The sequence below is a fragment of the Pituophis catenifer genome, unplaced genomic scaffold, assembly GCF_029215685.1.
Source record: "Pituophis catenifer annectens isolate HBS135680 unplaced genomic scaffold, rPitCat1.0.hap2 SCAF_1, whole genome shotgun sequence".
NCBI lineage: Eukaryota > Metazoa > Chordata > Lepidosauria > Squamata > Colubridae > Pituophis > Pituophis catenifer.
Genome location: NW_027256881.1, coordinates 129354051 through 129498229, shown reverse-complemented (window position 1 = coordinate 129498229; position 144179 = coordinate 129354051). Strand labels below are relative to the sequence as shown.

The 144179-nt window shown below is 38.5% G+C and overlaps 3 protein-coding genes across 5 annotated transcripts; 2 read left to right on the top strand and 1 right to left on the bottom strand.

Annotated features, from left to right (window-relative positions):
* The first annotated feature begins 47870 nt into the window (after positions 1-47870).
* On the top strand, positions 47871-60474 carry ALKAL2 (ALK and LTK ligand 2). Of its 2 annotated transcripts, XM_070955013.1 has the most exons (6): positions 47871-48165; positions 49871-50189; positions 56468-56521; positions 56617-56697; positions 58902-58967; positions 59924-60474. In XM_070955013.1, exons 2-5 carry the CDS (start codon positions 49922-49924, stop codon positions 58964-58966), a joined length of 468 nt encoding a protein of 155 aa, XP_070811114.1. In that variant the 5' UTR covers positions 47871-48165; positions 49871-49921; the 3' UTR covers position 58967; positions 59924-60474. The 2 variants fall into 2 exon arrangements, with proteins under 2 accessions (XP_070811114.1, XP_070811122.1); XM_070955021.1 differs by lacking the exon at positions 56617-56697.
* A 4632-nt stretch (positions 60475-65106) lies between these two features.
* Positions 65107-74139, bottom strand: ACP1 (acid phosphatase 1). 2 transcript variants are annotated; one of them, XM_070932968.1, is made up of 6 exons: positions 74011-74139; positions 69459-69532; positions 69265-69378; positions 67570-67631; positions 65572-65677; positions 65107-65464 (listed from the first exon to the last, which is right to left on the bottom strand). In XM_070932968.1, the coding sequence occupies exons 1-6, from the start codon at positions 74051-74053 to the stop codon at positions 65387-65389; spliced, it is 477 nt and encodes a 158-aa protein (XP_070789069.1). In that variant the 5' UTR covers positions 74054-74139; the 3' UTR covers positions 65107-65386. The 2 variants fall into 2 exon arrangements, with proteins under 2 accessions (XP_070789069.1, XP_070789070.1); XM_070932969.1 differs by lacking the exon at positions 69265-69378 and adding an exon at positions 69094-69207.
* A 135-nt stretch (positions 74140-74274) lies between these two features.
* SH3YL1 (SH3 and SYLF domain containing 1) lies at positions 74275-107398 on the top strand. Its single transcript, XM_070932967.1, has 10 exons — positions 74275-74538; positions 84343-84453; positions 86318-86431; positions 88360-88424; positions 90936-91048; positions 93334-93462; positions 94249-94414; positions 96011-96062; positions 98746-98802; positions 106467-107398. Coding segments are annotated over exons 1-10 (1002 nt in total). The 5' UTR covers positions 74275-74537; the 3' UTR covers positions 106661-107398.
* Positions 107399-144179: the final 36781 nt, after the last annotated feature.

Genomic DNA, 144179 nt, shown 5'->3' with positions numbered 1-144179 from the left:
CGTTGCGAACCGATACTAAAGGTAGGTAGAACCCACCCCTGAATTAAATCAGTATCCAGTGTCCATAAAATCACTCAGCCATGATGTTAGCACGAGTCAGGGACTCTAGGCAAGATGTCCTCTGGTTTCCATCTCTTTGGATGCCACTGGAATTAAGCAACAGGTTAAACAATACTGCCTATTTGCTAAGGCAGTCATATCCCTAGATTATTTACTTATGATCTTCTCTGCTCTACTACTTCCCAGGCAGTGGTGGGTTTCAAAATTTTTTACTACCGGTTCTGTGGGTGTGGCTTGGTGGGCATGGCATGGCTTGGTGGGCGTGGCTTGGTGGGCATGGCAGGGGAAGGATACTGCAAAATCCCCATTTCTTCCCAATCAGCTGGGACTTGGGAGGCAGAGAATAGATGGGGGTGGGGCCAGTCAAAATTTCCGCTACCGGTTCTCCAGAACTGGTCAGAACCTGCTGAAACCCACCTCTGCTCCCAGGGGTATTCTATCTCTTCTTTTCCTCTCTCTTAAATTATCTTGCTTGGTTTCAATTGATTGACTTTCTCAAACTATAGCATCTTTCCAGGTGCACAGAATGAAGCTCCAGCCACTCCTGGATGAATGTGTGAATTTCCCTCTCAAAACCATTCGGACTCATATGTTTAAATCAAGTTTTTTATTTTTGTATAGTTTCTACATATCATTATGTGAATGGTGTGGTATCTGAGTATCATATAATTCAATACAAATATACATATTCATAATTATTATATTCCATTTTCCTTATTCCATATTATTAATACATTGCTTTACCACCCTTCCATTCTAAACTTTCTTTAACATTCCCCCCTTGACATTATTATATTCAAAGACATGATAATCTGTTTTATTATTCATATCCCCATTATTTAACTCTTCTTCTCTATATATATTAAAGTTCCTTTCTTTCTTTCTTCCATTATTTAATATTTCAATAGTGACTTCTAATATAAATCACAATCATTTAAAGCATTCAACATATTCCTATTCTGTCTTTTTTTCTAATTTTCTCATTCAAACTCTAGTTTTCTTGTTCCATATAATTCTACTATTATTACACATAGCTATATCTACTTATCACATTACCTACACAATAGTCATATTTTACACACTTTTGATTATATCATCATTCAACCTCTCATTTCCAATTAATAGTAAATTCTCATTTATAATTTTTCCATAGTTACATATCCATTTATAGTAAAATGTTTGTCCTAATATTTATTATATTACATACCAACTCATTATTCACTCTTTTAAATTCTCTTGGTTTCAATTGATTCACTTTCATTCACTTTCTCAAACTATAGCATCTTTCCAGGTGCAAAGAGTGAAGCTCCAGTCACTCCTGGATGAATGTGTGAATTTCCCTCTCAAAACCATTTGGACTCTTATGGAGGACCAGGGATCTCCAAAATTGACAAACTTTAAGACTCGTGGACTTCAACTCCCAGAACTGGCTAGGGAATTCTGGAAGTTGAAATCCACAAGTCTTAAAGTTGACAGATTTAGAGACCCCTATGATAGATGATGCCAACATGAAAATAAACCATCCCTTGAGCTGACATTAACTCCTGGTGAAACCCCTTCCATAGAAGCTTCTGGTATGTTTTTGGCAACAATAGGGTAATGGTTTGCACTGCTTTCATCTGGGCTTTTTTCTAGCTTCTTATATTCTTTTTTTAAAAAAACTTTTTATTTCATAGTAAACAAAAAATTAATCATATATATATATATATATATATATATATATATATATATATATATATATATATATATATATATATATATATATATATATATATCCCCCCTCCCCGGACTTCCCAGAACAAATGCAGGGTAAAAACATTTAACAAACCTTAATAAAAAACCCCACAAACTAGCTATCTATAGATTTAACTATCACTTGTACTTTAACTCTCCTTGTTCAAAACAAAATATAACTTTTCTTGCTTAAAGGTAGTTAATCCCAGTTAATTCAACAATAAACAAACAATGTAAAGCCCTTGAAAATATATTGAGAGATCTATAACCTTAAATTTAACATCCAAAAGAAAGTTTCTCTTTTAATCCGTTAAAGTAATTTTTAGATATAATCCTCCAATCATAACCATATATCCTTAATCACGTTTATATAACAGTTGAAACATCCAGTCATAAATAAAAAAAATTTCAAAACCAAACAAATCATATCCTTAATAAAAATTAATCATGTCTTGAATACCAATACAATCACCTCCACAGAATAACATTAATGCATATAACCTTAAATTTCCAAAAAAATATTTCTTTTTTAACCTAAGATCAACTTTAAATCATAAAAATCCGTTTTTATAATCCATCTAATCATAGGTAAAAATTCACATTTATATAACAGTTGAAACATCCAGTCATAAGTAAGAAAAAAAAATTAAAATCTTGAATACCAATACAATCATTCACCATGTTATCCTGCCTAACAAAGAGAAATAAAGTTCTTCCACTTCCATTTCCCCCTGGTTTTTTTCCGAGCCTTCTTCTTCCACTTTATTCCACCATCTTTTATTTTTACAAGCTTTTGTGTATTCAACTGTAATTTTATCTTCCAATCCTGTGCAGCTTGCAAAGTAGTTCCTTTTAAGAAACACACCTCTTTAATTAGGATTAAAAGTCCATTTTTATAAAGAAATTGTAATGTTCCATTTTTAATCCTTCTTGATATCTTGAAAATCCAAGCTTCTCCCAGCACTTTTCCTCTCATCTGCATCAAGACCTCTGGATAGATCTCTCTCCATATCTCCGGATTAACCTCCTTCAAGCTCATCAGTTTATTCATAGTTTGGAAAACATCCTTTCCATGTTCCTCAGGCGTTTTTACTTGAATTACTTGTTCTTCCTCCTCTTTCAGCATTACATCTTTGTTATCAATTAGAGTAATAAACTTCTCAAAGATCTCATCCAGTCTTTCCATAAATGATTTTTGCCATGCTTCCAAAAAATCCACTGTCAGTATTTGTACACTTGCTGAATTATGTGCTGAAAAACCTCCATTCTCTTCAAAAATCTTTGCCTCTGCCATCTTTTCTTATGCTGCAAACTTCATTCAGCAAAGCTTCAAAGTACTGACAGCTAAAATGACCTTCTGTTCTCTATCAGCGCCATTTTGGATCTCTTTAAAACTTTCATTTGAATATGAAAGGACTCATTATTCATCAGAGTTAAAGGAAAGAAAAATACTTGCGAGAAGCTCTCCTGTTTTGTTCTGCCTGCATAAAGATCGATCCTTGAAATCACTTGTTTCGCAGGGATGGTCGCGGGCGCCTTGATCCGTCAGAGACGGAATCCTGAGTCTGGAGCTGCTTTCCAGGCGTTTGGGGAGCCCTCACCCTCTGCACCTCCAGGATTAATCCTGGAGGTTTTGGGGGGCTCTACCCTATTCACCTGAGCACTCACCTCCCCCTCTTTGCCCGAGGGGGAAGTTCCAGCCGCCAAAACAGCTGATTTATGCTGTTTTGGCGGTTTTACAGATCCCGGGAGTAAGAGCTCACAAAGGAGCTGCAGCTTCTTATATTCTTGTTATTTCCTAATGATCTTTTATTATCCATGCAATAAACCTCTTGATTCTTGCTTACTTTTTTTTTTTTTAATTTTAGATCAGCCAAGATTGGCTGCCCCTTGAGTGAAGCAACACATGGTAAATCAGGGTTCAATCCATTAGATAAAATAAGTAGATGCTATTGTAGCTATACTCAGAGTTTCAGAGTTTATGTATTTATTTATTTAGCATCATGAAAATGTACCAGGCTTTACAAAGTTTACAAACTTACAAACTTCCATCCCAAAGGGTTCCCATTATGTATTGTATATAGTATATAGTTGTCAGTTGAAGTTCTCATTCTGGTCCTGTGTTGGAGCAGGAAAATACTCTCTCCTAATTGGTTGTTTGGCTGATCAGTTACATATAAAAGGAGCTGTGTCATCCAGGGAGACAGTTTGCCTCACAGGCGATATTGAATAAAGAACTGTTAGAAATCACTCCGGCCTCGCCTCCATTCTTTGCCCAGAACTTAACAGTTCCCATCTTAAAATAAGATAACCCTAAAAGCGATATAGAGGACTAAAACAGAATGAGGTGAAAAGTTATACTGCGTGATCCCTTCTGCTCTGAAAGCAGTGATTTTTCAGAAATGCCTTCCACAGCCATTTTCTGGGGGCAATTATACATTCTCTTATGTATGTTGTTTGTGGCTCCCATAGGGATTTTTTAATTTTTATTTTCAATGGAAGAGAATATTTGAAGCTCAAGGTTGAACTGTGGGGTCCTTAGTGCTCTCTTTATCTCAAGAAAACTACCAAGCTCAGAGAGCACCAAGGACCCTGAAATTATTTCATTTTGACACTCTGGGAGTATGGGAACCAGCATAAATAGGCAGAGTAGGGTTAAATCTTCTCCCCTCTCCAGCTTCAAAACTAATAACTGCAAAGTTTAAAGAGTGGAAATGGAGGAGCGGGAATTTTCATGGAAGGGATGAATTCCCAACCTGAGGTGAGTGGTTAGAGATGAAGGTTTTAACTGTACAATGTACAAATCTTTGACTGATCTTGATTAGATCTGTTGGATCAGGCGCAGGAACAGAAGACGTGACCAGCTCGATACATTTAATAACTTTATTAGTTACAAAGTAACAAGACAAGACTGCTGGTGCGCTGCCGGAGCTCTCCTTATATTCGCTCCCGGCAGACGCACCGCCCCTTGACAGGGATTCAAATCTCCCGCCCGATTGCTAGCAGCCAATCAGGGCGGATGTCCTTATAAGGACATAACACTCCTCCCCCCTTAGTCCGAACTGTCAAATCTCGTCCACGAAAGTCACGTAATCGCGCAGGTACGTAGGACGCCTCGGCACCCTAGCTGACCTGCGCAGTCTCACTCCTTCTCCGTCTCCGGCCTGGATGGACGGGGCTCCGTCGTCTCCTGGTTCCCTCTCCGGAACCGGGCTCGGTTCGGCTGTCGAGTGAGCGGGGTCACCCCCAGCGCCTCCGGCCGGACCGCAAACCTTGGATGGCTGGTTCTGGTGGTCTTCCTCCTGGCCTGTGGATCTATCGCCTCGTCTCGGTTGCTCGGTTCCGACCCGGGAAGAGCGTCTGAGTCTCGGTAAGTCTGTCGCTCGCTCCTCCCTGGTCTCCCGGGCGCTGCGGTTCGGTTGCGGTCCGGCCTGCTGCCGGTTGGGTGGTGGTTCCGCTTGGTGCCCTCGGGACCGGTCCGCCGGCTGCGGGTGGTGCTGGCTTGCATTGTGCTGTCCGACCTCGCAGGGGTGGCGTTGGTCCCCTCGGTTGGGCTGGCGTTGGTCTACTCCGTCTGGTTGGTGGTGGTCGACCTGGTCGGGGTGTTGTTGCGGGACTACCTCTGCGGGGTGGCGGAGGTCTCCCCTGCCGGGGTGGTGTGGGCCTCCCTGGCCGGGTTGTTGTCGGCTTTCCCTTCCCCCTAGTCCCTGGTCTACTGTTGGGTGGTGCCTGGGGTCATCCGGGTCGGGTCGTTGTTCCCTGGCTGTCTTCTGCGATGGGCGGGGGTCCCTCTCGCCGGGGAGACGTGTGCCACCCTCGCCCATGGGTGGTGGGTGTCCCTTCTTGGCTGGGTCCCGGTCTACTCGCCTGGAACTGCGGTCTCCCTGGCGGGGCTGTCGTAGGCTGCCGTCACTGGTGGGGTGCGCTGCTCCTCCTCTGGGCAGGTACCGGTCTACTTGCGGGCTGGGTTGGTGGTCCCTGGCCCTGTTGTGCCTGGTGCCCACCTGGCTGGGTTGGTGTTGCCATCCTCCGTGCGGTTGGCCCCGGTCTACCTCGCTGGACTGCCGACGTGACAGTACCTTGTAGTGTGCTGGGCCGACCTCGTCGGGATGGCGTTGCTCTGCCTCGCAGGGGTGTGGTAGGCCTACCTCGTCGGGGTGTCGTAGGCCTACCTCGCCGGGGTGTTGTAGGCCTACTTCGTCTGGGTGTGGTAGGTCGACCTCGTCTGGGTGTGGTAGGTCTACCTCGCCGGGGTGTTGGAGGCCTACCTCGTCTGGGTGTTGTAGGCCTCCCTCGTCAGGCTGGTTTTCGTGTGCTCCCCCCCACCTTTTCCGGAGTTGGTCGATGTGACGTCTACAGACCTGTCCATCTTCCAACTCGATGGTGTAGGATTTGGGGCCGGTTGTGCTGGCAATCTTCCCCTTCAGCCACTTAGGAGAGCCGTTGAAATTCAGCGCAAAAACTGAATCTCCCTTGCTGAAGGTGCGAAGCGGGCGGCTGGCGGTTGCGGTCACTTCCGGGCTGTATTGGGGGTGCAGCCGGTCCAAGGGTGACCTCAACCTTCTGCCCATCAGCAGTTCGGCCGGGCTCTTGTGGGTGGTGGCATGTGGCGTGATGTGCTGGGTGAGGAGGAAGTTATCAATGCGTTCTTGCCAGTCTCCCGGGCCCATCTTGGTGAGGGCTTCTTTGGTCAGTCTGACCATGCGTTCCGCTTGTCCGTTTCCGGCCGGCCTGTAGGGGGTGGATAGGGCGTGGCGGATGCCCAGTCCTGCCAGGAAGGATTCCATGGCCAGGGATGTGAGCTGGGGGCCGTTGTCCGAGACTAGCACGTCCGGTAGTCCATGTGTGGCGAACAGATGGCGCAGGGCTCGGATCGTCGCTTCTGTTGTGGTAGATGCCATGGGTACCACCTCTAGCCACTTGGAGAAGGCATCTACCATGATGAGGAGGTGTCGCCCTTGCATCGGACCCGCAAAGTCGATGTGTATCCTCGACCAAGGGTTGCTGGGGGTCTCCCACTTCGCGACTTCGGATTGCGGCGGCGCTGGGCGAACTTCTTGGCACGGGTCACATCTGGAGACCCATTGTTCAATGTCTCTGTCCATGGAGGGCCACCAGACGTAACTCCGTGCCAGGGCCTTCATGCGGACGATGCCCGGATGCCCTTTGTGCAAGGTCTCTAACGTCCGCTGTTGCAGAGTGCTTGGAATCAGCACCCTGTCTCCCCATAGCAGACAGCCCTTTATGGTGGACAGCTCCTTCTGCTTCCTGGCGAACGGGCTGAACCTCTCCTCCGTCTTCTCCGATGGCCACCCTCTGAGGATCCAGGACTTCACTTGGCGGAGCGTGGGGTCCTTTTGGGTGTGTACGGCCACATCTGCGGATGAGACTGGACAGCTGGCGTCATCATCAATGTGGAATAGGTGGAGCGTGGGGGCTGGGTCTTCAACTGGATTCTTCGATGGGCATCTGCTGAGCGCGTCGGCATTCCCTATGGCTGTGCCTGGCTGGTGCACGAGCCTATAGGAGTAGCCGGCTAGGAAGATGGCTCATCTCGTCATCCGTGGGGACATGAAGGTCGGGGTGGGTTGGTCGCCTGCGAGGAGTCCCAGGAGTGGCTTGTGATCGGTGATTATGGTGAAGCGTCTTCCGTAGAGGTATTCATGGAAGCGCTTCACTCCTGCCACGATGGCCAGGGCTTCTTTGTCCAGCTGACTGTAGTTCCGTTCTGCGCCGGACATGGTCTTCGAGAAGTAGGCGATTGGGGCTTCCGTGCCGTTGGGCAGTTCGTGGCTGAGGACTGCCCCCACCCCGTATGGTGACGCATCACAGGTCAGCTTGATGGGAAGCGTCTCGCTGTATTGGATGAGGACGCTTTTGGACGTCAATAGTCCTTTGATGGCCCGGAATGCTGCTTCCTCTTCCTGGCCCCACTTCCAGGAAGCCGATTTCCCCAGCAGGCGGTGGAGTGGCTCAGCAACTGTGGCTTTCTGTTTTAAGAAAATGGCGTAGAAGTTGAGCAACCCAAGGAAAGCCTGAAGCTCCGTTTTGTTTTTGGGGCTTGGAGCTTCATGGATTGCTTCCACTTTTGATTTGGTGGGGTGGATGCCAGTGCTATCAATGAGATAGCCCAGGAACTCGACTTCCTGTACTCCTATGATGCACTTGTCCCGCCTGACTCTTAAGCCCTTGGCCTTGAATCGCTGCAGGACAAGCCTGAGCCTTTCAAGGAGTTGAGCTCTTGAGACACCAGAGATGAGCACATCGTCGAAGTAAGGCACCACCCCTGGAACGCCTTGGAGGAGGTGTTCCATCATAGATTGGAAAATGCCGGGGGCAGCGCTGACTCCAAATTGGAGGCGGTTACATTTGAATGCCCCCCTGTGCGTAACAATTGTTTGTGCCTCCGCCATTTTTTCATCCACTGGCAGTTGCTGGTAAGCCTGGGCCAGGTCCAGTTTCGCGAAAATTGAGCCAGATCCCAGGGAATGCAGCAGGTGTTGCACTACTGGGACTGGATATGCGCTCTGTGCCAACGCCTTGTTGATGGTGCAACGGTAGTCGGCCCAGATGCGCACAGACCCATCATGCTTCAGTGGGGTCACAATGGGGGTCTCCCATGAGGCATGATCGATCGGTTCCAGGACGCCCTGGGCGATCAGCTTATCTAGCTGCTCGTCTACTTTGGGCCGCAGGGCAAACGGAACCCGGCGGGGCTTGAGCCTAATTGGGGTGATTCCCTTGTCCAGATTGAAGGAAATTGGCCTCCCCACAAATTTCCCCAGCTTACCATCGAAGACTTCCTTGAACTCTTCGATGATGGTGTCGAGTTCATCCCTGTGGATTTCGTGGATGCCCTCGATGGAAAGCCCCAGCGGCTTAAACCACTCCACACCCAACAGGTTCGGTCGGCTGTGCTCCACGATGGTGATGGGCAGCTCTCCGTTGAAGTTGTTGTACTTTACGTGGATGGTGGCTCTGCCCAGGATTCCAATGGGGTTTCCGTTGAAGTCCACAAGCCTCGACTTCGGGGTTTTCAGCTGGGCCTTTTTGTAGGATGGGTTCAGCTGCTGTAGGTGCTGCCAGTCCATGATGGAGTAGGCGGATCCGGAGTCTACCTCCATCTTGCACGGTGACCCCTCTGCCAGCAGCGTCACGTGGAACTTGGTGGTCCCCTCGTCGCTTGTGTGAGCGATGGTGGTCTGGTGCACCGTTCTGTTGCGGGGATATTCCTCCTCCCCGCGCCGGGACTGGTTCGAGGACCGTTTGGATGTCCTCTGATTGTCTTTGCGATTCTCCCGGAATCGTGGTCTGGGCGGTTCCGGGGCTGGATCTGTGGCTCTGCAGGCCTCTGCGATGTGCCCTCTCTTCAGGCATCGGCGGCAGGTCACGTCCCTCCATCTGCAGGTTGCCCTGGGGTGGTCGCCTCTGCAGCTGCCGCATCGTTCTCCCCGGTCGCCATGCTGTGGGTTTTCCCGCCTGGGGGGGCGGGAAACCTTGTGGACGGCCATTTCCTCATCAGACTCGGATTGCGTGGTTGCCTCGTCTGATGAGGTCAGGCCCAACTTGTGGATCTTGTGGATCCCTCTGGCTTTCACCATTGCGGCGGCTGCCTTCTCGGATGTTTCAGCCGCTGTTGCTTCGTCGAGGACGTCTTTGAGTGGGATCCTCTTCCGGCTGAGGAACTTCTTCTGCAGCCCCACATCTCGCATTCCAAAAACAACGCGGTCTCGGATGGCATTGTCCACGTTGTCGAATTCGCAGTTGGCAGCGATTTGGTGAAGCGCTGCCACAAATTCCTTGATGGATTCACCTTCCCGCTGGTTTCTTTGCTGGAAGGTGAATCTGTTTGCGATGGGGGTGCCTGTAGGTGCGTAGTGCTCCTGTAGGACTTCCTGCAGGTCGTTCCAGGACATCTCCTCAATGTCCCTGGGTGCCACGAGGTCAATCGCCATCTCCAGGACGTCCGATCCGCAATGAGCCAGGAAGAGGGCTCTTTTCCGCTCATCGTCGAGGTTCTGGTAGCCATTACCTCGCAGGAACTGTCGGAATCGGACCATGTACGACCTCCACTTCTCCCGGGATGGGTCGAATGGGTTCAGCGCGGTCATCGGGGCTTGCGGGGTAGCCATTCTGGAAGTCGCTGTGGTGTAGTGACTTCAGCTCGGTGGGCGATCGTGCCGTGAGTCTTTCTCAGGTTCTCTTCTCTAGTCCTTCGTCGCCAGTGTTGGATCAGGCGCAGGAACAGAAGACGTGACCAGCTCGATACATTTAATAACTTTATTAGTTACAAAGTAACAAGACAAGACTGCTGGTGCGCTGCCGGAGCTCTCCTTATATTCGCTCCCGGCAGACGCACCGCCCCTTGACAGGGATTCAAATCTCCCGCCCGATTGCTAGCAGCCAATCAGGGCGGATGTCCTTATAAGGACATAACAAGATCTGTATGTTTCTGAAAAAGCAAAGAAAACTAGGAAAAGTTGGGCCTCTTTCTCTTCCCCCTCCCTCCCTTTCTTTCTCCCCCTCCTTCTCTCTCTCTCTCTCTTTCTCTCTCTCTCTCTCTCTCTCTCTCTCTCTCTCTCTCTCTCTCTCTCACACACACACACACAAGGTTTGAGATTCTTTAAACTACCCCTCCCTCCCAATTTTTTTAAATTATTTTTTATTTTTTTAAAAAAACAAAAATATAAAACATTCCATCTTTCCTTATGCAGTGTGTCATCTGGGTACATACATCTCTGTGCTACATCGTTCATCATTTATCACATTTTTCACGTTCACATTAATTTTAACATTAATTTTATAATATGTTAAGTACTTTACACATTTAAATATTGTAAAATTCCCCATTTTCTTCTTAGCATCTTTCAATAATAATACCCTATTGACATCAAATATCATTATTCTCTTCATACATATACTAACAATTTTTATCTTATTTATATCCCAATTGTTTGCTTTTTCATCTTCTGTTCTGTCCCTCCTCTTTCTTTGAGTGCTGGGTATTTTACTCTGTGTAAACCTGTGAGTACAGCATACCCCTTGGAAAAGAAACAGATAAAAATTGAATTATTAAATAAATGCAGACCCTTAGCGCATAAAAAAGCCCACTGGTCTATTTGGATAAAGGAAGGATAATGCACTAGCAATTGCGAAACAGTTTACTTACAAACTGTAAAGTATGATTTTGCTGCAGGTTTGAAGGGATGGCCCCATCTCACTGTCAAGTGATTCTGGGCAGCTTACAACACCATAAAAGAACAATCTAAAACAACACTTTTGTTTTGAAAGCATTCAGAGTTGATCAGATGTCCATAGCAGGATGGGGAGAGGACTACTTTGAGCAAAGTCTTATCACCTGAGAACTGCCATTAAAATTTCCCATAAAGGATGAGACATAGAATAGGTCTGGTCCCATGTGGAACACTAAAATGGCTAGCTTGCGGATTCAAGCCTTTATCTCCCTCTTCATCCTCTTTTCTCAACACCCAAAGCCAGAGGCTGAATGAAGTTTTGGCCGTACTAAACTGGAAGCCCAGTTAGAGCAGAGTCCCTGCTGTGGGTCTTCTAAAGTGTCACCCTGGAAGGAACTGATTAAGAGGGAGGGTGAACTCAGAGGGCAACATGTGGTTATATCCCTGTCCTACTTTTAAGCCTCGGGGTGGATTCTGAAGTGCACACAGTGGTGATATGGAATCTCCATGGTCATGAATAATGCACCACTTGACATAGGTTGCAGGGGAGAAATAGTGGGGAAGACAGTTGCTTGGGTTGGAAAGTACAGTGGGCAATTTCCAGTTTAGTTTTCAACCAGCATTCTCTCAGTCAATCCCCAACTCCAGATCAGACCAAGGGTATACACACCACTCAATATAACTAGCATAAATAATACAATCTTGTGCTCATGTGTGAAACATCAACAAACATTTAAAAGAAAACTGGCAAAACCAGGCAAAAGGCAGAGAAAAGCAGGGTAAGAGAGAGAGAGAGAGAGAAATGAGCAGCAAGCAAGAAATTCTCTCTTTTTCTCTCTCAAACTTTCGGGAAACAGTATCATTGTAATTAACATGGCCAATACCCAAAACAGACGATTTTGGTTATTACAGCTTTAACCTTCACATGTACATGATGGCAGCAGAATAGAGATGGAAAATAGGACACGAGGTGATCTATCTTCTATTTTGCACCACGAATTAACCAGTTTGTTGGGTGGCAATAAGGTATTCAACAGCATGCAAAGTCCCCTGGGGAAAACATCCGGGCTCATAGTCATCTGAGGAAAAGAATGCCCAGACTACAGTAGGTCTCACCTAGCAGGACTGTTCTTTCATCCTTGTCTATCTACAGGACCATCTGCCTACAGTATCGAGTATCTATCTGGGAATCAAGACTATATGGATAACCTCTCTATAGACCCTCCCTTTTCAGAGGCCTCTTCAATAGCACATGTGAGAGGCTGCTCTCCAGTGTCAATCCCAGTCATGGTATGTTCTTCTTTAGTCCCTATTTTTTTCTGCCTTACTAAATGAATCAAGACTTTCCTCCTAACTCTACATTCAGTTGTAGTAATTAGGGATTTAGCAGCTGTTTTTAATGAAGTTTTAATGAAGTTCTGCCATTTGTTTTTGATTCTTTGCTACCTTGAATGACCGATCTATTAGTTCAAAAATAAAAGATAATGTATCAATAAATAAGATAATGTAGAGCTAAAAAGGCTTCAAGAGGGGAGATTCAAAGATTCTTTGAGAATCTCCCTAAAGTGTTTACATTTGGCAGGTGGAAGAAATACTTGACAGCCACTATATCACATTAGTGATGGCAGAAGTCTCTCTTGCACTGGGCAGAAGATGTGAAAACTTTGTCCAAATGTAAGAGACCCTGGATTTTTCATCCATTCGGAATGTTATTTTTTGCCTTATCTGCTTATTTATTTTTAAACATATGGTATACTCTCACAATCTCTCAAGAAAACATCTGGGCATTAATGAAATCTAAAAAGAATTACTGACAGCTTTTGGGATTTTTTCTCCTTTCTTAAATTTCTTTCTCTTTTAAAAGAAAATCAGTGATTGGGGCAATTTAGCCTTATTTATAAACTGAATGGTGGCAGGTTTTCATACAAAGAAATGTGTTCTGAAGTCATTAGTCAACCAACTTCACAACATTTTCTTTTCCTGTCTTCACTTTACTGGTGTTTTCTAAATGTCATTTGGATTGTTCCACTCTAATAGGAAATGGAGAAGGCAGAAAACAAAGCATCTCATTGTTCCCAGAAATGAAAAGAACACTACTGTACTACTTATGTTAACATTCCTATTATTATACCTTGAGAATTAGTCATATTAACCATATGAAATGTATTAGTTTAGGTATTAGGTTGGACAAAATACAAATTAAGCAAAAACTGGGACCAAAACAAAAGGCATGCTAAGGACACTACTTAGATGAGTAAATTATTTTTTTTAAAAAAAAATGACACCAGTTTTTTAGATGGAACTGCAGTCTTTGCAATGGCAAGCTTTCATTAGTACCACAATAAATATTGACAAAAGAATAATGCATTCATATCATGATTGTTCTCTTAGCTATAGAGGTAAAGCCATCCTAAATATTAAAGTAGCTGAGATTTCCTGTTTGCCAGCTGATTGCAACTTCCACAAGCTGCCCATATAACTGGTCAGTTTCAAAAGTAGGGTTAGATAACTTTCTTATGGAGGGAGGCATATTTGTTAAAATATTTTGTCTGGTAATAAAAGGTCATTCATTCTGATGAAGTGACATCAGCATTGAGCAGATGGTGGCAGAATTTGGGGCACATTTTTATTTAATAAAAAGGTTAAAATAAGTGCAGTGAACTTAACAGGGGTCTTAAACATCTAGTTTATCCCTTATTGTGCCCAAAATGTGGAAACTAATAGCTTTTTAAAAGCATGAGCTAGGACAATGTTTCTCAACTTCAGCTACCTTAAGAGGTGCAGACTTCAATTCACATAATTCCCCAGACTTAAGTTAGTTGGGACTTGAAGTCTACATGTCTTAAAGATGCCAAAATTGAGGAACATTGACCTGGGTGCTCTACGACTACGAAAATAAAAGTTAACAGGATCAAGAGCATCTGAATCTCTGAGGTGAGACTTCATGACGGATGTCTCCTGGTCTAGCAAAATAGAAAGGATCCAAAGTACGATCCTGTTGGATCTGGTAGTAAGAGCAAAACTCTAGGAGCAGACTCACAAGTATTTTGAGGGCCTACTTTCATGTACAAGGTTATATTTTCATATTTTCACTTTAAAGAAAAGGAAGTCATTAAGTGGGCAAAATGGATGCTTTGAGTAAGTTTAAAGCTACATAGGACTTACATATTATTAGATCCTATATATTTCTGTCAGTTTAGTCCTAGTGTATTCCAGTGTATTTCTGATTCTCACTTTACCTGAAAGACCTGGTAAACCCTCCTCCCCCTCCCCAAAGAAGCATGTCCTTAAAGATTGGGGATGCCCTGAGGCAGTTCAGGAGCTGTAGCAGGAATGAAAAAAGAAATGTTCATAACCATCATCACCCCACTTTCCCCAGGAGCATAAGCATCAAGAAGGCCATAGAGCTTCCCATACTTAGGCATTCTTCTATACATGGAAGGCTTCATCTGCAGCAGGCTGCTTCGCAATCATTTTCACAAGATTGCTAGACAAATGCTCATTCCACCAGAAATTGGCAATTCCCATGGTTGCCTCCAACAACCCCTCTGACTTGGGGAAGCATCTTTCTCTTAAACAAAAACATTCTGAATGAAAATAGAAACAAGTCTTGGTATTGTTATTAACATTATGAACCCTGAAAGGATTGCTTTGTCCCATGAAAGAACAATTCTTGAGAAAGTACAAAAATAAGCCAGAGGAGCCAACAATTCAAAAGGCTGGTTGATTGAGAAATTCAAGCCGTATTTGTTTGCTTATGCTTAAAACTATAATTGGGTTTGGAACTGCTATTTAAAGATCTGAAAAGTTAAACATCATTATGTTCAATAGTTGGGCTTCTAAGTATGTGTGGGAAATTTGAACTTTTCTGGAACACAGTAGAATCCCTGGACAAACTTCTAAAATGATAAATGGTACAAGTCTGCTAAATTCTGTGCTTTTAAAAGCTTTTTTAAAAAAAGTCTCAATCCCTGTTTGAAATTCAAGTTGCCTTCAAGCTTGCCCATTCTGCAGCAGTTACTTCTTACATTTTGCAAGCATGTCAAACCCTTGTGCAGGGCTATGTACAAATAATCGCAAGAAATGAAACATACATTGTCTTCCTCTCTTTTCCAGAAAACCAGGGCATGTGAGAAGAGTGACGAACTTCCACAGTTTTCTGTTAGCAATTATACTCCTCTGCAACTGGAAGGAAAGCCTCTCCAGCTGGTCCTGCTTCTCTTCCTGCAGAACATTGCTTCTTTTTCCCAAGATAGATGGTTTGTGCCTATAATTCAAATTCCAAACTCGATTGCAGAAAATAAGACTTCAGCAACAAAGTGGTCAACGCCTGGAATGCTCTATCTGACTCTGTTGTTACATCCTCAAATTCCCACAGCTTCAACCTTAAACTGTCTACTATTGATCTCACCCCATTCCCAAGAGGTCCATAAAGTGGACATGCATAAGCGCACCAGTGTGCCTACCGTCCCTGTCTTACTGTCCCCATTTATCTGTATTTACTTCCTTTTTTTATGCTTATGTTCATACTTATACCTGTTATCTTGTACACGTTTAACAAACTAAATAAATAAATTAAAAAAAATATGGGCTCAAAGAGGCATCTCCCTGTGAGAACTTAAGTCACAATGCAGTTCTAAAGTTGCAGAGCTTTGGATTAATGTCACTGTGAGCAGGGGAGGTGGAGAAGGTACCTGCCTTTTTTTTTTTTTTTTTTTTTTTTGCTGATTACACGGAATGCCTTCTGAGACATGTAAATTTCTAGGAGAACAGAATTTATTTTTTTATGTATTTATTTTAAAATTTTGTTTAGCCACCCATCTTAAAACACAAATCCAGGTGGTTCACAACAATAAAACCCAGATCTATAAATCATAATACAAAAACCATTAAAACAAATGGTTCCATCACACCCTTGGGATGCCACACAGATATCCTCATTCTATCCCAGTGCCTCAGTATTCTTCTAAAAGAGTGGGGGACTGCTGAATCATCTGGGAGGGGGGAGGAATTAGATAAAAGGCTAAATCCAGGAGGTCAGAATGCAGAATTGGTACTAAACACTGAGAATGATTTAAAGCACCTTTCCTTCATGCTCCGTAATAATAATAAATGCTGCCGTGTTCTTACTTTCCCTTAACCACTGCCCAATACACATTCTCTGTCCAACCTCTGCCATCCTAGCCCCATATCAAGGGGGTCCCTTCACAACTAAGCAGCTGACAGTCCAGGTTTCAAGGATGCTCTGCCTCACATTCAGCATTCCAAACTCAGGTCATCAGATATGATCTAACCATATCCATATTCACGTGACGACTTGATGTCGCGAGTTTGACACCGCTGCCCCATACCATCTCTATTTTTTAAAAAATCCTTCATAATCTACAAATCAACAAAATCTCTATAAACCAGTTACTGTATAACATACAGTACACCAGAAAACAACTGCCATGACCCATCCTCAGACATTCCACCAGTCTTAGAAATGTGACAAAAAATATTTTACAGTTTTCTTCTGGGCATAATAGTGCAAATTTATTCCAACTCTCAAAACACAAAAAATGACTTTGTCACAACATACCTTTATGAAGTACTGTCTAGCTTAAGGCAAGGTGTCCTTGGGTTCTGAAGGAGTCTTCAAGGCTATTCTCAGATGGAAACAGTATTTCTGTTTGGGATATGTAGGACAGAATAGATCATATGTTGAATGACAGCTCTTAGCATCTATCTCAATTATGCATGTTGACACAGGAATGGGAATTAAGCAATATCTGGAGGACCACAGGTATCTACCCTTAAAACTTAAATGGATTTAATTCTGACTGTATTGTGTTCATGATAACCGAAAGAAATGATTCAGCATTTTATACACAATTTTAGATATTACTGTGTGAGAAAAACAAATGGCTTCAGTCCAGATTACAATTCTACACTGGTTTCTTGTTGAAAATCATTCTTCTACCCAGTATTCGTCCACCAAAAAGATGTTTACACAAACCAGATCTAGAATGAAGTGGTGCACAGCTATTTTTTTTTTACTTCACAATTAAAAACAGCCAGTTTTGTTTTTAATGAATAATATGATTTAGTTGATCCTTAGACATTATTTCATTTATATGATGCAGAAAAAAATAGACATGATGGGATAGATTACAGTACAGTACAGTACAGTACAGTACAGTACAGTACAGTACAGTACAGTACAGATAGTCCTTGGCTTACAACAGTTCATTTAGTAACCATTCAAAGTTACAACGGTACTGAAAAAAGTGACTTATGACTGTTTTTCACGCTTATAACCATTGCAGCATCCCCACAGTCATGTGATCAAAATTCAGACACTTTGCAATTGAATCATATGATGGTTGCTGTGTTCCAGGGTCATGTGATCAGCTTTTGCAACCTTCTGATAAACAAAGTTAATGGGGAAGCCAGATTCACTTAACAACCGTGTTACTAACATAATAATTCACTCATTTAACAAATGTTTCAATTAACAAGATAAATTTTGGGCTCAGTTGTGGTTGTAAGTTGAGGACTACCTGTACCAATTCAACTTCGAATTGCAGACATGATTTTTGTCATGTCTTTGAAAACAATCAGTGAAAAAAAACTCCTTGCTAACAGAATCTTGGAAAGAAAAATTATAATAGAACTGTCTCCCAGAGACTTATTACAAGCAGGGAATGCTTCATACAGAGGTCCATTAAAAATATGATAACTGCAGTGTGAAATGATGCAACTCCAGTCTACCATCCCTGATTGTGGTCTTCTCCTAAATATGTCATGTGTGCAGAAAACAGATGCAGCACATGGTGTATTGTAGAATAAACTTTCAGGAAACCATTAATTAAATTATGTAAACATTGATTTAAGGAAAAGCCAGTTATCCAAAATAGGGCATATTTAGAGTAGGACAATTTTAAAAGAAAGGGAGCAACTAAGTCTTCCTTAGGTGGATAGCTATTTTGAAAAGAGCTAGCATATTAAATGGCTACAGTTCTCATAATAATCTTGTTTTAAGGGAGGTGTGCTGGAAGGGCATATTTTAGAGACTGCAACAGAAGGCTATTATATGCTGAAGAGTGGAACTAAAACTAATGCTGAAATGCTATCAAAGAAAAAAAGGATAAACAGAAAGTGATAAATGCTGCGAGAATGCTAATAAATATTGAAGCTGGTTGTGTGATTGGTATAACTGGAGAAATGTAAAATAATGGATGTGATCTGATTATGGGGTGGTGGTGCATCTTTCTTAGAATATGTATGAAAACTGAATTGTATCTGTTGATTGGAAGAATGATATCATATGCCCACACAAAGGGAAAGATAGTAAGAGTGACTGAAAAAAGGATGGACAATTCGTTTGTTAGGTGTGCTTAGAAATGAGACAGAGTTCTGATTGGGTACAAAACATGACAACAAGCAAACTTTGGAAAGTGGATTGAGACTTTAATCGGGCAGAAGGTAAGCAGACCAGGTTTTTGCTTTTCTATGGAGCAATCTATGGATAGGCAAAAGTTTATTGTATGTTGTTTGTTTAAAGAACATATAAATAAGGGATTTTTTCCCCTGTGAATATAAAATGAAAGGTTGGTTGCTGAATGTAATAAGAGTGATATGTGATGAAAATAGCATGTCTCACACTAAGTGGAAAGTTGTTAAAATTTTGCTGCCATTGATGATCATCCAAATTATTGATAGATAATCTAGATGATTATCTGCCAATAATCTAATAGCCCTACCACTACAACTCCTAAACTCCTAATTCCAGAATGATCCTGGAAGAACCATGTTGACAAGTACTCTACTATCCAAGTCTAAGTAGTTAGTAGCAGGAGTTGCTTTATTTATGTAAGCTCTGAGCCATAAGAAAAAGAGCCCAAGCCAACGAAAAGCAGAAAGGAAATATTTACTGGCATAACCATCTACTAAATGAGCTGCTAAAAACATTTGAACTATTTTACAATGCTGCCAAAGCTAAAGAAGCAGTGTTTTCAACACTTTAATGGTGTTTTGCTAAAAGAAGTTCAGATTTTCCCCTCAGGTTGTCTGAGTACTTAAACCGTGTATTCTTAGTTATACTGAAAACAAGACAATAAATTGAAGAGACAAATCCATCAATCTTTCACTAGATATGCAGTATTTTAAATGGCAGGGAATTCTTCTCTAATTGTTGTGCAGAAGTATAGAGAGCATCAAACAAAAATTATGAAATGTAAATCCTGATTTGAAATTATGAAATACCGGTAATTGTGAAATGGTTTTCATAACAATTAATTCATATGATCCACATCAGACGGTGGGGAGGGGTTCAAAAAAAAAACCAATTAATTCATATGATCATCATATAATAGGTAAAGAGGTAAAATTCAAGTTGGACATATCAATTTGACAGTTGTGCTAATGAGGACTCAGATTGTTGGGGGCAATATGCTGACATTGTAAACTAAGGTGACCAGACGTCCCGCTTTTGGCGGGACAGTCCCGCTTTTGAGCAATTTGTCCCGCGTCACGCGGCGTTTTAAAAAAGTCCCGATTTTTCATTCTGCCCCTGGTTCCTGGCTGCCTCCTGAATCCCCGCTGATGGCTAGAGGGAAAAAACCTGTTTAAACTCTTGCCGCGGGGCTTCAAAGGGCTGCCCTACGTTAATTAGCTCGGCTTCCCCCTCTCAGCTGATTTGCACAGGGCTCTGCTCTTGCTAAATTGCTCAGTTTTTTTTTCCTCTTTGTGCAAACCAAGCTCAAAACGAAACTGAAAGTAAAACAGGCTGTTGACTTTGCGGTTTGCTTGCAACGTTGGAAAATTAGGCAGCAGATTTATTTTCCTTTTCCTCACCAAAAAAGGTAAGTGCAAACAATGGAAAATTATTTAGGGCAAAAGAGGAGAGTTCAAGATTTTAAAACACAAGAAAAAAAAGCTCTTTTTAACTAGGGAATTGTAATAATTGAGATATTATTAATTGTATACTGTGTTGAAAGCAGAAATGGTTAAGTTGTGGTTTGGAGGAATATATGGGGGAAATTATTTGGTTTATTATTATTGGTAAGTATAATTAATTGATTTGTAAGAAATTGGATTGCATGGAAATAATTGGAATATTCATGTTCATATTGATTAATATACAAAAAAGATAGTTATATAACTAATTGATTTATATTAAAATGTTGAATTTGTATTAAACAACTGTATTACATAATTACATAATTAACCAATGTGAGGATGGATATAAAAATAGATGACAATGGAAAGGGGTATAAAATAGAATAGAAGGGAAAAATTGAATTTGATTAAGATTAGAGATGAGGATGAAGGGTAATATTGTTTTTTTTAAAAAATAGATGAGGAATAAATATGGCAAAAAGGAAATATAGAAATTGTAAATTTAATTGAAATGACTAAACACTGTTTAAATTTGTGAACCAGCCAAATATTCTGTTCAAAGAAAATACATTGTATGTATGTGTGTTTCTAATTATTGCTATTTATTCATATTTGTTCTCTTTTATTCTTTAAAGTTTAACAATTCATTCTTTATCTTAATATCTTTATATTTGTTTGGGGTTGGCTTTCTTCCCTTTCATCCTTTTTATTGTACAGCAATCTTTCTCCTCAAACCTACCACCTCTCTTTTCTTTCCTTCTTACTTTCTCTTCCCCCCACCCTCTTTTTCTCCTCCCTACTTCCTCTTCCTTTCTCCTTCTCCTCCTCTCTTCCTCCCTCTCTTAACTGTCACTCCTACTCTAATTTCCCTTCCCTTCCTTCATCCCTCTCAATTACTGTATCCTTTTATGCATATGGACTACTCAGAGGGCTGAAAAAGTTATTTTTGACTGGTCCTCGCACTTTTGACCAGTCCTCGAATTTACGACTGTCCTCACATTTTACATTTTTGCCCTATCTTGTCATCATGGTGAAGAGAAGCAGTTGTGAAATGAGTGACATGGTTGTTAAGAATGCTGCATGGGCATAAATATGAGGATGGTCATAAGTGTGAGGACCAGTCAAAAGTGCGAGGACCTGTCAGAAATGACTTTTTTCAGCCCTCTGGTTAGTCCTTTTGTGCATATGGACTACTCAGAGGGCTGAAAAAGTTATTTTTGACTGGTCCTCGCACTTTTGACCAGTCCTCGAACTTACGACTGTCCTCACATTTTACATTTTTGCCCTATCTTGTCATCATGGTGAAGAGAAGCAGTTGTGAAATGAGTGACATGGTTGTTAAGAATGCTGCATGGGCATAAATATGAGGATGGTCATAAGTGTGAGGACCAGTCAAAAGTGCGAGGACCTGTCAGAAATGACTTTTTTCAGCCCTCTGGTTAGTCCTTTTGTGCATATGGACTACTCAGAGGGCTGAAAAAGTTATTTTTGACTGGTCCTCGCATTTTTGACCAGTCCTCAAACTTACGACTGTCCTCACATTTTACGTTTTTGCCCTATCTTGTCACCATGGTGAAGAGAAGCAGTTGTGAAATGAGTGACATGGTTGTTAAGAATGCTGCACGGGCATAAATGTGAGGATGGTCATAAGTGTGAGGACCAGTCAAAAGTGTGAGGACCTGTCAGAAATGACTTTCCAGCCCTCTGAGTAGTCCCTATACACATAGCCATGGCCACCCGGTCACATGACCAGCTAGCCACGCCCACCCAGTCACATGGCCTCCAAGCCACGCCCACACAATAAGACACGCCCACAATGGTGTCCCTCTTACCAATGTTAAAATCTGTTCACCTTACCCTATACACATAGCCATGACCACCCGGTCACATGACCAGCTAGCCACGCCCACCCAGTCACATGACCAGCTAGCCACGCCCACAAAATAAGCCACGCCCACAATGTCCCTCTTTACCAATGTTAAAATCTGGTCACCTTATTGTAAACCCGTCCAGAAAGTGTTGTAAAACACTATGAAGCAATATATAAGTCTAAGTGCTATTGCTATTGCTATTGCTATTGCTATTGCTATTGCTATTGCTATGTGTCCCTAAACTATATATCAGAATGAATAGTCTGCCAAGTAAAACTGGAGCTGTTACTTTGGTTTAATATAAAAGAATATTTGGGATAGGTGGGTAGTGAAGAACATCATTTAACTAAAGAGCATAATTAAGCATATTTTAACTGATTAAGTTTTAATTAAGTGATAGGTCATATTATAATTTTTGCTTTTATAATTTCACATTTCTGTTTTGATTTTCTTAAAAAAGCAAATGAAAAAATTATTTTCATTATAACTTTGAAATACATAAAAATTGTCTGTCAACTGAAACTCGAATAATATTCAAACGAAACTCCACAACAAAATTATTTAGATCTTTACTTGTTTAATATTAATTTGATTCATTTCAAGAAAAGTGATCTGTTTTTTTTCCAGTCACTTAAACTGGAAAATCCATATATTTCCATTGAAGAAAATCTATTTTCTTCAATGGAACTATAGAGCATCAGTCTTCCATTTTACCCCCCAAACAACTCAGTGAATTATTCTTTTTGTTGATCATAAAATGCCAATGCCATAAAAGTGCTGATACTAATTGTAATATATTCTACTTAATGAAATAGTGTACCAAGTATGGTAAGAATAATTTTCTCTCCTTCTCCTGAGATCAGCTGTTAACAGCTTAGCTGGTGGAAAATGAAGGATATTTTGTCTTGGGTATAGATTACAAGGTGGAGAGATTCCTGTTTTTCTAGCCAAATGAATTATCCAGATCAGGGGTCAGCAACCTGTGGCTCTGGAGCCGCATATGGCTCTTTCACCCCTCTGCTGCAGCTCCCTGTCACTCAAAATATGCATCACAGCCACCAATGTGCAACACCTGTCGACACACTATTTATTGAGCTTTTCAACCCCCGGGAGCCCAACCATGGATAAATCCAAGAAAAGAAAAGTTTCAGAAGAAAACAGAACATTTAAATCAACTACATATGCTAGTTTTGTGGCCACTCAAGAAATAGTCAGGCACGGAAAGGGTTTTGTGGCTCCCGGTGTTTTCTTTTCTGTGGGAAACAGGTCCAAATGGCTCTTTGAGTGTTTAAAGTTGCAGACCCATGATCCAGATGGTCAACATGGGCTGAACTTTTTCAAAAATATCCTCGTGTTACTCGATTGTGATTTTCATTATTTATTGCCTATGCAGGTTGTTATTTCAAAGATATAAAACAAAGATAGCAAACCATAATCTTCTAGATGTTTGGCTCCAAGTTCTATAAACCAGAAGTGCAATCCTGGAAGATTCTTCCCTGTGAAGTCTTTGCTGCTCTCTGAGGTTTAAAAAAAATAGGCTTTTATTATTTTTAAAAATAACTCAAGCTGGTAGCCATACCTAATAGCTCTTCCTCCTTATATTTTCCCCACAACAACCCTGTGAAGTAGGTTGGGTCGAGAGAGAGTGACAGGCCCAAAGCCACCCAGTCGGCTTTCATACCTAAGGCGGGACTAGAACTCAGAATTCCTGGTTTGATTTGTTTCCTTCCAGATGTTTCATTACCCGAATAGGTAACATCATCAGTGGGTTTTTTTTAAAAAAAAATTATTCTATTTTATTGGAGCTTCTTCCAGATGATAATAAGTGTTCAGCATGACAAGAGAAGCTTATATCTTTACTCAAACTATAAAGTAACTTTTATAGACCCGTTTTGACTTCTATGAAGCAACAGGAGTAGTTGCTGAAAAACAAGGATAAATAATTATGATGCATAATGACATTTTCATTGCAAACCATTTGGATCCATCACCCAAATGGTGATTCAGGGCCCTTCTTCCCAACTTGCATTCCAGAGGGAGGGAAGAACACAGAGGGAGGAGGATTTGGGAGTGGGGGGATTTGGGAGATGTGGGTGGAAGATAGGTCTCAGGGAAATCCAGAATCTCTGATGACCTCCGTCTGTCCCACTGAGAGGTTTATGAATGTATATTTAGTGCCAGAGAAGGCAAAGATTGACAGCCTTATAAATACATCGACATATTTAGGGAAACTATTTACAACCCGTTATAAAATATTTAATAAAGAGTCATTTAATTCCTTCTTTAAAAGTTAACAGTGTGACTTACTGTTCCATATTTTCCCATGCTCTGTCTACAGCACTCACATTAGCTCAGTTATGCCTAAAACAATAGAGGAGAAAAATAAAGGAATGTCCAAATCAGGAAGATTTTGGTAGTAGCAGCAAACCTCATAACTCCTATAGGGTTATTCTTGGGTTAATGGGCCATGGTTTAAATCTGTAGAAATAGACTGATTTTTATGTTATTTTGCATCATGTTCACTAATTTTAAAACTTTTAGAGCTGAGACTAATGGATTTTATTGTGAACTCTGATAGTGCTACTGTACATGTCACAATAATATTTACTTTGTTGGATCACAATATTTCAAAATAAAATGTCCCTATATAACAATTTGATTCATCTGCCATGTTCCAGTTTCAATTTTCTATAAAACATTTTCACAAAGGGGTACTCAATAAAGGGTAAATAAATTAGTTAATAGGAGGAAAATGACTGTGACTCCTGTCTTAAACCTACCCCAACCGGTCCACAAAAACCCAGATGACACTAGATGGCATCAAAGTGATTTTTTTTTTTTTTTTGCTCATTAGATATTGCATGGTGCATTTTCCTATTTATTTGTTCCATTCTGAACAAATGGACACCTCTAAATACAGCTAGATATATTGGTGTAGGAATATACTGTGTTTCCCCGAAAATAAGACCATGTCTTATATTTTTTTGAACCCCAAAATAAGCGCTTGGCCTTATTTTTGGGAAGGTCTGATTATTTTGGGGCATGTGGAGCAAGACGGGGCTCCTCTTACCGTATTACTTGATTTCCACCTCTGCATTTAAATGTTTTTGGGGAGGGCTTATTTTCGGGGGGAGGCTTAATTTAGCATATGTGCTCAAAAGCCCAATTGGGCTTATTATCAGGGGATGTCTTATTTTCAGGGAAACAGGTAGTAAAAAGATCAGCTAGCCTGAGATAATTTTTCAGAAGCTTTTAAAAAGGCAGAACTATAAAGCACAAATAACTCAAAGGCATTGGTAAGAGTAGGTAGGAAAAAAAATTCTAAAGTATCAATCAATGCTAACAGAGGTTGGGTACAAGATAATATAATAATCATACTGGTTGATACTTTTGGGCCCCATTAATCATGTTAATTCACCATTACTCATGCTTAGCTTAATTTGCATGCTTAAATATGTCCTGCCTTCTTGTTATTTGTCTTAGGGAAGTTTATGCAAAGAACAAGAGAATGGCTGGCAAAATTCTATACAGATATCCTAACTTCCAGTAGGCTCCCTCCAGAATTTTAAAGAACCAAGGTAATCGGCATATTAAAACCCGGAAAAGAAAGCAATAAGCCAGAAAACTATTGCCCCATTGCTCTGTTAAGTGTTTGTTATAAACTACTTGAAAGATTGATACTTAACAGAATCGGACAGAAAATTAACGAACAAATACCGATTGAACAGGCTGGGTTTAGATCTTATCGGAGCTGTGTTGATCAGGTACTTAGTCTTACAAGCCATATTGAAAGCAGCTATCAGAATAAATTGAAAACATCTGTTGTATTTGTGGATCTCACAGCAGCATACAACACAGTATGGAGGGAGGGCCTATTAAAGAAATTCCTCCACGCTGTCCCCTGTAGGACTATGGGCCGCCTAATAAATAACATGCTTTCAGCAAGGACCTTTCAAGTCATCATGGGTGACAAAATCAGTAAACAAAGACACCTGAATAACGGACTCCCTCAGGGCTCCGTGCTGGCTCCATCTCTATTTAATCTATACATTTCTGATATACCACCCACGATATCAAAAAAGTTCTCTTATGCTGATGACCTGGCATTAGCATATAGCCACAAGGACATCGAAGCTACAGAAGGCGTACTTACAGCCGACCTTACAACTTTGAGCACATACTTCCACCAATGGAGGTTAATCCCAAGTGTAAGTAAAACAGTTACATCATGTTTTCACCTCAACAACAAATTGGCAAAAAGAGAACTCAATGTATACCTAAATAACAAACTGTTCCCATACGAGGCAACACCAAAATGCCTGGGGGTCACCTTAGACAGGACCCTGTCCTTTAAGAAACATATCCAGAATATGGCTGCCAAGGTTAACAGCAGAAATAACATCCTACAAAAACTATGCGGAACAACTTGGGGAGCCTCAGCCCCAACTCTCCGATGTGCAGCCCTTGGGCTTTGCTACTCTGCAGCGGAATACTGTGCACCTGTATGGATAAACAGCTCACATACAGGAATTATTGATGTTCAACTTAACTTAATACGATGAGGCTAATTACTGGGTGCATAAAATCTACACCTAGTTACTGGTTACCAGTTCTTAGTCACATACTCCCCCGCACTTACGATGACAAGAAGCTCTCATTCAGGAGTATAGTAAGATCCTGTTAAATTCCTCTCTACCCATACATGGATACATTACTGATCTCTTAAGATGACGATTAAAGTCAAGAAATCCACCAATCTTGACAGCGCGTAAGTTGATGGCCGATCATCAGAACACCACACAAAAGTGGATGGTGGCGTGGAATAGCTGTTCCCCCCAAGATGTCTCCGAGCATATCAGTCCTAGTAGTATACCTCCAGGATTTAGCCTACCCCGACACATATGGGTGACATATAATAGAATTAGAACAACTCATGGGGTGTGTGCTGACTCCCTGTATAAATGGGGAAAGACACCTTCAGCACAATGTGATTGTGGGGCCCCTCGACAGACTATCCAACATATAGTGAGGGAATGCCCTAACAGAAGGTATCCAGGAGATTCTAGGGACTTCCTCTGCATAACAACGGCAGCTACTGACTGGATCTCCAAACTCGACATTAAACTTTGAAATGTTATTTCTGTTTTCCTTTTAGGTTTTCTTACTGTTTTTTTATTGTTTTAATTGTTTTTAACCTGTAAAAATGAAGTGTTTTAATACTGTGTGTGACCAGCCATACGCTAAATAAATAAATAAATAAATATGCAAAAAACAAATCTTTAATGGAAGTCTATGTTTTAATTTGATAGTATCTAATATATTACAGTATGATAACACAGTGTACTGTCTTAGTTCATGGGGATACTTTACTTTACTTTTACTTTTATTTGATTTATATACCGCCCTACTCCCGAAGGACTCAGGGCGGTGAACAGCCGACAATAAAATACATACATACAAAATTTAAAAAGCAGAGATAAAATTGAATTAAATAGTTTGGCCCAGACAGATTTAAAACCCCAATCAATTTAAAACAAATTTAAACTTTGAATATTAAAAATACTAAAAAATTAAAAAATATTAAAAATGTTTAAAAAGATGGAGAAAGTTAGGCCAGGCCTGCCTGGTGAAATAAAAAGGTCTTTAGAGCGCGGCGGAAGGTGCGCAGATCCGGGATCCAAAGGTGAGAGCTCACTTTATCCCTTTAGACAACATATCTATCTTTCATGAGGAAAGCCAAGGCAAATCATATCTCATCCAGTGAACTGGGAAGGCCGATACTTTTTTTAAAAAATAGTCATAGTCACAAATTATATGAAAAATTACATAGAGATTCCAGGTGTCTTATCCAAATCAAGTTGAACTGATAAAAGAACATTCACTGCACATTCTGACTCATGTTAACCATACCTACATATGAAATAACAAGAAGCAAATTTTGACCAATTAAGAGTCGAGGACAATCCACGAATGTCTTATTGGTAGATCGGGCAGAAAGATTGACTTTAGCAGTTGGCGTGTTGAGTTGACTGTAGAAAGAGGAGACAAGAAATAAGAGAATCAAATTTTACTTCCATGATTAGACACTTGCTAGCAGGGATAGCAAGTTCTGATGAATAGTCTCCATTAATGTGTATTTATCATATTGTCCATCACATTTGTTTCTATATAACTTATTTCTTATGATCAAAATTAAAAAAGAAGCCCTAAATAGCAAGTCATATATAGTTTGCAGTGCTTTAATGATGTTTGCCTGATGCTGTTTAAAAGATGACTGACTTAAATTCATGAAGACAGGAATCTTTTGCAGTTGAACTTCTTACATTCCTGGGCTACAAATATCCTCTTTTATTGATTTATTATTTATTTGTTTATTTTACTCTTGCAAATATATTTGAAACTTTTTTCTTTCTTTCTTTCTTTTCGGAAAGGGTGGAATACTTCTTCACCGATGCCATAACATATGATAGAAATAAGAAGGTGCTGAATCTCATACATTCAAATCCCCCCCCTCACTGATCGGCTTCTCAAATGCTTTCGTTTGGCCTTTGCAATCAGCACAATATCAAAACGACATTGATGGAGAGGTTTCTACCTCATAAGGAAGAGGAATTTGATACCATTATTGAGGTCAAAGGAATCTTAATATCTGGTCTGGCTTATTGACAAAGTGTCTTCGAGAGTGTGAAGGGTTTATGTCTGTGAGCTTCAGTATTGTTACTTTGATGTTATATGTTCTAATTTGTATGCCCTCGATGTTAATACTTCATTAAAAGGTAAAGGAGTCCCTGATTTTACTCTAATAGTTGTTGCTGACTCTAGAGGGACAGTGCTCATCTCCATTTCAAGGCCACTGAACTAGTAGTGACCGAAGACATTTCTGTGCTCATGGGGCAGCAAGATGTTACAGAGTGTTGTTACCTTCCACTGAAGTGGTACCTATTTATCTACTCTTATTTGCATGCTTTTGAACTGCTAGGTTTCAGGAGCTGTGGTAAGGAATGCTTCATAGGAATAATTTAAATGTGAGTGTTAAGAAATATACCATTAATCAATTAATTCATCAATTTTTTAAAATTTCTCTATTCTGCTAGTACTTAGCACAGGAAAAGCACATATATGTTCAGTCTTTGAGCCATAACAAGGCTTTAATAATCCATTTCTCTCATCTCCACAGATTGGCACATTTCCTTCCCTTTTCAATATGCAATGAAAAGAAGAAACTTGGTAGCTTCCAAAAGAGGTAGAAAGGAAATTTCTGGTAAGGGAGCTGCCCCTTGTATGGTACTATTATTTCTTGCAGTCTATTGTTGTCTGTCATGGCAAGGAAATACTTTAGAATAACTCTATTTATAATGTCATTGTCCAGGCTTCTTTTATTATCATGATTATTAACATTAACATTATACCAGCAATACAATTGTATATATCTATATTTTTTTCTTCTGTTAATTAGCCTAACACTTTAAAAATATCCCGTGTATATTGTGAACTAATTAAGAATTTAAGGAATTTAAGGAAAGAGCTTCACTTCCTATGTTGCTTCAATCTGGATCCGTTCTAGCCGGGCTTCAGGCCCGGGTACAGCACGGAAATGGCATTGGTCACTTGGTAGATGATCTCTGGAGGGCTCGGGACAGGGGGTGCTCCTCTGTCCTGGTTCTGTTAGATCTCTCAGCGGCTTTTGATACCATTGACCATGGTATCATGCTGCACCGGTTGGAAGAGTTAGGGGTGGGAGGCACTGTGTTGCAGTGGTTCTCCTCCTTTCTCTCTGACCGGTCGCATTCTGTGTTGACAGGGGGGCAGAGGTTAACCCCGAGGCCCCTCATATGCGGGATGCCACAAGCGTCAGTCCTCTCACCCCTCCTGTTCAACATTTATGTGAAGCCGCTGGGCGAGATCATCCATGGTTTCGGGGTGAAGTACCACCAGTACGCTGACGACACCCAGCTGTACATCTCCACCCCAGACCACCCCAACGATGCTCTTGAACTGATGTCCCGGTGCCTGGAGGCCGTGCGAATCTGGATGGGGAGGAATAGGCTCAGGCTCAACCCATCCAAGACCGAGTGGCTGTGGTCTCCAACGTCCCGATATAGTCAGTTGCTGCCATCACTGACTATTGGGGGTGAATCATTGGCCCCCACGGAGAGGGCGCGCAACTTGGGCGTCCTCCTGGATTCACGGCTGTCTTTAGAAGAGCACTTGACAGCCATGACCAGGAGGATTTTTCATCAGGTTCGCCTGATCTGCCAGTTGCGTCCCTTTCTGGATCAGGACTCCTTACCCACGGTCACTCATGCCCTCGTCACCTCTCGCCTGGACTATTGTAATGCTCTCTACATGGGGCTCCCCTTGAGGAGCACCCGGAGGCTCCAACTGGTGCAGAGTGCGGCCACGCGGGTGGTAATGGGAGCGACATGGTGTTCCCATGTAACACCCCTCCTGCGCGAGCTGCACTGGCTCCCGGTGGTCTTCCGGGTGCGCTTCAAGGTTTTGGTTACCACCTTTAAAGGGCTCCATGGCTCAGGACCTGGGTACTTGTGGGACCGCCTACTACCACCAATAGCCTCCCACCGGCCGGTACGCTCCCATAGAGAGGGGCTCCTCTGGGTGCCGTCGGCCAAACAATGCCGACTGGCGACCCCCAGGGGGAGAGCCTTCTCTGTGGGGGCACCTACTATCTGGAACGAGCTCCCCCCGGAGATACGGAGGATCCCGGATCTGCGCACCTTCCGCTGCGCTCTAAAGACCTTTTTATTTCACCAGGCGGACCTGGCCTAATTTTCTCCCTCTTTTATAAAAGATTTTTAATTTTTAATATTTTTTAGTATTTTATATATTCAAATTTTAAAATTGGTTTTAAATTGATTGGGGTTTTAATTTGTCTGGGCCAAAACTATTTAATTTGATTTTAATTCCACTTTTTAAATTTTGTATGTATTTATTTTATTGTTTGGCTGTGCACCGCCCTGAGTCCTTCGGGAGTAGGGCGGTATAGAAATCAAATCAAATAAAAATAAATAAATAAAATCATAAATTAATTTAACAGTCTACCATGTGCGATCATTGTCATTCTCCAAACTAATTTGAAATCAACCTGCCAACTGTCTTTCCTTCAATTTGCTCAAAAAGCAAGGGAGCTACTGGTAGTCCTTGGCGTACAATAGTTCATTTAGTGACCATTTGAAGTTAAAACAGCATTGCAAAAAGGGACTGAAGACCGTTTTTCACACTTTTGACTGTTGCAACATCCCCATTGTCACGCAATTTACATTTGGACAACTGGTTCCTATTTATGACAGTTGCGGTATCCTGAGGTCATGTCAACCTTCTGACAAACGAATTCAATGGGGAAGCTAAACTCACTTAATAACCAAACTAATTTAACAACTGCAGTGATTCACAACAAATGTGGCAAGAAAAGTCGTAAAATGAGGCAAAACTCACTTAACAAATTTCTCATTTAGCAACATAAATTCTGGACTCAATTGTAGTCATAAGTGACATAAGGATTACCTGTAGTTTCCATCCAGCGAATGGATGCTGACTTATAAGTGCATGCAAAAAAACTAAAATTCAGCATTTTACCCATATTATCAGTTCTGAAATACAAAAAGTTCTCTGTACATGAAGAAACAGATCAAATAAACTGCTGATGCCCCCTTCCGCGTTTTTAATACATTTTGTATTTGTTTGTCCATTTGTTTGCAATAAAAAAAAAATCTGAGCATTTATGAGATGCTGCTGCTTGGCTGCCAAGCCATCTTTTTTTCTGCTTTTAGATTCCCATTGGGAGCTGGGAAGGTAGTTTAATGCCATGTCATCAATTCTGGGACTAGAAACTTTGCCCAATAGTTGCAACCATGATGGTAGGCAAAACTCTTAGCAGACTTGCTGTGAGAGTCACTTCTCACACTGTCAGAGAAGAACAAAATGATACCACTGTTGCCTAAACAAGGAACCAATGGAAACTAGGCCTTCCTGCCCTCCCTGCCCCAAAGATGGAGCCAAGCAATCCATTACAGAGGGCAGGCAAGGGAGAAAGTCACCAAGTCACAAAATATACTCTTTCTATACAAATAGGTTACTTTTGAAGTATTGGACTCTTTTCATTGAGGCCTTTAAACTTTTATTCAATAAAGACTACTTATCAGGAGTTCTTGTATCCCTATCCATTTCCAGCCCTGCCTTGTGGGTTAAAGTCAAATATTCACCTTTGCTAAATTAGTATTAACACCTGCATGTAAAATTTAGGAACTGAAAGGAGGGTCCTTGAGTTTGACACCCCTGTTTTAGAACATATTTGCAGAATGTACAGAGATGGAAAACTAAGATACAGAAGGGAAGGACCATTGCACAGGCCAAATCTATTGTATAATAATGGATAGGGTTAGGGTTAGGGTTATATAATGTTTACGAATCCATCCATGCATCCTCTAACTAACTTGATAAAGTAGTTGCTGTCACACTCTATGGTTTGAGATGCCATTACCAATTATTTATGTGAAATATTTGCACTGATCTAGAACTCTACATTGAGTCTATGTTCTCAATGCAACCTCACAGCTATTTCTTCCACATTCTTATCACCTTTGGAGTGATTTCTAAAAAGCTACTGCCAATTCAGCAAACAAATCATCAGCTCAGTCGTATGAATGGGCTCATATGCATACAATCAATTTTCTGGGTAGGAATTTGAATTGGATAGAGAGATGAAATCCCAGGAGAATCTCATTTAGCCTGTCAGCCTATATATTTAGCCTAAAGCATAAATCAAATAAATTCTCCATCAATCAGACCTGCTAAAAAAACTGAATTTTTAATATAAATATTCTCTGGAATCCATGTCCATACCCATGCCCTGCCTTATGGTCATATGTTACTTCCACTCTTCAGCAAATGAGGTGGGACCAATTTTTGTATTAACCATATGATTATAATGATGGGATTTTGTAAAACACGGGAAATCACTGTAGCCTGGCAATTTTCCCTGGGAACTGCGGGTACAGATAGGGAATTTATAGCCCCAGCAGGTGTTTATTTGGGGTTTTCCTGTTCAATTACAAAATGTTCTCTATTACTTACAGAATTCCTTAAGATGATATTGCAAGTCACAAAGATATGGCAATAACAAGCATCCTTTCCTTGTGTAATAGTAAGGAGTGTAACTTTCACCGTCTGGGCCTATAAAACAAGGGATCTTTGGACAATATTGAAGGCAAGGCTTCCCATAAATGTGGGGCAGCTATATTAACAGTTCTGCAGTTCCTTTCTTCATCTTTATTTCTCTAAACTAAACATTAGATGTAAAATGCCCAACATTAAGTATTGATTGGAAATAAAATTTGAAAATAAAGTTTCAGTTTGGAAATACAATGCAGGTAAAACAAGCAAGACTCTTCTGCATTGGCCCCAAATGGTAGCATCTCCCTATTTATATCCAATAGGGAACTTTCTGGTTTGTTTCTTTTTCAAGAATAGGTTCGTTTAAAGCTCTTCAGCTTGAGAAAAGCTAAATGAATGTGGGGATGGGAATGAATAAAATCAGGACTGGCCCAGGGAAAACAGATGGAAGTAAGTTTTCTCCCCCACTCAAAATGCTTGGACCTTGATGTGAAGCTGATTGACAGAAAACATGGGGAGGGGAGGAAAATTGTCTTTGTACAGAACACATGAAATCCATGATCACAAGACATGGTGATCAGCTTTGTCATGGAGTGTCCTTACATCAACAGCTATCAATGCTATTAATTAGGAAGACTCAGTGTAATCTACAAGTGGAGATGACCTGCCTCTATGGAACAGCTGCAGCAAATGATGATGTATTTCTATCTTTTGCTTGTGAGTGCTCCAGAGGCTGCCAACCCATGAGTAACAAAATTCTGAAATAAGATGGTCCAGCAGGATTAGCTGTTATTTACTGATTCCAACAACTTGTAGGGTGTTAGGTATTGTTTTGCTGTGGGTAAAACAGTCAAGATGACATTATACATGAAAAATAAAATAGGGCTAAAAATCTCCAGAATGACAGCATCTAAATCGTGATGGTAGAATAACAAACCCACAAAGACACGTGCAAATAGGGAATTAGAAACTTAACTCCAATTGTCATGGTATCACAATGAGTAATACAGAATTGATTTTGATACATTTCTCTCTCTCCCTGGAAGTTTATTACATTATATATATGGATGGATGGAGCAGTTTAAGAGATAATTATACAAGTATATTACCTGTTTTAAAGAAGGGGGGGAAAGAGTCTTCAAAATAGAACTTGTTCGAGGAGAAATATTTAATGAGCAAAGTGCTGAAAATTTATAAAATCATTACCTAGAATAAATGATTATAGATTGATAAACCTGTATAAAATCTTCTTTGCAGATAGCAAATATTAAAACGCTATCCATAAATCTGAGCTTCCATCACAGAAATAAATAGGAAAATGCAGACTATTTGATAGGTTTGATAGAATAATTCACTTTTTTGGCAAGAGGCAAAAATGTGCAAAGAGAAAAGTAAAACAGTAAATGTTCAGGAGAGTCTCTGATCCTTGAACTGATATATTGATTTGGGGAAAACTTACAATCTTTGTAAGTTTGAGGAAAACTGATTTACAATCATTTACTGAAATTCTATACTGACATGCAGTAATGATGCTTTGCAATGTATCAGCAGCATAAAGCAGAAGCAGCATAAAGAAATATTTGCAAAATCTGGACAGCTGGTCCTAGCAACATCTCTTGGGTTCATCACATTAATACTAGCATTAGAATATAATATTTATACGTAATGTTTAAGTTTTTTTAAATGAAGATAAAAATTGAAATAAAACTATTGTTACTCAAAATATTTTATTAATGTCCATACATTAAAGACCCTTTCCATTAACACATTAAATGGAGAAGAAATACTCCACAGAATGTAACATTTAACTTAACTTCTCCAATTACATTAAAAGTTGTTTGTAAATCTTAATTTCAAAAACTCTTGGCAGCTGGATAGAGAAGCTACATGTGCAGAAATGTACTAGGTTCACTATAACTTCTCCAATAACGTATCATGGAAAGCAGCATTCACTGTAATTTGATGGGTGTCGAGTGGCAACCACATGGTCTTGATTACACCTCCCAGAGATGACCTAAAGGTGGTTTAGCTGCTATTCCAGAAAATATCCCACTCAGAATCCAGTAGAAGGAGAAAGTGGTGATCCTCCCACATTGATTTAGGACTGTATAATATGCTAAACTGAACATCTGTTAACAATCCATGCACTTCTGAAATTAGATCTGTCGGAGCTACATAAAACTATTCTAATTCACTTAAGGATTATATAGTTTCACATTTTGATATTAAATATGACAAATGATAGCTACAAAAATGAGAGAAAGGGATCAACTATAAATGTATTTATAACTGTTGTTAAAAAGATTGGAAGCCATTTCTTTAGTAGTAGTTTTTTCTATTTTCTCTCCTTTTGCTTTATTTCTTTTTCACTTTCTTATTGTTTTCCTCTATTCTTTTTCTCTTGAATTCAAAATTGGTATTATTTTCATTGTATTTTTTAAAAAGTTATACTTTAAAAAATGAAAGAAAGGGGGAAATGGGAGGTGCTAAGGTCTTAATGTTTAGGCAGATTAGAAAAATTTGGAATAAATAAGTGCATATTTTTTACCAAAGTTTCCCAATTGATAGGCATTGAAAAAGGATGGAGAATGTTTGTTTGTAAAATCAACGGGATATTTCTTTTTATAGAAAATAATTCCATCATAATGCATACCACTGATGCATTTTCTGCAATGAAATATAGTATACTGGGTAATGACTTATTAACTAGAGAGTGAGTTTGGAATTGCAATGTATAACTTCCTATATATTAAGAAAGCTAGAAAACCCATTATTCTCTAAGCAGTTGAGTTTTTTATTGAAAGAATAATGTACTGAAATATAAAGAAAAGCAAGGAAAAGCTATATTGTATTTGTATCTGTATCTGTATTGTATTGTATTGTATTGTACTGCCATTGTGCTTTCTGACTGATAAATTTAGCAGTTATTTGTAAATTTCCTAGACTTTTTCCCCCATTATAATTTCTTAGCACTAATTGTCTTAGCTCTCTTTTTATTAATATCCCAAGGTAATTTAGAGGAAAGTTTAACCTATGATCCTGGAAACCCCTGTAGTTTACATTGTAATTTTGTTAATATTTATACATAGAAAAGATCTAACTTATTTTTAATGTACCATTAAGTCTGATACTTTATGAAACATGCATATTTTCAAGAACAGCTTTACTTGATTAGAAATGAAAATCAAAATGTTATCCATTGTTAATTTTATGTTCAAATGTCTTTCATTAAAGTTTTCTAGTCACTAATTGTTAATTGCCAAGATAGGTGAGAAAGAACATTCCTGTTTCCTATCATTTGCAAAACCATTTATGTTCAATAATTTTTGTGAACTTCTACAATACAGAGATGTTTTAAATTTGAAACACATTCCTCCTGAAGTGCCATAAGGATGTAATACCATTCCATCCAGTCAAAGGCTTTTTAAAATGTATCTAAAGAGGAGAAAAGTATGTGTTGCAATAATCACAAGCACATAGAATTATAGAGTTGGAAGGGACCATGGAAATCATCTGTTCTAACTCCCTGCTCAATAAAGGGTACACTGAAACATCTTTGATGCATGACTATCCAGCCTCTGTTTTCTTCCAGCAGAGAAAAAAACTGGCCTCTTCATGTGGTGGTCTGTTCCAATGGCTGACTGTTTACATAGTCAGGAAGTTCCTCCTGACCTTGAATCTATTGCCTTGTGGTTTCAACACATTGGTTCTGGTTGTGCCTTCTAGGGCAACACAAAATAGGATTACCCCCTGTTTTGTGATAGTTATTTGAAGATCATTACCAATATAAATTTTGTAGGCTAAACATGCCAGATCCTTTAAGCTTCCTTAAGGATCCTTTGCTTTCTAGACCCTTCACCATCTTGATAGCTAATTCCAATTTATCACCATGCATTTTGAACTGTGGTGCCCAGCACTGGACACAGTATTCCAAGTGGGATCTGAACCAGGGAAGTACAGAAGAACAATTGCTTCCTATGATTTTGATACTATGATCCAGTTAATGCAATTCAAGATAGCAGTTGTCATTTTGGCAGTTGCATCACACTCCTGGTTAATGTTCAACTTTTGGGTGACAAGGACACCTAGATCTCTGTCTCAGGTATTACAGTCAAGCCATGTTTCCTTCATTTGATACTTGTGCCTTACATTTTTGTTACCGAGTTGCTGAACTTTATTTTTCTTCCTGTTAAATTTCATCTTATTCTTTTTAGCCCACTGCTCAAACCTCTTTAGAGCATCTTGTATATTCTCTCTTTCTCTCCAACATATTGGCTACTCTCCCAACTTTGTGTTATCCGCTAATTTTATAATTCAATTCTCTCATCCAAGACAGTAATAAAAATATTGAACAGACAAAGCTTGGGACGGAGCCCTATGGCAGCCACTTGATATTTCTTTCCAAGATAAAATGGAACCATTGACAAACATTCTTCGGATGCAACCATTTTGCCAATTGTGAATTCATCTAACAATAGTATCTTCTAGCCCCTATTTTACTATTTCATAGTATTTCATTGTTGAATGCTTTGCTAAATTCTAGGATCTCTACAGCATTTTCCAAATCAACTAAACTAGTACTTCTAATGAAGAAGATAATATTAGTTTAACATGATTTGTTTGTGACAACTCCACATTGGCTCAAGTTAGTTGTAACATGCCTATTTTTGTGTTCATAATTTCATTCCAGGATCTTGTCTGTAGTTCCTGAGTTGTGCTTTTTCCCTTTTTTGAAAAATGGACATTACTTCTCCTCCAATCTTCCAGGTAATATTGAGCATTTCATCTGATTGAATCTACAATTTATCAGCTGAGCATGAAGTCTAACTGGTTAATTTTTATGTAATTACTGTAGTAAAGAAATAATTGAACCTTCTAAAAAATACCATATAAGTCTTCGGAGAGGGGCGGCATATAAATTGAATTAATTAAATTAAATAAGTCTAAGTTCTGACTGATGGTAAAAGCTATTAACTGGCAGCTAATTGATAAATGATGCAAGATGTATGAATCATATGATATCTGCATTGAAGATTTGCACTAGTTTCCAATTGCTCACTATGTATAATGTTGCTTTTTTAACTTTTAAAGCCTCAATAATTTAGATATTCACTGTCAAAGGGCCTTCATCTGAACATGGTTGGTGTTAAAATCTGCATGACAGCCCCTTTTGAAAATTCTATCATTGTGGTGGGAAAATAGATCATGATAACGTTGATAATAATGATGACATTTTTTTTAAAATGGTATATGCTGCCCTGAGTTCTGAATTCAGGAACATTTAAGTAATGTAAATACTGCTAATAAATATTGGAATAATATCTTTGCTAGTACTATCTATTAGTTTCTTTGAATACCTATTCTGCTTTTTCACTATCAACTCTATCAAGTGCTGAATTGCACTTGGAATCCAATAATATTCCACATTTCATTGATGAAAACACATTTCTCCTTGTGCAAGAGATGATTTCTTAAATTTTGTTTACTCATCATTATGTATCTTTTTTCTGGTGAGCATACATTTTTTTCATTTTCATTTTATTAGATTTCTATACCGCCCTACTCCCGAAGGACTCAGGGTGGTGCACAGCCAAACAATAAAAAGACATACAATACAAAATTTAAAAAATAGAATAAAATCAAATTAAATAATTTTGGCCCCGACAAATTTAAAACCTCAAACATGCAGGAATGCAGGAAATTTGCTTGTGCCTCATGTTTTGTAATCCAATATTTTAAAAAATACAAATGCAGCATTGATTTTTTTAAAAAATATGATAAGATCATAGAATGTTACTTTTGAAGATTTGGGTGTGTGTGTGTAATCTAGTTCAATGTCTTGTCAGTGCAATAATCCACCAGTGTAGTATCTCCAACAGGTAGCCATCCATCTTCTCATAAGACTCCATTCTACTGTTGAACAGTTCTTACCATTATCAAATTCTACTTCCCTGCAATTTAGATGTATTTTTTTTTTACCTGTTATCTGGAACAACTCTCAACAATTCTGGTCTGTTTTCTAAATGAGAGTCCTTCAAATATCAGAAGACGACTGTATCTTCTCACAATTCTTCAGAGTTCAGACTCAATATATCCAATGTTTCCAACTGTTCTTTGTAAGCTCCTGGTTCCTGATTACCTTTGTTGCTCTTTTCTGCACATGCTCCAGTTTATCAACTCAAAATACACAGAACTGGAGCAATACTTTAGGCATGATTTATAGAGTTTGTAGAGATGTATAGAGTTTGTAGAGATGGTCTGTATTTATCTAGGTCATCTTCCCCCCACCCCACCTTTTTTTAAAGAAGAGGAATGTTGCACTTTTTCAGTCTACTTGCAAATCTATGCCCATCTTCTCTGATTTTTCAAAAACCATAATTAGGGGCCCCAAATGATATTAGCAAATTCCTTCTTAGATGCAATTGGTCTTATCCTAGAAATCTAAAACTATTTCATGGCAGTCAAAATCTTCCTTATTATCTCTTAACTTACTTGAGCTGTCACACTCTCCTTTTGTCAGTTATTAAACTTAAAATGTTTGCCCTTGAAGTGATGTCCCGGTGCCTGGAGGCTGTGCGGATCTGGATGAGGAGACACAGGCTCAAGCTCAACCCTTCCAAGACTGAGTGGCTGTGGTTCCCGGCATCCCGATATAGTCAGTTGACTCCATCACTGACTATTGGGGGCGAGTCTTTGGCCCCCTCGGAGAGGGCTCGCAATCTGAGAGTCATCCTGGATATGCAGCTGTCCTTGGAGGAACATCTGATGGCTGTTGCCAGGGGGACTTTTGGTCAGGTTCGCCTGATCCACCAGTTGCGGCCCTTTCTTGATCGGGATTCCCTGTGCACAGTCATTCATGCCCTCGTCACCTCTCGCCTGGACTACTGCAACGCTCTCTACATGGGGCTCCCCTTGAAGAGCACCCGGAGGCTCCAACTGGTCCAGAATGCAGCCGCGCAGGTAGTCACGGGAGCCACATGGCACTCCCATACAACACCTCTCCTGCGTGAGCTGCACTGGCTCCCAGTGGTCTTCTGGGTGCGCTTCAAGGTGTTGGTTATCACCTTTAAAGCGCTCCATGGCATAGGACCTAGTTATCTTCGAGACCGCCTGCTGCTACCGACGGCCTCCCATCGACCTGTGCACTCCCACAGAGAGGGCCTCCTCGGGGTGCCATCAGCCAAACAATGTAGGCTGGTGACCCCCAGGGGGAGGGCCTTCTCTGTGGGGGCACCTACCCTCTGGAATCAGCTGCCCCCAGAGATAAGGAGAATCCAAGACCTCGGTGCCTTCCACCGTGCCCTTAAAACCTTCTTTTTCCAGCAAGCCGGGCTGGCCTAACACTTTTTAAAATGTTTTAAATTGTTTGTTATTGTTTTTAATCATGGGGCCAAATTTATATATATCTTTTTAATTGTATTTTAATGTTTGTATTTATGCTTTTACTTGGCTGTTCACCACCCTGAGTCCTCAGGGAGAAGGGCGGTATACAAATTTAAAAATAGAATAGAAATAGAAATAGAAAAGTTACATAATATTGTTGTAAATATGACGGTTTACAAATTGGAATTGAGACAATACTGTATGTTGGAGAGATTGAAATCAAACTGCATGAACATTGATTTCATAAGGGCTTTTCAAAAAATGCAGAAAGCCTACATAATTAAATTTCCTTGATCAAGATATAATGTGTAACAGACTGGAATTAAAAGTCATCAGTAGAGTGTCTATTCTCACTGCTAGGGTAAATAGAAAATAAGCATGTAATCTCCCAAGATCTTAGAGTTCAGTACACAGTATGACATGATTATCTTATATTTTCCACTTCTTGAGAGAATACCTTTGTGAAAGACAATTAATTTTTACAATAAGATATTTAATGCTACAGACCCCAACTGTCTACAATGCCACCAATCTCTTCTAATTTTAAAACAATATTTTGGAAAAAGAAATGCCTCTATTATATTTTGCTACCCGTGTTTCTTCTTGTTTCTGTTTTGTTAAAAATGTAAGTATCCTGAAAACAAAGGTTCTTGGGATCTGAAGGATCAGATCCTTCTTCCAAAGGATCACATTGTCCCTTTTTCCTCTGAACAGTATATCACTCCCTTTCCTGTCTCTCAGTTTTTCATAATATACATTATGTTTTCTCTTTGCCACTTGCTATGACATTTTATATTAGCGCAAAATAAGCCCAAGACTCCTTTTATCGCTGCAGAACCAATAGGATATATTTTGAAATATATTAATTGAATTAAAAGATTTTGACTAGTCTTGAATATTGTGACCAGCTTTAGGGAATTCATACAGAAAAATGCACACACATTAGCTTGGATTTTATCCCATTTTAAAGTTAGCTGGGATAATGAAAAATGCCTGCTTCTTTGGTCCTAATTTCCGCATTTTAAGAAAATGCTGAGAATGCAACTTTAAATAATGTTGATGTGTAAATATGTACAGGTAACCATGCTGGAAAAAATGCATTTGCTTATGTGCAAACTTTAGCTGCAAATTCATTGACTGGGGTATCAAAAAAGGTAAAGCACTTCCTAATAGCTGGAAAGCTGAAAATTGTCCATAAAGTCCAAGAAGACTGATCATGTAGTTCTGAAAACATGGCATTTTTATGTACAACTGAAATGTGCAGACAGTCCTCTGACAAAAGAGCGAGCAAAGCCATACATGGAACTCACTGTTTCACTGTGGGAGTTCGAAAACACTCTTTGATTGGGGAAAAAGACATTTATTTTGACAGGAAGGAATTCAATTCTGAAAGTGTAATAAGTCACATATGATAAAATGGAATGGCATTGGCATTTTCCCCTTCATTTGCTTCAACAGTCTTGGAACTGGGATGGAGTTAATTTCTAGTGAGAGATAGAACGATATCTATGTTTGTTAAGTGCAAGTTTTCCTAGTGTAGAGGTATAGCTATAGGTAAATATTATCGGCCTTAATACCAATTAAGTTAGTTTGGTTCCATGGTTAAGGCACCAGGCTAGAAACTGGGAGATCCTGAGATCTACTCCTGCCTTAACCAAGGAAGTCAGCTGGTGTGTCCTTGGGCTAGTAACTCTCTCCTAGCCCAATCTACCTCACAGGATTGTTGCTGTGGGAAAGAGGAAGAGAAAGGTATGTTGGATATGTTTGCTGCCTTATTTGTAAAAATAATAAAGGTGGGATACAAATAAATAAAAAATAAAGTAAAATAATAGAGCACTGGTGTCAAACTCACCATGTCACGTTGCTGTCACGTGATGTTTCGTGACATTTTTCCCCTTCATGGAGCTGGGGTGGGCATGGCCTGTGCATGACACATCCGACCTGCAGGCTGCCAGCTTGACACCTCTGTTAAATAGAGTCTTCCAGATGAAAATTTTACCTTGCAATTTCCTGATCTCCTCCTCAGAATTTAATGAGATGGAGGGGCGGGGGGAACCGATGATACTTCTCACTTGTAACTCATATATATGTTCCAATATTCCTTTGTCTTTTCCTTGTTATTAAAAAAAAATGTTAAGTCTTCTGACTGGTATCCATAAAGAAACACCCATTATTTTATAATACACAGTTTCTTATGACAATATCTGCTATGCCTTGTCTGAAATGGATTTGATTTCATCATGGAGATAAGAATGAAGTTAGATAAACAGTCATGTATAGTCGTGTATGAGGACTATCACTTTGCTAACTGGCACAAAAACATTTGTAATAAGAATATGGGATGCATTTCTCTGTGTTTGTAAAAGTCTCAAAGGATGAAACTGGAACTAAAACCTATTAGCTCTAAGCTACAGAAATATAATGATACTTTAGTAATGAACAGGAGAGAGCTTGCATGAATTAAAATGTGCGTGTAGTAAAGGGCTCATAGAATCACTGCTCTTGGAAGAAGACGTTTAATTAAATACTTTTTGTTTCTTTCTTATGCTTATTTGGTTAAAAAAGTGGTTAAAAAAGGTTTCCCCAGAGCAATACCAGCTATCACCATTATGTGTCACCACTGTTACTACGGTACCTAGTTACAATGTTTAGCCCACCTGATCAGCTTTTTCTTTGCTTCTGAAACAATTATGTTACAAGGGATATGATTATTTATCTACTTCAATCAGAGTTCATCTTAATTACCTCTAGTGCTTCCCTCTATCAATTTCATACAGGTTGAGAAATGATCACAACACACCAACTTTCTATTTACTTTATTAGCAGAAAAGGGAGTGGTTTATGTACACACCATTAGAGCAAATAAGATTGTTCTGCTGTATCCTGTTTCAGTCATGTTTAGTCTCGTATTATCTTGCTTAGCAGGTATCTTAATAGTATGATATTTCTTTGCAAGACATGAATGTTTCATTTAAGTAATCTGATTTTTAAAAATAATCCTTTTCCTATTATTATGATTAATCACTTGCATATATCAAGAACACAGAACCTTATAGCAGTTTTAGTCCATTCATTTCTATAGTATTTATCTTGGGGGGGGGATATTATTATTATATTATTCATTTGGCTGATGAGATAGAATTCCATGGAAAAAGAATTATGACTTTTTAAAAAAATTCTTAAATAGCATACTTCTGATGATGATACTGTAGACCACTCATGTAGACCACTTATTGTACATGAGCCATCATTTCTGCTCAGTTATTGAGTAGTTGTTGCTATAAAGCTCTGTAAGGGTAGAAGACTGGGACATAGTATATGAAACTTGGCAACCATTTGCCCTGTTCATATTTTTACTTAAAAAAACCAAAAACATTGTCAGATATGTGAATAGCACACCTATTTCATTAATCTATGTCACTTCTGGCCAGACTGAGACTAACGCATGCTTAAAGGATGCAGTCAATGCCTCTTTGATGATGGAATATGTGCCTGCTTGCTTGAAGAAGCTTGTTACAGTATAAGACATGTACTGAGAAAACTTCCCTGTATCCGGAAGATCTCTGTAACTATAAATGCCAGTTTCACGTTCAATTTCTGGATAAGAATAAAGAAGATTCATAGCTCAAATTGCATTTGGATTCAATCAGTTAAACCCATTCCGACTGGATTTTCATCAAGGAAGATACTAGAATGCTTTGGTCATCTTGGTGGGTAACTCATTCCAGAGAGCTAGGTGATAGGGTGTCCATCACTTCTAGTTGTTCAGGACTCCTCAGTGGCTTTTATTACTTCTGGCCATGGCAATTCATCTGAGCTGCCTGTTAGGACTGGACCTTGCAGGCATTGCTTTGCAATAGTTCCCGTTGTTCCTGTTGGGACATGAGTGCTTACTGGAAGATTACTGCTTGACACCTAGATAGTTTGACAATGTATTCCACAGGGTTCTATCATGTTCCACATGCTGTGTAATTATTGGGATAAGACTTTTTGAGTTCTATCACTGGACTGATATCCAGCTCTATTGCCCCTACATCAAACTCCAAGGAGGCAATAAATGTTGTTGAAATTGCCTAATCTTAATAAGGGAATTGATTAAGGCAAACCAGCTGAAATTAAATCCAGAAAAGATTGACTCAAGTGAAACCTATTTTTAATGGCATACTATTCCCACCAAAATAGCAAGTTAGTAGTCTGGGAGTACTCTTTGAGCTCCAGTTGCCACTGGATTTGCTAGTGGTGGTTGTAATGCACATTAGCATAACTATGGATATGTATCAACTTCTCAGCAAGACCTGGCAACAATTATCTATATCTTGGTTACATCCCTGTCTTGTTTACTGCAATGTGCTTTATGTGGGGTTCTCCTTGAAAACTCTCTAGAAATTGCTGTTGTAATTGTAAAAATTACAATTACAGGGATTGCATGATGGCTGTAGTAAAATATCTGCCTTGATTGCTTAAATAAGCATAGTAGCAAGATATATAATGTATGACGTATGAACTTTATTTTTATTAGTTTTATGAGACTTATAGCTGAACTTTCCTCCAAAGTTCAGAGCAGATAGATAGCACTCCCTGATTCAAACTTATCCACAATGCCCCCTTAAGCAGTTTGTGTGATTGTCCCAAGTTGTCCTTTGAATTTCTGTGGCTGGGGCTAGATTTGAACCTAGGTGTTCCAGATCCTAATCCAACATTTCATAATTGTATTACCTGTAAAGTAGAATACTTTTCAATATAACTTACCTCTCGGTTGAAAACCAATGGGGACATAAACCCAGAGACATGTATATTAAGATTGTGATAACCTCCAAAAGTTGTTGCATGTATAATTTCTCTGAAATTATCATCCAATAACTTTGAAGTCTGTGCAAACCAGTGAACTTTCTAATTCATTTGTGAAAATATGGAGACCTGTGACCCTATTATCTCATGTGCAAGAATTATGTATGCATAATGGCTTCTAAAGTATTTTAAATTCAGAATTCATGGGAGTAGATGTTGTGAGATGATGAAGCACACAAAATATCAAAGAAATTAGTGCAAGCTTTCAAATTGTATGGTCTTTACACCAAATATGATAGAGAGAACATCCTACAGGTCCCCTCCAGTTCCAAGACCAAGGAGACACAACTTCTCTGTTGCAGTGAAAGCCTTATGAAACAACTTGTTCCAGGATTCAGAGAGCCCCGACCCTCTTGACTTTCTACAACACTGTTAAGATCTAATATTTTCCCCAAGTATCATGGCTGGTATGTTAGGAGACTCCAATATATATGTGTTTATTTTGTGAATTTGTTATATGCTGCTTTGGTTTTCTTTTGTACTGATTAGAAAAACTGAAAAACACCAAATTTGAAAAAAAGTAGGTTCACATGGAATTCCTCAGAGAGAATCTCAGAAATAATCAGATGTAGAATAACAGCAAACATAATTTTACCTCTTCCTCTTTTCTCAGATTTTGCCAGACATCCAAAAGGTCACATTTGAGGCCCACTCTAATTTGAAGACATATCTATGAATTCCTGAATTTAATCCCCTCTTTTCTTTCCCACTCACCAAGCCAATTTTTCCAAGCAAACACAAGCAAAAGATGTCTTTTGTTTTTGGAATGTTATGCCTCTCACTGCTCTGAGATCCAGAATTGGAACACCGTATCACAAAAAAATTGCTTGGAGAAAGAGAACTTCTATTCTACTTGAATGAGGAAAAAATAATAATCTTGAATGGTCTCACAGTGCACCATTAAAGTCTATGTACTAAATTCTAATTATTTGCTCATCATTAGTTTATTTATTAATTATTTATTAATTCAATTTGTATGCCGCCCCTCTCCAAAGACTCAGGGCGGCTCCTGTTTAATAGATAGATAGATAGATAGATAGATAGATAGATAGATAGATAGATAGATAGATAGATAGATAGCAATCCTACTTGCCTTATTTAATTAACAGTTGAATTTAATTGCATAATTTTTCTGATGCTGTTTTGTCCTGACCTTACTATAGGGGTATATATTTCAAAATTCAAATTTAGTCACTTAGATAAGTCACTTAGGTGAGATGGGTTCCATAGAAATGTAATAAATAAATAAATTCACTGGAGAGAGAGAGAGAGAGAGAGAGAGAGAGAGAGAGGGAGAGGGAGAGGGAGAGGGAGAGGGAGAGGGAGAGGGAGAGAGAGAAAAGAAAGGTGCCCTCTTGATATGTACTTTTACTTGGCCAACCACAGATTTAAAGCAATTAAATCTCTATATACAATTTAACAGCTACAGTTATAACACAGACTCCAGAAACTAAGGAATGGTAAGAAACAATTTATATTGCTACTCAGTATGGCATTCATACACAAGACCTGCTTGCTAAATCAAACTCATAGATTAAGTTGGCACAATGTGCTAATTTAAAACTGTGACTGGCCAAATTTGTAGGTTAGTGACTGTGTTCCCTTAACCACATATTGTGAGGCATAGCCACGGAATTGGTGTGAGGATTACAGTAAGGAAAGCCACGTATGCCCCCTTGAGCTGCTTGTAGGAAAGGCAGAAAACACCAATGTCATAAAGAAACAAGCCACAAATTTCCTCTTAAAACTTCTTCTAACACTCCATCTAATGAGGCTGACAGGATATTCAAGGCTTAGAAATAGTGCTTCTTCCCACAATTTGGGAGCACTTAATTCACCGTGCAGAATTCTCTACCACAACTTGTGGCATTTCTTGCTGGCAGGCAGCTATATATATAAAAAAAGCATTAGACAAATTCATCACAAAGAATTGGTCCACTCCCCACAGCTCTTAAGTTTCAATAGCGGGAAACCAAGGAGGGACAGGTCTTCTTGACCTGGCACACTCCCATCCCACAAACATAGGAGAATGGATGAATCGGGGCCCAGCAGAGCTCGTTCTGAGAGAACCTGAGGGCAGGACTTTTGTCCTGGGCTGAGGGAGCAACCCAGGAGAACCTGGCTGAAGGTTTCTCCGGTGACAGGGAGGGAATTCCGGACAGCCCCATCCCTTCAATCGGAAGGCGGGACTGGCACCGCTTCTTCTTCTCGCTCGGGAAGATGAGACAATCGCCGTTGCCCGTCCTCATTCCCGCCCTTTTCCACCCAGTCCGTCCTTTCCTATCCAGCGCCGTCCAGTCACGAATCTTGCTGGCAAGTCATGCTCAGCTGGCAGCCGCCGATGCCCCGAAGATGCAACCCCGAGACGGGAAGCGTGGAGGAGGTTGGACGTCCGAAACGTGTGTGTGTGTGTGTGTGTGTGTGTGTGTGTGTGTGTGTGTGTGTGTGTGAGAGAGAGAGAGAGAGAGAGAGAGAGAGAGAGAGAGAGAGAGAGAGAGAGAGAGAGAGGAGAGGGTAGGTGGGTGGAGTGTGCGCGCGCGTGCGGGAAATGATCAGCGCAGGCTTTCTAATTAAAGAAACTTGGCGACTGCCCCCCTCCTTCCCTCCTTTTCACCCCCCACCCCCCTTCGCCCGAGCCGGGACAGCTCCTTCTACGTCTGCAGGGTGGGGTGGGGGGGAGCAGCATAAGAGGAGAGCGCGCTGTGGCAAAGCAGGGGAGTCCGAGGGAACTTCGGTGGCGGCAGCAACAGGGGAAGAGCGGCGGCGCTCGCGAGGTAGCCAAGCGGGACGCGGAGCCGGCCGTCCACCCACTTGCAAATCGAGACGAGCTGACTCGGCGGCGGCGGCCACCTCATGAACTCCTTGTGAACCTATATAAAGCGCAGCCATGGAGTAGGAGGTGAAGGAGAAGAGACGGCGGGCGCGTAAGGGAGAAGACGGAAAAAGCCGAGAAGGGCGGTGAAACGCTCCTCTTTCGCTGCTGGAGGAGGCTCAGCTCAGCTCAGCTCAGGGGACATCAGGACAGTCTAAGCCAGGGGTCTGACTGAAGCCAGCTGAGACAGGTATGCCCCTTCAGTCTCCCAAGTGCGAGCGGCTAGCGCCAGCGCCTCCGGATTGCTTGCTAGGAGTGGCAGCTGCAGCGATAGCGCCCGCTCGCTCCCGGCCAAGTTTTAGCGGACTCCTCAACAGTTCTCGGGGCGCTTTCTTTTGGCGGCGATGGGCGAGTGCGGGCGCGGGCGAATTTTGGGAGCCTGTCGGAAGAAGGCTTCCTTCTTGCTAGGCTGCAAGGTCTTCCTTCGATCGGTTCTGCTTCAGAGCTGATGTCAGTCCAGAGAGACAAAACGCACCTCTGGGGGAGTTGCTTCGTTGTAGAAAAATTCTGCTCTGTAGGAATACAAACCAGAGATAGAGCTGGTCACAGAATGGGTTCCTCCGGAGAAAGACAAGAGTGGAAGATCTAGTCCGAATCAAGTCATTTTAAGTAGCGTTGGTATCTCTAGGTGAAATCTGACATTCATCCCATGAAAAGTGAGAGCGCTCCGCGATGCTGGGTTGGGTGCTTTCTTTTCTGCAATCCGTTTAGCTTTGGGAATCCAAATGCAGTGAAGCTGCACTGAGCATCCCAAGCGATGTGGAAAAAACGACCTCCCCGTAAGGTCGGCCAAATTGACACACTGTGGATGTCTGAGTAGATAAGATAAATGGTGGTGGGAGATGTTAAATTCAGATTTTATGCCTTGAACAGGAAGCATTAGATGGGATCAGGCCAGACCAATTCGGTCTGGAGCTGTATGATGTGGAAGTTTTCCTTGAAAGGTTTTGGAGCTTTCTGAACTGGCTCCACTGTAGGACCATATACCATGGGGTACAGTGGGTATAATCGCTTAATAAATTGATGGCCTGTAACAGCATTTGGCAGCCTTGTAGAATCTTACTATGACTGGAGGAAGATGCAAATCATACAGAGATACTTTGCTTTGAGAATTTTAATGGAAGGCCAGTGTACAAATTAGAAATAGTTCCCAATGTATTGACTGAAAATAGTGAAAACATCACCAAACCAGGAATAAGAGTAGTAAATCCGTTATGATTGCCATGAAGATTTTTAAATACTTAGCTAAGTTATTATTTGATCAATGTCTCTGTAACCACCAGCAGAAAATTTTAATACATTTTAAATAAATAATAAATGAATTTTTTAAAATAAATTAACAAGATCAAGTCAAGAAAATCTGAATAGGCTGAAAAATTTCCCAGTGACTTAGAAGCCATATACTGGAGTCAGATGACATTACAATTGATTTCTCTCTTCCCATCCCCCACATTTTTGTTTACTCCTTGTTGAACTTTGTTATCTGCTCTTAACCTTATTAAGAGGCAGGGTGCTTAACACATAAATTTCATTCAGATTTTCAGGCTCTGCCAAACAAATGGAGAAATTTTATCTGTGCTATTAGTTGGCTGTTTTCTAAGATTTTGTTTTTCCTTTTTTTTCCTTGCCCAGCTGATTTTGGAGGGTATCTTCTCTCCTTCACCAATTTCATTACAGTTCTTGATACTTTTGAGTGTGAAGGACAAGGTCAGACTGTTACATGAATGCATCTAGAAGTCCAACTGTCTTCCTAGCTAAAGAATATTTTACTGAAATAAAAAAAGGAAGCAGCAACAACTCTAAGTAGCTTGTTCCATACATATAATGAAAAATATTCTATTTAAATTAGTGTCTTCTTTCTGATTTTTTTAAAAAAAACATTTTCTCTCTTTCAGGAAGTAAGTGGGAAACACATTCTCTTTTTCTGGATTGTCCCCACAAGTGCAATGTGCAAACTTCTAAGGTCGTCAGTGCTGATTGGGCTGATGGCATTGATACTGTCTGCAGGACATTGTAAAGAAAAATCAGAATCTAGTGTGGGGCTGAAGGAAAGACAAAATCTCTTAAATCTGATAATGGAGATAATTCAAGAACTGAAAAAATACCATCTAGAAGAGGATGAAGAAAATGGAGTGCAGTACAAGCAAGACTACCCACCTCTTGATCAAAGGGAAATGCCTGACTATGGAACTTACTCAGAGGATCAGAAAGTTGGTAAGTCTATTGTGTTGTATTAAATAGTTTGATAAGATCTCTCCCTACCCCACCCACCACTTTACTAAAAAGAAAAATGTGCAATTACACTGCCAGTTGTCCCTGAAGAATTCTATAGTTTGTATAAACTGATTTTTGCATAGAGGAATGGGTTCAACTGCTCTGAAGCTAGAGGAAATGAGAGGACCAGATCTGATCTGACCAAGTTCTGCCCAATTAGGTATTTGGCTTAGCATCAACATAGACTAGAGAGGATATGACATATTACATTTGCTAAGGTCTGTTTCTACTTGATTTGGGATGCAGAAACAGAACAGGGTTCAGCCTACCTTGCTGCCCCAAAACCATATCTGAGATATCTGTATTATTTACTTAACTTACTTATATCTAAATCTCATCTATAAAATGGTTCATCTCACAACAACTCCAATTTGAAAATGCTGTAGCTTCAGAGATGTGTATCTGGCAATTCTGTTGTACTTCTTGTTTGTGTCATCTGGATATGAAATGAGTGTTTGATCTATCACCGTGTATGGTCTCTAAGTATGGAGCCATGAAATATGGACCTCTGGGCAATGAAGAAATCCTAACTCTAACTAGTAAGAATATATGTGGGCTTAATTCTCACTATGAATATGATTGTTTAGAAAAACCGCAAGGATGTGTTTTCTGTGCATTTTATTTTATTTCTCCACCAGCACTGCATCTTCAGTGTACCACACAGCCAAGATTTTGGGGTGGCAGGTGAGCAGTTTCATAGGTGATTTGAAGCATTTTTAGAGGAAGATTCTCTAAATGGTGTGGCATGAAAAGACTAATGTTGTAGCTCTTGGCTAAGGAACTAGACCACATAGAGCTTTAGTGATCATTTGAAGTTCAGACTCTTGGCTTAGAGGCAGTGATAAATTGGATAAGGTCCAATAAGATGAACCAAATATAATGGTTGTAGATGAGTAATTTTCAGATCTAGGAGTTAAGAGTGTCCTGTTCTAGATGAGCCAACTCCCACGGATGGATACAATGGGGTCTCTCTTTGATTCTGACAACTAATAGGACTGGTAGTTCAGTAACAAAGAAATCTTATGACTAAGTTTGTTCGGGCATCTGGTCTAACTAGTCTAGTCTCAGGAAACCATTCCCTAGTAATCTCATGATGGGATAAGCATAATGTACCCAGTCAAGGGCTACCACTGGGCACCATCATATTTAAAATGCAGCAGCTCAATTGCTAAATGGAATGGATAAATCAAATAACATTGATCCTGAAAATGCTGCACAGACTGCGAGTTCTTGGACCAACACAAGTGTTTCAATTAGTTTATAAAGTTCTGAGCAGTTTAAGACTCAAAGGCTTACAAGATTGCACTAAAATCAGCAAGGGAGGTTCTGTGTGTGGTCACCTTTGGATTTGGCCAGGAAGAGTCTTCTCTGAGTACTCATTATTATGGAAAGTATAGCTAGCCTCAGATCTTTTTGTATGACTGTTGAAGATAATAATTCATCCAGGTATGAGTAGATAACTGCTCCCGGTATACCATCTTTTAGAATCCTTTCTTAAAATTAGCCATTTAACTATTTTCATCTATTATTTTTCTTGATTTTTATTATTCTATTGAAAATTATGTTTATTCTTTATGGATCTGCTCTGGGCTCATCTAGGAGGAAAAATGATACAGAAATAAAATATCATTATAATTTTGGTGTAAATTATAATGCATTAAAAGTTTAAAAGTCCCCAATTCACTGAGTGTCAGGTGCAAAAAAACCAGATACACATGCAGAAATTCCAAAAAGTTATCAGTCTGTGTTTAATATACTATCAGTTGATTACTTATGATAGTGACAGTAATGGGAATTTTCCAATGACTGCTAGAGCTGCTTACAGGCATATTCACTATATATGGTGTTATAAAATATTTCATTTCCTACAATTCAGATTTTCATTCCTACTATGCAGGTGCAGTCTTATATGCATGGAGCAAATGTACCTGGTAAAATTCCCATTTCTTCATATGCATATTCTAAGTGTGCTTTGCTTGTTGTCTGCTTGGAATCAAAAGCAGTTGTGCAAGAATCCAATCCTGAACTCCCTTGAGTCTATCTCAGATTTTCTGCTTCTCTACTGTTTATTTATTCTATATTAAGTTCAGCATCCTAGAGTCCCTCTGGTATTAATGAAAAAATTAAAAAGATAGGAAGTCATGAGAAAATGGGATACATACCTTTTATTTCTTCAAGGTGATATAGCATAGTGGTCAGTACTTTAATATTTTAAAGATTCATTAAATTTAACATCTCCTCAAAGTGAATCTTGTAACTGACACAAAGTTTGTGCTATTAGAGCAAAATAAGATTTTCTTTTAATATATGTACAATAACTTATTGCACTAAGCCAACATGTAATTGCTTCATTTTGTCTTAGCAAGTTGTGTGAGCCAAACTAATTATAATTGAGCCATGGTGGCGCAGTGGTTAGAATGCAGTATTGCAGGCTACTTCTGCTGACTGCTGGCTGACTGCAGTTTGACAGTTCGAGTGTTACAAAGCTCAAGTTTGACTCAGCCTTCCATCCTTCTGAGGTCAGTAAAATGAGGTCTCAGATTGTTGGGGGCAATATGCTGACTCTGTAAACTGCTTAGAAAGGACTGTAAAGCGCTGTGAGGCGGTATATAGCAATATCAATAGCACTTAGACTTATATACCGCTTTACATATAAGTCTAAGTGCTACTGCTATAGTCTATTTCAAATGGTTCAGTGCAATATACAAATCAGATCAATGTCTTCTCTACTCACCTGATCCTCCACACAAGGAAGGATATGACATATATTAGACTAATGTGCTTTTACAAAAGGCTGTTGATAGAAAGTACAATTGTAAGCAATTATAATTCTTTTTCCACCTCTCACATTGAAACCAATGAGATTTGAAAGTGATTGCATTTGTTTAAAACCTGCGGGTTTATAAATTATTTTACCTTCATGCTGGTGGTTTAGTATCTGTGAAACAAATGTGTTTCTTCTTAAAGTTTCAACAGAACTGATGAACTAAATTTCATGTTAAAATATTGTCTTGTCTTAAGTCTAAAGAAAGCAGTGAATATGGAACATACTTTAAAAATATTTGACTCCCCAGAAACTAGATACATAGATTTAGCTTTTTGCTTCCTCACATATGCAAAATACTATAAAATAGTTTTCTCCAAAATACTGCAGACACATTTCTTTGAAAAAAATTCAGAATGTCAAATTTAAGGATTTTTCTTAGAATAGTTAATTTTGTATTAGTAATTTGTTGAGGAAAGGGAAGTTTCAATGTAGCAAAAAGTACAATCTTGCTATGGGAAAATCAGTTGTACCTATCATATTAGATATTGTTTAATGTGATTTTTATCCTAGTGAAATACATGCTGTATTTCTTTGGAAGAAGTTCTATCAGGGATCAATTAATTAAGGTTGCTTAGTGCTACAGTTTTAATCATTATAGGAAAAAGAAAAATGTATGGATGAAACATACATTTTTAATAGATGTTTGTTTATCCTAGAATTAACATTGGTTATGTGTATTTGAAAATGCTTACGGAAATCATATGTTCCTCATTTGGTGAACATTTGGCTCACCTTGGCTAAACTCAACTGTAGCTAGAAACCTTAGCACTATTGGCTAAGGTTAGAACTATTGGCTAAAGAGAAGCTGAAAAAAAATATCTCAAAAGAAGGCAATGGCAAACCACTTCAATAATATTATTCATAAAATGAGAAAGATGCATTCAAAGATGCATCTATCATATATTTTACTGTTTTTAAATATACAACTTTAAAACAACTGCAAAATCTGCTTAAGCAACAGATTGAAATTCAGTATGTCATTTTGCAGAAATTATTTATTTATTTATTGGTTCGATTTATATGCCGCCCTTCTCCGGAGACTCAGGGCGACTTACAATGCGTTAAGCAATAGCCTTCATACTTTTGTATATACTTGCTTATGGGGCCCCCAAGCGGTGTTCTTTTTTATACAAAGTCAACTTATTGCCCCCACAATCTGGACTACACAGATGCAGACTATCTGTTCTAATGAAAACTTGCCCACTTCTGAAATATTTTTCTGAAGAAACTTAGCCAGAACTACCTTTCAGAATTGCCTTCATCTTGTCAACTTTTGAGAGAAGTACCTAAGCATTTAGTGCTGCGCTTGCTAGAATTAAATCAAAATATGATAGGATCAATTCAACTGAGTTGGACTATACTTAGAAATAAATAAAAGCTAAATTTTGAGAAATAGCTAAACTCCCTAGTGGGCCAGTTATAGTTGAATGTAAAAGTCACAAAGGAAAATGTCATTTATGTATTAATTTATGGTAATATTAATGATAATATGCAATTGTCATCATGACAAAATTATAAATAACAATATTAAATATAACACTAAATCAAAGAGATGGCCATGAGAAGCTAAAGAAGATTTAAATAAGCTAGTTATATTCCCATCCATTGAATAAGCTATGAGAAAGCAAACAGTAACTAAATAGTTTTATGTATTTCCCACTCACCTCCATATTTTGTTCAACAACATGGTTTCATTTCTTTCAAAATATAATATTCTGTCAATTTCTCTGACAATGTGTGTCAATATTGCCCCATCCTGGATAAGGATGTTGAGGAACTGAATTACAGAAGGAAATGGCAGCCTAAATACAGTATTTAGTAAGACACATTTCTTTTTTTCACTCCTTATTTTGCATCCACATTTCTGCATAAATCTGCATGGATGGAAGCATATGATATAAAACTGCTCCTTAAGAAAAATATGCTATACTTAGTTCCAACACGAAAATGAATTTACAAGTTTTACTATTGCTTCTATTACTCGCTTTAGCTTTTAGTTTTTTTACTGATGTGCTCTGGAACTACTTAACTAATTAGTGTCAATATACTTCGTTTAAAAGGTGACATTGTGCAAGCAATGTTGCATAATTTAAGATGAATGATCTTGGATTTTAAGGATATTATCCACAGCTACTGAGACTTAAGCTGACAGTCCTTTCTCCCTCTCATGTCAGAGCAGCTTTAGCTAAAACAACTAGAAGGCCCATGACACCTTTGCCAGCAAATCAGCATCAAGCCAAAAGAATAGAGATGCACAGAGAAGCTAGAATTTGAAGGGACCAGAGGAATCCCTTTAGTTTGTAATCCCAAAGCAGAGAGATCACCAGAACAGATTGCCCAAGCCACAGCATTTTATATACATATAAAATACATCCATGACTGCTCAGGCCATTGCAATTATAGCTTCTTGATGCTCTTCAAGGCAATCCCACATAAAACATATTACAAGAGTCCAAATGGGAAGTGGCTAGATAACTATTATCAATGAACAGGGGGTACTGATCCAGGAAAGGTCACAATTGTTGCCCAAGATGAAACTGGGCAAAAGCCTTTTTTGCTATAGTAACCACTTGTCCCTCTAAACCAGAGGTGTCAAACTTGTGGCCCGCAGGCTGGATGTGTCACATGCTGGCCACCCCCACACCCATTTTAGCAAAGGGGAAAAAAGTTGTGATTTTCACATGACGTGTCGTCTCAAGTTTGACATCCTTGCCCCTAAGCAGAGCTACTGTATCAATGTTCAAATTGTGGATCATCTCAGAGTGGCGGAATATTTGTTCAGAATCTGAGACAGTATCATTGGTGCCAGAAACACCATTTAGGAAAGAAAACCATTGCATGACAGAATCTCCCTATTCCAATCCCTCTGAGACAGTCCTATTTATTATTTAATTGTAACAATTTAAGTCACTAATATTGTCTCTTAGGAAGCACAGAAATAAAGCAAAATAATTACAATTTGCTGATTTCCAAGAACTTTTAGCAAGATCATAGCTGTGAAGCCAAATACTAGTCATTTTTACTCAAAAACTTGCTGCTCTTATTAAATGGGAATATCTTAATTATATAAGACGTTTGTTCCAACACTATAAATGCAAAACAAGAAAGATTATACTTTGCTTCTAAAACAGGGGTGTCAAACTCATAGCATCACGGCGGCGTCATGTGACGTATCACAACTTTTTTCCCCTTCGCTAAACTGGGAGTGGGCATGGCCAGTGCATGAAGCATCCAGGCCACGGGTCACAAGTTTGACAGCCCTATTCTAAAACATCATTGCCCTTTCAGACAATTTTTTTACTTTTGCCTTGAATTGTACATTCCAGGGAATTACAGAACCAGAATATAAATACTGACTGTTCTAAAGAAGTATCTTTATTCTCTTTAACAGAAATATTTCCTAGAGACCTAAGAATGAAAGACAAATTTTTAAACCATTTAACAGGTAAGCCAAATTTCACATCTGAATTATTGCCTTACTTATAATCCTTTTTCTTATGGCACTAATTAAATTAATCTGCTGATTTTCTTCTTTTCCAGGTCACCTTTACTTTGGCCCAAAATGCACTAAACACTTTCATAGACTTTATCACCATACAAGAGATTGTACCATACCTGCATGTAAGTTCTATCATCCAAGACCAGAATTACTAATAAATATAGCTTTTTAAAGAATCACCCTGTATAATTAACATGATAGTTTGTAGAGAGTTTGTAGAGTTAAAGCCATGAAATAGAGGAGTGCCTTCTTGCGATTCCTCAGGGCAATCTAATGGTTCTAATTTCTAATTTCATAAACAATCATTTAAAACATATTTGTGCAGGCAGCCAATCTGCTCTTCCATTATATGCCAACTCTTTTTGTTTTAGGATTTCAGTACAGAAACCGAATTTCTTATCACATCAGATAATAGAAATTTATAAATTAAACTTGCTTTGTGCTTAAAGCACAAATACACCACTGAAAAATCCTGGTACTACTGTTCCTAGAAAAGCAATTATTCAAAGTATAATTTCCTAAGACAATGAAAAAAAACCTACTATGCTGAAATATTCTGAATTCTGAAGACAGTAAAATAAATGAAGTACTACCGGGAAACAATTCCAATCCAAATTCTACATTATTAAATTTGTGCCAACTGTATCAAGGAAAATCAAGATGTCCATATTCTTTTCCTTGAAATACAGAGATGCTAGCAAAAACCTCATTAGAACTTAAGTCATTTAGTACATAGGTTCTGAACTTGCATAAATGCATAAACACATTTTTTCTTCTAAGATGTAAGCAGGAGGTAATATTTCTGCAAGTAGATTAACTTTTCCTTATGAATTTATCCCTCTATTCACAAATTGACCACAAAATCTCTCACACATTGTGTTAAATCTGTTAATACCTGTTATTAGAGTAGCTGAAAACACCAACATTTGTTCTTTCAACTAGTCTAAGCCAAAACCAAGGAACCATATCAAATTTATTATTTAGTCAAATCTAGTCAAAGGCCTCCCAAATAAAGAATCAGCAATTCAATGAAGTATATTTGTTGAATATACTTATTCCAACAATTTTAACTGAACAAAAGTGGGTATTTTAAAATAAGCTTGGCAATTGAGAATTAATTACATTATAACATTCTAGAAAAACTACCATAGATTCTGGGCAACGTATGTTACCCTATAGCAACATTTTTCCACTAAGGATTACTTTTCACAGGATTTAAAACCAACCCTGATTGCTAGAGTGAACTTAAATGATATGTGAGGAACTCAATTACAGAACTAAGTGGCAGCCTTTCTTTTTCTTATTATTGCATCCACATTTCTGCATAAATCTGCATGGGTACAAGCATATAATATAAACTGGTCATTAACAAAAACATGCTATTAGTTCATGAGATGAAAATGAATTTACATTGCTTTGCTACTGCTTCTATTACTTGTTTTAGCTCCCAGTGTTTTCACTAATGTGCTCCGGAACTATTTAACTAATGAACATCAAAATATACTTCATTTAAAGGTTGACATTGTGCAAGCAATGTTGCATAATTTAAGATTTAATAATCACTCTGTGAGGGACATGAGCAGTTCCTAAATATGCTAAATAAATAAATATGTTGTTTAATGGGATACAGGGCAATTCACTGAAATGTTTAAAACTTCCTATATTTATGGCAACAGAAAGTCTAAACATAAATAAACTTACCTTTGAAATAGTAGGTTTTATTATGGGACTTGAGTTTTTGATGGACCAAGTAATATGTTTTAAGTTGCCAAAGATTGAGAGCTGCTATGCTAGACCATCTTTACTGTTTTTCCTTTTCTACAAGTTTTCAGCATCTGAGTCCTCCTTTCCTCTTTCTTGCTACTACCCTGTTAGCAGCTATCGTATTCCATATTAGATTGATAGCGGGATGCTGATTAACTTGCCCCATAATTAACATCAAATTTTATTTGCTTTCTTCATAGGTATGGCTAGTTATATAAATAGTTCACTGCAGAAACATACAAACCGATTTTTCTCATGCAAGTGGAAAGTGTTTTCATGGATATCAGTAAATATCCATCATCTTAGTCTCGTGAAATATCCATCCATTCAACAGTGCCCTATGCCAAATCAGTCTTCATAGGATGGCAAACTTATATACCATGCTTAAAAATCTAAGAAGCATGTTTAAAATTAGCTCCTTAAGCACACAAATTCAAATCTACAATACAGTGCTTCAAGATGAATTATTTATATTCCCTCATACAAACTGCATTTTAAAAATACAATAAACCAACCCTCCCCAGAACTTTTTACACTATTTATCTTTTTTCCCCCATCACAGATTATAAAAGATGTGCCAGGCTTCTTACTCGGTTGGCAGTAAGTCCAATGTGCACAGAAGGATAAGGTAAGATTATTGAGAGGAAGAATTGTATGCTGCCACTGTGTGGATAACAATGACTAATTCATGAGTAGAATATCTTTTGGACTGAAATATGCTTGTTTCAAAAAGCGATGCAAACTCTTTCATTTAGTAAAATATTTACTGTTAATAAAAACATACCTACTGGAAAGCAATACAGTATAGACTCTCAGGCAACAACTGTGAATTATTCATAGTAGTGTGCAGTTAGTAGATACGGTATTGGGCATAGCTAATTTTTCAGGAATTAAATCAACTGCTATTTCTTTCTATTTATACTAGATACCTTTTTGTTGATATAATAAACATTTTTAATATTAGATATGTGTAGAAACCAGTTACACATCTACACCATTCATGATATAATGCAGCATGTAAATATTGTTGCTTTTGTTACACATAGAATGAAACAGCATTAAAATCTATTTGCTTATTCAACCACAATTTGTATTTGAATTACTATACCTGCTTAGCAATACAGTAAAGCAATACAGCAATACTGTACAGCAATACCAGGGACTATGGATGCCCCCAAGGGAATCACTGGATTATTTTCTCTTTAAATTAATTATTTGATATAGAGGAAATTTAATACCATCCCTTCTATTTCCAATGTTCAAGTTGTTTATGTTGTGCTTCAGAATACCAATCAGGATCACCCTTGTGCAAAAGAATGTTATTAAGTTTGGAAAAAAGAAACTGTACAGCAAAGAGGTGCAAATTGGCGAATGGAACCTGGGAATATTCTACTGTACTTTGTAACATGGATTATCAAGTTTAGATTTTTATATTATGCTACGTTTCTCTCATTTGTCTCAATTCCCACATTCCAATAGGAACTGGAAACAATCTGAATTATTATTTAACAGGATTTATTGAAAATTAATGTGAAAAATCAGGAAAAGTATAGTTTAATCTTTTGTGTTTTTGTTTTATTTCAGATGCTATTATTATCAAAGGAAAAATATATAGAAGAACCAAGAGAAGTGCCTTGGAAACTGACAGGGAAATTGAACTTAGCATTTTTGTAATATATGGCATTATGAACCAGAGATTTATTTTTGGAAATTGATGGACTACGTCTCATAAAACTTTAAAAATGTGTTTTGTATCCCATCATCACTGTTTACAGATGCATTCTTTTTAGTGAAAAACTACCAAAAGGTTAATTACTTGTTCATGTTTTATGCTTTAAAGTTGCTCTACAACAGTTGTGTTGTACTGCCAAAAAAGTAGCAAGTACCATCTTTTCAAGTATAGACATGTTTCCCGTTGAGACATTACAGCACAATCAAGGAAACCTGCCTGTGGAGGAAGCTTTGATATCTTTCTTGCTTATGCAACTGAAAATGTTATGTTACAAACTTTTCATAAAGCTGTTACAGTGGTGGTCTACTAGACTGCATGCCATAGGCAAGAGATAAACCTGTTTTAGGTTGGATTCTGTATCCACTCTAAAGTCACTTCTTTCCTGTACAATAGAAATATACATTCCAGCTAAATGTGCAATATGTACATATTGTAAATTCACAAATATATGTAATAAAATGTTTTGTATATAATCTGGTTCTTTGTGTTTATTCCTTTCATATTCAAGTTTGGAAGAAATAATACTTGTGAAGCAGAGGTATGCAACCTGAGGCCTTCCACATATGTTGGACTACTATTCCCATAATACTTACCCAGTGTATATTCTGGATGGATTTCGAAGCTTACAAATGAATAAATCTGAATAAATCTAACTGATCTCAATACTACCATTCTATGCAATACTAGACCCTCAAGTATTGAGAAGCAATACTTCTCAATACTTGAGGGTTGACAATAAGGACTATGCATTTAAATAGTTCTAATAAGAATTAATTTTAATGTAACTCGACACTGCAAAGTGATGGCAGTCAATTACCACAGGTGTAACTGAGGCCATGTTTCAAACACTAAACTTGCCAAATAGCTTTTCCAGAGTGAAACACTATTGCCTACTCAATCATGCTTTTGTCCTTCTCATCCTACCAGTTAATAAGACCAGTTAACTCTAAATTTGCTTCACCTACTTCCATTCCAAAATAAGTAACTCCGCTTTCAAGCTACACAGAATCTTGGAATTGGAAGACGGTGTTTTGGTGGCCAAAACACCGTCTTCCAATTCCAAGGTTCTGTGTAGCTTGAAAAGTGGTGTTATTTATTTTGGAATGGGAGTCAGAATTTTATTTGTATGTGCTCAAGATTCTAATAAAAATGTAATAACAAGATCTCTCCCCAATTTGATGAGATATCACTATATAAGAATTCATTTAAACCCACCATGGATCCACTGTGGAGTCAATTAATAGGTATTACCATCCATAATGGTTCTTGGTCAAATGCTTTACTGAACTCAAGATATGTTATTCCCACAGCATCCTTGAAAACTACATGATTAAAAAAAAGAATTTAACAATCTTATTTTGGAGAAGACTACATCAGACTACAAACATAGTTTCTATATATTTTTCACAATGGGAATCAGTTTATTTTTAATTAGCTATAAACATTTTATCAGCTTTCCTAATTATTTAGATCTTCTGCCCTTAAAAGCACACAGAAGATTCAGGTAAAATTATAATTGATTAAAGCTTTTTTAAAATAGCCTTCATTTTTTCAACTTTAATCAATTGGTAACAGTGTTTTCTCTGTGTATAAACACTCAGTTCTGGCATCAATTACCCACAAATTGAGACAGTTTAAAAAATACCAAAGACCTGGGGAAAATGTAACTTTCAAAGTCTATTCAGAGAAACATTAGTATTTAAGGATATTTGAATAGGGTCTCATGTTTGATTAAATATATCAAAAGTGAGGAATTTGCTTGTAATAATCATTAATACAATCAAAATCTGCCCCAATAATTAACTGTAATAAAAACTGTTATGATCAAATCATTCTAATTTTTTTTTTAAATTACCAAAGTTTGCTGGCTATGAAACACAAATGTCAAATTTTCTGAAAAATCCCTTTGTGTTCAATTAACTTATGTAGAATAAGATAAACCTTGTTCAAATATATTGTTCCTCGCTAACAATATATTTTGCTATTAAAAAGTCCAGTTAAGGATAATATACAAAACACTCATTTTTAATATCCTTAATATGTGATATAAAAATATAGTCTTATTTTTAAGTGGTAAATCAACAGTTACCATAGAAAGAAAAACATTGTAAATGATCAGGACCAGGTTTCATATATCATCTCTTTGCATAGAGATGATATATAATTGAAAATACAATTATAAAGTTACTACCATAGCTAGGTCATAAAATGAAAATTTTACAAGAAGTAAAATAGCTTTTTCACTATTTTATTTGATCTTGCACATACTAATCACAAACCTGGAAGTTAATTATGATGTCTGTAAATTTGCTTGAAATAAAACCTGACATTCATGAAAGCAAAACAGGTCCCTAGAGTATTTTTTAATAGAACTTAAGCAAAGTGTCTTATTAATAGGAATTATGGCTTAAAAATGACAAATCCAGAAGGTAACACGAACAGCAGCGAATTCCACTACAGGCCTATGAAGATTCCTCTTTTGGGAAGACTTGAAAACACACAAAAACTAACTCTAAAAGAGAAGGGGGAAAATAGTGCTGGCTTGTACTTCTCCACGCAGTGTTTATAAGGATTCTTGGCTAAAAAGGGATTATGGCAACACTGAATAATTGCAAAATTCATATGCTCTGAGTAGAAGATGAAAGTTTTGGCAAACAATTGCATACAATCCTTTGTTATCTTTTAAACAATTAATTAACCACACAATATTACACTGCATGTACTGACAATAATCAGTAGAAATGACTCATACAATATTTACATAGAATCACTGGTTTATGTCAACATCCTTCAGTATGTGCTTTTTTAGTAAGCAGATCTTTGCCAGCTTACTATGGACTTCGCTGCCTGCTTCTGTCTAACAACTTCTCTTTGGCTTAATCTTGAAGCATCCATAAACAATGTTGTTTCAAAAGTAGGAGGGAGCAAGTGAAGAAAAGAAAGAAACCAATGATGTCATAAGGAAGATCAGTAAAAAGAGGCATGAAATGTGAGGGGAGGGTAGTGGTTTTATTTCCACTGGAAAACTACAAACTCTCTAGGCTTTTAAATCCTTCCCTCAATCATTTTATGCCTTCCACAAATATATACCAGGATCCATAAGGTTACATTTGTGTAACAAACAAGAATGTAATGATTTCCTAACATAATTTTTTTAGTTTTTTCATATTATGGAAATGAAGGAAGTTTACCCTTACATAGTCTACTCTTATTTCTATTAGTGCTGGAGCTATAAAGGAACTGATCAGAACTTGAAACACATAATCTATTATTATCTTACTTCAGAATGCTATAGTACTTTTTTCAAACATCATGTCAATAGCCTTTAAAGCTATTTTAAGTTTAAAAATAAATAAGCAGTTATTTACTTCAATTTGTATTTTTTTAAAAAAAGAGTATACCAACAGGGAATTATTTTGTCAGTGCTAATGCAGAACTGCAAATATTTGCATCACAGCATTCTATATGGCTGAATATCATAAAATCTTTCCTATATTATTATTTTTCTTCTGGCTCACCTCCACATCTATATTTTGTATATAGTGATGAAAGGATATCAAAATATAGTTTTCAGATATCTAGCAATTGACAAATAAAAATGTACAGGTAAGTAGTTATAAAGTTTCGATGTGAAAAGAAAAATGTTTAGAACATTATAGTTAATAATAGCAACAGGAAACAGACCTCTGTGCCACATTTACACATCCAAGAATGTTTATGTATCTATAATATAGATAGTCCTCGACTTATGACCACAATTGAGCCCAAAAGTGAGTTTTGCCCCATTTAACAACCTTACTTGCCAAAGTTGTTAAATGAATCACTGCAATTTCCAATCATGTGACCATAGGGATGCTGCAAGGTCATACATATGAAAAAGGTCAAAAGTCACTTTTTTCAGTGCTGTTATAACTTCAAATGGTCCCTAAATGAACTGTTATATATCTATATGTAGGCAGTCTTCGACTTACAACCACGCTGAATGAAGGGACATATGACCCGTGCTTGAAGTTAGAGCCACTGCAGCCTCCCTGCAGTCACATGATCAAAATTCAAGTTCCTTCCACTTGCCTCTCTCTCCTGCCCGCATCTATGATCTTAAATGCCAGAGAAGTTGAACAGTGCAGGACAAAGCAATCAGCCCTCCCCAGGGCCGAACACTCTGGAAGACTCCACAGTGCGGCACAAAGCAGCTGCCTCATCAGAAGTTCCAAATGCCCCGGACACTCCAAGGGTGTTGATCTCCTCTAGGAATGTGTGCTCGATGGTTTTAACCCAGGAAAGTCAACCTGAAACTTCTTAAAACTATCAAGCTTATGAGGCTTGATGCCCAGTCTGACTCTTTGCACGGAAAAATGCTAAAGCCAGCTGAAACTTTAGCTTTTAGAATCGAGGGTATTTTGCGCAGCCTCGGGAAATTGTGATCTCTTCACAGAGCCAGGGCAAAGTGAGGCAAGATTTTTTTTCCCAACACGAAGCAAGCTCCAGTGTTCCAGTCCTGCCCAGGAGCATGGGAAAAGAGGTATTTTAAGACACTGCAGCTGAGCTGCTGCCTTTAGCATTTTTCGTCTTTTTGATAAAGCTGATGAAAGTCAGTTGGCATGGGGCAGGCAGGGCAGGGCAGTGAGAGCAGCTGGTTTGTAGCTTCCCAGGCATTCAGGGTTCATGATGGGAGGGCTGCTTTATGCCTCACTGTGAAAGCTTCTTTCTGAGTGTCACATTGTTTCGCTGCACTGCAGGGTCATCAACTACAGCTCCTTTCCCTGGCCTCCCTGCATCTGTGGCACGCCACAGTACCCCTACAATTTGCACATGGACTGTGTCGAGCACCCCCCAGAGACCTCCCGACCTCCTGAGGCATCCCGTACTCTGCTTAACAACCTGTATGGTCGCTTAACAACCATGCTGGGGAAAGCCATGATAGTTCTAAAGTTGAGTCAGGTCATGTGGTGATCCACTTAATGACCACAACTTAAGAACTTAATTAACTTAATTTCCAGGCTCAATTGTGGTCACAAGTCAAGGACTATCTGTATATGGAATTACACATATTTATTCACTTAGTTTAGTACCAACAGGTTTTTTTTCTTATATAGATGAGCAGCACAATATTCATTCATCATATATTTGATAAAATCAATTTAATTTTGAAAAAACATCTTCTCAAATAATGTATACCCATTCGGTATCCTACAAAAATTAAAATTAAGAATGCACAAATGTATCTATTTTAGAGGCACACTATGATAGTTTAATGTCAATTGAGATTTTGCACTAATGTCATAGAATTATTTACGTTCAGAAACATAACCACATCAATGAGGGTTTTTCAAAAATTCTTTACAGCATCTGTGACATTGTTGATAAACAGTTTCAAAATCTTCATCATTTCCCTGGAGATGGAAAATAAAAAAGAGAGAAAATACAGAATCCCAAATTACAAACAATTTTTTTCTTACAAATAACAATAATTAAATAGATTAAATGATAAAATACTTACATAATATGGATCTTCAATAATAAGCTGATTCTCTGGATCGTAACTACCAAGAAGTTCAATTTTAGCTTTGCAATTTTTAATTTGATTGCATTTTCTTTTCAAGTCACTAAAAAAGATTAGTTAACTTTCCATTATTATTAAGTAAAGCATATATTTTTTATCAGTATTGCTGCATATAAAAGAAACACCTGCTCTTGGAATGGTGTAATAGACTCCTCTAATAACAAAGGCATCTATTCACAATGAGATCTACAGTGAGGAATTTTCTATGGCTTTTAAGCATATTGCCAAGTAGAAATTGAAATGTTCATAATTCATTTTGGAAGAAAAACTGGGGGGAAAGCAACAAATATCTTAGTTTACTCTCAGCCAATAAAATGGGATGAAAAATCACATGTAAAAATGTTGCTGCATCTTCCTCCGGATACCTGCCAGTAGGAAATGGCTAACCTCTTGCAACTATCCAAAAAGGATAATTGTCATAATGGCTCATTTAAAGTAGGCAAGCCCTAATTAATTCATGATCCAGTCCTTGGCTTGATGTAAAAGAGAGAATCCTAAAGCAAGGGAAAATGTTTGAATTGTACAGGGAAATTGCAATTAAGGGATGTCAGTTTGACTGTCAAATATGGAATTGCAATCAAAGTTCTGGAGATGAAGCAATGGAGCAGTATTATAACTTTTTCTCACAGCCAAGTTAAAGTACTATCCACCAGTCCTTTAACCAGCATAATATTTGCCTAATATTCTACCACAGGCGTAACTCTGCCAAATGGCTAGGACCTTATTTTGCCCTGAGCACATGTTAAGGAAAGGGACAAAGTAATTCCCCCCAGCTTTGTTTCCTTCCTGATCCATCAAGCATCACCAGCTATGAGGAAAACATTTATCACTCATTCATGTGGGATGGGACCGAGGATGAGTTCTAACAGATGGCTAGGCTGGTGGATTTAGCGATCTGTTAAAATTCACTCTGGCTTTGTGCACGTGCATTGCACAAGTCCGTTCACAGAAGCTTCTACTGGATGCGGATTTAAAGCTCAGAGAGTGCCAAACCAGTTATTGCTGACAGGCAAGGCAGAAGGGAAGTGCCGTATGAAGTGGTAGAGAGGGAATTAGTAGTGGTCAACTTAGTTTGAACTAATCAAGGCCTCTCTGTCTGGAGAAGTACCGTGTTTTCCCGAAAATAAGACCCTGTCTTATATTTTTGTTGAACCCCGAAATAAGCACTTGGCCTTATTTTCGGGGAGGTCTTATTATTTTGGGGCACATGGGGCTTCTCTTGCAGTTTTACCTGATTTCCAGATCTGTCTCCCTAACCCTAACCAGAGGAAATGGCGGGTACTGGCTATGCATGTTTAAATATTTTCAGGGGGGCTTATTTTAGCGCATGCGCTCAAAAGCCCAATCAGGCTTATTATCAGGGGATGTCTTATTTTCAGGGAAACAGGGTAGTAGGTAAAGGGGAGAATCTGTGTGAATACACTGGACTTTCCTGCTGTTCAAATTAAAACATCTGACATTGCTCAAATATTTGGGGGGGGGGGCGGATGACAGAGCGTGCTACTGCCAGCTAAAGTGCCTCATAGATGCTAGGTTTCACATCACGGTGACTCCAGCAAAATGGCCAGTGAAACTGAACCCACTGTAAACTGTCCTGGTATACAACTTGCTTCGTGGGGAAAATGCTACTACTTAAAACTGGAATCCTGAGGACTACTTGAAGCTATCCCACAAGATGAAGATAACATTAGAGACACAGCAGAAAAAAGTGGTTGCTGAGATCTGTATGTCAGTGCTTTGGATGTAAAGAAAGACCCCCGTTTTTCTCACCTTCATGTTCCATTCTAATATGTTTGTACATTTTAAATAATCTTACACACATCTATTTAGAAGGAAGAACACTGAATTTCACAAGGTTTTCCTTTAAGTGATGTGAAGGGAGTACGTTGGATATGCAAACATTTATTAGCAAAATTCACAGCTTTTACCACTTACTTTAAGTTGCTTTCATCCATGCAAAGAATATAATCAAATGACAGGAAATCATCTTTTGTAACCTAAAATTCAGAAGATATATTCAATTTTTAACTAAAGAAGAAAAAATAAGATTATTTATGAATAGTTAAAAATGCAATTAATTGCTATTTTAACCAGAAGCAATGTTTTGTTGTTTGCTCAAGAATGCCAGCCAGAAAGAACCAAAGATTCTAGTACAATATATAAAAACTGGTAACGATTGTTCTTTTGTTCTCCAAACACCCACAACAAATAATTGCATACAGTTCCTATTCTTTATGAAAAGAATTTAACTGAAAACCTTCTTTAATGGTAAGTACAGTGGCATCTCAATTCAGTGGACTTTGATATAATGGACTTGATGTCTAATAGATTTCCAATATGCAAATAAAGCCATCTGTGTGATGACACTATATTTGCTATAGAACCAGTTTTGCCCCATTATATTAGCCCATCCCACTCGATCAGGCAGGGAAGATATGCTGCAGCCCCTGTAAGTCAAAGAATTTAGCTGGTGGGATCTAGGAAGAACTTCTCTGCCAATGCCCCCGCATTATGGAACACCTTGCCCACAGAGGCCAACCCCCATGCTCCTGGCCTTCTGCAAAGGGGTCAAAACTTGACTTTGTGGCCTTTGGGGGGAGCACAGAGGGCCATGCAATCATGGAGTGGGCTGGCCCCATGAGAACAGCCTCCTTGCCTGTATTAATTAATGCTGCTTGGAGAATGGCATGAGGCAGCTTTGGTAGGAAGGCTATGCCTGACATAGGCTGGCCATGCTTATCAGCAACTGAAGAAAAACAATGAAGTTAATTGTGATGCTTTGCACATGCTGGTGGATCCCATAGCCAACCAAGGCCTCCCTGGCCGTAGTAAGTTTGCACTCAATAGTTGACTAGGTAGGCAGCTGAGATGCAGGGGAGATCATGGGGGAGTTGCAGAACTCCTATGATCGTAACTGTAGGCAAGGTCCTGTGCCCAAATTTTGTTCATGTGGCAGTTCTTTCCTATAGCACCATCCTAAATTGAGAACTATCTGTATAAAGTACTTTGTATAAAATAAAATATAATTCAATTTTCACAATTACATATTTTATTCAATTTAAAATCTGAGATTAATTAAAAAATCCCATTTAAATTTTTAAAATTCCATTTTTAAAAATCATTAACTTTTAAACTGTCCTGGATGCCATCTTATTCAGCATGTGTAAACCCAGCAAAGATATGTCCAAATGTCCAAGCTGAGGAAATGGCCAATAGCCAATGACATTCCCAATAAGGATCTGTAGCAAAACCCCACGTTCAGAAGTGAATCAGGTTACAGTGTTATCAGTATCTATAGCTTCATTTTTACGAAGATGTTGCACTGATTATTCAATATATAATGCTTTATCCACCCTTGCACAGAACACAAAACAGTTGTGCCATGCAGGTATGCCCGTTTTTTCTGAAAACACATGCACCCAAGTACACATACACACAGAGAGAGACATTTCTTTCTACCTGTCGTGCTTTATGAGCAGTTTCAATTTCATGATTTCTCAGACAGTTTAAAGCTCTTGGATCTGGATAGCGTCCCACATTCCAGTCAGAAACAGCACCACTGTCTATTAACCACTGCAAACAATAAGAACATAGGCAGACAGACATTTTAAAAAAATATGGGTACAGTACCTGCCTGGCAATATGATTCATAATTATGCCATGGTTTCTCATGCAATTCTGGCCTCGATAATCTGGGGAATTTCCTATTTCATATGTAGAGGTTGCTGCACTGTCTATCCTCCACTATAGAAAAACAAAGCAATTTATTTAAATAATGCTAGCAGAAAAATGGCTTGAGTACTGGTAATAAAAATCAAGTTTACCTTGTTCTCAAGGTTTTCTTCAGTTACAAGTTTTCTAAAAACAGCTTCAGCTATGGGAGACCGGCAAATATTCCCTGTAGAAATAAAGATTCAGTCCAATCATTCTAAAATACAATTTTACATATATGGAAAAAAATATGTAGTCATGAGACATACCGTGTTTCCCCGAAAATAAAACATGTCCAGATAATAAGCTGTTGTGTCCAGGGAAACATGCTGTAAAAGAAAGCCTTCTCGCGAGTTCAATCAAACTTCTCGAAGTTGCGATAAGGTTTTCTTTTACGTGTTTCCTTGGACACAATGGTGAGGAAAGTGACGGAGCTTGAAAGGTAAGACCTGTGTCCTGCTTCTCGCCTGCCCCACCTGCCACTCCCAAATTGCATCCCTAAAGGTGGCGGGTGGCTAAGCAAGGGGCAGGAGCCCTGTCATGCCCGGCGAGGGAGGGAGAAGAGACGGCAAGGGGAGCAGTTGTTGCCATTGGGGTGAGGTAGGACGTGTTGGGCCGCTCAGCCGGTGTGAAAAACAGGGAGGGGGGGCAACGGTAGCAACGGGACATCCAGTCCCACGCTCTCTGTCTCCTGCACCCCCAAAATAATAAGACTCCCCGATAATAAGGTCACGACCTTATTTGGGGGGGAGGTGTCAAAAGAAAATAAGACCCTGTCTTATTTTCAGGAAAACACGATATGTAGGCAGGTATGAGGAAAAAGAAAAAGGCAAAGTTGTCTCCTTTTGGCTTCAGCTAAAAGCAAATCTAATCTCTTCTGGCCTAGAGAAAGTCACCAAGTTCCTTTCGAATTATGTCTTCCTTTTCTAATGTAGGAAATATTTAATTAATTTATACAGTGCATTCAGAAAGTATTCAGACCTCCTTCACTTTTGTCAATTTTGTTATGCTGCAGCCTGATTCTAAACTTATTGAATCTACACTCAGTATCCCATAATGACAAAGTGAAACAGAATTTTAGAAATGTCTGTAAATTTATTAAATTTTCTTTTTATTAAAAAGAAGAAAACTGAAATATCACATTGGCATAAATATTCATACCCTTTGTAACAACATTTGAAAGTTAGCTCTGGTGCTTTCCATTTCTCTTAATCGTTGCTTATATGTTTCTACACCTTGATTAGAGTCCACTTTTGGTAAATTAAATTGATTAGACATGATTTGGCAAGGCACACATCTCTCTATAGAAGGCCTCACAAGTGACATACTGTAACAGAGCAAAAGCTATGAGATCAAAGGAACTGCCTGCAGAGCTCGGAGACAGGATTATTGGAAGGCACAGATTTGAGTAAGGCTACAATAAAATTTCTGCTGCAATGAAGGTTCCTAAAAGTGGCCTCCATAATTCTCAAATAGAAGAGGTTTGGCACAACGAGGATTCTTCTAACAGCTGGTCACACGGTCAAACTGAGCAATCAGGGGGAAGGGCCTTAGTAAGAGAAATGACTAAAATCCCAATCGTTACTCTGACTGAGCTCCAGAGATTCTGTGTGGAGATGGGACAGAGTTCAAGAAGGACAACCATCACTGCAGCCCTCCATTGATCTGGGCTTTGTGGTAGAGTGGCTAGGCAGAAGCCTCTCCTCAGTGCAGAACACATGCTAGCCTTTCTGGAGTTTTTAAAAAAGGACCTGAAGGACTCTCAAGACTGTGAGGAACAAGATTCTCTGGTCTGATGAAACCAAGATTGAACTGTTTGACCTCAATTCTAAACATTATGTCTGGAGGAACCAGGCACCGCTTATCAACTGCCCAATATAATCCCAATAGTGAAGCATGGTGGTGGCAGCATCATGCTGTGGGGGTATTTTTCATCAACAGGGGTTGGGAGATTGGTCAGGGTTGAGAGAAAGCTGAATGGAGCAAAGTATAAGGATGTCCTCAATGAAAATCTGTTCCACAGCACTCAGGACCTCAGACTTGGCTAAAGGTTCACTTTCCAACAAGACAACATTCCTAAGCACATAGCCAAGACAACACAGGAGTAATTTAGGGACAACTCTGTGAATGTCCTAGAATGGCCTAGCCAACCCCTGACTTGAACCCTACTGACCATCTCTGGAGGTCGCCATCTAACCTGACTGAGCTTGAGAGGATTTGCAAGGAAGAATGGCAGAATATCCCCCATTCCAGGCATGCAAAGCTTGTTGCATCTTACCCAAAGATTTGAGGCCGTAATTGCTGCCAAAGGTGCTTCAACAAAGTACTAAGTGACGGGTGTCCTATACGGTATTCTGTCCTACACTATCTGGTTTCAAAAGCATGGTGTGTTTATAAAATTACTAGGACAGTACTTTTAAAATTAGTTAGTAGATCTAGTTGTACTTAGTACAGAATAGCTGCAACTAAAAAAGTGCTGGTTAAATTTAATTCACTTACTGGGATCACACAGCACTTTAAAATATAGGTTATTTGCTGGTTTGATGACAAATTATTCAAGCTCATACATGGCTTGCTAAATGTTATGGTACTTAATATATGGAATAAACCACTGGGATTTATTCAATACGTTTACACATAATATAAACCAAACCATTGCATTAACTCATTTTCTGTTCTGCAAATATTCAAAGACAAGTTAAACAGAGTTGTGACTATATAGAAATTTACTTGCATGTTCTTTAATGCAATTATCAGAAATTAAATGAGTCATGACTCTCCTGCCATAATGAGATAACAGAAATTTGGGCCTTAACCTCTACAGACTGATAGTAAATTTTTATTGAATTTAACATGATCAACCTTGGTGTAACCATGCATAGGATTATAACTGTATCTAATTTCCTGCAGATTTAGGGTAACAGATCATCAAAACCATGATGTACCAACAAGACAAATTGAATAGAGAACATTTTATTAAGGTCTTCACAGTACAGGTAAATATTTCAAGCAACACAATGGCATCTGAAATGGTCACTAGTAAATTCTTTGAGTGACGGAACTGCATTCTAACAATCACAAATTTATAGTAATGAAGTCCCAGAAAGTAATTCTAAGTAGTGGTAGCTATAGCAAACCACAATCACGTCAAAATACTGACACATACTCTATATGGTAAGATCACCATGTAAATGCTGTGATATTTGGGTCCCAGCATCTGATTCAAATATGTATATACATTTGAAGGAGGATATCATAATGCATGTTATCACTTGCTTCCAATGCCCCCACTCCAGATGCTCATTATTCTGAGTTGTGGATTATAGAATTATCAGAATGCAGATGTCTGCCAACTCTGCTTCACCTTTCCATGTATGTAAGTTATATTTTAAGACACTTAAAATGGGCTCAAAGCGGCATTTGCAAAGATGCTTAAACTAACAACTACCAATGATTGCTAGTATTACCAAGAATCAGTTGAAAGTGTCAATTTATCTGCATATTAAGGTTTCTTTTTGTAGCAGTTGTATATTTGTTATAAAAGTAGTTTTATAAACCCAGTGGTTCATTTGTTATAAAAGTAATCATATCTGTAGGCATAAGTAAACATGCTTTTAGGCAGTACATATTAGACATTTTAAATATTTTCTTTAAAGAACTGATTGGTATATCTTCTTTAACAGTTCTGGTTTACAGCTGTCCCAAGTTTCACTGCCTCAATTGTGAATGACAGGAGCCCCATTTGTACAAACCCAAACAAGAAATAGAACCTTTTAGAGAATTGTTTATATTATGAATTAAATACTATTTGCTGTTTTTTAAAAAATCCAAGTCACTTGTTTCAATTAATGACTTGTGTCCTTCAGTACCTGTCATAGCTGCCTTAGTGAATCCATCATCCAGCTTTTCCAAAAAAATAAATAAATAAAAAATAATGGAATAGCAAAAGTGAAGAGAAGTGTCTACATAGCATGCAAGCAGAGTCATTTCATGTTGCTTATTGTTATTTACAGCATCCCAAATTAACTGCAAAAGGGCACGGGAAGTGAGGGGGGAGTGAGATTTTAAAAAATATTAAGTGGATAAAATTATGAAGCTAATGGACTAAAACGTGTCTGGTTTCATCAGATATTCTGAAGCTATCCAAAGGAAAGCAATGCAGTCACAAGTAGAGTCTCCCCTCTGCAGAAATAATGCACGCTCGCCAAAGTAAACAGTTTATCCTCCCGCCTTTACAGTTATTTCCCCATCTTCGTGAATCGCAGGGCCGGTAAACTGAGTTTTAGGGTAAAACAGCAGCCCTCCCTTCTGCTGCTGTACTGTACATGTAAATGCCGATGCCGGAGACGCAGGCAAAAGATGCAATCTAGCAACTCAGGAAGAATGCAAGGAAGGAGCAGCAAAGATGAGAGATGAGAAGTAAAGAATATGTGCAATTGAAAATAATGGTTCTTATTTATCATTCTTGGGAACAGCGGGGGAAAGAGGGAAAGAAGTAAATGAAAATTCTTTTCATTTCTAATCTTTCCTTTCTCGTCTCTTTATTAGTCCCTGTATCAAAAGAAAGAGAAAGACCAATAGCTAATGTCCTCCCCACCCCCGTTTTTTTTCTCCAACCGATGCACTCCACCTCTCTTTCCCTAAAAAAAAAAGCCACTCACTCACCCAGACATACGAATAAAACGGACTTCATTTCCCCCGCCGCCATGATCTCTCAAAATCCCCGAAGGCAATGAGCGAAGGAAAAGCGGACAAAGCCGTTCTCGAACTGACGTAAAGCCTCTTTTCGCCGCTTTACGGCAACGGCCAGGTCCGTCTTCGTCCATTGCCTGGATATTAATTTAAAATGTCAGGACCAGAGACATTTGGTGATCCTCTTTGGATAGGGTATACGTAGAATTTCAAACCAGAAGCCCAAGATATTAGCAAAATGTCCGTCAACCCGTGCGGTTTCCTTCGCTCATTTCCCCCCCCCCTCTAAAAATCAGGCACTCGGGAAGTCAGCTATTCCCCTCCCAAATGCACCTGCTTCAGGTGAGCAGCAGTAGCAGCACTAGCTGCTGCCGCAATAGCCTCCGTCTTGCCCAGGCGAAGGGTTTCGGTGGGGATATGACCGTGTTCCTTTTCTCGCGTGGGTGAGCTCGTGGCTTTTAAGTCAAGAGGAGCTTTTCCAACTAGGGACGCCCGGCAGAAGTGAGTATCTGGCGAAGGCTGATCTGCGAAGGAGAGGGTTTTTTTATATTGGGGTTTTGAGAAAGGTTGTGGGGTTAGTCCGGGAGGGTCCGCATCTGCCTTCATTTCTTCCTTGTGTTGCATAGACCCATCTATGGATTGCCTTGTTAGAAACCTGCTGTAATTTTATTGGTCTGTAATGAATATGTATTTGTATATGTATTGGGCTTACAATCAACGTGTGGGAAAAATAGATCCACACCAGCTAAAACGAAACCCTTTATATCTCCTTCATAATCTTTGAGATTATACTAATGATGCGACTTCTTTATTTGAATTATAAAGGCGGGATAAGAATCTAATAAACATATATTTTAAGGACAGAGATAAACATGACTCCGACACATATATGGTCTTTCCATGCGGCTTGCTGTGACTTTATTTCAGGATGGGGATATGGTTTTGTTTTTGTTTTTGTTTTTTGACTTCCTAGTTTAGCCTATAGCCCTTGTTTTTCCTGATACTCTCCCATCCAAATACTAATCACGCCCAACCATGCTTGAGCTATGAGTAAACCAGACAGAGCAAACCCTGTGCTGCCACCTGCTGAGGTAAAATTATGTTTGGTTTACTCTTGTTGTGATAAATGGGATTGAAGAGCACCCAGGCTGATTGATTTTTTTTCTCCTGGTAATTTATGTGATAAAATTAAAAAAAAAAAATTTGTTGGGAAATAGTTTTATAGGCATACACGTGTAAAAGGAGAAAGCGTCTATAGCATATTAGTCTGAAAAGATACTAATAGATCTCTGATTTTGGGATACTGGAAACTAACACTGCTCTCCTAAATACCTAAAAAGAAGAACCATGATTGGAGTTTTATAATCAAAATATAGCTTTGGAAGTACCCAAGAGTTACTAGAATAAATTTTACAACTGAACTGTAATCTAGGTCAGTATCTTCTTTGTGCTAATGGGAGGGGGGATTTTTTTTGCCAGAAATTGTGGCAAAAGTAGCACCTAAAGTACCACCCAAATAATATCCAAGTAGTACCCAAAGTACTACTTTTCAGTAGTAACTGAAAACTTCTCACTTTATAATATTAACTATCAATTCCCAAAACACATCAGCAGTAGAAACTGTTGAGGAGAGACAGTGAAACATCACATTAATTACATTGTATATATGGTTAAGGCACCACATTAAAAACCAGGAAATTGAGTTGTAGTCCCACTTTAGGCATGAAAGCCGGATGGGTGACCTTGGACCAGTTATAGTCTCTCAGCCCAACCCATCTCATAGGGTGGTTGTTGTGGGAAAAATTGGAGGAAGGATGTTCATTGTCTTGAGTTATTTATAAAAAATAACTAAAGTATGTGTGTGTAAATAAACGATTCATATTGACCCTAGTTATCCAACCTGTAAGTTAGGAGATATACAGGCAGTTGTATTACTTTCTGTGGTGTTGGACCCTGAAGTAGCCTTAAAAATGCTTATGGTTAGTAATTAGATAAATTACTCTCGACACTTGAAAATCCAGATAGACAATAAGCCCTTGCTCCAATTTTTCTTTCCTCATTTGTTTCAGGCAGTGAATGGAGGGCAGACTAATAGAAACCAGAAGAACAGGCTTTTTTTTTAATGGCATGCAGTTCTTTAAATAAACTATTCCCCGTTATAAATTGACAAAACTTATAGACAAAACTAAGGTGAACTGGGCATGGTGGGATTTCATATATCCTTGCCAAAAAGCAGGTCTGGAAGAGCTCTTATTATCCTTTTTTAGTCTTCTCAGTCAGTTGAATATTGAAAAAAGATTAAGAATAAAGAATTCAAGACACAGCTTATCTGCTTCTAAAAACAATAGGGGGAAAGCGGGAAAAGAATAATTACATCTAAAAATTTGTTGGATCGGGATAAGAGTACTGCAGAGGGGGAAAATATTCCCCAACGTATTTGTTTAGGAGAGGCAGTTTAGAAGTGGATCAAAACCAGGGGTGGGTTCTACTTACCTTACTACCGGTTCGCAATGGGATCTGCGCATATGCAAATGCTTCTGCGCGTGCGCAGATCACTGATAATGACATCCGGGGCAGTGGGCGGGGCCTCCCGCCGGTTTTACTACTGGTTCTTGCGAACCGGTCCAAATTGGGGGCAACCCACCACTGATCAAAACTCTGCAGAAGACCCCTCTATTCTTCAATTCCTTCAATTCTTGGGTCACATGACCCAAGGGGTTGATATTGTTAAGATACTTTTAAGTTTTCCCAGTTTTATTTTTTATTTTTTAATTTTATTAAAATGTATATGCCGCCTTTCTCCCGAAGGACTCGGGGCGGCTCACAAGTACAAAATGACAATAAAAACAATATCACTAAATAGCATTAAAAATCCAATTTAAAATCCCACAGTTAACTAAAAAACCCAACCAGATCAGGTGATTTGAGTAAAAAGCCAGGTCTTAAGAACTTTGCGGAAGGAATGGAGATCAGGGGCTGTCCAGAGCTCGGTGGGTAATTCATTCCAGAGGGTCAGTTTTCCCAGTTGTTTTCTTATTTAGGCTCTAGGCATTTATCCATTTAAGCTTCAGCTGCTGTTTATTATAAAAGCTATAACTCTTCACCCACACACTAGGAGAAAGGTCCAACTCTACAACACTTATATCCTATATCCTAAATTGTTACATCACTTATGCTTCGACTACAGTCTTTTCAGATTACTACATGAGGTTAATCTTGAAGATAGTTGAAGAGTTGAATTTAATTTAAAAATATTAAAAATATTATTAGCCTTGGCCTAGGCAAGGTAAAACTCTGTTCTCCAGATACCTAGCCTTTGTTTAGGAATTGGCTTCTTAGCAGAAGACTCAAGACTACAATGGAAAGATTTCATTAATTTATAACAGGCAAGCAGGAAGCCATCTGTATACAATACATTTATCTACTGTAACACATAGAAGTATGTGTTTTTAAGTTTCTGGGTTCTTTTTCCTCCTGCCTTTCTGAGTTAGTAGAAGCTATTAAAACTTACCTTTGTTCAAGTAACTTTTTTTTCCTAATGCGGAAGCTGCTGATAGCTTTTGTTTTTTTTTTTAATATACTTTATTGATTTTAAAAAGAGAAAAAAAATTTTTTTTAAAAAGAAAACATAAAATCTCCAATAACATCTGTGGTGTCGTGCGGTTACATATTTACATTATGTACATATCAAGTATCTTCAAATCTATCATTATTAGAAATAGGTATATCCTTATAGTCTCGTTCTATTATTCCACCATTTGTACCACCTTTCCCATACTGCCTTAAATTTTGAGTTCTCATCGTCTTTAAGAACACTTGTTAATTTTGCCATTTCTGCGCATTCTAGGATTTTATTTATTATTGTCATCTCTGGAGGGGTTTGTTTGTCTTTCCAGTATTTTGCAAAGGTTAGTCTGGCCGCTGTTATAACATGTATAGTTAATTGTATCTTGTCCTTAGAGAGTCCATCTCCCATCATTCCTAATAAAAAGGTTTCGGGGGAAAGTTTTATATCTTCTTCCACTATTTCTCGTAGCCAAATTCGTATTTTTGTCCAAAACTTTTTTGTCTCCGGGCAGGACCACCACATATGAAAGAAGGTGCCAACCTCCTTTCCACACTTCCAACATATTGCTGAGGCACTAGGGAATATTTTTGCTAATCTAGCTGGGGCTAGATACCATCTATGAAATATTTTATAATGATTCTCCCTGTAAATTGCTGATTTGGTGAGATTATAATTTCTATTCCAAGCCTCCTCCCAGTCATTGAAATTTAGTCTATAGCCAATGTTTTTTTCCCAAATGCTTAGCTGATTCCTAGCTATTCCTTCTGCTCTTTCCTCGCCTAATAAGAGATTATAGAATCTCGCTAGCATTTTCTTTTCAGTCCCCAACATAATTTTATCCAGATTGTTGTACTTCATCTCTATGCCGAATTGATCCCTATCTTTTTGATATCTAGAGTTTATCTGCAGGTAGCTCCACCAATCTAAATTGAAACCTTGATTGCTTAATATTTCTTGTGATTTAAGAATACCATTTTCATCTAATATATCTTTATACGTGCCAAATTTCCAGATATCCCTTTTATTAGAGGTCAAAGCCTCCATAATTGAGAGCCAGATCGGTACTTTCGTATAAAATCTTTGTCTAATTTCTTCCCATGTTTGAATCAGGGTCTCCCTTAATTTGTGGTTGTGGAAATGTGAGTTCTTTTTATTCTTTGGGCCCCATAAATAAGCGTGCCAGCCTGCCTGTAGATCGTGGCCTTCTAATGTCAAAATTCTCTTGTTTTGTGGTGAAACCCAATCTTTGATCCATACTAATTTGGCCGCCTTCTGATATGCTTCCCAATCGGGTAATCTGAAGCCACCCATGCTTCTTTTCCTTTGCAATGTTTGATATGCAATCCTTGCCTTCTTCCCTTCCCATAAAAAGTCTCGCACCTTTTTTTCCAAATCTAGGAAGTATTTTTTATCAATATTCACTGGGATAGTTTGGAATAAAAATATAATCTTGGGGAGAGTGTTCATTTTAATTGCTGAGATCTTACCTGTAAAAGACAGTTTTAACTTCTTCCATCTGTCTATATCCTGCTTTATTTTTTGTAGTAATGGACTGTCCATTGCTGCTGATAGCTTCAATGTTTCATAATTTTGTGGATAATTTTAGAGGAATATCTATGAGTAACATATCATTTTTAATTTCACATGACTGCATTGGCTACCAGTTAAATTTTAGGCCCTCCGGAGGCTGGAAACAGCCCATTTCCTGACTTCCGGTGGGCCTGGAAGGCCCAAAAATTAGCTGGCCGGCGCACGCATGCATGCTGGAGCTGAGCTAGGGCAACACTTGTGTGCCCACAGATATGGCTCCATCGTAGCAATTTCCCAGAGAGATCATAACTGTGTTAGATGGAATGGACAAAACCAGGTGCTTTAGTTTCTGAGAGCAGAATTATTTAGCTGTTTGGATGATAAATGTTATTAATACATTCAGTAAACTTTCAGATTCTAATAGTCATCTTCAATATTAATTAGGAAATCTTTACGAATATCTCAAATAATCTAGTCTCCACCTCATTGTTGATAAATATATAAATGAATTGCAATTCTAAAAAATGGATATGGTCTTTTGATCACAGAGAAAGCAAGCCGTAGAAGGATACACTAATAGAATGAGTGTTTCTAAGATTATTCTCAACTTTTCTTTCTACAATAAATGGGAACAAGATTATCAATAGAATGTAGGTAGAAAGAATTGTACAGTGCAGAAGGGCTGTGCTGCTTTAAATCAACAAATAATTAATGCATGTTATTTGTTAAAGATGGGGAAGAAATGGAGGTAGTGACAGATTTTATTTTTCTGTGCTCCAAGATCATCGCAGATGGGGACTGTAGCCAAGAAATTAAAAGACGCTTGCTTCTGGGGAGGAAAGCTATGGCAAATCTAGACAGCATACTAAAAAGAGAGACATCACTCTGCCAAAAAAAGTATGCATAGTGAAGGCTATGGTTTTCGCAGTTGCAAAGTATGGCTGTGAAAGTTGGACCATAAGAAAGGCTGAGCACCAAAGAATTGAGGCATTAGAACTATGATGCTGGAGAAGACTCCTGCGAGTCCCTTGAACTGCAAGGTGATCAAACCGGTCAGTCCTAAAGGAGATCAACCCTGACTGCTCTTTAGAAGGCCAGATCCTGAAGATGAAACTCAAATATTTTGGCCACCTAATGAGAAGGAAGGACTCACTGGAGAAGAGCCTAATGCTGGGAACGATTAAGGGCAAAAGAAGAAGGGGACGACAGAGAATAAGATGGCTGGATGGAGTCACTGAAGCAATAGGCATCAGTTTAAATGGACTTCAGAGGATGGTAGAGGACAGGAAGGCCTGGAGGAACGATGGGTCGGACACCACTTCACAACTAACAACAATGTGAGCTTTGGGGCATTTTTTGTTCTCTCTGGTGTTTCATTATGTTTTTGAAAACAGCTGCAAAAGGGAGATTAATGTTATTAACCACAGCAGAGAACTGTCAGAATGTAGTAGTCATTATGTAGTCCTCAGAGGTTCGGTGATGATTGGGGCTCAAATTTCCATTGCTAAGGAATGCAGTCATGAATATGATACCATATGACTAGTGATGGCAATCCTGGCAGTTCTTATTGTCATTAAGCAAGGATCACACAGGTTGTTAAGCAAGGATCTCATATGAACACAATATGGGAAAGCTCATCCCAGACATGCAGGCCTGTGGGTGCTACCGGGTGCAGATCAGTAGGTGCCAAAAGGGTGGGCACCACAGGGTATGGGTGGGTATGTGCTACTCAGCACAAGATCCCCATGTGACACGGGCTCCTCAGGAGAAAAAGCAGGATTGTGAGTAACTTGCAACCTCCTACCAGCTTCCTCTTGGAAGTTTCTCTTTGACTTTGCTTATGAGAAACTAGCATGGAAGGTTACACATGATGATCACATGACCATGGGACACTGCAACCCTTATAATTGTGAGCTGGTTGCCAAGTGCCTGAATTGCAATCATAAGACTGCTGGAACATTGCGACAGTCACAACCTCAATTGTCAGTTATAAGTTCCACTTGTTCAGTGCCAGTGTACTGTAAGCCGCCCTGAGTCTCCGGAGAAGGGCGGCATATAAATCAAATTAAAAAAAAAAAAAAATGTGGTTTGTGGTTTGTAACTTGAGGACTACTTATACCTATGATGGTTCCCAATTTATGGTTCATGGACTGTCTATTTTCTGTGGAGGTACTGCAAATGGTCAATGGGGAAAATGATATAATAATTATGTACTGTAATTTCCTGGACCTATTGTATTTGATGTATGACAGTACGTTATTATTTGCAGTATTTCATAGGGTGCCTTGGGTGTTAGATGTGAACTCCCTCTTTCCAACCCTGTAATCCCTTAATTCAGGGTAGAATCAAAGCAACTGGATGGAGCTGAAGATTTACTAGCCGGATACCCTTCCTGACGCCATGCGTACAGCAGCTATTTTTTTCTTTGGCCCCTAGGAGAGACATATCTGCCATTACCTATAATTGAACTCTCAATCTTCCAAGTGGGAGGCAAAAGTCTTAATCATTAGGCCACCCCATCTCTCCCACTAGGCCACCACCCCATTCAGAAGCCTGAAACTCTATATATTATTTAAGTAAATTTAACTTATTTGATGCCAATTTGTAAGAGCAGTTTTATTTGTATTTTTAATACTGTTGGTGTATTGCTTTTTTCCAATCATGTCTTGCACCATGTATTTGTTTAATTATAATGCAGGGCAAAAATTCTTGTGAGATGACATTTCTTTCTCTCTTTCCCTCCCTCCTTCCTTTATCTCTCTCATCTCTTTCTTTAGAGTTTCTCAGATCTTATACTTTCCAAAACAGTGTGTTCATTCTGTACTGTAAATTAGAAGTAACTTTATGAAAATGTGACTAATCTCATGTGATCTCTCTCTCTGTATCAATTACTAATTGTAATTGTAAATTCATTAAGACAAACCTGGCCTTTTGCAATAAAAGGACAATAATATAAGAAAATGTTCCTGAAATATTTCCACCTCTTTACCCTATTTCCATTTTTTATAATTTATTTATTAATCCAACTTGTGTGGCAGCCCATGTTACCAAAAGAAACTGGGTAGTACAAAATAATATTTGCCCTCTTATCAAATATTGACACATGAGGCGGCTGCAAGCTTTCTTACGAAATAGTACTTGCAGCTATTATAGATAGTGGAGCTTTTGAAATTGATGTTGCCTAGCGTGAAGACAACACAAATAAATGTTTATTTTAATGTTTTAATGTTGAATTTGTTTAAGATAAAAATTGAACAAGTTGTATTTAATTTTCATTTTGTTTTTTGATTAGAAACCCCTAGGAGTCATACAATTTTGGCAGTATTTAAATGAAAGAACACATAATATATACATATATGTAAATACATTTCCCTCTTTCTGTGGGGGAACAGCTCAGTATTTAATTGTAGCTGTTATAAGCAAATATATATTGCATATATATTGCAATTCAAATGTTTATTTCTGTCTTAAGTTGCGGTAGTCTATTCATTAGTTACAAGTTCTTGAAAATATCATAACAGATCCTTAAATATTTTTAGAATTTAATGGGATCATTAAAATTTACAACAGAACTTCATTTATTTCATTTGGATTAGTTTTATGAGAAAAAGGCTTCCCTTTTCAGAATAAACTCAGTGAGTAATTAGTCATATTGTTAACTATAAACTGAGTTTTTTCTTAAAGTTTTAAATCTTTTGCAGCATTAAAATATGGTTTCCTATTCATTATCATCTTTCTCAATTTAATAGCTGGGAAATAAGCATTTCAATATCATCAGCTAGTAAATTTCCTTGCTGAAAGAAACCGAACAACTGCTTTTGTATTTCCTGCTACATTTTTCTCTTGATAGTTGGTAGAATTAAATTAGAGCAATTATTTATTGAGCTCAATGGTGGAAAAAAATAACCCGTTACTTTAATATCAATAAATATTCCTGTGTTAAGATTTTATTTATTTATTTATTTATTTATTTATTTATTTATTTATTTATTTCAATCTGTACCTATCTATATAGTTACCAACCTCAAATATATGACTCAATGCAGCTCATCACATTTTTTAAAATAACAGAATAAATAGAAAAAAAGGATTAAAAACAATTTAAAACAATATAAAAGCCATACAACAAAATCTATAGCTGAGGTATTCCAATACCCATCAACAATATTACAACTACTACATAGGCTGTATGTATGTATGTATGTATGCATGCATGTGTTTATTTATTTATTTATTTATTTGATTTTTTTTTCTTGCCTTTACTATTTTTTTTTATACTTAAGGCAGTGAAAGTACCTAACTCTCCTTCTTCCTATCTTCCTCACAACCACCACCTTGTGAGGTGGGCTGGGTTGAAAGAGACGGTGGCTGGCTCAAATTCTCCCATCTGGCTTTCATGCCTAAAGCAAGACTAGAACTCACCATCTCCTGGTTTCTAGCCTGGTGCCTTCACCACCAGACCGCACTGGCTCTCTTTACCACACTTCCAGCTCCCCATGCCCAGTGGTTAAACCACATTTCAAGGCCTTATGGGAAGCCAGCAAGGTCAGTCTTATGGTCTGTGAAAATGTCCTTGAGAGACAGGAGGAGGAGGACCCTAGCAACAATCAGAGAAGTGGCATCTGGGCTTTCAGAAGCAATGTGGCATGGCAGAGGCCTAAAAAAGGACCCTCCCCAATTTCTAGGACTATAAAGGTGGGCGGGAGGGAGATGTATTTTCAGGCCTCCAAGATGCTGTTACTGTAACTTTACAATAAATGTACTGTTAATGTTCATGGTTAGCGTTTCCCTCTCTGGACTACTTCAAAGGCCTGAAAGTCAAGGCTAATCTGATCTTTGAGGAATGATGTTCCAAAGGGAGGGAGCCATGACATAAAAGTGTTTTTTTTCTAGCCAGACAACATTCCCTAGCTGACAGGTTGCAAAACATACCCATCCCAGATGAGCTGATGGGACCGGTGGATGTGATTGGAAAGAGATTGTCCCTCAGTTCCTCATTCCATGAGAGGGCAATGTTTTCCTGAGTTCTGCCATTATACAGATATTGAAGGAAATTGTAATAGCATCACAGAATATGACTAAGGTAGAGAATTATGGTCCAATCAAGTCATACAAACCACTGGAAAAAAATGAAAGATGGTTTCAGCTTCTTTTGTCAATGTTATACTAGTAATAATGTCCTTTTATATTATTTTTTTCTCTTCTAGTGAACAATCCCATACCTTCCAATTTGAAATCGGAAGCCAAAAAGGCAGCTAAGATTTTAAGAGAATTTACTGAAATAACCTCCAGAAATGGTCCTGACAAGCTCATACCTGGTAAAGAGTGAGATTTTCATTTCTATATGTTATGGAATCCTTGTTCTGCCTTGATTTATGCTTTCTCTCTTTTTTAAAGTACCTCTAAGGTCTTGTCTTTGCCTGTTGAGTTTATTTGAAAAATTATAGAGGCATGGATTCTGTATTTACCTTGTGAAACGGATTATGAGCCTGTAAAAAGCATATGTTGTTACATTTTAAGGGGCCTGCTTTCTATAAAACCTAAGATAGCAGTTAGTAGCCAATGGCCCAGTATCACTAGATCAAGAAGGGTTTTTAAATGTTTTTGCAATCACACTGTGCTTTCTTTCAGATGGATTATAATAATATAATAATATTATTTTAAACAATATTTTGAAAAAATACTGTGAAATAATATTTTTATGGCACACTTACTTTCCTATTCCATTTGCCCTTAGAAATAATGTGGTCTAGTTTAAAAGATAACTGCTTCCCTGGCTGTCCTGAATATTCAGATGACATTCAGAATATTAATGATAACAGACCTCATTGCTTCTTGTTCATGAAGCAAAATTTTGTCTCAAAATACCTAGAAGAGAAAACTACACAGCAGCAGTATTGTAATATTTTTATACCATCAACTAAAACTTACAAATAAATGGACCTTAGAGTTTGCCCTTCCATGGCCTTTTCTGCTTGAATTTTTTGTAATAGAAAACTACTTTTTGTCTTTTGGGGAAAATGTGTTTCTTTTAAAGACTGACTTCAAGCATGACAGTTCTGAGATCTTATTTTTTCAGTTTTGATTCTCATACAGTAGTAATTTCCACTTTGGTAACAACATCTTAAAATGGGGAATTTAGAGTTAAATTGGATTCGGGCCATATAAAATAAACAAACAAATGACTAATTTAATGGCATACTCTAATGAATCAATCTGAATCCAAATCTTATTTTTTCAATTAAATCAGAACCAAATCTCTTCAATTTCTAAAGAGCTACAATAATCAAGACAGCTCTACATAAACTGAAAACCCAAATCGGTGTAAAATGACAAGGAATCATTAAATTGAGTTGACAGTTCTTTCTCAAGAATGCTGTAATTATTAGGGCTGTGTTAGTGCCTTAGATATGAAGGCAGAATGGTGATCCAGAGAATACAGGGGCAAAAAGAGTTGGCTGTACCTGCAACTGTTGAAAAGAAAGACAGGTTTTCCTGAATTTTTGTGGCAGCCCCATGATCCTGGAAGAAAAGCAGCTTTTCTCAGGCACTTCAGTAGCTGTCTAAAGTAAAATTCCTCCATACCTCCAGCACTCTTAGAGTTCTGTTTAATAAGATTTATTGAGATAGATTGAATGGAGTTAAAACCTTTACCAGAACCGAATTGTTTTCAATTTAGAATCAGTTCAACCCCATTTTCCTTGGTGTAGAGACTATCTATTCTAACTCTTAACAGTTTTCTAATGAAAAAGCAAAGAGGTTGGTCTCTTCACTGCTAACAGGAAGTCTGCAACTGGTTGTTAGCATAGTAGCAGCATATTGTAATGGTATGTGGGAATGACACTGTTACACAGGACATTGAGACACAGCCAAGGTGACTGTCAAATAAAAGGCAGCTGAGCCTGCAGCAGGAATGTGGATAGGGCTAGAGGCTCAGAAGAGATCCTCCCTGTTTTCTTGGGTAAAGGGGAAAGTAGAGGGGGAGAGAAATAGTTTCAGGCTTGGCAAGATTCTGTTAATGTAAACTTACCATAAAGAAATAATGAGAGTTAGTTCATCTGGTCATATTTCCTGTTTCGTCTACCTAGAAAATGGGGCAGGTATTGACTATATAAGCTCATTTGTTAATATATTTTTTTAAAGTACCTCTGATGTAATCTTTAATTGTATTATTGTTTGTAGCCCATGTAATTGCCAAAGCAAGAGGCCTTGCAATCTTGTCCGTTATCAAAGCAGGATTTTTGGTAACAGCTCGAGGAGGCAGTGGGATAGTACTAGCTCGCCTGCCTAATGGAGGTAAATTTTTCTTTTCTAATTTAGTACACCAGACAAACCTTAACTACCTGATCTTTTCTTGTCCTTCCTCTTAAGAGCATTAATAGGATGGTTACATCTTTTCATCCCATGTGTCCATTTATTTTCATAATATGCCAAGCTCAGGGCTGGGTTCTACTTACCTTTACTACCAGTTCACATTGCGCTCACTTTTGCGCATGCATAGATCAACTTTGATGACGTCTGGGTCAGTGGGCAGAGCCTCCCACCAGTTTTACTACCGGTTCTTCCGAACCGGGGGCAACCCACCACTGCCCAAGCTAGTACCTTTATGTTCCTTGTTGGACACAACTAGTTGCCTTTGATACTTTCACACTTTCCTCTGTCCTTACCAGAAATACTCCTGACACAACAGTCTCTTTCTTTTGTGGATATGGAGTTAGACTTAGAACTTAGAATAACTTTATTGTCACTTTGAATGTACACTAATCGGCATACATTAAAATGAAATTTCATTGCACACAGCTCTCAAAGGGTCACCACCTCCAATATAACCTACATAAACATGACTAAATAAATAAATACAAAATTATGTATATACCCATATATATTATATGACATGGAGAAACAACACAGTGTAGTTCGGATCAGGGGTGAAATGCTCCCGGTTCGGACCAGCTCGGGTGAGTATGTAGTGATGGCGGCGGGCAATTCGGAGAACCGGTAGCAAAAATCCCTGCCCCCGCGCCCCATGCCCAGCTGAGCGGCGCAATCATCAGAGGCTTTTTTCTTTTAAATGCCGCTGACGATCCCAGCTGAGTTGCCTGATTAGCAATTTTTTACATGTAAAACCATGTAAAAAAATGCTTTCAAAAGGCTCTGACGATCCCAGCCGAGTTGCCTGATCGTCAGAGGATTTTTAAAAAAAGTTTTTTTCTTTTAAATTGCTCTGACAATCCAAGCTCTGACGATCCCAGCCGAATTGCAACTCGGCTTGGATCGTCAGAGCCTTTTATGTTGTGGCTCCGTTACCTGAGCCTGTGTCATTGGCAGGAGAGGACTCCAAGAGTGAAGGAGAGGAGTTGGCAAGGCCTCCCTCTCCAGGACCCTCCTCTCTGGCAATGCCTTCAGTGTCCACCGAAGGGCAAGAGATAGGGCCGGGGCCAAGCACGTCCACGCAGCCACAGGTGGACAGTGATGAGGGAAATGAGTCTTGGCTGGATCCTCGGCAGCGTCGCAGAGATAAGCGCGCGCAACAGAAGAAAAGGCGTGCCAGAGATTAAGCTGAGTCACTGGACCACACCCCACAGGGTATAAAAGGGGGTGAGGTGGCCATTCAGACTCTGTGACGGACAAAACTAACTACTATCGAGTCACACTGCATCTTTGGAAACAACATTATCAGCCTTGGATTTATTTTACGAACTGGACAATTCTTGACTGTGTGTATTTTGTTTAATGAGTTCTTGGCAAGCAGCTACTGCCAGTTTATTTAACCCCCGGCTGTCTGTTTGTGTGCGTGTGTGAGACGGGGACAGAACATTTTGAAAGCATTTTTTTACATGGTTTTACATGTAAAAAATTGTTTTAAAAGTAAAAAAAAATTGGCCACACCCACCCAGTCACATTACCCCCCTACCACCAAGCCACGCCCATAGAACCGGTAGTAACAAATTTTAGATTTCACCACTGGTTCGGATGTATACATGTACATGGCGAGGAAAACAAATCTTGCGAGTTTACCAGACAGATGGCATAGGGAACAAAGTTTTGGTGAGGTGACTTTGCTTTCTACTATTTTTCATACTTAGATAAGCTTTGTTTCTTCTCTTGTTCTCATTGGAATATCACTGCATTCTTGAAAACTGTTTCTACCATCTTTCGATTTTTACTGTATCAAAATTAAGCAGTCAGCATAGTCACAAGGTTTCTCTAAATTACCTTTATAGGCTGGTCTGCTCCTTCTGCCATAGGAATTGCTGGCCTTGGTGGTGGATTTGAAATAGGTATTGAGGTGAGTATTAAATTGTGGTGTTACATTGAATAGTTCTAAAAATGACTTAAAAAGATGAGTCCAGTAAATTACAATCTGAAATATTTGGTAATGTTTTAAAAGTCATGCAATATGCAAAACAGCAACAGTGAACCAAGTGAGAGTCATCCTTTATGATCCAAGGGAGCAATGGTTTTCTGAGAGGATTTTAACTAGATTTAGATTTAACTAGATTTACTAGATTTAATATGATCCAATAATGTTAGAGAGATTGCATTTTCTGGAATCCCATTTTTTTTCTTTTTTGCAGAGGTGATTTAAGTTGTTAGCTCTCAGTGTTAATAAGATCTTAGCCAAGCATACAATATTTTTGCTTTTACATTCATTTTCTTTCCATATTTATTTATATTTTCAAAACAATTCCATGGGAGTTTACTCTGCACTGATATACGTTATGCCCTGGAAGAACCAATATTTACAGTGGATAGTGGCTTCATAGCCAGTAGTTTGCAAATTCATTTATCCAGTTATGCAGATGTATTCTGCTTTCTTTAAGAATTATATTCCAAGATGAAAATAAGAAAATAATGTATTGAAGTTTATGGATTAAAAGAGGAGCAGGGTACCTCTATATGATGATTAATTGATTTTGCTACAGGATCCTGAGGTTTTGATTCAAAACAATTGTATTGCCCACATTTGTCTTGCAGTTGTCAATTATCAAAGCCAAGCAATGAACTGAAGTAAATTGGTGGGGATGACACAACTGTTCCTCTGGCTGTGCTTTATCCATCCAGTCTCCCACTATTACTGTTTTCTGGAAAGAAATAAAAGCTATTGTAAAATTAGAAAATTAGAAAGTGAAGCTTGCTCAGAAGTTTTTGTGAGTTGAAGAACCATGCCAGGGTCTCTAATAAAATAACAGAATAGGAAGAGATATTGGACCTTCTAGTCCAACCTTCTGCTCAACCAGGAAACCCTATACAATTTTAGACAAATTATTGTCCAATCTCTTCTTAAAAACATCTAGTGCTGGAACACCCAAAACTTTTGGAGGTAAGTCATTCCACTGTAATTGTTATAACTGTCAGGAAATTTCTCCTTAGTTCTAGGTTGGTTCTCCCATTGATTAATTTCTATCCCTTGCTTCTTGTCCTACCTTGGTGCTTTGGAGAATTGGTTGACAAACCCCCCCCACCCTTCTTCTTTATGGCAGTCCCTCAAATATTGGAACACTGCTATCAGTTTACCCCTAGTCCTTTTCAATTCCTGCAACCATTCTTCATATGTTTTAGCTTCCATCCCCCTTATCATCTTTATTGCTCTTCTTTACACTCCTATGATGTTGCACTCTCAACATCTTTTTTATGTTGTGGTGACCCAAACTGGATGCAATTTTCCAAGTGTGGCCTTACCAAGGACAATATAAAGTGATACTAACACTTCATATGATCTTGATTCTATCCCTCTGTTAATGCAGCCTAGGATTGCATTGACTCTTTTGGCAGCTGCAACACACTGCTGGCTCATATTTAAGTGACTGTCCACTAGGACTCCAAGATCCCTCTCTCAGTTATTACTACTGAGCCAGGTTATCCAGGTTGACTTGGTGGGCCTTTGACACATGAGCTTTCAGCTATATCCCACTAGAAGTGATGTGTGTGGGCTTTTCAAGCATTCATATAGTTTATAGGATGGTGATACAGTTTCACAGCAACTAACTAGTCATTTGGCAAATCCTGCATCTACCATAGATCATTATAGGCCATATGATTTTTCTGGTTTGATAAATAATGAGGGTTTCAGCAGGTGTGCTCAAGCATACTTCTCAGCCTAATAATTCTTCCTTTTCCTCTCCAAGATTTTTTCTGCTCTTTTCAAAGTCAACCTTATCACTCCCTTTCACTCAAAGAAATGTGTTTGGGAATTGCATTTAATTCCATTCCGGTTGTGTCAAGGCAAGTGAAGACAACATTCAGACAAGTTCAGAATGAATGTTTATATTTCAGTTCCTAATAAAGAGTTTGTCTTCCTTTAATTTACCATGAGATGATAGCTACTTAAGTTACTTCATTGATCCTAGGGAATTATCAAACCACATTGAGAAAGAATTCAAGAAATCGCTCCCCCTCTGTCTCTCACACACAGTGGTTTTGTTATTACATTAGACTGAGTTGGAGGTGATCAGTCTGATCTAGGTTCCTCACCTATTGCCCCAGTTGTGATTCCTAACAAAGAATATCAATCACAACTGCCAAAGTTGCATGAGATTTCACTACAAAATCACAAAAAAAATAATAATTTAAGATTGCTGAAATCTCATGAATTCTTATATTCTTAACATTAAAAAAATAGGTACAGTAGTCTTGTATGTGCCTGTAATGTATCTTGACAAACAGCAACAGGCATTTTATTGTTTACCTTAGCACTAGCCAAGATTTTTTTTCAACAACCCATAGTTTGGTTCTGGAAAAAGACTAACATTAAATTCTTTTTTTCTCTCCTATTCCACCCCCAAACTGCTGCCATCAGATATCAGATCTTGTAATAATATTGAACCATGAAAGAGCAGTTGAAGCTTTTGCAAAAGGTGGAAATCTTACTCTGGGAGGAAATTTCACGGTGGCAATTGGACCTTTAGGGAGGTAAGTATCATTAATATCCTGTAAAGTCAGAGTGCCTGAAACTCTTTCTGTGCTCCTTATTTAATTGTTTCCTGAAAATTGAAAATTGTACTGTTCATCTTACGCTTGGAGAGTCATTCGGGCAAAACATGTAATGCCACTTCCCTGGCTCCTGTACCAATTCCCAGCGCCTGAGGGAATTCACCTGAATTAATGTTTCTCCATGTCAGAACATTTGCGTGCAAAAGGGTACAGAATAAGGCAGTTACAACTTTTTCAGGCTCTGGACTCAAACCACTCACTAATGACTACCTGAAGGCTCATCAAGTGCTTCTTTTCATCTGTACACATTATTAATATTTCTCTTCTCTTCCCCTTCCTCTTCTTTTTCCTTTTTTTCTTTACTTTTAGAGGGGAAAATATGAAAAGAGTCAATTTGGTGTAGTAGTTGAGGCACCAGGCTAGAAACTAGCTGACTGCATGTTCTAGTCTTGCCCTAAGCATGAAAGCTGGTTGCTTGACTTTGGCCCAGTCACTCTCAGCCCAATCACCTCACAGGATTATTGTTGTGAGGAAAATAGGAGGAGGAAGAAGTATTACGTATATTCTTTGCCTTGAGTTACTTATAAAGTAATAAAGACGGGATAAAAATCTAATGAATAAATGATGTACAGTCCATGAACTTATTTTTGCTTACTTTCTATAAGTTCTAGACTTGATTATCAAAGAGTAGGGTTTTTTTTTTCAGATCTTTGGAAGTATTTCTTTTAATAGATGACTGATATGTTTTGAAACTGCAAAATATTTTAAGAAGGAACCTAAAAGGAAATAACTTGTGTACCAAGGTTTATTTTGGAATAATAACATGACTTGGATAGAATTTCACTGAGGCAAATCTTTCAGTACTAAAAATTCTGCAAAACACTTGCACGTTTGCCTCACGTACCACCTTTCTTGAAGCAATGACAAGTTTGGCAGAGATTTTACAGGTGTCATTCTTTGGGTGCTTAAAATTGCCCACACAGCTGCATTTTATACGAGCTGAGGCTTCTGGATACTTTTCAAGGGTAGCCCCATGTAGAACAAATTACAGTGCTCCAAACAGCAGATGACCAGAGCATGAGGCCTAGCGGAGAGCCTCTCTAACCAGGAAAGGGCATAATTGGCACACAATACAAAGTTGAGCAACAGTGAAATTAAAAGTTCAGTAAGTTTTAATAAATATGTTGATATTAGTTAGAATAATGTTTATTTTTTTTTATTAATCATATTTCTGCCCTGTTGCAATCAGTCTCTCAGTTGCCCACTGAGATTTTAAAATAACCACCATTAGCTTAAATCCAATTTGAATAATAACGATAGCAAAAATAATCATGTCAAAACCCATAGAAAAACACAGAAAATGGCAAGAAAGCAGATGTAAACTTAAGGCAAGCTTCTCCGAAACAGTTCAGCTTTTAACATTTGCTGGGAATTATTGACTCAGCATTTTAGTGCCATGATAGCTTTTAACTAGGGATTTTCCAATTAACTACTTCCATTATATCTAATTATAAGATTCAATTAATAGTTTATTAGAAAAACAAGCCTTTCTTGAGTTGAGTTCAATTCCAGATAAACGTATTGCCATGATCGTGCAGATTTCACAATAGCAATAGGAGAGTGGTTTTGCGTTGCCTTCTTTTAGAAGTTATTTTCAACTTCCTAATCTAGCCTGAAGTGCTGAGATTTCCTTTTGGTGTCCCATCCACTTGCTGATCAGAAAGCCAAGGTTGACGGGGTGCTGTCATCTTCTGAGGGTGTAGTTTATTGCTATTGTCACTTTCCAGCAATCTAGTTTGGATGGGGAAAGGTGAAAGGAAGTTTAAGCACCTGTCCCCAAGTATAGAAAATATATATGAATCTAACTAGAAATATGAAGTATTTCTACCAGGACTACCAGATTCTGAAACAGCTTTGTTCCCTATGCCATCTGGCTGATAAAGTCGCAAGATTCGTTTTACTTGCCATGTACAAGTATACATCGGAACTAGACTGTGTTGTTTCTCTGTGTCCTATATATGTAGCTATATCCAAAATTATATCCATAATTTTGTATTTATTAATTTTGTCATGTTTATATGGTGTATATTGGAGGTGGTGATCCTTTGAGAGCTGTATGCAAAAATGTATGCCGATTAGTGTACATTCAAAGTGACAATAAAGTCCTATTCTATTCTATTCTATTCTATTCTATTCTATTCTATTCTATTCTATTCTATTCTATTCTATTCTATTCTATTCATAATGTTTTCTACCTTTCTTAGAAATCTAGAAGGGGATGTGGCACTGCGGAGCTCTGCTGCTGTGTATACGTATTGCAAATCTCGAGGCCTATTTGCTGGAGTCTCTTTGGAAGGAACTTGCTTAATTGAAAGAAAAGAAACCAACAGCAAGTATGTTTAAATGAATAGCCCAATGTGCTGAGTTCAATATTTACATCCTGTGGTGTAAAAAAACCATAATATAAACAAAAGTGTTTTGTTTTTAAAAATTATCTCTTGAAAATGCTGCATGTGGTTTATATGAAATAACCGGAGGAAATGTTAAATTCAGCCATCAGCATCTTTAAATTGGATTAGAACTGGAATAGTTTCAAAGTAGCTTTGCATTTATGACAAGGAATATTGATAATATGACAGTGATGATCAGTTTTGAGAAATTTATTACATAGAAAACCAGTTTGTAATCAAAATGCAGCATGAAATGCTTTACCTGGGAGAAATTACTAAAGGATTATAGTTTGTAGAAAGCCTGGTTACTTAATCATGAAATACTGAGCATCTTGTTTTATGTACGCTTCTGGCACACATATAAATGTTTGAAGGTTTTGTTTATCTACATTCTTCCAAGACTTTGTATATTTATGGGAGGGACTCTAACTAATGTAGATCATAAATGCACAGATATTGGAACATCCTGAAAGAGGCCATGGCTCAAACCTGAACACTCAGTGCAACAGCCCAGATGCTACTTATTGCAACATGCAGGTTTCATATTTAGTTAGCATGCAATGAAAGTTTACTAGGAACATTAAGTGTTTACTTCAGTTTACTAGGAACATGAAGTGTTGTTTCCCATCTCCCCCCCCCCAACTTTGTAACCTGAGTATAAATTTTCTTTAAAAAAACAAATAAAACCTTGTGGACTAACATAAAGGATTTTTGTTTGTTTCTTTTTAGGTTCTATGGCCGAGATATTCGTGCCAGTGCCATTTTGTTTGGTGATATTTCTCCTCCACTTCAGGCACAAGATCTTTATGATATCCTTGAGTCTTTTACTCTTCAATATGAAGTTGAGGAAGGAAGAAGCTACAGTAGTGCACCAGTGGCCAAAGAACCAAGAAAGGTTTGTGTTAACCTGCTTCATGCCTGCTTAGTTCCTTCTTATGATGTATGTTTTCTGTACTTCTAACCATTTATTGTTTCAGTTGAACGAGGGCTATGAAATCTACCTCCTGCCAGTAGTATCATGACAAAAGCCCTGAAAAGTGTTCTTACAAATTTATACCTGCAAATATAAAAGAAGGAAAAGGGCTTTCTTAAATTAACTGCCATTCCCCCTCCCCCCATTCTTAACTAGGACAGTAGAGATTTTAAATTGTTTGGCATAGAATCTGAAGCAGATCCTTCTGTATTGTGTATGGGGATTCTCAACCATCCAGGTCATGGTTGTCCCAAAGGTGCTTTTTTCTTTGTTTTTCCTTGAAGACGTTCACTTCTTGGATGAGAAGTGAAAGATCTTTAAGGAAAAAGAAAGAAAGTCCAGTTGCCCCTTGAAAAAGGCGGAATTCTTAAAGTGAATATAAAGATAAAACCAGAAACTTCTCTTTTGGGCTTAATGGAATTTTTTTTTGGATCTTTGATGTTATATATGTTGATGGCAGCAAGACTACTTTATGCACAAAAATGGAAGGACATTTAGACTCCCACAATGGACGAATGGCTGCAAAAGTTGGTGGAGCTGGCAGAGATGGCTAAATTGACTGCTTTGATTAAAGAAAAGAACATCTTTTGTTTCTATTTGGAAACTGCTTCTGGACTTTGTGTTTGAAGTGGGGGGAAAATAAAACTTTGATTTTGGGTTTTACTGATTAGATAGATTTGTTGTTATAGAAATGGCTAGTTTATACTATTATGGAAAAGTTAAAAAGTTGAGGTTCGATGTTACTGTCTTATTCTACTGCATCAGAGGGAGTCGGAAGTCAACACCTCCCCCCTCTTCTTTCCTACACTTTTCCCTATCCCCTTTCCCTTCTGTTTGTTCCTTACTATTTGCTTTTGTATTTTTATATTTTATATTGTAAGACAATTTTTTAAAAAGAAAAGAAAAAGCGCCTTTGGGACATCCTAGTCTATTATATTTAATCTCCCAGAGAAGGTAAATATGTGAAAATATGAGGCAGATACTCTTGAGTGACCAGTGTTTTCAATAGTACATGAAAAGCATAAAGATATTCCAATGCTCTGTTCAATTCTAGCTGGTAGCTATGATTGCATTAACAAGGTAGCCCCTTGTTAGGATGTGTTACAGTGGACTCAAAGACTTGTTACTAGTGCATGGATAATGAAGTGTAAGCTGTGTCAGTTGAGGAGTTGTAGGTGACGTAAGCTTTAAGTGGTGGAGAGCTGCTCTTGATATCCAGGCCTCCAGAGAAGGAGCCAAATTTAACAATGTAGTATCCATAAACTGGGACAGTATATTTTTTCAGGCCAGAGTCAGACTCATGCAGAATTAGCTAATCACAGACTAAAATAATTACTCAAAGAAAGTGTGTGCATATTCTAAAATTATTCCATATCTTTCTTTTCCCGCATACTTGGCCAACAGTCATATTGGCTAGGAAATTATGACAGTTGTAATCCAGTATGTTTATAAGGTATCAGTAAACTGTTTATGATATATATTGATAATAAAGATTTTGGCTGTTTCCTTTCCTGACAGAATTATGTAAAACAACAGCCAAGTAGGACACCACAGAACATTCCACCAGAAGGTAATGTGTAATTCGCAATATTGCTTGAAAAATGCTTTTTTTTTTTCCAATAGTGCTACTTTGTGCAAGGTGACACGGGAAGGTCCAGCACTTTTTTTGACTTTTTGGTAGATAGACCAATTACCTCAGAGATGAACAAAAACAAACTTTTTTTCAAAGAAAAATATAAAACATTAAAAAATAACTTTTAACTCTAAATATTAAAATGCAGACATTCATTTATGGAGAAGTTCTACTACAGAGCCATCCAAATCACATAACTCTCAACTTAATTAAGAAATCTAGTCTTCTAGATAGCATTGGACTGCTCCTAATAAAAAATGATCTGCAGGTCTCTGGAGAAAGATTGTTCTCAGTATTATTACAAACCACAAATAGATTCTAAGGAAAGCATACTGTCAGCGTTCCAGAAAACCCCCGACTCCCAGTAAAGATGCAGAAGCAGGCATTTTCCAAAGTTCTCTTTACTAGCAATAGGTAAACTGGCACATCTGGGAAATCCCGAATCTGAAAAATCCGGGCTTTCCTTCAATAATACAAAGCTCCCAAAACCAATCCCTTTCTCCCCTTTTGGTCACATGCTCCAATCACCATCGGTTTCACCTCGGCCCAGCCCCTGACCACTCCTCCTCCAGATGCTGGATCACCCTGACCTTGACTGATAGGAAAAAATGCTATTATGTCTACTAACTCCCTTCTCTTAAATCCCCCCTCCTACTTTCCCACACATGAGGAGGTGGCAGCATTGAAGCTTCCAGCCTAATATGGCTTCCAAGGCTGACACATGCTATATTTGAACCCACCCTGAATGATAGATAATGGCTGAAAATATATATAGTTCCCACCTTTTGCAGCAAAATACAAACTTGAGATTTGGGGCCACATAGAAAACAGAAATCAAATCTACAGTAGTGCAACATCCTTGCTAAACATCTTAACAATTTCTTCAGAAACAGAAGAGTCCTGAGAAATATATTTTTTTCTGTTCCAATTACCTGGTCTTCCATTTTCCTGAGAAAAGTTTAATCAGAAGCTGAGGGGAAATAATTATAGTGTTCTGCTTTTCCCAATCTTCTTTCTGACCTTTGACTGTTCTTTTTAAAATGATGAAACCTTTTGGACATAGAGAGAGAGGGTTTGGAGTAATCTGACTCATTCATAGTGAATGTTTGAAACAGTGATATGTATTGTAACTAAGGCTACTTTTAGACAATACGGCAAAGATAAAGTTGGCCAAGGAATGCAAGAACCTTTAGCAGATAAAAGAGACAGTAAATGACATCTGGAGCCAGTTTGGTGTACAAGTAGTCCTCAGGTTATGATGGCAATTGAGACTGCAATTTCCTTTGCCAAGCGATAAGGTTATAAAGTGCAATTTTATGGGAACACATCACATCACATGTTGCCACAAAAAGGATGCTTCATGACAACATTTCATGGTTGATCTGCTGGTTGTTCTTCTTTAAGAACATTGTAATGTTTTCACTTCTTTTTCCTTGGTTCAAAGTGACATTGTGTTGTATTATATTCTGTTATTGAGTCGAGTTCCAGTAGACCTTGTGATCTCTGTCCCAACTCAAAGGGCTGCTAGGCAAACAGTGGCAGTCAAGATACATTCATAACACTAAAAGAAAAATGCAAATACACATAGCACTGTTAAAAAAAAAAACTTCTTGATAAAGCACAGCCATTTTAAAAAGGAAAAAAACCAGGGCAGTGAGCCTGGAAATGATGTTATAAATGAAGCAACTCCAGAATTTGACAGTGTTCTTCCTTGTCCTGTGGTCAAACAAAAACAAATTAAATCCACCTCTTTAACACAAGGGTTGTTTAAGTAGTGACTGAATTTCCGTATTCATACAATAGAATAATAGAGGACTTTTGAATCAGTTAGTAGAATATTCATTGCAATTTTTTCATTTTAATCTAAGCCTATTTCAGTAATCTCTTTCCATCAGGAGTTAAGCATGTTAAAGCAAGTTTTAACATACACTCTAATTCTTCCTCTTCATTATTATCTTTGTTTTCTACTTTGTAATGAAAGACTTTAGAGGAAGAGTATAAACAGAGAAAACATGTAAAAAGAATAAAATGTAAACAGTAACATACAAATAAAGGATCTATGCTGTTATGAGGATTACAGTGTTCTAGTATATCATTAATTACTTATGAATTATAAACTACATGATTTACAAAACTAGGAATTACTATTAAGAGTACATAATTAAGTTCATTGTAAATACAGTATAAATCACAAACTGAAATTATACTATAATACGTTGAATCAAATCTGAAAATCTTTTTATTTTTCTTACACTGATCTGGTTGAGTACAGTAGAGATTATTTTCTTCTTGATACATGAAATGTTTCAACTTCACCCTCATCAATTTTCCATTATTTATTTTTAAAGAAAAATTCAATTTCCTCCCATAATCTTTTTAAATTTCTGCTTTGTGAAAACACAATGTGCTGTATCAAATAATCACCACCACCTATTAAGACTGGGCTTTCTCTTCTGTTGCTTTATGAATTCTTTCGTATTTAGTCTCCTCTCTTTTTTTTCTTAATACTGTAGTTCCTGACTAGCTTGGGCCAATAGTTTCAGCTTTGTTAATAGGAAAGGAAGTAACCATCATATAGAATGTGTTAACTAACGTAGTAATGTTCTGAATTCTTCTGTAGCTCCAAGAACATCGAACAGACTTTATCCTGAGCTTCCCAAGAACTCCACTGCAATGGGTGAGTATTTATTGTATTATAAGTCATAATAGTCAGTGCAGAGAGTTATAGAACTCAGGAAATTGTTTGAATAGAAATAAATGAAGGTTTCTGTGATATTGGTCTACTTCTCCACATACGAACTCAGAAAGGTCCACAGAATCTTACAACACTGATACAAAAGAGATGCAGTTTCCGTTGCATTGTTGCGATGGCTGTTTTGTCATTTGTTCTTGCTTGTTCCACCTACAGATGCCCATTTAGAAATTTATTCCAGCCTACAATTTAAATATGAGTTATGAGATTGAGGAAGATTAAGCTGTTAAAAACATACAGCTTTTGGTAAGGGGCAACACACAGACACATATATTGGTTACAATTATTTAGAATCTCAGCAGATTTGGCCTAGAATAGTTATGAATAGAACAAGTAGAACAAATAATTACTGTCTATAGCAGTGTTTCTCAACCTTGGCCACTTTTAAGATGTGTGGACGTCAGCTCCCAGAATTCCCCAGCCAGCATGGCTGTCTAGGGAATTCTGGGAGTTGACGTTCATGCATTTTAAAAATGGCCAAGGTTGAGAAACACTGGTCTATAGAATGTTACTTTTTGCTGTTACCTTGAAAGAAAATGAGATACCAATAATCCAGAGTTCTTCAAACTTTTAGTGTTCTTATGCTCATATGACCAAAACAGCCAAAATTTTGGGCCATGGACTGGCAAGGCAGTCTAGTATTCTTGAAAAAAGAAAATTGTGTAAACTGATAAAATATTAGTACTGCTTTATAAAGCCTTTGTAAGGCCACACCTGGAATACTGCATCCAGTTTTGGTCACCACATTACAAAAAAAGATGTTGAGACTTTGGAAAAGTGCAAAGAAGAGCAACTAAGATGATTAAAGCCCTACAGACTAAAACATATGAAGAACAGTTGAAGGATTTGGGTTTGGCTAGTCTAGAGAAAAGAAGGACTGGGAGTGATATGATAACAGTATTCCAGTATTTGAAAGGTTGCCACAAAGAAGAAGGGGTCAATTTAGTTTCCAAAGCACCAGAGGGCAGGACAAGAAACAATGGATCTCCTAATCAAGGAGGAAGGCAACATGCAACTAAGGAGAAACTTCCTAACGGTAAGGACAATTAACCAGTGAAACAGCTTGCCTTCAGAAGTTGTGGGTGCTGCATCATTGGAGGTTTTTAAGAAGAGACAGTCTGAAATGGTATAAGGTCTCCTGCTTGAGCAGGGGGTTGGACTAGAAGATCTCCAAGATCCCTTCCAGCTTTATTCTGATTGATTGATGTTTGATGCAAGCATATTCCTCTTTCAGCTTGAATATGGACTATTGCTCACTACATTCTGTACAGGTGCATGACCTACAAATGTGAGGGTGGGGGTGTTTCTTATTCGAACAGTGGAAAGTAAGTTGGAAAAATCAGAAAGTGAATGTTTCAATGTAAGTAAACCATTATGGTATGTTTTCTACTATGCTCAGGACTGTTTTCAGAATGCAGAGAGCAAATCAAATCTATATTATGGTCGTAGACCATCATAAATAAATAGAGCAAAATCTACAGAGTTTATATTCCCCTTCCATTTTTTGCCTATCATTCCTCCATTCTTCCCCCTCCTCCCCCCAAAAAGTAAATAGGAAGGAACAAATTCTCATTTTACATATTCTTATTCATCCTGATTCTAGAAAACTTGCTTGGTAAACTTCTTTGGCCAAAGTCCTCCAATTCTGGAGTATACAAACTACATTTAGTTTGAAGCACATTATCCAACACCTCTGGTCCTAGCATTTTTTCTCATTAATGCTATTATTTTCTTTCTATGCTCCAGAAGAATTTGATTCTCAGGATGTGGTGCCTGGCTAAAAGAAGCTTAAAGTAACAGAGTTCGAGGTGTGTGTGTGTGTGTGTGTGTGTGTGTGTGTGTGAGAGAGAGAGAGAGAGAGAGAGAGAGAGAGAGAGAGAGAGAGAGAGAGAGAGAGAGAGAGAGAGAGAGAGAGAGAGAGAGAGAGAAGAAAGTAAATGGAACGGAATGGAAGGAAAGGGAACAGAACAGAACAGAATACAACAGGACTTGGATTTCCTCCACTTGTTAATTAGCTAATTGCTAATGCAGTAAACTTTCACAACTATCCTTTCCAAGTGAGCAATTTCAATATATTGCATGTGATTTATTTAATTTATATAGCTGCTCAGTTCAACCAAGTGACTTTATGCCTAGGTTCTCCCACTCTGTTGCTGTCAGGACAGCAGCAGCTAACATAAACACTAATTATCAGCCTTTTATAAGTGCTGCAAAAATTCTTAAACTCCTTCTGGATGAAATTCTCCTGTTCAGAACTTGGTAGAGTCCTAACATTTTATATAAGGCATACTTTGGAGATACTACAAGTTCAGTTCCAGACCATTGCAATAAAGTAAATAGCGACACATAAGATTTTTTTTTTGTTTTACGTTGCATATAAAATGTATGTTTACACTACACTGTAGTCTCTTAAGTGTGCAATAGTTATGTCTAAAAACTCACAACGTATATACCTTAATTCAAAATACTTTGTTGTTAAAAAATGCTAAATCTGAGCCTTTGGCAAGTCATAATCTTTTTGCTGGTGGAGTGTTTTGTAAAGAAAACCCACAATACCTGTGAAGCACAATAAAGAAAAGCATAATAAAACAAGGTAGGCTTTCCTTTGCAGCCAGGGACTTGGATATAAATGTTTCCTATTAGATATTATTCAGTCAGTTAATGGTGGGTTTAATTCCTTTAGTCAGAGAAAGTAAAGGACTGCCTTCTGAACTATAAAGTTTATTTTCTATAGAAAGATATAAAATTGATTTTGTTCTTTAACTTCACTGTCCTTGCGAGCATTTTATTCCTTTGAACAACTTGTAGAGACATTGCATGTTTATGCTAAAATTTAAATGACTCTAGTTTGGCTATTTGTTAGAGTCAGGAGATGATAAATAGCAAGAATCTGTTTGTTTAAAACCTAGCACATATAAAGGGACATAATTTTCCATTAAACTGGTTCATTAATCAAAGACAACACTGATAGTAACTAGGGCTCCTTAGTTGTTGAGTTACTTTTCCAGAAGCCTAGTATACATATAGTACATGGACCCATCGCAACCCTCCAGGCCTTCCTGTCCTCTACCATCCTCTGGAGTCCATTTAAGCTCACGCCTACTGCTTCAGTGACTCCATCCAACCACCTCATTCTCTGTCGTCATCCCCCTTTTTTTACTAGTGATTTAAATCATGATTTAAATCAAATCCATCCTTATATAGTATATGATATAGTATACGGTATATGATACAGTAATGTACTCACAGACTGTTGTGCATTATATCCTTATATTAGTTCATAGAAATTAGTAATATTTTTCCCTTTTCAGACCAAATAACAAATAGCTAAGTATGCATTGTGGTTTCTAAGTGTAGACACAGTTTGTACAGAATAGGCTTATAGGAAGGTGGCTCCCACACTACAGTTGTAATATAGAAACAGAAACAGTTAGGTTGCAAACTTAGTAAGGATGAAGGAAGCGTGCCCTATTGAGCACAATGAGTTTTATATCAGAAAGAATGGACATTACATTATCTTGCATATCATGTTTTATGAACATCATATCTATGAAAAAAAACAACAACAATCCTTCAGAGAGTTTTTTGTAGAAAACCAAATACTACTTCTGGTAGTACTGTAGAACTGCAATTCTAACACATCTAGCAGCACAAAAGAGGTAAGGCTTTGCCTTAATAATTATATTTAACTGCATCCTTAAGTAACAACTTTTGTAATATTATTGGAAAAGGTACTTAAATAATAATGTTTGCCTCTCATAAGAACAGACTGTTTACCTCTTTGAAGCAGGTAAAATGTTTCTGTTACACCAGGGGTCCCCAACCCCCAGTCCATGGACTGGCACCGGGCTGCGCAAACAGGTGAAGCCCCATCCGTTGGATGCAGGCAGGATGCAAAACCACGCCTCCTCCGGTCCACAGAAAAACCTCTCTCCACAGAACCAATACCTGGTAGCCAAACGGTTGGGGGCCACTGTGTTGAACTGTTTCAGGATAATCAGAACTGATGCTCATAAACTGGGTTCCAATATATTTGTAATAATTTTATGGGAATAATCTATAGTTAGTTATAAACTATAAGGGTAGCAAGCCAGATCAAGGTGACTGATAGATATGTATTTCTGAATATCCATAAGCAAAAGTATAATCTATATAAGTTTATAAAACATGGCATGCAACACTGAATCCTTTCCCCTTTTAAGGAGATTTATGAGAGCATAATCTATTTTTGTGATTCTCTGGTGGAACTTAACAGCTGATTTTAAAGACAAGTAATCATGCATTTAATAGTATCTCTCTTGCTGTTTTAACTAATCTAAATTCCCTTAATGCTGTTCCTTGAAGCAGGAAATCACGGGAAACTTGCTGAGATTATTTTGTAACGGCTCAGTTACAATAAACATTGCTGTGATCAATTCTGCAATCGTTTTGAAGGAAGCCTCTTTTTTGGCCTGTACTTTCTTGAAATGACAAAAAAAAAAAAGTGCAGTGTAGCTTGCTATAAAAAAAAGCTTGAAAAATCCATTCTGCTGAGCCAGCTGATTGCAAAGGTACATAGCAACTGAGGTCAGTGCATGCTAGGACTAGAAAATTGAGGTCTTTGTTTTATGTGTGTTTTGGGCCAATGCCATTGTGTTAAACTTACTGAATAATAGGCAGGCACTAGAAACATGTATTTTTCTAGCATTCTTAACGTGGTACTTCTGCTGTTTTTGCCAAAGAAATAAATTCTTACAGTGTGCAATGGTCTTTCAGCCAATCATTGAAAATATCACTAAAACTTTAAAACTCTTCTCCATCCAGCAGTGCAGTAGCTTGAATTTTGAGGCAAGTAATAAAGGTTACAATACTTAAACAGTACAGAGAGATAAAAAAATGTATGTATGTGTAAAATACCAGTTCCAGGAGCAATATGGATCCATTGAATTTTTTGTAGAAGTACCCAAAGGCTGATATGCAAGCCTTTAAGATAACCTTTCTATCTGGTTGAAGATGGTGGCCATAGTAATGTAACATATCTGAAGCCATTGGTTTGGAAAACTAGCTTAAATGTTACTAAACTTCACACAGCTTGTAGTTGTTGGAGGCAGCCTCATTTGTTGTTTATGTATCTATCTTATTTATTTCTATTTCAGCTCTAATATTGGAAGTGGAACACAAGTTGTTGTATTATCCCAGGTTAAAACTAGTTGGTTCAACCTTGTGTCTATTAACCAACAATATTTTTACAGAACTCCAGATGGGAATCTTTCCCAGCCTTACATGAAGTCACCAAGGGCAATACTTGAGACCCTAGAGTGGAAATGTTTGAAATAAAGCATTTTGCAAGATAATTTGGAAGGGAATTAAACATATGACTTGCATATCTCCTCTTAAAATTTCACTTTTTGAGTATGAATATGTCTCATTCATTTATAAACAAGTGTATATTTATTACCATTGCTTCTATTTTGTCTTATATCATTTTAGGAATCTTGTCCGAATACAAGAATCTTGCATATTTTACAAAATGTAGCATGGACTCTCTTGTTTTTTGTATTTAATAATGTTGCCCGTCCAGGCTTAGACACTGTGAAAACAATGCACCGCAGCAATTATTATTAATGTATATTTTAACAATCAAAACTAGATAAGTGGATGTTGCTTGTTCTACACGGGTCTCTCAAGGACAGAGCAGTAAAAAAATAAAGGATCAAAGTAATATCTAGAAATTGCTGTAGAGATATATGCATGTGCTCATCGTGATTTCTTTTCCTTTGCCCTATTGTAAAATTAGCATTTAGAATATTAGATAATAGCTTGGATTTTTTAAAAAAGAAAAATTACTACCTGCTGCAATAACTAAATGTTTTTTGTCTTCATTGTGAAAGTTTATTTCATAATTATTTATTCTTTCATTGCCACTTTTATGCCAATTTTAGCAGGTAGATATTAACTTTTCAGAAGTGAATTTGGAAATCTGGAAAACATTCAGTCTGTAGTTTCCTTTTGCAACATAATTATCCCCCTGGGAGATGATCCAAGCATTCTACTAAGATTAAACTCTGACAAAAGTATGATTGAAGGTTATGGTAGATATATTATTGCAGTAGCTGCAAGTATTTTCCAGTACCGACAGCAAAAAAAGAAACATGGCATTTTTGTATTTAAATCAAATTAATAGTCATAAATATGTCAGGTCATTCTGGATAGCCATTTAAAACTTTCCCAACGTCTGCTTCATGAGAATGTAGAGAAGAGAAGTGTGGCCTTAGACTTTGTCAATATACTTCGTTTATTATAGGTCACCTCTTAGTAGAAGAGGGCTTAAAAAGAGAATGTGCCAGATGACATGCCAGACTCAAAGTTCTGTGGCACTACACAGGAGATATTGGACCTTGCCTGGGTAATGTTGTAATATTGCGTTTCTCAATGTTAGCAACTTTAAAATGTATTGACTGCAACTAGCTGGCTGGAGGATTCTGGGAATTGACGTCCATACATCTTAAAGTCACCGAGGTTGAGAAACACTGCATAATACATAAAAAATGAGAGCAAATATTGTTATCAAAATCTGACACCACACCAACTTTTGCTATCATGATCAATGATAAATAACAAATGTTTTCTGATTATTTTGCAAAATATGTTGATAGTAAAATATAGGCATGTCTCATTTACGAATCTGAGCCAGTAAAGGGTGCTATATGCAGTTCATAAAATTTAATAAGCTGGAAGTTCTGTCTAGATTAATTAGGTTTCTCTGGGATAGGTTAATTATCTTGTTTCCTCTGAAATCACTGAGAGGAGAGCAACAACATATCTGAATCAGGTTCAGTAATCAAAGCCGTACACATAAAATGAACTTTAGCAAATTTTAAGTTTATCTCAAATTGACTTAGAGGTGCTTTCTTTCAGCTGACGTGTACCTGTTTCTGTACTATTTTTTCCTATTCTAATGTAGCAATACTAATAACATAACTCATGACTTTATCATCATATTTGATTTAGAAGTTACAGATTAATGGATCAGCATGACTCGGTCACTTACATCTATTTTTTTTAAGGTAGCACTGTAAGCATCTTGTGAAAGCTTTATACTTAAAAGTTACAATTGAAAGAACTTAATGCACATAATGATTAAGCAAATTTGTACTGCATAATCTTGTCTGCTTATGCAGAAGCAAGTAACTAGTTCAATATATTTTCAAAATGTGTTTTTAGTTGTGTTGAGAACATCTCTTTCTAAAGATTTAGGGCTTTTGCAATCCAGTCAATCACTTTCTTAAAGTTAATCTAGTTTAAACAAGTAACAATTTGTCAATTCTGTGTTAGAATTAAAAAGAAACATCAACAACAAAAAGATTAACTTGGCCAATTTAGCTGTTTTGCACCATTTCAAACGCATTTGGATCCTTTAAGAAAATTAAGTTAAGGAAGACAAATGTGATATCTTGACTAAGAATTTCTCTATTTCTTGCTGTTCTAGGCAGCTCCTCAGATATTTCCATAGGCATCTTAGATTTCTGGATTGTGAAATTAGCTGTTCCTGGTAAAATATGACACAGCTAAATTTGTACAAAGCTAACTTACTTTCTTTTTTTTCCCAGAAAACTCCAAGTTCAATCCTACAATTGTGACAGCCATATATCCCTTTCAAGGACAGCAGCCAGGAGATTTGACTTTTAACGCTGGAGACAAAATCAAGGTCACAACAAAAACGGATTCCCAATTTGATTGGTGGGAAGGAAGTTTACATGGCAGGACTGGCATTTTTCCTGCTAATTATGTAACACTGAACTAAAGTATTTACTTAAAAATGGCCTTATACTTTTGATTGGTAACCTTTTCTTAAGTAAACATAAGACTGATCATTTTATATTTTTTTTATTCAGTTGAATGTGGGCTCCTGTAAGAAAGATCCATTAAAGCACTCTTTTCATGGTCTTATCTTCCACTGCAGCCCTATATTTTACAGAAAGGAGAGTGTAGAGAACAGAAAAGTTCACATACTATATGTCTCCTATAGTCAGTTTTCCATTCTAAAGCTAGATATTACGTTGGAGAGGGATATGGAAACACTGTTGGATTCCTGGAATTCCCCTGTTTCATGCTGCTGTTGGCAGAGGAAATAAGGCTGCTACTGAGATCCATTAGGGCTCTTCAATTTATGTGGATCAGGCTTGTTTTACGGGATCACTCTGCCATATTTTTCAAGCTTTTTTAGAAAATTTCAAAAATAATATTTTTCATAAATTTTAATATCTTTCTATAATGAACAACGCATAGAACTAATTGGAATACACTGCATGACAGGTGCTGCATTTAATATATTGTGTGTTTAATATGGTCTCATTACTAATTCAAAATACAACCTTAAATTATTTTTGCCAAGAGTCTTCTGTATTTTTTCTGAACAAAAGAATGTTTTCATGTTATGTACTGTGTTTAAGCATGTAAACGTTATTCCTTTGGATTTGGTTTAAATTGCTGTTTGTATTTCTTATATCTAAGCTAATAAATCATGATGAGTAAAAGAAGAATCAAACCATTTTATATTGTTATATGTAGTGACAAACATTTGCACTGATTTTGATCCACGTGCCTTTCTCTGAGCATTTCCCATAAGAACTCACATTTTCTCTGCTAAACTCCAAGACGCATCTTTTGGTTGTTCCTCATGATGTGTAGGCCAAGCTTCATTATTTGGTTTATGTAAAATGTGTTTTACTATTTTACATTTACATCTATTTTTAATTAACATACAAAGCAAGAATGCAAAACTGACAAAGAGCATAGAAGATTATGTACTCTAATTCAAAACCATAAAACAGGAGACAAGATAGCAGCAAAACCATTGCAGGCAAGAGGAACACAACAGTGTAGTTTCAGCTGAAGTCATGCATGAATAAGAAGTCTTCTGTACAACTTGTAAGACCTGGGAAGAGAAATGGAGGTCGGAATTTCAACAGCCATGACCAATGCATTGAGAATGTTTTCTATCCACTCACTACTTGCCAAATGTGTCTCCCTCAAGATGGCATTTTCTCTAGAGATGAAGGAATGCATGGTCAATTATATAAGAGAGAAGGTGATCCATCAGCATCCAGGTCCTAAGACATGCAAACTTTCTCAGTTCAAGCACTGAGTAATATTCTGGCACCCAGTGCAGCTCTTTGACCATGCAGTCAGGATTGTATCTCCTTTAATGCATGAGCTGCAACTACCATATAAACCTTGTTGCAAGAGTCCAAGCTTAAGCTTACCAGTGTCATTGTGGGCTGCCTATACAAGGATGGTTAGAGATTGAAAAAAAGCATTTCTTTTCAAAAAACATTCCTTGTACCTTCACTAGTAGCATTAACTCTGTAAGCACAGATAAATGACCATCCTTTTAGAAAAATGACAGTTCCATTCAACGAAGGAATCTTCCTGATATCAGGAGTATCTCTTAATTTGTCAGGCTTCAGCTTCAACTTTTACTGTCCCATGTTTTATCAGTCCACCACAATCATCAGTTTCGTCTCTTTGTGTCATGGGCTTACTAACAACAATTCATACCAATGTCTCTTAATCATTGTTCTACAGCAATATAAACCGCACAGAAGATAAATCGGAACCCCAAAAAGCCCAACTCATTTATCCTCTGTAGTTCTGTGCACTGGGGAGTGGAAGCAGAGAATGCAAGTCTCATGGCTTGCCGTGCCCTTCAAGCAAGAGAAGTTCAAAATTGTAAAAATTGAGTGAATTTAAGCAATGTGCAGGGGAAAATACAGTATATGAGTGTAAAGGTTAAGCTTGTGTGCATGTAATTGTGTATCTGTGTGCGTACTCATTTGTACATAATATTCGTTCAGGCTCAAAACAGGAGGGAGGTATAGGTATATTTTTTCTATTGCCTGTTATCCTTGTAACGTTCTTGTAATGGCTACAAAATTGGAGTTAACAATTTCTGATTGGGATCAAGAAGTACTTAGTCCCAAATACTGAAAACCGATGCTGCTTAATTGGCTGATTGCCATGTCAATCTCCTGTGCACATTCTTCAGTACCAGTTTATTTAGAAAACTAAATGCAGCTCATTCTGGAAATGGTGTCTTGTTTCACATTGCTTCTTACTCTCTTTGGCAGATTCTTTGTGTATTAAAGCACCTAATCTGTTTCCTTCCTTCAAGATTTTTAAAACTAACCCCCTACCCTGAGTTATAAACCAAAGCCATCATCCTGGCTTTAATTGGTTGCTTGTCATCTATCATATTCTGACAAATACATATGCAAAAAAGAACTCAACAAATGTGTTGTGGGTCACTTAAGTGTTGTGGGTCACTCACTTTGTATATGGGCTTTTAATTAACGTCAACTCTTGGGCCAGCAAATGTCCATGTAGCACCATTAGACATGTTGCGTGGAGTTGTAAACAGAATGTAGTGAATCTACTGATGTTTCTCTTGGCTTTGAATTAATTAACAACAACAACAACCCTACACATCTCAAAAGTAATAAATTCATTTTGGCAGTAAACAGGTTGCATCAGGTATGTTGTGTAGCTGGCCCTTCATTAATTATGTTTCTAAGCTTCTCCTGTTCGGAATATTTCATCTGCCAGCATACTGTACTTTGGTTCATCAATCTAGCTTTTTAATTCCCAGCATATAGTGTTGTTATAAAATAATGCTTGTTTTGTATTTAGCTGATATCCTTTCATTTTCAAGCTAGGTCTCCATTTTAACAACATTGTATAGACTAGAATAATTAACTTAATATGCTGCAGTGTTTATCTTAAAATTATTTTGTATTTTTATTGCTTTAATATACAGAAAAGAGAGAGAAAAGTGTGTGTGTGTATCACACATATAGAGAAAATCATTCAGCACAAGACTTCATTCAACCTTGGCCACACAGAATAGTATTGATCAATTTTTCCACTGCAGCGCTAGAGATCATAACAAAAAGCAAATGCATATTGATGATTCAGGACTGCAGATTTGGTGCCAGTCTTTTCAGTGTTGAAGAGCAATTCTTGCTGCCACCATGCTTGATAAATCATTGATATCTGATACAATTCCAAGTTTGGAGTGTATAATTCAAGCATACATTCAGATGTTTAAAATGCATTGATCAAAATATTAAAGCAAAGCATGGAAATAATGGGACACGCCTATATCATGACAAAGTATCACCTAACCTACTTTACACATCTAGCATGTTGAGAATGAGAGCTAATCCTTTTTAAATATTATCCAGGATGCCAATAAACATAAAAGAAAACATGTTAATTACTTAGTCAGATCTTAAAGTCACAAAAACCTTTAAGAACCATAGCTATTGGTTGATTTGTCAATATTTTATTTATTAGATTTATATGTCACTTTCTGTTCAGAGGCTAAAACAGTATACTATTCAAAAGTGTACAGTATACTATTCAAAACTACATGTGCTGGATGAAATCAGTGAGCAGACTTAAAGTTTTCAAAGTTTTTTCTGTTTAGGAGAAGATCTCTTTTCCAAGTCGCATTAAACACATCTTCCAAATTAATTATATTTTATTTTTTCATCGAAATTAGCAAAAAGAAAAACTTTTGTTGATTATTGGTCCGAAAGAAGTAAGAGTTAGGCATTGCAAACTGCGCCAGCTGTAAAATTTGGAATTTACCTTAAACAATTTGGAGCGTTTAGCCTTTTCAAAGTTTTGTAGCTAAAATTTTGAGACATGTTATTGTTATTTATTTGTTTGATTGTTTTTTTGTTAAATGTATTTGTTGCCCATCTCATCAGGAAGCTACTCTGGGCAGTTTACAACAATAAAATTGCTTAAATACAATTAAACATTTTTTAAGTTACAGTACCTGTTAACAGATTCATTCCATTCCAATGCTTAAGTAATTATATTAAGTAATGGTTTCCTATTGTCAAGCACAAGAAACAGAAACAGAAATAGAGCTCAAAGCACTAGAAGTTTATTTCATGCTACCTATACACAAGAATCTGATTTACTAACAATCAAGCCAAGTTGGCGCTAGATAAGAGGCTAGACTAGATCAATCTCAACTTAGATCTCTTGTGGAAACGTAATGATTCCAAACTGATGATACATTTGACCCCTCCTTCGGGCTCCACCTGATCATCTCCTACATCTTTTTGCTACTGACCCAATTCAGGATGTGGATTAAAATTTTAAAGCCTTAACTGGCTAAAACAATGTTTCTCAGCCTTACCAACTTTAAGATGTGTGGGACTTCAACTCCCAGAATTCCCCAGAAAGTCCACCCTTATTTTAATTTTCATCTTTTATACTTTTATTGTATTGTAAAATTCTTAATTTTTTAAAAAATGTATGCATTTATGTATAAAAAAGGGCCTTCTCACTGGCACCCTAAGTGGATATCTTGAACAATTTTACTGATTGTGTTCTCTTTGTGGCATCAAATCTGAATGTTCCTTTTTGGCAAAAGGCATTTTAAATATTTCTAAAGGAGTATTTTGTTTGTTTTCTACTTAAAACATTTTTTTTTGCAACCCCGTTATTATATTTGTTTCTTAATAAACCATTCCACAAGTGTGTTTTTTTCCCTTAGTGTGCAAAAGAAGAACTCTTTAACAAGCTGTCTTGGCCTCTAGAGGAACAAAATATTTAATAGAAGCCTCAAGAGTGTGATATTAATAGTGCTTGCTTTGACAACTTGACATACACTCGTTATTGATTAGACTCCTGGTAGATTGTGGTAACTGAAATGCTGTATTTAAGTAGCATCTGTGGGCTAGCCAGATGCAAAAGCTGAAACACTATCTAAACACAGTTGACTTTGAAAGTAAATAATCTGGTGGGTGGCCCTCACAACTGTCAGCACTCATTATTCCTTGCAACATAAACAGAGCTGTCAAACACAATTTGTCACAACATTCAACACTAGGCTTTTCTTTGCAGGTAGGAAGGTTTCTGCAGCTATGTAGGTTGTGCATCTTTCTTTCTCCTTTAATGCAATATTTCTTCAGTGAAAATGTAGTTAAGAATAGCCACTTAGTTGAAAAAGCTCTGCTTACATTACAAGCCGCTTTTAATTATATTATAAGTTATAATTTGCTTTAACAATACTGTTTGGGCAGCAACAGACATATTATAAATCACATTTTACAATCTCTCAGTTAATACAACATGATAATCCAAAATTAAACAAGCCTAATGTATGGATTCAGCTTTTTGACTCTCAGTGGCAATAAATAAGTTTACTATTTAATTAGCATTCCATGCTATAAGTAATTGTTTTTATTCAAGCAAATAATTTATCCCACAAATTATAGGAGCATATCCTGGACCTGTAAAGCCATGCGTAATACTCTACCTAAATAAGAAAATACAACTTTCATTGCAGAATGACTATGAGAATGACTGTGAGATGTCTTTCATCCTAAGAATATGCTGTATTCTTAACTTTCTTCACTTGCCATAACAAGATACAAGATGCTCAGCTTAGCCCAGCATGCTCCTAAAACCAGTTAAAACTGTGATAAATCAGATATTAACATTCACCTAGCCTGGGGTATCAAACTGGCGGCCCACGGGCCGGATGGGTCACACACAGGCCATGCCCACCCCCACAAAGGGAAAAATGTCATAATGTCAACGTGACACCACAAGTTTGACATCTGTGGGGCCTAGCCCAATGTTCTCAACCTCAGCAACTTTAAGACAACTTTCAGCATTGCTGGCTAGGGAATTGTGGGAGTTAACTTGAAGTTGCTGAGGTTGAGACACACTGGCCTAGCCCATGACAGATTCAGTGGCACATTCTTTTGCAAAGTTGAGTATCCAAATCTTCATTGTTTCCTATCCCTCAAATTGTTCCTCAGAGCATAAAGGAGACAAGGAGGTGTAGAGGCCACCTTAGCATAGAATCAGAGAGAAATAGGAGGAGGGGAGACAAGAAGAGGATGACCAATGCAGAAAATCCAAAAAGGACAGTAGAAGCTGTCGAAAGGTACTACATGAAAAAATTGTCTGCCATTATAAATCTCTGTTCGCTTGCTTTGTCATATGGCTATGCCTTTTCTGAGGTCCAAGGAAATACCATGCCAGTCCTATGTAAAGCCTAACAAAAAATAAGGAATACAATGAAAAAACAGGAAATGTTGGTGGCCTTTGCTTATCACTATAATTAAAGGGTAATTTTGGCCATAGTAGTTAAGGCTTTTTGTAAGATGAGCCGTCACTTTCCAGGCTGGCTCAGGAATTCTGGGAGTTGAAGTCCACAACTCATAAAAGGGCAATAGTTCCCCACCTTTCCTCCAGATTATGAGAATGACAGGACACACTTGAGTTGCTCCTCCAATACGTGACAAAAATCCAAAATTCACTGCCCTGCATTAAAACATGACCTCTTCCTCCATTACTGCTTTTTAAATTTTTTTGATAAGCACAAGTGTCTTTTTTCAATTGGTGCAAGACTTAATGATGATATAAAGCATGGAATTAGGAATTTCAAGTGCATTAGTTATGCTTCCTCTCATATTTACTGCAGAGATGTTCTGATGAGTAATTGTCTCTTCATCCCACTGATGGATATCTTTCACTTGGCAAGGGGATATTAACTAGAAACTGATTATTGATCCCAGGGAAAATGATGGCTCATCATACAAAAACCCTCAACTATACCTTTCCTCTTCTATCATACAGTATTAGTTGTGTATGAATGTGTTGAGATCGCTGTCTGTGGAGATTCTCTATCATCTAGATTATGATTGTCCCAAAAATGCTTTTCCAAAGGCAACTGGACTTTCTTGGTTTTTTTCCTTGAAAAAGTTTCGCTACTCATCCAAGAAGCTTCTTGAGAAGTTCTTCAAAATTGAAGAAGCTTCTTGGATGAAAAGCGAAATGTTTTCAAAGGAAAGACCCAAGAAAGTCCAGTTGCCTTTTGGAAAAGCGTCTTTGGAACAGTTCTGGATTACATATTTTTATTCACTATAATGACTGCTGCTTTAAGTACTGCAGTCATTATAGTGCCTAGAATTCACCATATGCTCAGCATATCCATTTTGTAAACTGTATCAACATACCAGGTTTTATAAAATTCTCATCTCTGGTTATCAATGAAATCAAAGAAAGTAGAAGATATTTCATTTCTCAAAGCATGCATTCTCCATATGCATTTTGCAATTTTATTCCTACTCACCACGCCTCACTTAGGAGATGCAAACAGAGAAACCCACTAGAAAAATCTAGAGTTCCTTATGTGCCTTATCAAGATTGCAAGCATCAGTTTCACCAAATATCTAAGTATTATTACATTCCCACAAAAAATAGGAGAATTGGCAGTTCTTGCAAACTCCAGCTGCCCAAAACACCCATAATTCTCAAAGCAACCTTATGGCCTTGTTTTCTTTTCATAATTAAATATATTTTATTAAAAAGAAACAACGTGGGAATGGAAAAATGTTCTTTTTTTCAAATAATAACTGTGGGAAACTAAGATGGGAAATAAGCAGTGGAGAACTTTGGTGCAATAATACTGAATTCTATGACGGCACAATAATTTATATATTCCTTTTTATTTATAGGGACATCCTTTGCATGGGCATTTAGGTACCCTGTGCTAAAAAAAAAAGAGAAAATAAATAAATAAACAGCTTTCCAAAATAGAATCTTTAAAGTCTACCTCAGGTCACTCAGAAAAGCTGGAAACTGCCCTTGGTTTTCAAGCTTATTTAAACTGATGATTAATTATTTACAGATACAGATGGATTTGATCTGCCAATCTGGATTGAATTAGCCTGTAGAATTACCTTCTATTCTATCTGCATTGCAGATGATGCGATGCAGCTTTTTCTAACTTGTTGTCCTCAAGAGGTGCAGGGCTACAAGTCCTACACCCTCTAATCGAAGTGGCCACTGATTCCCAGTAGTGGAATTCTGCCAGAGAGCAAAACGAGAAACGGGTTTGGGAGAAACAATTTTTTTGCATTAATTTAGCAGTTTTTAGATGCCATTTAATTCCACTTCCTATAAAAGATAAGTTGTTCCAAAATGAATTTTCAGTATTGGCATTATTAGAATCATGCCAAGGGTCTGCTTAAGCCAAACCTCTCAAGTCCAGGTGTTCTCCAAATGTATTAGGCTTCATCTTAGAAAATTCTGGTCCCCATAACTTCATTTGGGAGTTGAAATCTAACATATCTAAAATATACTAGGTTAGAAAAGGTTGATTTAATCAATTACCCGTTGAAAGTGGGCATTCCAGAAGAAGCTGCTGGATATTGCAAAGGATCAGAATAATTGCAGTAGAAGATTCCCATTCTCATCACATCATTAGTTGCTTATCTTGAGATTCTGTGTATTTAGCATCTAAGACAAATATCAGCTGTTGGTTCAATGGAACAAAACATACATTTTGCAGCATGTGGTAACAAAATCCAATACCAACAATGTTTTGGATGCCATCCAGATTTCTATAAAGTGATTACTGTTTTTACCCCAGCATAACCCCCAGTGAACACAAAAGGATATCCTTGCTTGTTGTCAAGGTTATCTGACATCCCTTTGCTTTGGATAATATTACACATGGAAGTTCCGTAGATTTAGGAGAGGGAAGCCCTGGGCCAGGGTGACATTTATCTAGTTTTTAAAAAATGACAGAGGTTTATTCAGATATTGTGAATAAATATCAACTATTTAGCTGGATTAATATTACAGCAAGAACGATACAAATGATAAAACTTTCTCCCTAAATTCTGCTGCTGATGCTGGCCTGAGAATGAATGTAGGTTGACTGAGTTGTTCTACATAGGATTGCTCTATAAAATGCCAGCATCCAATGCCACAATGCCATGGAATAGAGTTAGTAATAGAGGCACTAGACCTGAATTAAAAGAACCATTTTTTAAAAATAATCATTTTGGTGCTTATGTTTCTAAACATTTGCAGAAAGAAGAAGAGAGAGAACCATTCGTCTTTGAGCAAACTATTTTGCACATTCACGCAACAGTTTTCTTTCACAAAAGGGATATTTTCTTCTTTGGAGTAGGATGGTGTAAATCAGTTTTCCTGAGTCTCAATGTACTTCTCTATAGTAGCCAAGGCTAATCTTGGTGATGGGCAACACCTTGTAAATGCTTCGTCAAATTGTCCACGTGATACACATAAGGCAGCACATCTTCAGTTTCTGATGTTTCCATTCCATTCTGAATTCATAGTGAACGATGCCCTAGCATTTTCCATTTCTTTCCTGTAAAGGGGTTCCTGGTTTTCTTTTTTTAAAAAAGTTTTTTTTATTTTTTGACAAAAAAAACATTTAATACAACAATTATCTCTTCCCTGTGACATCTCGGTGTTATCTTCCAAAGTTTCTTTCTTCTTCTGTATATGTGTTATTTCTTCTATCTTGATCCTTGTCCAATCCATGATATCAATTCATTGCTAACATAATATTCTACTCATCACATATTTATGCATATGTATTATGAAGTAATAAAAAAAATTTTGATTGTGCAGAAATGAATAGATTAACTTTGATGATTAAGGATAGAGAAGACTCAGAATATTTTAAAATATGGAATTATTTTTATCAGTGGTTTTCTACCTTATTTTCATGATGCTTGAAAATCTGTTTCAAATGTCAAAAGTGCAGATGCATTATTGGTATAGCCGATAGGGCTGTTTTGTGTTACGCACTTTTTGATGGCTCTTCAACTGCTTACAGTTTTACTATTATGACATAACAATTGTCAGGATCAGAATCATATGTTACGTTGCAATTCAGAAGGTTTATTGCTCAAGCCTATACAAAAGAATCTAGTCAACTAAAGTTCAATACTAAATTGACACCAAATAAGGGTCAACAGATATGGGATGCGATGGCTCAGTGGCTAAGATGCTGAGCTTGTCGATCGAAAGATTGGTTGTCCAGTGGATCGAATCCCTAGTGCCGCGTAACAGGGTGAGATCCCGTTACTTGTCCCAGCTTCTGCCAACCTAGCAGTTCGAAAGCACATAAAAAATGCAAGTAGAAAAATGGGGACCACCTTTGGTGGGAAGGTAACAGTATTCCGTGCACCTTTGGGGTTTAGTCATGCCGGCCACATGACCACGGAGACATCTTCAGACAGCGCTGGCTCTTCAGCTTTGAAACTGAGATGAGCACCACCCCCTACAGTCAGGAACAACTAGCACATGTGCGAGGGGAACCTTTACCTGTACCTTAAGGGTTAAAAAATTCAAGAAGATTGGAGTGTTTGTGTCAACTTACGGACTCTAAACTGATGACATGCTTAACTCCATTCCAGATCTGCTTCCTCTTCTTCTATAGCAATGCTACAAGGACATTAGAGGTGGGTTTCAGCAGGTTCTGACCAGTTCTGGAGAACCAGTAGCGGAAATTTTGAGTAGTTCGGAGAACCACTAGTAAAAATTCTGATTGGTCCCGCCCCTATCTTCTGCTTTCCGAGTCCCAGCTGATTGGGAGGAAATGGGGATTTTGTAGTAACCTTCCCCTGCCATGCCCACCAAGCCATGCCCATAGAACCGGTAGTAAAAAAATTTGAAACCCACCACTGATGGATATCCCTTTCCTTTTATCCTGACAGCTATGCGAAGTAGGCTGAGAGAGACTGACTGACCTAAAATCCTTTGAACTTTATAGTTAATTGGGGACTTCAGCCTGGATCTTCCCACATTCAGTTCAATGATATTATAACCATGACACTAAAATAGTTTTTGGTGTGCCATGCTACATATGCTAGCTTTCCAATCAAGTCCAATGGGAGAAATTCCCTCATAATTACACTGCCCATATGTCTTTGATTATAAAGGACAGGCCTTTATTTCAGAAAGCTGTCTTTTAGATTTATTGATTTTTCAAACATTCACTTTTGTCCTTTGTTTTGGTCATTTAACTTTTACTATACAAATGGTATGGTTTATGCAGTTTGATTGCAGAAATCCTTTTTTAACAGCTGCTTTTTATAATCATGGTTATGTGCTTGTAGATATTTTTATTAAAATATGCATTTTTATAAAAAAAATTTCCTGTTTTTTTCTTGAATTGTCTTTTGTAAAGCAAAGTTATTAATCTAAACAATTTAATTTTTTTCTCCTTACGTACCTCTTCCAGATGTGCCCTTTTTCCTCTATCTTGTTTTCCAAGGAAATATGGTCACCATGCTCATAATTTCTCCCTTTGATTTTTAGCTGAAGTAAAAGGTTCTAGGAAGTTTGCAGACTACTAAAATGATTCCACAGGAGAGACGGGACAGTCACAATCACTTTTTGACTCCCACATGACTAACTGAAGTTTAATCAGACTTCATTCCACCCAATTTTGAAAGAAATATTTCCAAGTTAACTTTGGAACATCTGACGGCTGTAACCAGGGGACCTTTTGTCAGGTTCACCTGATTTGCCAGTTGCAGCCCTTTCTTGATTGGGATTCCCTGTGCACAGTCACTCACGCCCTCGTCACCTCTCGCCTTGACTACTGCAATGCTCTCTACATGGGGCTCCCCTTGAAGAGCACCCGGAGGCTCCAACTAGTCCAGAATGCAGCAGCGCGGGTAGTGACGGGAGCAGCATGGTGCTCCCATGTAACACTGCTCCTGCGCGAGCTGTACTGGCTCCCGGTGGTCTTCTGGGTGCACTTCAAGGTGTTGGTCATCACCTTTAAAGCGCTCCATGGCATAGGGCCTAGCTATCTTCGAGACCACCTGCTGCTACCGACGACCTCCCATCAACCCATGCACTCCCACAGAGAGGGCCTCCTCAGGGTGCCATCAGCCAAACAATGTAGGCTGGTGACCCCCAGGGGGAGGGCCTTCTCTGTGGGGGCACCTACCCTCTGGAATCAGTTGCCCCCAGAGATAAGGAGAATCCAAGACCTCAGTGCCTTCCACCGTGCCCTTAAAACCCACTTTTTCCAGCAAGCCGGGCTGGCTTAAGAAGAAATTTTTAAAAGTTTTAATTGGTTTGTGATTTTTAATTTTTGGGCCAAATTTATATATATTTTAATTGTTTTTTAATATTTGTATTTCATGTTCTTAATTCTGGCTGTACACCGCCCTGAGTCCTCAGGGAGAAGGGCGGTATATAAATTAGAAATCAAATCAAATCAAATAAATATCAAACTGGATGAGATGCACCACTTTATATTGTATGGGATAACAAGCAACCATCTTCTCATGAAACGAAATAGGAGGCCCGAACCAAGCAGGCATGCTCTATATTGGCATTTCACATTTTGTGTTGGATGAAATGTGTTGTGTTTCAAATTAGCACTGAGGCCAGTTTGTTTGGACTAATCACTTGAATTCTTGCCAAGTCACAGGAATCCACAGGTGGGAGGGAGGTGGTCAGAGGAGCAGGTTAGGTAAAGCAGCAACAGTCTGCATTATTGAGATCATTCAGTTTCATGTCCTTCAAATAAAAACACCAAGTTTTGCAAAATCTAAATTTAGGAAGAAAGTATAACTGATTTCTATACTCACTCAGATACCCAACTGTTATTCTGAGGTAACAGAGGTAAACCTCAGGTACCCAACTGTTATTCAACAGGAACACTAATTTCTACACTGGATTTTTCCTATCTAATTTCCATAGAATTACTTACTTTCTGCAGTCAAAGCACATTGTGTCATGAAACACACTGGATTTATAGAATAAAATGTGAATTATAGTGCTCTTGAAATTGTCATCTTTATTAGCTAGATGGGCCTATATAAATCCAAGAAACTTTATGAGCACTTACAGCCTATATTAACACAGTACATGATGTAAAACAACATGACTATTTGTTTCTCTAGTATTCTTTATATATTTTTTCCCTCTTACTGAAGTTTTCAGGAAACTTGATCCCCTGTAAATAGTCTGAACCTATTCCATATTCTTTTCACTGATTGTATAACTTACTGTCCTTTTAAATATAAATTTACTTGTCTTTGGTGTGATCATATAGGAAATTCTACTCAAGCAAGGGGCAAGACCTTTAGAATTAAATGAATTCCAGTTCTTATTTGGTTGGCAGTCAGCCATGTGAAATGTTGCTGGTTCTGTGTGATGCGACCTCTAAATTGATATGTCAATAAGTGATAGTTTATGATGGGAACATTTTCCCATTGTAAGACATTCTGTAAAGGGGAGAAGACTACAGTTCAGTCTTTTTTGCTGGGATTCTGTTTAGCTTTTTTAATATTAGCACAATCAATGAGATGCTGCCATCTAGCTGGGTGTGTGAAAACATTGGAACAATTCTCGTTAGAGGTTTTGGCTTCTTTTACATAAAGTGACTACATTAAACTCTTAATTAACTGGACTTTAGATGCAATGGATAAAAGTTGTTTACCATTCTATGTATGAGTAAAAGGTACCATTACAGAAAGTCCTTGGGGCTCTGGGCTTGGTTGCAGATATTTCATTATCTGACTAGGTAATCTCATCAGAGTTAGTGAGTGTAAGGTTTGCTCTCTGTTTCTATGCAGTGGCTTGCCCTACCAATGTCAGTTTTCTTGGTTTCTTGACAAGCATTGGCAGGCAAGCTGCTAAATTTCAATGGGGAGCGATCCTCCACATTCAGTAGCCCTGATGATGTTACCTTGTCAGTTAATGAAAAGTCTACAAGCAAGCAATCGTGCTCAGAGAGCACTAAGGATTCCACAGTTCCACCTGAGCTACATATGTTCCCTTCTATCATTACTTTCATTACTACATTCTTTTAATTTCATGTACTTTCTTTTCCAATATGTGTAGCCCAATTTGGAAGAGCCTAATGCTGGGAAAGATTGAGGGCAAAAGACGAAGGGCATGACAGAGAATGAGGTGGCTGGATGGAGTCACTGAAGCAGTCGGCGTGAGCTTAAATGGACTCCAGAGGATGGCAGATGACAGGAAGACCTGGAGGAACGTTGTCCATGGGGTCGTGATGGGTCAGATACGACTTTGCAACTAACAACAACAAGCCCACTCTAATCCAAATAGACTTTGGGTAGGGTCCAAGGTAAATCTAAGACATCAAAAATCAGATTCAAAGAACAAAAGGACACATTTCCCCCCAATTAGTCTGTTAAACTCATGGTTTACTGGGCTTTATAAGCAGGTAAGAGAGTTTGTGGAAAAGAGGCTTATGTTTGGATGCGTCTCGGCGTTAAATAGATTTTCTTTCCTCAAGGGTTATGATAGATTACATTGTATTATAATAGCCTGTGCTATTGAGGTTAATGTGTCTGTTCACCCTCTGAAAGCTAAAATGCCTCTCTGCCCTATGGATTTCATCCAGGGAGAAACTTGGCCTTCTGTTCCTTAGGTTAGGAGAAACGTTATTAGAACTGATAAAAATAGGCTCAACTTTGGGAGGTTAACATAAGAAGAATGTTATAAACAAATAAATAACAGGATGACTCCATAGTTGATTTATACTATGCTAACTCAAGTGACCTGGTTCAGGGAGGTATTTAGTCCATATTGGGTCTGGTTCCACATTCATCTATGGGATGGGGGAAAATATGTGCTCCAGGAGATGTCTTCACAGTGCCAAGACTGTAGCTCAACTACTCATAAAATGTTCAGAAACTCAGTAAGAAGTCCAAGGCTGGCTGGCAGAAATATTGCTGGGAACAGAAGTAGGGCCAACGGTTTTATCATGGTACACTTTTATGAGAAGCAAGCAAAACACAGTAGAAAACTTTGAAAATCATGGGAGAAAAGTGATGGCGGTATTAGTAGGGAGTTTGGGGAAGAAGAAATCTGGATTAGGAGGCCACTTGTTTTTCATAAATGATGCTGGAGAACAAACCAGACCTTAGATGGTCCCTTGTCATCTCTGTTTATGGAGAAACTTGAAAAAAAAAATTAGAGAATAGTTACATTCTGAGATGTATGAGAATATCATGCTCATGCTCAGAAACAGCTGGGGTGTTTCTTATGAAATCTTATCTCCTCAGGTTTTGAGGTTTTCAAATATCATCAATATTGTTGTCCATTTGGAAATCTTCATGTTTTCCCATGATTCTTTCAGGGGTTTTTTTTAGCGCGCGCACACACACACACACACACACACACACATACACGTGTCATAAAACACCAGACTTAATTGTGGTTGAAAAGAAGAAAGTGTGAATAATTGTTGTGGTAATATCAGGAGACGGTAGAACGGAAGTCAGCATCAAGATCTGAAAATTGAAATGGAAAGACAATGGAATAAACTAATTGGGAGTGATCTCAGCGGTTATTGACACACTGGGTGTCATACCAAAATCTTTTGGATGGAACTTAGAAAATTCGTGTATTGACAAAATTCCCATCTGTCAATTGCAAAAGGGCCACACCTGAGGTGGTATTCAGCAGGTTCTGACCAGTTCTGGAGAACCTGTAGTGGAAATTTTGAGTAGTTTGGAGAAATGGTAAATACCACCTCTGACTGGCCCCGCCCCCATCTATTCTCTGCCTCCTGGGTCCCATATGATTGGGAAGAAATGGGGATTTTGCAGTATCCTTCCCCTGGAGTGGGGTGGGAATGGAGATTTTACAGTATCCTTCCCCTGCCATGCCCACCAAGCCATACCACGCCCACCAAGCCACGCCCACAGAACTGGTAGTAAAAAAAATTGAATTCCATGACTGGGCCACACCGTTTGGATCTGCAACATATACTATGCTGATTCCGATGGGGGTTGGACTAGAACACCTCCAAGGTCCCTTCCAATTCTATTCTATTCTATTCTATTCTATTCTATTCTATTCTATTCTATTCTATTCTATTCTATTCTATTCTATTCTATTGATACATCACAGTATCCTAGGTTCTTGGGAAGAACTCAAGGCATATGAAAGTCAACACCAGCTAAAGTACTGGCAGCTGTGACTTCACATAAGCTTCTTGGGAAGGACTTGACCTGTGGTTAAAAATGCCAAATTCAGTTCAACCATCTGGCTGACTGTAAAACCAACCATAATAACAACCACAACATCAACCCCATTAACCCTTGTGAGTCAATATTGGCCATTTTGGGGAAGACCAATGCATAATACAAGCATTCCTTTTCAAAGAAAAGGAAGCTTTTGTCTTCTCCATATCTCTGTTTCCTGCTTCCTGAAAACATTAGCCTCCCCATCTTTCCCCCCCCTTATACACATGATTAATTGTAAAAGCAACTTCACAGAGATCAACAGACTTTGCTTTCAGATATAAACAAACAGTGTAAAAAAAAAACCAACATGTTAGATCTCTGAGTTATGAGTGGAAAGATTGAGAGGGAAAAAACCCTAGTGATAAGTTGTAAACACATTATAGCAGTTGGTTAAACAAAGATAGATATGTTTTATGTTTAAGACCTCCTCGCTTCTGAAGTGGCATAAAGGCAAATTTTTGTGCTTCTTTTTGTTGATTGTGATAGCTTGGCACACTGGATTTTTAATTGAAACACTCGTATATCTTTTTCGCCAAAGTAATCGGTTCATCTTTGATTACTAGATGCTTTTAATAAACTGCCTCAGTTATAATCCTGTGTAAACGCAGTAGCACTGGACACTCTTGATGTCTGGATTTGCTGTGTTCACAGTTCTCCCCTGCAAAGAACTGTTATATATACCTTAACTTACAACAATTTATTTAGTGACTGTTCAAAGTTACAATGGCACTGAAAATTGACTTATGACCAGTTTTCACACTTACAACCATTGCAGTATCCCCATGGCCATGTGATCAAAATTTGGATGCTTGACAACTGGATCATAAATATTTATATATTTATGATGGTTGCAATGTCCCAGACTCATGGGAAGACCTTTTGTGACCTTCTGACAAGCAAAGACAATGTATGTCAGATTCATTTAACAACTGTGCTACTAACCAAACAACTGCAGTTATTCACTTAACAACTATTCCCAATCCCACGATTCGGCTGAGGCGCTGGTAGTATCCTGGGAATGGGCAGCTGCCAGCGCCTTGGACCAAATCGCACCTTTGCGGCCTCTGACCCGACGCAGATCCCGGGTGGCTCCCTGGTTCTCCATGGAGCTCCAGGAAATGAAGCATCGGAAAAGATGCCTAGAGGAGTGTTGAAGGTCCTCCTGGTCTGAATCTGATCGAACACAGTTAAGAACCCATATTAGGTCTTATCTTGTGGCGATGGAAGCAGCGAAGCGGAATTACTTCGCCGCTCTCATTGCATCTGCAGAAAACCACCCAGCGGCCCTGGAGTGACCCGCTCCCTCCTCAATCAGGGAGCGAGGGAAGACCCCTTACAGGGCAGAGCTGAGGATTTTGTACAGTATCTGCATGATAAAATCGCTCAGATCCGGATTGGATTGGACTCTGACTGGGCGGAATCCACTTGGGAGACTGGGGTAAGTCTTGGGAGCAGCATCTGGGTTGAGTTTGACCCTGTTTCTGTTGATGAAGTGGACAGGATTGTGGGTAGACTGGGTGCCTCCACGAGTTTGTTGGATCCGTGTCCCTCCTGTCTCAGCTGCCCGGGAGGTGATCGGAGACTGGATCCAGGCAATTGTCAATGCTTCTTTGAGGGAGGGGATCTTCCCCGCCTCTCTTAAGGAGGCGGTGGTTTGACCCCTCCTCAAGAAGCCTGCCCTGGATCCAGACTCACTTAATAACTATCGGCCCGTCTCCAACCTTCGCCTTATAGCGAAGGTTGTTGAGACCGTGGTGGCGCAGCAGCTCCCAAAGTTCCTGGAGCAAACGGAGTACCTAGACCCATACCAATTGGGTTTCTGGCGCGGGCACAGCACAGAAACGGCATTGGTCGCTCTGGTGAATGATCTCTGGCGGGCCCGGGATGTTCCTTCATCCTGGTCCTACTTGACCTCTCAGCGGCTTTTGATACCATCGACCATGGTATCTTACTGCAGCGACTTGGGGGGGTTAGGGGTGGGAGGCACTGTTTTACAGTGGTTCTCCTCCTACCTCTTAGGTCGCTTGCAATTTGTATGGGCGGGGGGCAGAGGTCCACTCCGAGGCCCCTGACTTGTGGGGTACCTCAGGGGTCAGTTCTCTCCCCCCTACTCTTTAACATCTACATGAAGCCACTGGGTGAGATCATTCGTGGTTTTGGGGTGAGGTATCATCAGTACACCGATGATACTCAGTTATACATCTCCACCCCAGGCCACCCCGGGGATGCCCTTTCTGTGATGTCCCGATGCCTGGAGGCGATGCGGGCCTGGATGGGTAGGAACAGACTCAGACTCAACCCCTCCAAGACTGAGTGGCTGTGTATGCCGGCACCTCATGTCCTAGAGGTCCCATCACTTTTGATGGGGGGGAGGTACTTGCCCCCGTTGAAAGGGCTCACAACTTGGGTGTCCTCCTGGATTCCCGGCTGTCTTTAGTAGACCATTTGACAGCCGTGACCAGGGGGGCTTTTGCACAGGTTCGCCTGGTGCGCCAATTGTGCCCTTTCCTGGACCGAGATGCCCTTCGCACAGTCACTCATGCCCTGGTTACTTCCCGCTTGGATTACTGCAATTCCCTCTACATGGGGCTGCCCTTGAGGTGCACCCGGAGGCTCCAACTGGTCCAGAATGTGGCCACGTGGGTTGTTACGGGAGCTCCTCTTTACTCCCGTGTAACACCTCTCCTGCACAAGCTGCACTGGTTACTGGTGGTCCTCCAGATCTGCTTCAAGGTGCTGGTACTTACCTATAAAGCATTACATGGCTTAGGTCCTGGGTACCTGCACGACCATCTCCTGCCTGCCTCCCACCGTCCTGTCCGCTCTCACAGGGCAGCTCTCCTCAGGCTACTGTCAACCAGACAATGTCATCTGGCGATGTCCAGGGGTAGGGCATTCTCTGTGGGCGCCCCTGCCCTCTGGAACGAGTTACCCACCAAGCTCCGGATGGCGCCTGATCTCCATTCCTTCCTTCGAGGCCTGAAGACTTAGCTATTTCAACAAATGGGCTGATTCAGATTCTTGGGTTTTATTATTTATTATTATTTGATTTTAACTGGTTTTAATTCGGATTTTTATTGTATGTTTTTGCTTGTGTTCACCGCCCTGAGTCCTTTGGGAGAAGGGCGGCATATAAATATGAATAAATAATAAATAAATAAATAAACAAACAAACAAACAAACAAACTGTGGCAAGAAAGGTTGTAAAATGGAGCAAAACTCACTTAACTTACTCATCTCATTTAGAAACAAAAATGTGGGGCTCAATTGTGGTCATAAGTCGAGGACTGCTGTCAGGGTTCCAAGTAATAGATCCGTTGCAAGCAAAACTCCAAGGCAGGTAGGTTCCTCAAAGAATAGCTTTATTGGAAAATAAAGTGTATCTGCTGAAAATCGACTCTGATGGGCCCCTCAGTTTTCACCTAATTAAAAGTGAAGTCCCCCCCCCAATCCCAAACAATCAGTCACATGGCCCAATCAAGGCAGCATCTGCTGATCTGGAGACTTCACTCCTCCTTCCTCCGGCCAGGTGTGAGAACGTCCTTGGTTCCCAAGAGAAAGTATTTTATTTTGACTACACAGCCCCAGCTATCTCTAATCATCCCCCCGCTCCCCTCCTATCCCTCAGCTCTAGTGTGGCAGCACTGAAGCCTCAAGATGGCTTCGCCCAGGCCAGCTTCAGGGTTGATAAACTGGAGGGGGTGGAGCCTGAAAAGGTGAAGTGATGGTCATGGAAGCAAGAAAGAAACCATCCTCCTTTTGTGTGAACTGGTGAAAAAAAAAACTATTTTCAGCAGTGTCCAAACTTCCCAGCTTCTAAGTTTCTCTCTCAGGTCTCAGATGCCTCAACATGTCTCTCTATTCTTTATATATTTCCTTTATGGATGAAACAGGCTTCATTTTCCCAGCAACTGAGGAGATGAGTTTCCCTTGAATTTTCAGCCCCCAACACTTTATATTATATATTCTCATTGGCTTGGCCAATGCCTCCAATTCCTAGATACAAAATTAGTCACCACTCCTAGATAAAAGGTTGGTCTCGATCCACTCCACAACAGTCCTGGCTGGTAGCCAAGACAGCTCATCTGCCTTTGTGACCACCCACTGCAAAGAAAATGGGTGGGGGGTGGGGGAAGCGGGATGCCATCTTTGTTTATTATGCTCCTAGGGCCTTGAATACATTAGAACTAAATTATGCTCAAATAGAAATTGAGTTGTTGACTGTAGTTTATAAACTAAAGAATTTCCATCAGAACATAAGTGGAAGAATTGTGATGGTACAAGTTGTGTAGTGATACAGATGGTTTTCATTGAGATGGAAACAATTTTTAGAAGGCCAATGGGTAATGCAGCAGTTCACATCCAGTATACGTTGTTATGGTTGCAATGCTATCAGGTGGATTGAAGATAGAGTTCAGAAAAATGGTAGCAGATACAATAGCTTGTCAAGGATTCTTCAACAGATGAATCAAATCTGGTGAAGGTGTGGTAGATGTGTTTTTTGGAGATAGATAAGAAAGCCTTGCCAAAAGGTTCCAAGATTTACATAACAGGTAGTTATAGTAATTATTAGAAAATAATGGCCAAGTAATATGTCTGAAACTCGTCTGTAGAGTATGGCATTCTATATTTTGAAATATGAGTGGTGGTTCCTGCCTCAGTGAAGCAAGATGCCTTGGGCTGGTGGATATATTTCTTATTGAGGACTACAAAAATCAACAGCAAGTGCTAAGGATTATGCATTTGTCATGGATTCAATCAGAGACTGTGTTTTGGTAAGATAATGTTCTCTTTGCATGCCATCAATAATCAAAAGGGGTTCTATAAGTGGCATCTCCCACCCACAAGATTAGCAAAAATAAGCAAAAAACATTCGTTGATATGTGGAAATGTGAGGTAGTACCGGAAACTTTTTATCACATGTGGTGGGAATGCCCCAAAGCCACAAAATTTTGGCACCACATAAGACAATGGTTAGAAGAGATACTAATGCAAAATATAGAAGTAAAACCGGAATTCTTTCTACTGGGTATTATAGAGGGCAAATACAACAAGAGTGCAATTTATCTAATGTTACATATTCTAACAGCAGCAAGATTGGCTTTTGCACAAAAATGGAGAAACGAAGAGACCTCCCACAGAAGAAGAAGTGTTAGCTAAAATATTAATTTGTACGGAAATGGACAGACTGACTTTGGAACTTAAAGATAAGAATGAATCAGAGTATTATGAAATCTGGAACAAATTTTACTATTGGCTGGATAGGAGGAGGAATGCTGAGATAAAGGACCATTGACAAGTAAAATGTTTAGAAGTTCTTATGTTAATTTGTTATGATAGGTATGATGGAATTAGATATCAATGTAACTTACATAGAGGAAAGAATATATATATATGAAATGTGATAATTAGTGTAAATATGTACAGAGATAAGGAAGTGTATCAACTATATGGTAAAATTTGATGAAAATGTTTAAACTGGAAATGTCACACTATGTCCACTATTTTTAATTTGTATTATTAATAAAAAACTTTTTTTAAAAAAATAATAATCAAAAGGAGTTATTGCTTTCCATGGAAGAGGTCCCAGCTCTTCCATGGAAAAGTTTGACGGTATTTTTTGAACTTGATTTTTGGCTATGTTTGTTAATGATTGAATACTTTTCTAAGCACTCAGAGGTTGTGAGTTTGGTTAATAAGGCAAAAAACCCTGTTACTGATAAATCAATTTCTTGAGTGTTGGTACGTGATCATTCTATTTTCAAGTCAGGAGGTCTTGTCAGTTTGCATTTCTAAAGAATTAGTCAATGTTTCTCTTTTAATGGCATGGTGGAAAGCAGGATACAATCTCTAAACACTTCATGGAGAAATAAATAGAAAAAACACAAAATAATATTTGTTGATAGCTTTATTGTGATATTGGGAGTCTTCAATTACACAACAGATTTGGATGAGCAGGAGGTTGAGAAGTATAGTTTTGTTGTGAGTTCAAAAACCCTATTCCGATTTAGTTAGGAAACCAAATCAAGTAATGTGGGCCTGATGTCACAATCAGTGAACTAAACTCTCTCAAATTATTGTAGCAGGAGAAAAATATGAGAGTGCACACCAGGGATGGCTTCTACTTACCTTTACTACGTGGCTTTGTGAATTGCTTCAGGGAATTGGGGAGGAAAAATAGCATTGCTTCCATACATTGCGTTTTCCGCCATTTTTCTCTCCAATTCCCTGAAGCAATTCGCAAAGCCACGCACCTTCCTCCTCCTCGTTTTCTGCAGTCTCACTTTCTCTTCCCTCATGGCCAGATCCGTCTCCCAGGCCAGGAGCAGAAGCCTGGGTTGTCTGGAGAAGGGGCAGGCTGGGCAATGAGCCATCTTGCCTTACACCTCTCCCACAGAAGCACCCACTTCACAAGAGCATCGCCTCCATGCATCGCATTTTCTGGCGCTTTCCTCCCCGATTCCCCGATGCAATTCGCACAGCTGCGCGCCCTCATGAAAATGTGGCGGCGGCAGTTTTCAGCCGGTTCCAAGCAGCACCCTAACTCTTTCCGCCACCCATCTCCCAGCATGCGGAGACCGAAAATGCAATGCTCATTTTTGGCAATGTGAGGATCCCCACTGCCTGAAACCACCGAAAAATGCGACGCACGGAGGCGAACAACCTCCCAAGGTTGGGGGCCAGCGTGTGGGTGGGACTACATTCAGACTATAAGACGCACCCAGATTTTCACCTCCTTTTTGGGAGTAAAAAGGTGCATCTTATACTCCGAAAAATACGGTAATTTAGTGAACAAGGAAGATTAATAAAATGGTAGTCTTAATGTTGGTGTGATAAAAGCCTGCATGAGGAAACTCTTCAGATTTTTTGATAGGCATCGTAACCCATAAATTGCATTGCAAGAAGGTACATCTTATGAGACCATCTTGATCTTCCCCAGTCCCCATTATGGCAAAGATGGAACTTGGTTTCTTTCCCATCTGTGAAGGTTTGATTGTGTTTCAGGATGCAGTGTCACCAATTTGTCCCTAGATGTCACTAAATACCACAAATGCTTTGCACATGAACTCATTACAGACTGATATCAGGCCCAGCATTTAGTGTCTTTTTCCCATTATCAGGACACCAATTGTCCTCCCTCCCTCTCTCTCATATGCAGATAAAAAATAATCATGCAACTTAAAATGTTACTAGAAAACATAGCGGTTTATACACCATTCTGGTCTAGTGCCCTGGATAGAAAATTTTGGAGTAATTGGACAGCTGGGCATTTTAATTCAAATAAAGTTTTCTTTAACTGAAGAAGGATAAAAACCAAGGAGATCTTCAGCTGCCATTAATAATAAAGAGCCAGTTTGGTGTAATAATGAAGGTGCTGGCCTAGAAACCAGGAGAGTGTGAGTTCTAGTTCTGCCTTAGGCATGAAAGCAAGCTCAGCATCTTTGAGCCAGTCACACACTCTCAATTTAACCAACCTCACATGGTTGTTGTGGGCAAATAGGAGGAGGAAAGAGAATTAGGTATGTCGAATTACTTATGAAGTAATAAAGATGTGATAAAAATCTAATAAATAAATAAATTGTGCTTATGGTTTAGATTCATGGCCTCTTTCTAAGTTTTGTAGACAGGATCAAGATGTAGATCTAGTGGAGAATTTTGCTGACAAAAACAATGTAACTTTGTTTTTCCAGTTGGTGCCTCTCCCTATATTTACTATAGTTCTAGAACAGGGGTGTCAAACTCGCGGCCTGTGGGCCAGATGTGTCACGCGCTGGCCACGCCCACACCCGGTTTAGTGAAGGGGAAAAAGTTGTGATACATCATGTGGCGCCGCCATGATGACTCGAGTTTGACACCCCTGTTCTAGAAGATCCCCTGAACATCAAAGCAGTTACTCAGGAAGAAAAAAACTGGAAAGTCATCCCTTTACCTGTGGATATAGTTTCAATCTAAAATAATCTGGTCTGTAAGAAAATTCAGTAACCTGTATTTTAGCAGTCACTGGAAGGGTATGATTCAATATTCAGGAATTATTCATCAGGCTCAGCCTAGTCTTTCATTATATGAATATATCCTGGTTTAGAAATTTGCTGAAAATGATATATTTTTGAGACCTTTAACATGGCTCTTTAAACAAAATCTCATATTTATTGTTTCATTTCTCTATTATGTGAACTCAAAGGTTCATTCTCCCTCAAAATGAGCCTTGGCTACATGGCAAGGCAGTTAATACTCTGGGTTTTCTAAATGCTGGTATGCAAATCTACCACTGAAACAGAGATTCCAGAAAATAGTGTTCTCTAGAAAACCTACAGTATTCAGGAAAGTCCAAAAAGTCCAAAAGTCTATTTGTCCTATTTTCTTTAATTGTTGGGAATGTTAACTCCTCTCTGGAGGTACAGTACATTTCAAGTAGTAGCAAATGCTCACCTGTTATCCTTTGTGTCTCTAGAAATTACAGCATTTTCTAAAAGCAAGGGCAATTTTCAGATTGCTTTTGCCATTGCTGCTGCTGTTGTCACCAAGTTGCTTTCCTCTGGGAGAAACCAGACAAGGTCACTCTGTAGCTTCACACAGAGCAACAAGGGGCAGACGTGAAACTACACCCATGTTATGAAAGATCAGATCTAGACATGCAGGAGAGCAGTTTGGTAATAGCAATAGCATTTAGACTTATTGAGATTAGACTCTAACACAGCCAAAACATTCCCGTAACGCCTATCACCAAATCCTGATAACGACAAGGGAGAGATTTCAAGAGAGTGGTAAGCTGAAGATAGATATGCAAGAAGGATTAGAAGTTTCTTTCTCCCCTTCCCTCTCCCACTGTTTTTCAGCCTGTAATTGTGATACATCACAGCTGTTCTTTCTCCTGTCACCCCCAAAAGCAAACCTCAAGTCTGGGGAGTGACCACAAAATAATTTCCTGTGTTGTTTTTGAGTTTTTTTGCTTAAAAAACAACGACAACCTCGCACACCCTTTATATACTTTATATTCGGCACATTTCTAATATGATATGTTGTCTTCAAACTGAATTTAGCCTCAAAGCAGTGACATCCACAGCATTTGTTCACATGTGTCTCAAATCTTTCAGTTGGCAAGTACAACATCACACTGAAATCCCCCCCTCCTTTTGCAACATGGTGATATGCACACTAAAAACGAGGCAGGGCCTCAGTTGTGATGCTGTGCCTGCTATCTTGCAGGTTTTGATACTTCCCCAGGGGGAGGTCCAGGCCTCAGACCTTGACAGTTGCTCTCACCTGCCTTTCAGACAACAAGCTCAGCAAATAAAAATGCTATTTTTGAATGGGGCTCCGTATAAAAATTCTTTGCAAATGGAAAACAAGAACACGGAGCAGAAAGGTATTCTAGCTCCCTCTTTGTTCCATTTACTTGCAAAGACAAATGTTTCCATGACGTTTTCCATACATTGCCATATATATGTGTAATATCGCCTACTAGAGTGCTATACAATTTAGCTATATGTCCGCTGTAAGAGATTTACAGTGCTATTTACTTTGAAAGCAGATCATGCTTAAATCCAGAGCAGCATTACCAAATCATCTAATTATTTTGCAATAAGCAGACGTTGATCCTAAGTATTTGTGATGCAACCTCATCACCAACTTCATGATGTTGATTTACTATAGGACTGTATCAATGGTGGGTTTCAATAATTTTTACTACCGGTTCTGTGGGCATGGCTTGATGGGCGTCGCATGGCTTGGTGGGTGTGGTTTGGTAGGCATGGCAGGGGAAGGATACTGTAAAATCTCCATTCCCTCCCCAATCCAGGGGAAGGATACTGAAAAATCCCCATTTCCTCCCTATCAGCTGGGACTCGGGAGGCAGAGAATAGATGGGGGTGGGGCCAGTCAGAGGTGGTGTTTGCTGATTCTCTGAACTACTCAAAATTTCCGCTACCGGTTCTCCAGAACTGGTCAGATCCTGCTGAAACCCACCTCTGGACTGTATGAAACTATTAATGTGAAGGTGACCCAAGTGATACGGAATGGTGGGCAAGGCAAGGCAAGACAAAAGGCAAGACAAGGCAACAGAACTTTGATATAAAGAAATCTAAACATGTTGTTTATGGTATATTTGCCTGGTAAACAATATAAAGAGTTCTACAAGTTGCCTCCATAAAATCATTGTGTAATTTAGGGCTGTCAAACTCCCGGCCCATGGGCCGGATGCGTCACATGCTGGCCATGCCTGGTTTAGCGAAGGGGAAAAAAGTCCCGATACGTCATGAGACTCCGCCGTAACGATGTAAGTTTGACACCCCTGGTGTAATTCATACTAGTAAATAGGCAATAGGTTCCAACTAAGGTGGACATCATAGAACATTTATATGGCAAAGTCTGGGAAAGAAAGATAAACTTGAGTTTCATTGAGTTTCATTTAAATGACATCAATTACATGAAATTCTATGAAATCTATCCAATGTCATTAAGCAGTTTGTGACAGAAGCAAGATTTATGCTGCCTAAGAGCGGGCCAGAAAAAAGTACTGCAAAAAAGAGTGGGACAGAAAAAAATATTGCAGAAAAAATGATATTGAAAATAAGGTTCAGTATAGGGAAGTATTGAAATCTAATCCATGTTAATGTGTTTGCTGTGTCAAATTTTCTAGAAATCATTTAATTAAAAAGTATTTTTACAGGCAGCAAATATTTTTCTTAATATTTTTTCTTTAGGTTATTAGCATATTTTTCTTATATGCTAATAACCTAAATGTATACTTCTTATATATGATATTCAATAATATATGCTGTGATGCAATCAATATCTATATATCTATGTGTTTATCTATCTATCTGCTTTTTCATACATATACACTTCTCTTTTCCCCACCTTAAATCTTTTATTTATTTATTTATTCCATTTACATGCTGATAGGTTAAACTACAATGGAGTCTGTGAATATCAGAAAAAATGCCCACCCCAACAGAGGTGACAGGGAAAATTCCAGAGGGTGCTCCAGAACGGTGGCATGGCTGATGATCTGGCTTGATCCCTCTTGATCTGTCTCTTGTCACCTCATAAGGTCCTAGCTCTATTCCATGTCCTCAATCACCAATTCTACTGATTAAAAAAATGATTTAATTAAAAAATTAAAAGAGCTGAAAATGATCCACAGGCCAGATTGATAAAAATTATTCTAGATTAATCTGTTGTATTTTTCTACACAAACGCACAGTACTTCCTACCAAGAAATTCCACTAGCAATGATGTCCACTGAAACAAATCTGAACTTCTTTCTGTCATAATGGTTATAGATAGATAACAATCAGATGTTTTAAATCCTTAGTGGAGTACACTGAGTTCTCTGTCATGTTTTAATTAGCTTTAATAAAGTTCACTGCAGCAGCGATGAGAAGAATTAATCTGGTTTCCTTATGAAATAGACCTCCACTATATAATAATCACCTGCTTCAAGGCAGGTGACTAAATTGAACAGCTTCCCAGCAAAAAAAAAAAAAAAAAGCTAAATCACAGTCATCTCACTATGTTTCTGATCAATATCTTTTCACAGACTTTAGCAGTTATTAACCAGTGTTATAACTTATTAACAAAAACTTAATGCTGGATTTATATTTCTTCTTGGGTGTTGGATTTAAGTCAATCCTCCATGCTCTCAAGCAATATTTTAGATCCCATGAGACATCATTGGAATAGAAAAACACAAAATGACTTTGTGTGTCTGTGTGTGACTATTCTAAAATAGGGCAGAGAAGTATTTCCATGTAAGTATCAGTGAACCTATTTCCTACCAGTGACAACTCTCCTTAAAAGACACTTTTGTGAGGTCTGCTAGAGGGGAAAAGAATCAGGAAACTAATTATACACCTTACCTTCCAATAATAATAATAAAAACCAGTCTAAAAATTTGGCTGACTGTGCAATCAACCATAACAGAACAACCATGGCAAAAAAAGCAAAGGTTGTGCCAATAGTAATAGGTACCTAAAACATCTGGAGCATCACTTGAATAGCACCAGCACTGACAAAATCAGCATCAGTTAATTGTAAAAGTCTACTTGGACGACAACATCTGCCTCTCCCAAGCTTGGAAAGGACTTGATAGGTGGATAAAAATGCCATATCCAGTCTAAACATCTGGCTGACTGTGTGACCAAAAATAGTAATAATTTAAATGTATACACTATCCAATTGGATGGTTTACAAATTACTAACACATTTAAAACAAGGACCAGTGGGGGGAAAAAATCCCAAAACAATAGAAAACAAAGAACAGAGATGGCAGAGAAAACAAACCCAGGTGAGAACAAAGGAAAGGAAGAAAAAGAGTCTCAATAATTCCAGACAAAGACCTGGGCAAAGAGCCAGTGGTGGGTGGCTCCTGGTTTGCCCTGGTTCGGGCAAACCGGTAGTGGCGGTGGTGGGAGGCTCCACCCACCCACCCAGATGTCATCAAAAATGCTTTGCACATGTGGAGAAGCACCCTGCGCTCAGAAAGTGAATGGTTGCGCACACACGCTACCAATAGCGAACAGGTAGTGCCAGGATTTGAAATCCACTACTGCAAAGAGCCACATCTTCAGGGCCCTTCAAAATGCTCATAAGGTGGGGCTTGCTCTAACCTTGGGGGGAACTTCATTCTAGAGGGCAAGCCATGCTCCAGAGAAGACATTCTTCCAGAAAATGACATTGTGTAATTCAGTATTTCCCAACTTTAAACATGCTGACTGGGGAACTCTGAGAGTTGATGTCCATACATCTTAAAGTTATTGAGGTTGAGAAACATTGGTTTAGCTAATGGCGCTCAGAGTGCAACAACTTTGCCTGATAAAACTGCCTCGGCAGATATTATGGGAGTCAGGCGGTCCGTCAAGTAACCGGGCCCTATGCCATGTAGCAAGTTCCTTGTCTCTGCTGTTAAAAATGATGAATTTGATCAGATATGCAGACTGCAAAGGCTGGTCCCAACATAAACAAAAACCTAATTTTTTAAAAGGGAAGAGCAGTATATAAATAGAATCCACAGTACGAAAAACTTTGTACTGAGCTTGGAGACAGCCAACTACAGAAAACCATGGAGTGTTAGATACATTAGCTTTTGGTTTTATTTTGTACTTCAATTGGATTTTTTTTTTTTTTTTAGAAAATAGTGTAAGTGAAACCTTTCATGAAATGTTATCATTGTCATCATATTGATTTTTTGAACATTTATTAACAGATATGCCTACCACAGATTTTATCTAAACACATGGTTTCCTTCATACCTGTTCAAGACCTCCTTTCATTGTTTGATTATTTAGCAAGCCCTCTGAGACTTGCTTAAAAAAATTTCAGAGCAACATGTCCTTGGAAAGAGCCTGTTGCTAGGGAATATAAAAAGACAATTTAACAAACTGTAATCAATTATTATTCTTTAAAAAAAAAAAAAACAACCTCTCAGCCTATTCAATTCATTTATAGAGGGATTTCATATATTAAGGTAATTTTTTTTCTTTGCTGGCTTGTCTAATAATGTTTAGGCCACTAAAACATAGCAGTAATGGTTGCCAACATTTTAATATAATGCTGCATGTATAAGGTTGAGTTCTATGCCAAGGAGAATGAATGGGACTGTGACCTAGTTCAACTGATGTTCCCATAAACAACCCAGTTGAATAGCTGCAATTTGTATAGAGATAATTCCTGCACATAATTGGAAATCTAAAATGAAACATTATGTTTTAATCCTGATTGCATCCAAGTGCAGTGTAATGCTGTGCACATTTATTTGTTGAATTGAATTTAGTGGGAATTGTTCAGAATATTAGGGCATAGGGTTGTGATCATAAATCTGCATACTACCCTATTTTTCTGGGGTGTATCATCCTCCTCCTCCTCTCCATTCCCCAAAACTATAACAACAGCTCTTATTGACAAATACAGGCCATTTTTTGTGTATGATGTATAAATGACAAGTATTGCAGAATGGATAGAGTGCAATCTGCGTATAGGCTAGAAGATGCAGAAGAAAAGACCAGATTTATTGTAGACAACAGCTTATTCTAGATTCAGAGCCATTAATTTGTAAGCAGTCGTCTCAGGTTTACATAATGATTGAGTGGATGAAACACAGAAAAGGGTTGTGGGAGATGTAAATCCACCATCTCATAACTGCAATCTATTGGACATAACGGAGTCACTTTTTGATGAATGGAGGCACGATCATTATCTTAAACATAAACATTACCTTGGACTAAGGAAAGTAAAGGCATTGGGGGGGGGGAGCATTTAAAGCACAAAAAGGGTTTGAGCAAGAAATGTCTTGCAGCTATAGCCATTTGATATAGGAATTGGAGTACCTCTTCCTCACTTCTGGAAATGAAAGGTAAATAAACAGACTCCTTTGTCATGCTGAAATGGGCAGACATTAGGCAGAAGAATGTGAATGACCATTGTCATGGAGAATTCCAGTTGTTAAGAATGGGGAGGGAGGGAGCTTTCAAATGTTGGAAGAAAGATTATTATCTGGATTTTATGACCCTATCAGGAATTACTTTTAGTGGCCTGGATAATGTTAGGACTTAGGAGGAATACACTACTATGAAGCTACTTGTACTACGGGATAGCTAATTGAAAACAGTCTGCAAAAAAATAACCAGAAAAAATAGTATCTGTCATATTTGGAAAAGAAACAGATTTCCCTAATTTCTCTTTTATGTTTATAAAATATTTTTATGTTTATGACTCAGGGGATGAAATGTAATGATCTGTTTTCAAACTTTCTCATCTGTAACATTAGCTCGCATGTAAATGTCATTGATCAATATGGAGTGCCCTTTGAGCTGAAAGTCAAGCTACACATCAAATCAATCATCCTCATCAGGACAGGCAGCATTTTGCAGTCAAGTAGTTAAAGATTAACGTGCTTTATATTCTCATCAACAGTAGCAGCAGCAGCAATCACCATTATGTTGACAGAATTCTGGAGTCTGATGGAGAAAGAGATAGGACTTACGATGTTCTACATACTATTCCATCAAAGTCCTCATCAGGTATGGATGAATTCATTGGTGGCTTATTACCTGTCTGGCTCCAATGTCAGAATCAGCTCGCCGAGAACCTTTTCTGCTGGCATTATGTCTCTTGCTCAGAACTTTGATGCTTGAGAAATGCTTATGAAGTTCCCTTGGAATTCAGTAAGATTTATTTCTAGGTATCTCTGTTTAGAATTGTGCTAAAACTACTCTAAAAACAGCTGTTGATTGAGGAGTGAAATGAAAGGTGAGCAAGCAATAAACTATATATGAATTCTTCCATCCCTGATGAGTTAACCTCCATTTGCCCCTTACTCACATACATCTTCTGAGAATTTCTGTCTCTCTTTTCCTTAATATAATCTAAGTCATTCGTCTGTACACTTCACAATTAAAATGTAGTTCAAAGTCAAGGAGCTGCATTGGATCAAATGAAAGGTCTTTATAGTCCTTTTTTTCTTTCTTTTACCTTTAACTTCACTTGACAGAGAAGTACTACCAGTAGTCCTTGACTTAACAACCAGATTTTCTGTTGCTAAGAAAAGCAGCTGTTAAGTGAGTCCAGCCTGATTTTATAACCTTCTTTTGCCATGGTTGTTAAGTGAGTCACTGCAATTGTTAATTGAATCATAGATTTCCCCCATTGACTTTGCTTGTTGGAAGCAGCCCGGCAACATTGCAAATAGTGATCATGTGATCTTGATGTGCTACATCTATCGTAAAGACATGCTGGCTGCCAAGTGCCCAAATTATCTGACCCTGAGGGTGCTTCAACAGTCGTACATGCGAGTATGAGTCGTAAATCACATGTTTCAGTGCAGTTGTAACTTTGGTTGCTAAGCAAAGGATTGTAAATCAAAGATTACTTATATTTGAAAATTTTGGGAATGTAATGAATATACAGTGAGAAGGCAATCCAGCAGTCTCTTTAACAATAAATATACTTGTTATAATGGTTTGTTCTTGTATTGTTTTTTTGTCTTGCTATATGTTACCATTCTGACCAAAAAAGAAACCAATCCCAAAGAAAAGGGATTTGGGGAAAATATCTCTAAAATGCAAATAGATAGGGAAGAAATGGAGGTAGTGACAGATTTTATTTTCCTGGGCTCCAAGATCACTGCAGATGGGGATTGCAGCCAAGAAATTAAAAGACGCTTGCTTCTGGGGAGGAAAGCTATGGCAAATCTAAATAGCTTACTAAAAAGCAGAGACATCACCCTGCCAACAAAAGTGCATATAGTCAAGGCTATGGTTTTCCCAGTTGCAATGTATGGCTGTGAAAGTTGGACCATAAGAAAGGCTGAGCGCCAAAGAATTGAGGCCTTTGAACCATGGTGCTGGAGAAGACTCCTGCAGGTCCCTTGGACTGCAAGGCGATCAAACCGGTCAGTCCTAGAGGAGATCAACCCTGACTGCTCTTTAGAAGGCCAGATCCTGAAGATGAAACTCAAATACTTTGGCCACCTAATGAGAAGGAAGGACTCACTGGAGAAGAGCCTAATGCTGGGAAAGATTGAGGGCAAAAGAAGAAGGGGACGACAGAGAACAATGTGGCTGGATGGAGTCATTGAAGCAGTAGGTGGGAGCTTAAATGGACTCCAGAGGATGATAGAGGACAGGAAGGCCTGGAGGAACTGTCCATGGAGTCGCAATGGGTCGGACACAACTTTGCAACTAACAACAACAACAATTCTAAAATGTACACATCTTTCTGGACAAAGTAATTAGTCATCTTATGTGCACACAAAGATATAACTTCTTGGCCAGCTTTGAGATTTTCTTTGGAATTTAAACATGTGGTGCAACTATCAAGGAAACGAAGGTGATTCGACCATCATTCATTCTTAACTTGAACCCTGTAGAATTGAGGAAAGTCATTGTCCTCCCTGACAATGAATCTCTCACTTTACAGGGTTGTTGTTTTAGAGAAAATAGGAGAAGGAAGGAATATTAAATATATTTGCCATCTTGAATTATATATAAAAATAGAGTATGTCAAACATATGTTGAAAATGTAAACTATCCGAAGGTGCCTTTTTTCACTTTTGATGGACATGTAAGACAGCTAAGAAATACTGGGATCAGACATATTTTAATTCAGAGAATTCTGAAATTGTACAATGTCACACTTGTATCCTTTTTGCCTTCTGTTGTGCTGGATGGGATTGAAAATATCTAGCGGGAGGTGGGGGGGCTCAGCTCACAAAATAGAGCCAATTGGATATAGTGGTTAAGGTATCAATCTGAAAATTGGTATCTGTCGGGCTACATCATGAGTTCTAGTCCCATCTTAGGCACAAAGCCAGCTGGATAACCTTGGGATCGCCACGTTCTCTTTCAGCTCTAGGAAGCAGGCAATGGCAAACCACTTCCAAAATCTTGCAAATAAACTGCAGAGACTAGTCCTTGCAATTACCAGGCGTCCACATGACTCAAGGGCATAAAAAAAAAAGGGGGGGAATGATCAGGTCAGAGATATATCCAGTGGTGGGATTCAGCCAGTTTGGGCTGGGTCAGGCGAACTGGTAGTTAAATTGCTGACTGGCCCCACCCCTTCCTACCCCACCCCATCTAGGAGTCCCCCTGCGTCCCATTTTGGCTCCCAGGTAAGTGCAGCGAGGCCTCCTAGGCCCAAAATGGGGCACAGGGGGTGCAACACATCCCACACCATCCATTTTCACTCCCAGGAGGCTTCAGGCAGGCCTCCTAGGCCCAAAATGGAGTGCCGGGGGGGGGGCGCAGCGTGCCCCCCCGTGACCCGTTTTTGCTCCCAGGAGGCTTCAGGGAGGCCTCCTAGGCCAAAACAGGGGGCAGGGAGGCAGTGTCCACACACAACCCCCTGTGGCCCATTTTTGCTCCCAGGGAGTTGCAGGAGGTTGAGTGCTGCCTGTCACACCCCCTGGCCATGCCCACCATGGGTACGCTCATCCAGTCAGTCATTAGGGCAGAGAACCGGTTAAATTATTTGAATCCCACCACTGGATATATCAGTATAGCTTTAGCAATGTAATCAACTGCAAATTTAAGTGTTCTGAGTGCAGACTGAAGACATTTTCAGTTTTGTTTCTAAAACTTTTACAATCCTATGAATATTATAAGAGCTAAGTTGGCATGCCACACATAAAAAAACCAAATAATCAATTTCCAGACTTAATTCAAGAATGATTTCATTAGAATTAGACCATAAAATGCAGTGTCCTTGTATGGCAATATGCAGAGAAGGCCACTAGGTGTAGTTCCAGAGTTAGTTTGCCATGACTGCAATCTGATATTACCAAAAGGGAAATATCTTCTGCAAAATTGCTTCCCCGGTGGGGGTGGATGGAGGGAGTGGGGAGGGAGACTATCTTTTCTTCATCTGGCTTTCCTGAACTGTGTTCATAGCCCATTTCAAGGTTGTCCTGACCAGGGCATTTGTAACATTACCAAAAAGAAGTTGGATAATTAAACCGTGGTTTTTTAAAAGTCATTCAGAGTGTTTAGCAAATCATTTCAACATTCCCTCTGTTCTCCCAACCTGCCCTGTGCTAAGAATCTGTATCAAGCTAATGAGGTTGCTCAGACTGCTTTTTCCTCTAGCCTTCTTAACCTCTGCAACATGCCTGCTGCGTCTCGGCTCTCAGCTCTCCCTGCCAATTCTGGCAACTAGAATAAAAAGATGCTGAAATGAAGAGTTATAAAACAGCCTTGCCCAAACCAATCACCTCCCATTCCAGCCAGAGCGCAGAGACATGGCATGTCTAGAGCTGGACTACAATTCCCATCCTACCTGTCATAATTTATAGCCACACTTTCTGTGGGTGATGGGGTTAGAGATATTGCATTTGGCATTGCTACCCTAAATCTGTCAGCTGGTGGAATGCAAAAATTTTCTTTCCCACCACCCAGAAAGTTTTCCCCAAAGGCTTAATTAAGACTGTGCTGTGGCCAGAAATATATCGATTAATTTACACATCGCTGTGCGTTTTTATGAGGAGCCTCCAGGAAACTTCAATAGATTGCAGGAAAGCAAGTTTGATAAATTAATAATAAATTGACCCTTGCAGAGGAATGCTTTTTTGTCCCCAAGAGGAAATGTTGTTGTTGGTATTTTTTTTTTTTTTTAGCAGAGGTGTAAGGGTGGACGAAGAGACTGAGATGATTTCAAGAGCATATTGAGAGAGAATGGTTGGGGGAAATGGAAAGGAAAAGAATTAAGGACTAAACAATCAGCAAGAAAGTGATGCAGATCTAAAATCAGGCTGTCAGGAGGCCTCTAGCTTAATTGAATCCAATGAAGTCCTGTTATGGACAGTCACCTGTAGTTACACCCATCAAATATAACAAAGTACAACCATAAAAAAACCAAAGGCTTAACGAGCCGCCTTATTAAAATGGTATTCTAAAAAATGATAACATTTACAATTCAGATCTGGACTGTATCCAATCCATTGCACCCACTTTTTAAAGGAGTTATTTACACCAGAGGTGGGTTTCAGCAGGTTCTGACCAGTTCTGGAGAATTGGTAGCAGAAATTTTGAGTAGTTTGGAGAACCAGTAGTAAAAATTCTGACTGGCCCCACCCTCATCTATTCTCTGTCTCCCAAGTCCCAGCTGATCGGGAGGAAATGGGGATTTTGCAGTAATCTTCGCTTGGATTGGGGAGGGAATGGAGATTTTGCAGTATCCTTTCCCCTGCCACGCCCACCAAGCCATGTCCACCAAGCCATGCCACGCCCACCAAGCCACACCCACAGAACCAGTAGTAAAAAATATTGAAACCCACCACTGATTTACACCCTGCAACAACAGTACATAGATACTTATTCTTTGTGCTGTAAGCAACAGTGCATAGGAAAAGGATATGAAAGTATAAGCCAAGGCCTGACATTTAAAAGGAAATATATCTCAATCTAGTTTATATCATATCTTCTCACTATCATTCTTCGTAACTTTCTATTTTTGAAATCTCTCCTGCTTTTATCATGTTCCTTTTCATGCATTGTCTTTTGATCTTTAAATTTATGATCCCTCTCTTTTTCAGGATCCAATCATTTCCATGCAACCACAACTTTCTTGAGCTTCCTCTTCCTATTGCATCCTTTGTGTTTCTTTCATATATTTGTTTTTGCAATTTGATTCTCCTTCGTTCTCTCTGGTCAAACCACTTCAATATGCTTTCTTTCCTGCTAGACAGTTCCTTTGTATTCCATTCATTCAATACCCATTCATTTTGGTTTTATCACACACAGTTCTTAAATACCCAGTTTTTGCTGCATTTAACTTACCAGTATTTTAGGCTTCCCTTAACATATCCATTTCTTACTTCTGAAGAATAAAGTTAGCAGAGGCATTATTTTATACACATCACTTATTACATGCAATTTTCTAATATCATATCATCTTAAAATGTCTTCATCCTTTTCCCAACTCTACAGAGGTATGAAAACCTGTCTACTTGTTCTTTTTTAACATTTATGTATAATTTCAAATAATTCACTTGGTTTTTTCCCCTGTGTAACACAATTATTTTGATCCCTGATATATTAATTTTCAGTCCCATACTCCTCATTGCCCAGTATTGTCTATTCAACACTCAACTATAATTTATTCAGGCTTTCAAACAATAACAATCAACTCCATAACAAATATATGTACCTTTATATCATCAATCAATAGTCCTTTAAGATCAGTCCAAGTTTTCCTTATACATTTATTAATAAATACATTAAACAAAAAAATGGAACAATTGCAATAGTCATCTGGCTTTGGAGGATTCCTTTTGGTCAAATTTGTAAGTGTTTAAGCAGATGGCAGCATCTGCACAACTTTGGTTGATTGAAAAAGCTAAACTGATTCTTATTAATACCATATTTTTCGGAGTATAAGATGCACCTTTTTTCCCCAAAAAAGAGGGTGAAAATCTGGGTGCGTTTTATACTCCAAATGTAGCCCCGCCCAGCTTCTGAAACGGAGGTTTCAGAGGCTGAAAAAAGCATCAGAAATGAAGCTTCAGAAAAGAAGCCCCGACAGAGCTTCAGAGGCTTTTTTTCTGAAGCTCTGTTTCGGAGGCTTTCAGAGGCAGAGAAAAAAGTTTTTTCTAGAAACAGAGTTTCAGAAGTTTCGGATGCAGGAAAAAAAAGCAAAAAAAAAAAAAAAAGCAAGGACAGAGCTCACAACCAAGGAACCTGTTGCTAAAATTCACCTCTGAGAACAGCTGATTGGGGGTATTCCGGGAGGCCAATCCACCTGCCAATCAGCTTTTTTCTCATTTTCCTCCCCAAAAACTAAGGTGCGTCTTATACTCCGGTGCATTTTATACTCCCAAAAAATATGGTACTTCAATAGGACACCATTAGGAAATCTCAGGATGTAGATAAGAAGTCAGAAACATATATTGGAAAAAGTTAATGATAGGCCACTTCCTTACTGCTGGCCAGAAAATTGCAAGTATATACC

Coding starts and splice junctions, on each gene's coding strand:
- ALKAL2 (XM_070955013.1), top strand. CDS start 49,922: ATGTGCAAACTTCTAAGGTCGTCAGTGCTGATTGGGCTGATGGCATTG. Junction 50,190..56,467: donor CTCAGAGGATCAGAAAGTTG/GTAAGTCTATTG, acceptor TCTCTTTAACAG/AAATATTTCCTAGAGACCTA. Junction 56,698..58,901: donor AGATTGTACCATACCTGCAT/GTAAGTTCTATC, acceptor CCCCCATCACAG/ATTATAAAAGATGTGCCAGG.
- SH3YL1 (XM_070932967.1), top strand. Junction 84,454..86,317: donor TCCTGACAAGCTCATACCTG/GTAAAGAGTGAG, acceptor TATTGTTTGTAG/CCCATGTAATTGCCAAAGCA. Junction 98,803..106,466: donor CAAGAACTCCACTGCAATGG/GTGAGTATTTAT, acceptor TTTTTTTCCCAG/AAAACTCCAAGTTCAATCCT.
- ACP1 (XM_070932968.1), bottom strand. CDS start 74,053: ATGGCGGCGGGGGAAATGAAGTCCGTTTTATTCGTATGTCTGG. Junction 69,533..74,010: donor CGTTTTATTCGTATGTCTGG/GTGAGTGAGTGG, acceptor TTATTTCTACAG/GGAATATTTGCCGGTCTCCC. Junction 65,465..65,571: donor TTATTGAAGATCCATATTAT/GTAAGTATTTTA, acceptor TTCCATCTCCAG/GGAAATGATGAAGATTTTGA.